Consider the following 144,015-nt stretch of genomic DNA (forward strand, 5'->3'; position numbering starts at 1 on the left):
TTTTTTAATAAAATGCTGAAGTGGTAGGTAGATGCAAGATAAAGGTAGAAAACATAATTTAGTGCTGTAAGAGGGCAAATGTAGATGATCAGGTCTGTGCCTATAGACTAAGTATTAATCCAAGCTAGACAAGGGCAACAAAACATGAAAGATACCCTTTTATCTAACTGCCATGAAGCTTTAAATTCCACCATTAGCATTTTACCCATCTTTAAAAATTGGACTAAGACAAGGTATTTCTCAAAGCCCACCCTCTTTAAGCTAGAAACATCCCAGGGTCACTCTGAATGACCTAAACGTTATGGGTAGGAGGAGGGAGCGGTAGAAAGGAGATTCTAAAAGAAACAGAAAGGAGACCTAGGACTTGCTAAAGAAGGCACATGTGGTGAACTTAAGAACTTTGTGACAGGCTGACTATGCATTAAACTGTCCCACTGTGACAGCTGTGTATTTCTGCTGTTGCATAATATTCAAGGACGGAAAGCACACATACTAACTGATCATTTCATTCCAAAGAACTCTGATGAGAAAGCCAGACCCCTTGATGCTGTCTTACGCTAAACACAGCTAAAAGTCTTTCTTGTATTCTTGGTTGGATGTTTTTCAGCTGGATGGATGGAAATGTTTTTCACAGTTCTGCGAAGTGTGAACGGCAAAACAAAGCCTCAAAATATCCAGGGGCAAAAACACAGATGTGACTGTAACTGTTCATATGCACAAAGTGGTCCAGCCACTTGGGTTAATGCTAGCTGTTGGAGTTCAACATCCCTTGCACTCGGCTGTGCCTGTATCTGCTGTCAGTTAAATTTCAGTCTGTCTACATGTTCTTTTGGGGACAGCTGGTGAGAGCTAACCAGTTGGTGGTATAACCTAGAGTGTTTTCTCAAAAACATAATAAACACAACCTCTAATAATTTGTCTTAGTTTGGAAGATCAGAACTAAGTAAATGAAGAAGGAAATTTCTAGAAAAACAAGGGTTAAAATTCTGGAGTTTTCTCCCAGTATCAATATTTGTGACTTATTAATTACTAATGGATGATCACTAAATGTGGAAGGATTTTCCTATCAAAGTCTAATTAGTTTCACTGTCTTTTCTCTGAATTCTATTGTATTCCTCTCTACCCATCAGCTGCCTGTTTTAATTAACTTTGCACTGCATTCAAAGGTTTTGCTTTTGTGCCTCTCTGTTTGATTTAAATTCGTTTTTGCAAATAAATAAATAAATAAATAAATAAATAAATAAATAAATAAATAAATATCAAAGCTAATGAGGCTCTGTAGATTTGAGATGTAAATACATATGCAGATTCTTTTCTGTGTCCCAGCTCAGCAGAAGACCAAAAAATAACCCTTGGAAGTTTGATTAAGAAATCTCAGCCTCCCCTTTCCATGCCTCCCCCCAGACAATCTTTCTGCTGGCAATTTCAGTTGTTAGACAAAAAATCATGCCCCACACACTCAAAACCCCAGAAGCAAATTCCTTTCAAGAACAGCTCAGACAGGCACAAGACTATACTGAGCTACTCTTAAAGATCCATCTCCAGCTGACTGACTCAAGTCTATCCTGTGAGGCTTCCTTCTATGTGTGTCTATGCACACCGTCACACTCGTACAAACTCACACGTCTTTTCTACGCATGCACTTTCTGTGAGCACACTCACATGCACCATATACATACATACACAAAAACCCATAGACACACAAATTCAACATGCACATGTCACGAGTATACCAAACGCACATGCACACACACACACACACACACCTGTCACACATATTCCACACACCACACAAATGATATCCACTCACACACAAATGCACCCATGTTCATACACATAACCTCGCACAAACTCACACACATAATCTCGCAGACAACACCCATTTTCACATGCACAAGCACAAACTCACACTCATACACACATACAGCCACACACAAATCCATAGACATGTGCACGCGCACCCATACCTTCTCTCACACACCCAACACACATGTCATGTTTTGACCAGTCACAGTTTCCCTTTTCAGACGTTTGCCATGTAGGTTTGAACTATGTCTCCAACCTCCTGCCAAAAGACATCTCTGCCAGACACCCAGGGACCCCCCCCCCTTCGGGTGTGCATAGGACTGCCTGAGGTACCATGATTAAACTGTATCCAGAGCTGGTGCATTGTGCAATCTGCTTTTGCCTGGGATGTTTGTATCCTTTACTGAGAAAGTCTGATTCATTTCCCAGAAATTTTCATCTGCTATTAATCTTTCAGGATATAGTTAGTGTTGTGATATTTTCAGATAGTGTTTTTGGGTGGCGGGGGGAGGGGAGGACGGATTTCGTGGGGCTGTCCCCTGGCAGTTTCTGAGATTACTCAGTGCTTATAAGCAGCTCAGAATTGTGTGACAGCATTTCCATGCAAGGGACTTACAATCATGTTTCATTAATTCGACGTGAATGAAGCCTCATTTCTGGCCTTGAGGAGCTTAAGATTTATGTGAAATTAATAACAGAACAGATGTCTTCACAATTTGGTTCCTCTGGAACAAAAAAAAAAAAACAAGGAACCTGATTACTTTGAAAACTTCAATGCTTTAAAATGCAGACCCAGGGAGTTTTTACTCTAGGGTGAAGAGTTATGCCTTGATATCGTCCACATCTCAGAACTAAGTGGAATTTAAATGTCAGATTTATATTAAATACTCATATTCCCCATTATGACATATAATAAACAACAGCTTATTACTTTCATTAATAAGATGTGTTGGACATTTAAACTAAAGCTTCCCAGATAAAGCCAGCACCTCATAAACAGGAGACACTGGGGAAGCATGGGGAAAGCAGGCAGTCTGGTTTTTAGCTTGGTTTCTGATAATTTAATCATTGATTTCTCCTAGGAAAACAAAATGCATCTGTGCTCGCACAGAACTCACCACTTCCTAAAGGAGTTGAGTCATCTCCCGCAGACGTGTGTGCCGGGGGCCAAGTGCTCTCCATTTCACAGGACGTTTTGAGGCTGGCCTCTTTATTTTATGTTTTACTCTTGCCTGAAATCCCTCTCCTTTATCTGGGCCTCAGTCACACTGGGTGCCTCTCCAGCTGAATTTTAACACTTCTCAGGGCTCAAGTGCGGCTGCATCCAGTGGGGGCTGAGGTTTTACTTCTTAAAGTCCAAAGAGAAGTGTAATGGGAAGATCACCCACAGGGCATGTTTGGGAGGACAGGGTGAGAGCAAAGACCACCACCCCCACCTCCCCCACCTCCCCCATCCTCCCACTCTACCCACCCACCCCTCCGCCCCTCACAGCCAGGAGCTCCCCTCTCTCTGGCAAAGCAAGCTAATGAGGTTTGCAGGGGTTTGGGGCAAGGGGGAGGGGGGAGTGTTAAATGGCAAAGCCTGAAGTTGACTATTGGGCTCCAGTATTGGGTCCGTATAACCACTGTGATGATCCTTTTCCCAATTCCAAACCTACTATGTGCCCTTGAACCCAGAACCTCCCTCACTTTCCCCATAGTGAAAGTAACAGCTTTGTGCCAAATCATCTGAATGCTCCTCACCTTCACACTCCCCTCCTGCTCTCATTTACGCTTTCCCGACATTAGTCCTCCTTGTCTCCTCTCTTCCTCCCTGCTTTCAAAACTGGACCAACTGGGGGTCTCCCAGAGTCACCTCTGCTGACAGACCCACAGAGGATGGTCAATGGGGTTGTGTCCCTGCAACACTTCCTTCGGGTGTGGCCTCAGGCAAGACACAGAGCATGTTGGGCCCTCTGCCTCCTCCTCGGGAAGGGGGCACAATCACCCCCATGGGCGGCTCTTGGGACAATGCTATGAGCTGATGTCCCGGGGGAGGGTGGCTCACGGTGCCAAGGGAGCTCTCCACGGTGGGCAGCTACTTAGTACTTCACAGCTCCTCCCGAGTGACAAACGGGCCAGAGAGGGACAGAGGTGTCCTGGAATGACTTCAGGAAACTGCAGGCTGCCGTTGTCTCCCGCCCCTGCCCCTAAAGAAAGAGGGTCGTCCAAGTTTTCTCTACTTTTGGCTGATGAAGAAGCTTGCCCACGGTTATAGGGCTAGACCTAATCATTTCCTCCGGTCATCCTCTGGCCCCACTGGTCAGTCACTTGATTCTACCCATTTTCCTCTTTTTGCTACTGGAAAGACTAAGTGTTCAGGTCCCACCCTTATAAGAAAAAAGTGAGAAGAACGTGGTTCCTCCTGGTCCACCTTCCGAGTCCTGTACATTCATTTGTTCAACAACATTTACGGAGTTCCTCCTAGGCGTTAGTTTTCTTAGGCCTGAGGTCCTGAGGAGTTTGGAAGGCTGGGGAGAAAGGAGAAGGGAGAATAGTGTTTGTTGATTAAGGAGTAATCGATTTCAAAATGTTTATTCTGGAGGTAGTTCCTATATTGGCAGCCATTAGTGGAAACTATGTTCAAGCATCAAGCCAGCAGTATGGAGAGGTGTATCTACATACATATTATTACACCATGTCATAAATTTTTTAAGTTATAAAAGTCTCTCTCACATCCATTACCCTGCCACTGAGTTTCTTGGTTAGAGGCAATGATTAGCTTCTCGTGAGCCCATCCAGAGAAGGTTAGGCATATGTCGATGAGACTACTTATTTTTCCGGAATCTCCCCAAAGTAACATATATTACCAAACTTTGTGACATTTGCCACTCTGATCATTGAAAAACAGCATTTCATTTTTCTTGAATTGCCTGTTCATAGTCTTAGAACAGTTTACTGTTTAGTTGTCTGACTTCTTCTTACTGTTTTTTAGGAACTCTGTATATTCAGTAGATTAATCTTCATATGTGACGATCTTCAAATAATTTTCCATGTTTAGATTGCTTTTAATATCTTTTATTAATGCAACCTTAAAAATACTTCTTTGTAGGCAAATCGATCAATGTTTTCTTTAATGGCTTCTGGTGTTTCAGTCATACTTTGAAAATTCTTAACCATCAGAGATTATTTTAAAGTTCCCCCACATTTTCTTCCAATTCTTTTATGTTTTATTGAATGTATAAAAACAGAGATTCATCTGGAATTTATTGGGATATAAGTTGTGAGGTAGGGATCCAACTTCCTACTTTTTCCAGATGAGTATCTAGCTATTCCGGAGACATATATTAAATAAGCCATCTTTCCCCACTTATTTGAAATTCCCAAACCTTGGTAGCAACAGCTATTTTAGCATTCTTCATTTCTTGGAGGCTGTATAATTATTTCAGACTGATAATATCACTCATAATGCTTGTGGGATCCATTTTGCCCACAATTGAAGTGATAGAGATAAAAACAATTTTGATAAGGAACAAGGGCTGTAAGCAAACACCAATCATAGAGCTACATCAAATGATGCTGTGAATAAAAGCACGGTGGGAATATTTCACATCATGAGACTGTGTTCAGGTTTCAGTCACTAAGAGGAAAAAATTGAGATACAAATTTTGAGACATAAAGTGCATAGCTCTGTAAAAGAAAAAATTGTAATGGGAGTGTTTAAGGGTTCTCATGTGCAATGCAATTCCTAGTATGCATGGGCTCACCCCCAGCTAAGACAGCTTCTGGAACATGCTGTTAAGTTAAGGTTGTGACTCTACAGTCATGACCATACAACTATCCCCTCCACTGGAGCCCATGTGACCCCTTAGCAGCAACAGTTGTAACTCTTGGGTCCTGCTTTGAGCTTGAGGTGATCTTGGGACTTCTTTCCCACAGACGAAGGCCTGGGTGCCCTTTAATCTTAGAGCAAAAACCACTGAGCAAAATTATAATTTGATATGGCTGCACTTAGCCAATAGAAACTCATAAACCATCTTAACATCTTAATGCATTGTGAAAAAGAATCACTAAGCACCATGAAACATATGAGAACCTCAGGCTTCCATTCATCTCTAGCTTTATGCTAGGGCAGCATATTAAAGTGATTTCAACTTCAGAGCAGAGCTCCCCAAAGAGTGCTCCAGTCTTAATTAAAATGTCAATGAAATACAAAAGCGCATAGGGGACATTTTCAGAAATCATTCCCTTTTAACTTCCGGATGGCTGGCTGCTACTTTGCTCAAGCCTGCCTACTTGCCCACTCCAGGTAGGCAGGCAAGCCACCCTTTCTCTCTTGTCCAGACTTTTGACCATCCCCATGGGAAACTGGACGGAGGTGGGGTGCAGGCTCTTGCTTGAGGTTCTATCTTGAGATGCCTGAGTTCCAGTCGTGGACTGGCACCACCTGGGTGCACAGCCCAGAACTGCAGAATGAGGGATAGAGTGGAAAGGTAAGGGGAAAAATAGAAGAAAAAATACCAACCTCGGACTGGTTGGGTACAGCATCCGTGAACCAAGAGAAACATGGGGGACGTAGGGATTTTTGTTAATTCAGGAATTAAAAATGCAGACTTCTATAGGACTGGACAAGTGACATAACTCAGGATATGGAGAGGTGCAGCAAATGAGAAATTATTCTCTCAAAAGGGAACTGAGTTGCTACTCAGCTAAAAGATTGTTTATGTGTGAGAGTATAAGCCTGGTGTCACTATGTCTTCTAATTTTTTAAAGAAAATCCTGAAGTCTGTATTTTTTTAATGTGAGATCTTCTGATTTTATATTGACTACTTATTAAATATTTAAAACTCTTGTCTGGGTCAACTCTATAGCCAAAATAAAACATGTATGTGCATGAACTCTGACCTTCAGTCCTGGGAGGGGCTATTAAGCCTCAAGCTTGTTCTTTCCTTAATTTCAATATCCATCCTTCCATCTGTACACCCACCCATCCATCTATCCATTTATCCATCCACCCATCTATCTACCTGTCCATCCATCCACTCATCTATTGAATATTCATGAATTCTCCAGGTACAAGGGAATGTAATAAAAATGGGATATTGAGGAATTGAGTATCAGAGAAGAAAAGGGACTTGTACACACACAGATAGATACACAGACTAACATACATACTCAGGTATCAGACATACATACAAACATCCATATACAGACACACCCCAAGTCCAATTTTATCTCCAGCCTCATTCTGGTCCTATCCCAACTTTAAAGAGAGAGACAGTCAGATATAGTTTTTAAATAATATTTTGTGTTTATGTTTTAAGCACAGACCAGGGGTCAAAAGTCAAGGTCTTTAGACCTATCTTGACTTTTAAGTTGCATGTGACCTGGGGCTAATGCGTTCCCTTCTTTAGGTTTCTCTTTTCCCATAGCACAAGCTAGAGAATCTCGCATGAAACTTTAAGTTGTCACAGTGACCATTTCTGGTTCAGGCCCCAGGCCAGTGCTAACTGTTGTGCTGCCATGACCTCTGTTTGCTGAGTTGGTTTTAACAGGCTCACCTGCCTGAATCTGCCACCATTTCCTCCATAACCACTGCCCTGCCGTGATATTACCACAAGTGATGCCTCCGTAATTGCTGAAATTGGTGCATTTTAGGCTTTTAGCCAATGGAGAACAGAGAGAAGTGACTGCCTGGGCTGCCATCACAAGAGCTCTTACCAAGAAAGAGACTTCCTTCAGCGCCCCCTGGCACCCTATTCTGTCTGTGTGCACGGGGCAAGGTTGGGGGTCGGGAGAGTATTTTAATAACATGTGCAAGTCACATCCTGCATGATAAGTGGTGGCCTTTCTTGTTGGATGTGAGGACCCTGGGAGGATGCCAGCCCTAATGAACCCCCACCTGATGCCACTGATACCTTATGAGAGCAGGGAGCTTGCCTTCTCAATATCCCTGGTCCCTAGCACAGATAAGGCACACAATAAATGTACCATTTGCAGATTAACTGGCCTACTGGGATAAAAATCATTTTGATATTGAGGAATTGAGGATCAGAGAAGAAAAGGGACTTGTACACACACAGATAGATACACAGACTAACATACACACTCAGGTATCAGACATACATACAAACATCCATATACAGACACACATACACAGAGATACACACACACACGTGCTCAGACTCCAGGCATACACACATGGACAAACACACTCAGACACATGTATAGACACATGCACACAAACACTCAGACACAGGTGCACACATACAGACACACATTCACGCACGGATTCGCGCAGACACACAGTCACACACAGTCACACACAGACGCACACTGACACACACATCCACGCTCCCTGTCTTTGGCTCCCAGAGAACACCACTGCAAACTCACCCGGGCCTCCTCTTCAAACTCTCTGTCAAGGGCAGGAGATGCACTTTTACTCCTCTGTCAAAAGGTACCCAGGTTTCATGCTAAATATTTGACTGTCTTTCAAGTTGTCTCTCAGGAAAAATTGTCACTTTAGCAGGGGTCCCCTGGGCATCAGGCAGAAGAACAAACCTGGGAGGACAGTTCTGCTAATAGGGAGAACATTCCTATCGTTCTTAAAATCCATCTCTGAGGAAGCATTCACCTCTCTTCGGGCAGGAGGAAGGAACACACCTGTTCACGGGTGCCTCAAGCCTTGACCTTCGGCTAAAATAATAAAGCATTTTAGCTCACTTATGTCTTGAGTTGCAAAATCCCAACATGGCTTCTAGGCACTTCTTTATTGAAAGTTCAAGATGGTGCCTTTGGCCATGAGCCTCTGCTTTCTCTGTACCTGTTTCTCTGAGCTCAAAGTTCCCATTTTCTTTATATGCTTATCTTTTCCTTTCCCTCTTAGCTGGTGGGTCTATATATTCTTCTACATGTATTCACTGATTTGGAGCCTTTTCGGGTCTGTTTCCTGATCATCCAGCCAGGGACCTTTATTCAATTGCTTTTCAGAACTTATAGGTCTGCATTGTCTCCAAGTGTGGCCATAATTTAACATTTGTGTTTTCTCAAACATTCAGTTCTTTCAAACGTTCTTCTTTTGTGGGGCTAGCTGCCTTTTTTTTTGAGAGGCAGAGATGGGGAGACATGCTTGGGTTTGCTCTGCCTTTGTCTATCTTGTGTTCATCTTATCTGTCTTCCCAGTTTTCAGTCAGGAGCAGAGTATATGTCTTATATAAGAACAAATCAAACTTATTCAACAGATTATACATTAATTTTACCATCATGACATCATACGAAGCCATAATCCACAAAAAAAGCAGTTTTGGATTTCCTAAAGGTGAATTTAATTATAAGTAGTAATGTGTGCTAGAGAATTATAATTATAAAAGTCATGTTCTGTAAGTCCGTAAAGGCAGATTATATTTCAAAGACTTATTGCAGAGGAATTAAAGGACCCATTTATTTATTTATTAGTTGTAAAGGTATGATTATTGCAGCTTTGCTTAAAGCACACACACACACACACACACACACACACACACAATCACAACACATTCTAGCTGGATTTAGTGTGTCTGATCTTTTCGACAAGAATCATATTTTGCACCCAAAGCTGCCACTCTGTTAATTTGTCTGTAAGACAGAGACAGACAACTAATCTTTGTCTTCTGATCCCTGGCAATAATTTCAAGTCCTTTGTAAGCATGTTTTTCATCCCTTATTCCATCCTTGCAAAGTGATTAAGAAATTGACATGGATCAAAGAACAGAAATGTTGTTGTCAGGAAAGAAATAAAAAGGGTTTTGTGGATGTTGGTGGGAAGGGTGGGGTGGGAGGTGCGCTGAAAGGCCCTGTGACTGGGCGACATTTGTTCATGTGGCAGATGTTTCCTGAGCATCTATTATGTTCCAAGCACTGTACTAAGTGCACTCTACATGTTATCTCACTAAGCCTCTCACAACAACCCCCTGAGGCAGATTTACTATGAATTCATTTCAGAGATGGGGAAACTGAGGCTCAGTGAGACCATTAAGCAACTTGCCCAAGGTCCCTGAGCTCAAGGTGCTGAGCCCCAAAGCCTAGGTTGTCACCGTAGCCTCCCACTCCTTGCCCATGTGGGGCTCACCAGCTCACCGGAGGGAAAGAGAGTGGTGGGCAGTGGGCATGTCCACAGCAGCACTAAGTGGGGAGAGATGGCTGTGTTTATAGACAGAGGAAGGGAAGGAGGGATTCACTGCACTGTGTCAAGACGGGAAGGATGGTGTAGGGGGCCCCCAAAAGCATCAAGCAAGACTTTGTAGGCATGACACTGAGCTGGGCTCTGAAGGACAAGTTGGTTTTCCAGGCAGAGGAAAAGCATTCCAGCAGAAAGAACAGCCTGAGAAGTAGACAGATTCTGGGTGTACAGAGACAGTGTCTTGAGTTTATAAACATGCAATGAGCACTTAAGGTGTAAAGGGGAGCAGGGAGAGGATATGGTGGAGGCGGGAGGTAAGCCTGGAATAGTCACCATGAAGGGCCTCCTCCTGAAGACAATGGGGTGTCATCAATGGTTCATGAGCATGAGATGGTGGTTTTGGGGGAAGAGGTCACCAACTGGCTTGGCTCCAGGGTCCGGGCAGTTTACATAGGCCTGGAGAGGTGATATAAGCCAGAGAAAGGACACCCCGTCTAGCAAGTGGTCACTACTTGGCTCCCATCCCCTGTGGACAGTGAGAATCCAGATCTGCCAACTTGTTAAGAGAAGCTAGTAATGTGGTAGATTGATTGCAAAAATATCACCATCTCTGCTCTAACCACGCCCTTTATAATGTAACTTTGTAGGTCCTCCCAGCATGCTTTGGAGTCTGTTTCCCCACCCACTGGGTCTTCTTTGACTCACTGAATGTAACAGAAGTGAACGTGTCCCTGTTCTGGGCCTGGGCTTCAAGTGGCCTCATATACTTCCACTGTCTCCCTCAGAAGCCTGTTTCCACCACGGAGAAAAGCCTGGGCCAAATTGCTGGAAAATCAGAGACCGCATGGGGCAGAGCCACATCACCCCCACCTAGCCCACCCAGACCAGCCCACCCCAGCATACCCACCAGCTTTGCAGAACAAAGAAAGACCCCAGTTCGGAGCAGCAGACCCACCCAGCGAGCCTGTAGACCAATGAAAAATAATAAATGTTTCTTTAAAGCTACTAAGTCTTGGAGTCATTTATCAAGCAGTAATGGCTAGCTGATATAGTAACTAATTCATGTTTTTAAAAACAATTCTATGCTGACATCCTCCTCCCCCACCCACCCAAAAACTTAGAGGCGGGGAGGTCTAAGAACATTTCACACTGCGCCCTGGTCTGTCCTTCATGGGGGTTGTGAGGACTGTAGAGGACTCTTCCTGGGAGCTGCCCCTGTCAGCTTCTGCTTCATCCTGGAGGTCCCTGGGCAGTTGTCAGTGTCCCCCAGCCAGCTGCGGTCCCCTCTGTGGCCAGCGGGTGCTCATCTGTGACCCACGTGGGTGCTCATGGGCTGTGCAGCAGGATCTAAGGGGGGGAAGTGGCTATACCCCTCCTGTTCCCCATCACAGTGATCAGCCCCTTATTTCCTGGGGTAGGGTCCTCAGGGAATCTGAACCAAGGGGAACCTAGATGCTGAAAAAGGAGGCCAGCCTCCCTCACCCCCACTTTGACAGCTGGGGTGCTGTGCCTGATGAATATTCCCAAAGGAGGCTGGGGTATTGATCTCAAGGTGCACTTTGAAAACCCCGCATCCCTTTTCCAGGCCTCCCCAAAATCCCTCCTAGCTACCCACCTGCAATTTCACATTAAGTAAGCTCTCTTGGATTCTGCAACAGAGTCATTCATTCCAGTGAGCCTCCTCTGGATAAAGAGGAGCCAGTGGCCTGCTGGTCAACCCCTGAGTGCTGCACTCGGAGGGCCAAAGCATGGGCCCGTTGAGTTTGACAAGAGTGGGAACAGGAGAAAGTTCCAGATTTGGAGACTGACTTGGATACCAGAGATGGGGTCCCAGGAGACTCAGCCTGTGGTAGAAGTGGGTGGGTCTCCGGGCTAGGGCCGAGTGGGCAGTGGACTGAATTCAAGCTCATGGGGAGAAGGAAGCTGAGCCTGGACGGCAACGCAGAGGAGGCAAGCGTGCCAGGCGCCCAAGCTGGGGGAGGGTGGAGCAGTGTTTCCAGGAAAGGGTATTGACAGGATTCTCAGATGAACAACAGCCAGAGCTTATTGCAGAAGGATTGGGGTCACCGGCTGGCTGTTGGATGCTGTGACTGGTTCCCGATGCTTTGGAATTCAAGGGCAGGAGGCACTTCGGGCACTGGCTCAGCCCTAAGCGCCCAAGCCCTCTCCCGAGCCCCTCTGGGCCCCACAGTATGCGGGATGTTCTGATTGTCCATCTCTCCTCCCTCCTCACTCTGCCTTTCTTTCACCGGAGTGTGTGGCGGCGGTAAAGTCTCGGAGGCATTTACTGAGCTGGGTAGAGATTTACTGCAGAGGAGGGTGCTTAGCGAACAGACAGCTCATCTCAAGCCCAGAGCCACTGGCCTCTTGGTTTTTGTCTGGGCTCCTGCTGAGAGCAGTCACTTGCCAGCTGTAGAGAAGAGTAGGGACCTGGGCTTAGGTGGGGAAGGAAGACGCTTTAGACGGGGCCTGGTGGAATAAGTTGATCCCTACAGGGATGACCCAGCCACCAGTCACCTGCACAATGAAGATACATCTCAGAGGGGCGGTGCCAGAAGAATCCACGGGGCGCCCTTGTCCTTTGAACACAGTCCGGTTCCTTAGCCCAGCGGCACAGCATGAGCTGGCTCCACGAACACCCCCAACCTCATCTCCCTTTATCCCTACACTGCATCATTAGAGTTATTTGGCTGCAAGCAACAGAAATTACTTCTGACTAACTTAAAGCCATGGGAATGTATTGGAGTGATCCTAGAGGGGGAGGCAAATGCTGGACAGCAGGGTAGCCCCGCCTTACAAGCCCGTGGGCCCCGCAGCGTCTGCGGTCTGCGTGGGCTTCCAGGGTTCTGTTTAAGTTTATGTCATGCAAGACTGTGAGCACCCTATTGGCTGAGCCTGGATCACAAACCCACCCCTGCAGGATAATTTGAGGAGGGCCTGGACCCAGAGGAGGCCCAGGGAGGAGGGCTCCTAGGACCCACTTGGCTTCTGAACGGGGAAGGCAGGTACCCTGGTCTGCCTTCCCAAAAACACTGTCCTCAATGGGAAGGAGGGAACTCCCCCAAAAGAGGGGGTGCAGAGGCTTGGGATCCAAACCCACAAACTGCCCTCTGCTCGCTCTGCCCAGCCACAGTGGCCTTTTGTTCCTCAAACACAAGAAGCTTGCTCCCCCCACAAGGTTTTGCACTTGCCATTCCCTCTACCTGGAACACTCTTCCCCTGGGTCTGCACATATCTGGTCACTTCCTCCTTCAGGACTTGGCTCCAATTCCAGCTCCTCTCAAAGGCCCACCCTGATCACCTGTTCTCAAGTTTCCCCCACCCAGTTACCTGGATCCCATCCTTCACAGGCCTTCCAACCCTCTGAAACTACCTTGTGCATGAACTCGCCCGCTTTGCATCTCCTGTCTCCTCCCGCTGGAATGCAAGCTCCGTGACAGCACTGGCAGTAATCACTGCTGTATTTCCAGTCCCCAGAGACCCCGACGGCAGGGTGGCTTGGCCAAGGCTGCCCAGACAGGATACCACGATGTCACCGAGGGTGCAGAAGCCACACCTCGCCTGCTCTGGGCCTCTGGGTGGCAGAGGGGTAAGAGTGTGCGCTCAGTAACAGAATGCCTGGGTCAAATGCCTCAGTTTCCTTCCCTTGCAAATGAGAATCCCATACATAAAGTGGGTGGAGATTTATTACTGAACAGGTGTGGAGCAGGTAAAACTACACTGCAGAAGTCTCATTAAAGTTATGCCTCTCCAACTTCCAATTCTGGGGACGTTAACCATATTTAGAATAATCTGGGAATTTCGTCTAAAATGCAGGTGCTAGGAATGCATCCCCCCCCCCAAAATTCTGAGTCAGTAGCTCTAAAGTGGAGTCCTGGCATGATCAAAGAACCTCTTCAGGTCATTTTGTGGTTGACGCGGTTAGACTGTGATTGCGTGTTACTGACACTAGATGGAGCTATGAGCCCAGAGAATGCTTAGGCCCGGCAGGCTCCGGGTCCTGGGGCTGCTTCTCCAAAAGTGGCCACCAGATGGCAGAACCCGTCTAAAGAAGGGGCCACTCCATAGACGTCGGGTGGGGGCGAGGATAGCCCCGCCTTACAGAATCTGTTGTGTAAGGGGTATACACATCCTTCCCTGCTGGGTCGGTTTTGATCCCAAGAAGGAACCCTAAGGCCAGAGGAGGCCCAGTTCGATTTCAGGGTGATGGAAACCACGCCCCCTCCCCACGGAGTCCCATCTGCCAATGTAAAAAGCCTTGCCCTCAGGCAGCAAAGACTTGACCACTTGAACAGATACACGCATAGCCTGACGGTGAGCCCTGTCAGTAACCCAGTTATGATCAACCCTGTGATCTTTTAATGATTAAGTGCCCACTACATGCGTGCCAGCCACTGTGTTGTTAGTAAACACAGAGTCTCACCCCAGCCCTGATAGATGGTTATTTTGAGTATTGGACAAATAAGGGGTATGAGACTCTACGAGGTTAAGTTGTGTGGGGTCAGGGGTCACTCAGCCAGTCAGTCATGGTCAGTACTTGAGCATGCGTGCAGGACAAGGGCTCTGAATCAAGGAGGGCTCCCTGGCGTGAGTTTTGAGCTGACTTCAAAAGTAGGAGAAAGTCATGGATCAGCAGAGGGATGGCATTTGGAGAGCACCCCTGAGCGAAGGGGAAACCAGAGGGCTGAGGGCAGCGACAGGGCAGGGATATTTGGCTGCAGGGATGCTGGCAAGGGGTGGAAGACAGTTTGCTGACAAAGGACCCAGCAGCTGGGGAGGGAGCCGCTGCTTCCAGGGAAAGAATTAACAACAGGCTTAGGTTCCAGCGCTGCACTTGCATGCTATGTGTCCTTGGTCAAACTTCTTAACTCCCCCAGGCTCACTTTCCCTCATATTCTTAGCCTAGTCAGAGGTTCACTGGGAGGACTCAGTATAGTGGGCTGTGTGAAGGTCCCTGACATAGTTCCTGACTCAAAGTGACTCCTGGGGGTTACCGGTTTCTTTCACTTGTTGGGTGGCCTGAGCAAATCCTTCTCTGCACCTCTGTTTCCCCATCTCTCCAGAGAAGTCGTATAGTGTGTAGGTGCAAAGGGCTCTGGTGTCAGAGAGCCCTGAGGGTTATCCAGGTGCTCGTGCTGGGTGCTGGGTGCTGGGTGTGTGACCTTGAGCAAGCCCGCCTCTCTATGCCTCAGTTTCCTCAGGGACACTAACAGTATTTCTAAGGAACACTGCAGGAACTCAAGGCTGAGAAGGACCCAGCATGGTGCCTGACATACAGTCAGGTTCTTTCAGTGGTGACCTTCAATCAACAGAGCGGTATAATAGGGCCTAATCCGACCATCTCTGGGATCCATCTAGATCTGACCTGCTGATTAGTCTTTAGTTAGCAGCCTCTTGCCTCCTTCACAACTACATCCACCTCTCATATGATCCACCATTAGTGCCCCAAGTGCTTGGGCAAGCCCCGTAAATTCTGGCTATACCTCTGATCTGGGCCTCCCCTGCCCCAGACCACATGTGGCCCCCCATCCTCCAGGAAGGCCAGCCTGCAATACAACATATAAAATACAATAAATGTCTGGGTTGCCCAAAGATCCCCCCTTCTCCCAGAAAGCACATCCCCAACTCCACCCCACCCAGGACGGATTGCTTGGGAAGCCCGGAGACTAAGGTGAGACTAGTAAGTGGAAGGGTCATGAGGAGATGCTCCTGGGGCAGGACGGGGCAGAGGAAGAAAGTGAGCTTCTGTGCAACCTCAACAAAGGCCTCGTCCAGCCTCCAGGGAAACTCAAACCGGGATGCCCTTCAGAGGCACCCAGCCGGAGCAAGGTCAGAGGCTTCATGCTCCAGCACAACAGCCACGGGTGCAGTCTTGCTCCAGGAAGGGGACGTGGCCTTGGGGGCGGCAGTGCACGCCAGCCAAGGCAGTTCCAAGGGCTAGCAGCCCCCAGCAGCAGGGGCAACAGGTCCTCCAGTCCAATGGAGACCCGGGGGCACATCAGTGTGCCCTTCAGGAGCCATTTCATAGGATCACTCTCTGCAGCCCCCATGACACAGGGAGCCCAGCCCGACTGAACATGACCAAGTACAGGGAGCTCACTGGCCCCTGGCAGCCCGTGCTTCCTGGGGTCCTGCTCCAGCAGCCCTGGAGACGGGGTCTCTTCCTCGCTGATGCCCTGGAGCCCACAGGGGCAGATCTCTCCTCTGGCATTTCTTCCACCTCAGGGTCCGGACCCTCAGGAGCAGGGAAGGGTGGTTCCCTGGCTGACTTAGTGCTGTGCGGACAGATTGACCCCACCTGGGAGGGCAGCTGGCACTGAGGACTCTGACCCCTCCGACTGCACCCTGCCTGTCAGAGCAGCTCAGGGGTGTGCCTTTCCCAGACATCACCTACATTACCCAGGTTGCTTTTGGGTGTAAATAACGGGAATTGCATCCACACTGGATTGGGCAGATCAAGCTGAGAAATCCAAGGTGACATTGGTATCAGGTAGAGCTTGATCTGGGTTTTCAAAAGGTGTCCCAAGTTTGTCTTCTGCCTCCCCCCACCCACCTGGAGGCTGGCATTACTCCCCTCAGACAGCAGCTGTGAAGTGGCTCCCGTGCCCCACGGGCTCACGCTCCCACCAGCCAGGCCCGGGCCATGGAGTGCCCAAGCAGACCTGCCGGTGCAGTGAACCACAGGACGAAGAATGGGGGCTGAGTGGGCACAAACGACATGACGCTCTTTCCTGACCATCCCAGCCACAGACTACACATCTGGACAAAAACAAAGGCAGAGGCTGCTGCTAAGAGCACAGCAGGGGAGGGATGGAGCTGGGCAGGGGCAGAGCCCCTAGGAGGCAGTGACCCAGGGGCTCAGAGACCTCACCTTGGCATGGTGGGGAGAAAATGGAGCCAATGGGCAAAGAGGAAAGCCAAGAGACCACTTGTCCTTCTCTGCCCAGCTGGGATCTTTAAGCTGTCTGCAGTTCCCTGGGTCTACCTAACTCATCCAGGCTAAGTCAAACACGGTTTTGCCTGTCCTCTGTCTCCTAGGATTCACTTAGGGAGGTGGTGTCTCAGCCTACCTTATGGACCCACTGCTTTTCCTAACTCCTGGGAAGTCCCACCTGAAGTCTATCCTAAGTTTCTCCTGCTGCTGCCTACAAATTAACAACTCAACCCTCAGAATCTCCAAAGTTTACAGTGGTGTGTCCTCCCCTGACTTCCACATAGCAGAAGGGGAATACCTAGGATGGAGTCAGTGCCTTTATAAGACAAAAGAAGCCCCAGAGTTTTGATTCATCAAAGGAACTACTAGATAACTCAGGTCAGCACCCCCTGGGTACTCGTTCTGTCTGGGGACCACCACACCATGCCCACCTCTGGTACTGAGCCTGTCCTTCCATCTCCCCACATCTAGGGGAGAATCATTAATTCATTCAACCACCTCTTTGACAAATATTTATTGAGTACCTACTATGTGCAAGACCCTCTTCTAGGTACTGGGGACACACCTGACATTCTAGTGCAAGAGTCAATAAACAGACAAAAAATTAAAGCAACAAGATTGTTTCAAGACTGTTGTAAGTGCTGGGAAGGAAATAACAAGGGTGGACGGCAGGGGTGCATCCTTTCTGAGGGTGGTCAGTCAGGACGATTTCACTGAGGAGCTGGCATTTGAGATGAGACCTAGCAGATGTGAAGCTTCACAGGCCAAGGGAATAGTTGAGTCAGCTGAGCCCTCCAGAACATTCTGAGATGGAGTTTGGAGTTCTGTTTGCTCCTGCAGATGGCGCTCCACCTCCCACCTTCCCTCCTCTGGCATTTTCCAGCTCCTGAGCCCTGGCTTTGGGCTGGGGAAGCCCAGCAAAGGATCACAGGGAGAGTGGAGACGAAGCCTAGGGCGTTTATTCCTGGATCCCCCTCCAGGAGGTCTCTTGGGCTGGCTGCTACCTTTCAGGCACCAGCTCCGTGCAATTCTTTCTCCTTTGGGTTCCCATAACTGCCCTCTCCTGCTGACCCTTTGGGCCTGGTGACGGTCAGTCTTGAACTTCTGGCCCAGGTTCCTGCACTACAGGTTGGCCCCCCTACAGCCCACTGATGCACTTGGGATTTACTCTCTTTGTCAGTCAGCTCTCCTCCAATGACCCGCATCCAGAAGTGCCGTCTGCTCCCTCCTGGGCTCCTGGCTGCTGTGGAGAGGCCATGGCAGGTCATGTAGGGTTCTGCAAGCAAGGCAAGGAAGTGCTGTTGATTCTAAGAGGGGATTGAAGTTGGTGAACGGTTTTCAGCAGATCATAGCCAGGTGTTCAGAACCTCTGAACCTAGACTCACGGGCTGGGTCTGGAGGTGGGGTCCCGGCAGGAAACCTGAATGTACCTGTCCCCAGAGACGGTCCTGCCTGTGCTCTCTAGGACTCCATGGCTGGCACGCTTGTGTGCCCTGGGACTGCTTCTCAGATGTCCGTGGGACCAAGAGACACACAAATCGAGGGCAGGCCATGACTTCAGGCAAATGGTCTCACAGCTGTCTTTCATCCAATCAGTCAGGACTCTTGGATTTCAAGTGACAAAAACTCAACCCAAACAGGCGTAAGCAAAACAAAACAAAACACAAAGTTGGGAGGGGAGATACTGGCCCACAAACTACAAACCTCAAGAAGCTGTCTGCAGGCGGGGCTGGATCCAGGAGTTCAGCAGCGGGCAGCAGGATTTCCACATGGCTGTTTCTGCTCTCTTTGGTATCGGAAGCCTCTGTCCTTAAAGGTGCCTCCACCCTTGTGTCACATCAATTTCATTTGTAGCTAAAAGTGTAGGACACGTCCCAGATATCCCCAGCAAAAGTCCCAGAATTAATTTTCATCAGCTCTGATGGTCTCACAAGCCCATCTCTGAACCATTACCTAGTCAGTAGAATTAGATCTGCTTTTTAGCCAGGCCTGTACTACATGGACCCAGGAGCAAGGAGGTAGGTCACATCCACTGAACCTCACAGACTAAGAGTTGGGGAGACAGGCTTTCCCCAAAGGAAAAGTAAGGGACAGCTACCAAAACAGGAGGACAGAGTGGTGGGGAGGCCTAGACAACAGGGGGCCACTGCCTCCCCACCACTGTTCATATGCCTGGCATCTCACATTGTTGTTTTCCTTCTTCATCAGTGCAAACTTTATCTTGATGCCATTGTACCCAAGCACCTGGAACAGTGTTCATTAATGTTTTCCTGGATGAATGAATGAGTGAAATTTATGTCATAGTTTGGTGTCTCCTAATTGTAGTCTATGTTAATGTACTAGGGATACAGTAATAAGGTAGCACAAACTGGGAGGCCTAAACATCTGAAACTTATTCTTTTACAGTTCTGGAAGCTCAAAGTCAAAATCAAGGTGTTGGCAGGGCTGTCTGTCTCTGGAGGCTCTAGGGAAGACTCCTTGCCTTTTCCAGCTTCTGCGGGCTCCCAGCAGTCCCTGGCATGCCTCCTCCTGCAGCTGCAGCATTCTTGTCTCTGCCTCCATGGTCACCAGGAATTCTCACTCTGTCTCTGTGTGCAAATTTCCACCGGGATACAGTATGACCTTAACTTGGTCACTTCTGCAAAGACTCTCTTTCCAAACGAGGTCACATTTATAGGTCCTGGAGGTTAGGACTTGAACACATCTTTTTGGGAGACACAATTCTCCCCCACCATACAGTCCTTCACTCCTGCATTAGGAGTGGCTAAAAGATGCTGCAGTAACAGACATATCCCCAAATCTCAGGGGTTTATTATGTAAAAGTTGGTTTTTCATTTACAAAGTCTGCAGTGGGTCTGGATGCTTCCATGTTATGGTTCTGCCACATCCACATGGGATTCCCAGTGTTACCATGGCAGGTGACCATGGCAGAGAGAGTTAAGGGATACACAGGGACCCTGGAGTGTTGTATGTGCTCACCAACAAGTCCATTATCACTAGATACTGCTGTGCTCTCCTGGTCCCTCCGACCTTTGCCACTGCAGGACACTGTCACTGTCTGCTGGGTACTGACACCTCTCTCACAGATGCGTCTGTAGCCGTGGCCATTCTAAGTGGTCACTGAGCACCTACACTGAACACCAGTGCCCCTGGGATGCCAAAGTTTCCCGGGTAATGAAGAGATGCCGTCAAAGCTGCCCTCTGCCAGAGGAGCACCAAAGCTATGCCATTTGGGCCCCCATGTCTTACAAAGACTTTTGGGAAAAGGTTCAGCCTCAAATGGGGCAAGTGACGTAAATGAGCAAAACTGAGCTGAGTACCATGCAAGGCAATAGAGAATGATGGGGGACTGTGGCAAACCAAAGTACACGCCGCATCTAAAGGGGGCAGCCATGATTTAGCTTCAGCTAATTGTTACAGTGTGGAAATTGGCACCCTATATTGCCAGATCTTGGGGGAGTTTTAAAAGAAAACCAGAAAGTCATATTTTACATGAAATTTCCCAAGTTTCAAAATGCTGTTCAGGCTGGATTCAGCCCACAGGCCACGAGTCTGCAAGCCCTGCTTCAGTGAGACAAGTTTTTCCATTTTTCAGTCCCAGCTCTCGGCTCTCCAACTTGGCTCTGACTATCCGCAGGACATGGACAGGAGCCAAATGAGGCCAAGCCAGGAGGCGAACCCCCTCCCCCACTGACCTCAGACTCACCCTCCCCCAACAGCCAAGGCTTCTCCCAGGGTCAGGCCTGTGGGCCCAGCTCCCTCCTGCGGGGCAAAGTCCCTTCCAAGTGTCTCCTTTCAGTCTGATTTCTGGCAGGCCTGCCAGGCAAGCCTGTACTTGTCTGAAGCCCACTAAGACCCAAGCTACAGCAGCTTTTCCGGTTCTTAAGATAAAGACCAGCGCTCATCAGCATGACCTCCAAGGCCCTCACAGGCAGATTGTTGCTGACTCTTTCAGTCCATGATTCTGCTCCTCAAATTGGTCCCTGCTGACCCTCAGTTCCATTTCCTCACCCTGATGCCCACCCTTTTCAGATAGAGGTAACTCCCTTCCTTAAGCTCTGGACCTTTATATATGTTTTTCCTTAGACTGCCTGAAAGATCTCTCCCACCTCCACCTCCCACCTAGTGTCCTATATCCTATACCCTTCAGGTCTCAGCTCAGATGTCACTTCTTCCAGGAAGCCTTCCCTGACCATCTCTACTAGTTTAGGGTCAGGTGTTGCCATAGTCTGCAGGGTTTCCCCTATCACAGCTTAACACTTAATTAATTCTTTCCTGAGGGAGGAGGGGGACATTCATCAGGGACAGGAACCATGACTGCTGTGTTTCCAAGTGTATATCTAGCGCCTAGCATTATGCCTGAGGCCAGTAAATGTTTAAATATTTGCAGAAGAACGGAGGGAAAGGAAGGAAGGAAGGAAAGAGCAAGGGCCCTTCACTTTATCTGTTTCCATCTCTCTGTTTCTCTCCATTTCTGTCCATCTCTCTCATGTCTCTGTCTTTATCTCAAAATGTCTAACATCTCTTTCTCTGACAACTACCTATTAGCGAAGCCTTTCAGAGCCTTCCTCCCCGTCTCTCACCCTTGCCCCTGGGAGTGCAGGCAGTCCTCTCCCCCAACCCCAACCCCGCCCAACCCGGTTGTCGCCGAGAACAGCTGCTCTCCAACCTCAGGATGTCAACAGTCCAGAGTGGTCACGACAGATGCTTCCCCGCAGGGAGTCCTTTGGCTTTCAGCCCCGGGGTAGAAAGGTCGCGCCCTGATGGTGCATGCAGAGGACAGGAGCAGCTGGCGGCGGGTAAAAGAGGAGGAGAAAAGAGGAGGGAGAGCGGGGAGTGAGGTGGAGAGGGGCGGGCCTGCGTGCGCCCCCCTTCCCCGCGCTGCCAGCGCCCTCCCAGCCCAGCCGGCCACATCTGGCTGCTGCCCTCCCTTGTTTCCGCCGCTTCCAGACTTCCTCCGGCGGTGGCTGGAGGCTGCTCATCTGAGGCTTTAACCGTACAAAGGGACTGCCAGGACCTGCAAGAACAGGCGGCGGCGCGGGCTGGGTCGCGGGGGCCGCACCATGCGCCACTGAGCCGGGCGAAGCCAGGCTACCGAGTTCAGCCGCCCTAGGAGCACCAGCCAGGCGGCGAGGCGGCCACACGCCCCGAGCCAGCGACCGCCGGGCGACGCGCGGGGCCCGGGAGCGCAATGACCGAGGCGCGAGCGGTGCGGGGCGCGCTCGGCAGCCCGCTGCGGGCGCTCTGCGTCCTGGGCTGCCTGTTGGGCCGCGCTGCCGCCGCGCCGTCGCCCATTATCAAGTTCCCTGGAGATGTCGCCCCCAAAACGGACAAAGAGTTGGCTGTGGTGAGTTGTTACGTTGGCCTCAAAGACCCAAGTCTAGACAGACTGTAAGCGGAGTATGGGGGTCTCCCTGCCATAACGCCCAACCCCCGCGGTAGGTACAAGGTGGGGAGGAGCTTAAACAAACAGCTTGGTGGGGGGGGCGCTTTGGCCAGCTGAAGGCGGGATCTCTTTTGCAAAGTGGGGGAGCTTTCTTAAGTGGAGAAGGCCTTTGATAATAAACAACTTGGCAAATTCGCTGGACACCGCAGGGGAGCGAGAAGAGGGAGAAGGGAAGGGGTCTGCTTTGGCCAACAGCTGGAAAGGGCACCTTTCACAAGTAACCGGGCCATTGTCTAGTATCTGGGGATTTACCAAGGGGACGGCTATGAAAACAACTTTTGCACTCATCTGGGGGTTGGCTAACAAGGCCCTTGGCAAGTAGGGGGGGTCTCTTTTGCAAATGGTGGAGGTTCTTTTTAAATCCTTGTGGGCTTAGAAGAGGGTCCTTTGACCCACAATTTGGGCAAGTTGCACACACGAGGATGAACGCTGGGCAAACTTCTGGGAACTTTTTGGCACACATCTGGAGAGGGACCTTGGACAAACCGCCCGAGGGGACCTTTTGGCAAATTTGGGGGGACAGGAGGGAAGTGGAAAGCGCATCTTTTTAGCCTGGCTTAATGGACAAGTTGGCCAGGAGGGTCAAGAGCTGGACCTCGATAAGTTTCCTCGAACTTCTCCAGAGGGGTCGGAGGACCGCCTCGGAGAACTGGCCGGCGGGCGGAGGGAGGGGCCGGCGCTGGAGGGCCCGGCGCGTGGGGCGGGGGCGGACCGAGCCCGCGCGGGTGGGAAGGCGGCCAGCGAGCCCTCCCTCCTGGCGGGGCTCCGAGCTGCTGCGGCTCAGATGTTGTTTTGCGAGCGCGCGCGCCTGGCTCTAGGGGCATCCTGGCCACAGCGTTGCACCGGCGGGGCTGGGGGCAGCTGAAGGGCATTACCCTTCACCCTGTAAGCGCCTCGGGCCAGGAACCGCCCCCTCCCACCCCCAGCCCTGCCGCCATGATCCTTCCAGATAAGACAAATGCCAACCTTAGTCCTTCAGCCACCCAGAAAGCCCCTATTCTCCTTCAGCCTGATTCCCAACGTATCCAGGACAGGACTCCTGGCCTGTGCCCTCTGGTCCTATCCTACGAACCCACTTGCAGAATGTGACAGCCCCCCACCCCAATTTTCCAGCGTCTAGTCTTGCACTCCCTTTAGATAAATGGCTTAGGAGACCTTTCACTTTAGGGGCCTACTTTTCCCAAGGGTCTGGAGCTGGTTGGCATAATGACATGGCTGGGAGAGAAGGGGGAGCTTTGATAATGGACAAAGCCACTTGGGTTCCCAGGCCTCCTACAGCCCTGGAAGCCAAGTAGCCCAGAGGCAGTGCAGCAGGGGCTTGAGAAGATGCAGCTGGGCTTAGACTGCCTGGCTTCAAATCAGGGAGTTCACTAACCAACTGGCCCAGTAGGGCAAAGGACTGAACTCCTCAGTCTCAGCAGCTGCTTCTGCCAACTGGCGATAATAATGGTACCTGTCTCAGATTAAAGAATCATCTTAGACACTTTGAAGTGTACCTGGCATGTAGTAAGCATTCAATAAAGGTTAGCCATTATGATTACTGTTATTTACACCTTCTATTTCCCCTTTCCTAACAACCCCACACACAAGGTTAAGGTTCCCCCACCACCAAGGTTAGGTCTCCTGGCTCCTTTCACCATTCCTACTCAGCACCGATCATATATTTAATTTTGCATTTATTTGTGGTCCATCAGCCTCCCCACACCAGGATTTGAACCATAGAGACTAGAAACCTCTGTCCTGCTCACTACTTTATTCCCAACACTAGCATGGGGCTTGGCACATAGTAGGTGTCTAAAAGTATTTGTTGAGCAAATAAATGAGCTGCATGGTGCCCGACCCTTTGCAGGGGCTTGTCTGGTTTTAGCCTCAGTTTGGGCAGAGCTGGCTCCCCAGCCCCTGAAGAACATGACTTTGTGGTTTTCTCTTTGGAAATGGTAGGTCTAGGATTTGAACCCAGGTCTGTCTGCTGCTGGAGCCCATTAGGTGCCCTTGAATCTCCTTAAAAGAAAAATGAGGAAAATAATCGCTTTGTCATCAGTGGTTAGGTGGGTTAAAATAGATGACAGTACTAAAGACGAGTAGAAAAGAGGTACAGTTCCACACATGGGCTCTGGATTTGGATTCAAATCCAGCTCTGCCAGTTGTGAGCTGTGTGAACTTAGGCAAGTTTTTAAACCTCTCTGTGCTTTAGCTTCTTCCTTTGTGTGATGGAGAGAGAGAGTAGTAATACTAGCTACATTAGAGAGCTGCCTTGAGCATTAAATGAATTAACACCTGCTGCCTTCAGTGCCTGGGCATGCATTAAGCACCCAAGTGCAATCACTCAGCTGGTGTGAAGAGTGGTTTGGGAACTCAGAACACCTCCCAGTGCTCCCGTAGTCCCTGATTACTTTGGTCAACAATATGCCTAAGGTGGCTGCTTGCCTTGGGGTGTTCATTTCTTCCAGCAATACCTGAACACCTTCTACGGCTGCCCCAAGGAGAGGTGCAACCTGTTTGTGCTGAAGGACACGCTGAAGAAGATGCAGAAGTTCTTCGGGCTACCCCAGACAGGTGACCTCGACCAGCGCACCATCGAGACCATGCGGAAGCCACGCTGCGGCAACCCAGATGTGGCCAACTACAACTTCTTCCCCCGCAAGCCCAAGTGGGACAAGAACCAGATCACATACAGGTGCCAAGGCGGGGCTGGGGGAGGCGGGGCCAGTGGGCTGGGAGGCACTGGGTCTCCTTGGGTCTTGCCTTCTCCCCACTCCAGGCCCCCAAGAGGTGTCTTGTGAGGGCTGGCTTCTTGAGGAGTTTGCATACAAAGTTCTTAGGAGCTGGAGTCAGACAGACCTGGATTTGAATCTCACATGGGGCATTGAGCTACTTAGTTTTTAGTACTCTGAGTCTTCCTTGGCTTTCCAACTTACCAAATGGGCCTAAAAAATAACCTTTCCCATCAGTTGGTTGGGAACCAAGCTAGATCACGTATATGAAGGGATTTCACAGTGTCCAGCATATAGTAAGGGTATAGTAAATGCTAGTCACAATTACTATTATTAGATGGGGTCACTGGGGCCAGTGGAGGGAACCTGATGATTGGTCGCTAACTGGGTTTTGAACTGCAGTATAGAGTTGTTATAATTGGTTGTTAACTGAGCTGAGAGCTCTGCTCTTTGTGGTTCATGCTGGATTCCAAGGATGAGATCTCTGCCCTGTGTCCCATCATGAACTATTTATGTCCCTGAGTACCCACTGCTCCCGCCAGGTAGAAGGGAGGGACAATACTCCAGAAACGGTGCCTGGGCTGGTGTGGGAGTCTGTGGGGCTTCAAGGCATTCTGGGCGGGCTGCGCTCCCAGTACGTCTGGGATCAATATGCAGACACATATATCTGCACAGGCATACCCACCCATATACATGCATAAACCCATGCCCCCTCACATATTATGCACACAGTTGCACGCCTGTGCATATGCATGCACCCTTGCACATATTTGTGCACACTCACACATACACAATTGTAGATATACACCTTGCACACACATACACATTCGCGTGCATTTCTACCACCTCCAGGATCATTGGCTACACGCCTGATCTGGACCCTGAGACAGTGGATGATGCCTTTGCTCGTGCCTTCCAAGTCTGGAGTGGTGTGACCCCACTGCGGTTTTCCCGTATCCATGATGGAGAGGCTGACATCATGATCAACTTCGGACGCTGGGGTAGGCAGAAGAGGGACCAGCAGGGGGTCAATATAGAGACAAGGGGTCCATCTGGCCGTTAGAGAGGCACCGGGTTCCTGAGGACAGGTTAGATAGGATAGTGGCAGATGCAGATGGAGTGGCACAGATGGAGGTGGACTCTGGGGCGCCATGTGGATGCGAGGACAGATGACCTGACACTGGATATGCCCTGGCGGCCGTATAAGCCTGGAGGCAAGTGGTCCATCTTCACTGTCCCACATGGGAGCCGCTGGGTACATAGGGCTATTTCTATTTAAATTAGTTAACATTGAATACAATTGAAAATTCAGTTTCTTGGTCACACTAGCCACATTTCAAGTGCTCAGTAGCCACGTGAGGCTGGTGGTTCCTGAACTGAGCACCACTAGGAGCATTCCCATCATTGTAGAAAGTTCTATGGGATAATGCTAGCAGGCACTGACGAACTCTGGGCATGAGAGTGGGTCAGAAACAGGGGAGCAGTGTAGACATGTGGGTGAGTGGAATAGGACCTAGGGTCAAGGGAGCCATGTGGGTTGGAGGTGGGAACCCTGGCAGTGTGTAGCCGTGGTGAGTGGTATAGCTGTGGTACGGTGTGTGTAGTGCCGGGCGTAGATGGCGCACACAGCAGTGGAGCTGTGTGGGAGGGTGGGGTGGAGCTGGGTGGCAAACAGGAGCACGAGTTAGTGTTGTATGGCATGAAGGTGGGTGATACGGCCAAGGACGGCGTGGAGGTGGGGAGATGGTACACACACTGGGGACAGTGAGGGTGAGCAGGAAGGACACTGGTGTGGCAGGGTAGGGAGCTAGGGAGGTACAGCGCCATTGGCAGTAGTACAGACAGTGGAGGTCGGTTATAGAGATACCAGGGACCTTGTCGATTTGGGGGCATAGTGCAGACCACAGGAGAGTAACAATCAACTCAGCAGCTCTCTGCTGGCTCACTGTGCCCCCAGGGAAGGGACAGATGGTAAGTGGGGTAAAGGGAAGCCCCAACCACGGATTGGGGTGGCTGGGTTTCAGGGCCCAGTGCGGCAGCTAGAAGCTGAGCCCCAGTGTGTTTCAGAGCATGGAGATGGATACCCCTTTGATGGCAAGGACGGACTCCTGGCTCATGCCTTCGCCCCAGGCCCTGGTGTTGGGGGAGACTCCCACTTTGACGATGATGAGCTGTGGACCTTGGGAGAAGGGCAAGGTAAGAAAATGACCTTCCATATGCCCACACCTCCTCTTCCATCCTCCGTGTGCCTTGCTGTCACCTATCAACAAGGACTGTGGCTTCCCTGTCATCCTTGGGCACCTCCATCTGCTCTGATGGGGCCAGGGAGATGGGAGGGGACAGAGGTCACACACCTGGGTGAGCCAGAATCCTGGTCACAAAAGAAAGGCCGGGAGAGGTTCACCCTCCCCCTGTGCCGCCCTTCAGTGGTCCGCGTGAAATACGGGAACGCCGACGGGGAGTACTGCAAGTTCCCCTTCCTGTTCAATGGCAAGGAGCACACCAGCTGTACTGACTCCGGCCGCAGTGACGGCTTCCTGTGGTGTTCCACCACCTACAACTTCGACAAGGACGGCAAGTACGGCTTCTGCCCCCATGAAGGTGAGTGTCCACCTGTCCCGGGCTGGCCTCCTCAGCCCCTGCCTTCCCCAGCTCCCCACTCTCCCCACCCTCCCCACTCACCAGGCCAGGAACTGCCAGCCAACTATCACCCCCCACTTCCTTCATTCAGGCCCCACCATCCCCACCTGAGTCATCCTTGTGTGCCTCTCACCTGTAGGATTATTTACTTAATACTTTCAAATCAATTCTATTGTTTTAGTCTCACCATCAGCAGTAGGATTCATGAAACCTCAGGTTTGATGTGCTAATTACTTTTTTCTAGCATGCTTTAAAATGAACTCAGAATTGTTAAAATGCCTAGGTCTCTTTCTACCCTCCAGCCAGGTTTGGGAGTTCAAGGGTGTGAGGAAAGGCATGGGATGGATCAAGAGCCTAGCAGTGGAATTGGGAGGTGAGAGTCAGACAGCATGGCTGGTACCCAGCCTAGCTTGGTGACACCAACCCCAGGAATTTCAGCCATTCCTCCTGGTTCTGATGCAGACTGTGCTAGTGTGTGTGTATGTGTGTGTGTGTATGTGTGTGGGGTGGGGGTGGAGACAGGGGCTGTTCCATCTACTCTCTTGATCTCTGTCTTACTTGCATCTGCATCTCTGTATCTTGGCATAGGCATGAGTCTTGACTCTGTACTTCTGTGTGTATTTTTGTCAATGCTTAAGACATAAAATTTTCAGATATTTTGGAGGCATACAGAGGGAAGCGTTTTCAAAATGGGCAAGGCCATTGACATACACACTTAATCCTCTTTACATATATCCTTGACACACTTCATAATCAGAAGTCATAAAAAGACGGTACACGTAACTTCACACTCAATCAAGTCATCGTATTTGATGATTCTACAGATTGGAAGCCCAGAAAACTTGAGGAAAATGGGAGAAAATCCAAAAAATTTTTAAATGCTTCTTTCTTCCTCATCCCATAAAGACTCCTGGATCCATGTAAGCCTTTGTCTTTTGGGCTGTAATTTTACATGTTTGTGAATCTCTCTGACCCACTGCAACGGAACACTGAGCACCAGCCATTTTGACAGAAGGAAAGAAACAAAGAGCTGGTTAATTGTATTCATGTTAATGCTTTTAGTACGAAAGCTCACATAATACTTCTTACTAAGTGTTCAAGCTATTGACCATTAGGGAGCCAGGAGCTTTTAAACAAACATACTTTATGCATTTTGCATTTCCCAGTAGGGATTCAGGTGGAGTCCACCGTCCCATGTGTTAGCCCCGTGATTAGAGCAGAATGCCTTAATAATAGAAGTGGGAACAGCTGTAATTCATAAGTTTAGGAAGGGTTTTTCCCTGCATTGAACATCAGCTATTTACTTGGTCTTTAGCCAGATGCAAGTACGCACATCAGGCACATGGTTGGGTCTTGGGGCAGAGGTTCTGGTTACTCAGCCCCTCCTGACTGCTGAATCAGTGTCTGCTTCCTCCCTCCTTATCGGGGGGCAGGATTTGCAAGGAGATGGGGGCTTCCTGGGTGGCAGAATTGCAGCTCATGGGAGGCCAGAGGCAGAGGCTGGCCTCCTCAGAGGTTAACACTTGGCCTTTCTCCACTCTGAGGCCACCAGGGCATCTGCCCTCAGTTCTGCCTCTTCTCTTAGTCCCATTGTTTCTGATGTTGCAGGAGGTCTCTTGGTTGGGGAGAGGGGAGGAGTGGGACTCTGGGCCCCCTGAGTCCTGCCCTGGGGGATCAAGGGCTGGGCTCCATTCTGGTCATGGTGGAGTTAATGGGGCTGGTGAGGTCACCTCTGGCGCCTTTGTGCACAGATGGTCCTTGTTATGCACTTGTGGTTTTGCTCATTGGCAATTTCAGAGACACACCATTTTGTAGCTTTGGGGTGGATGAGGGCACGGGGAAGCAGGGGAGAGCCCGAGACAGACAAGCCCAGACTCTGAAGCCCTTTCTCTCCCCAGTTCTCTGGTCACAGTCCCCGCTTGGGGAAGTCAGAATGGGAGCCCCGAGTGTGTTTCCAAAGACACCACCCCCGTCTCCCTCCCTCCCATTCATCTCCTCTCCCTTCAACAGGAAAGTGCCTGCGGTGGGGTGAAAAGAGGTGACTGCCCTCTGTGCGCACATGTGTGTGTGACAAAGAGTGAGCAAGAGACTAGTTTTCAGTTGCAACCCTCACTGAGTTCTTCCATTTGCGGGACCATAAGCAGTTCTGGAACCAGCTTTCTCAGAACCTCAGTTCCTACCTATCAAATGGAGAAACCCTTGCAGTCCTGTGGACCATGGATAATGTGCTTAGCAATCCCCATGGTGTGGGCTTTGACCAGGCAAAGTGGACAGCAATCTTGGGGCTGGAGCTGGGGCAGGATTCTGGAGGCCCCCTGCTGTGCACCTATTGTCAGCCATTTCACTGCTGGAGATGAGGGTGTCCATTAGGTTCCAGGGTGGGATCAGATTGGCCAGGGCAGCAGGAGTGCTCTCTGGGAGCTCAGAGAAGCAGCAATTTACCAACCAGTGTAGATGGTTTTTAATATTTTAAAGGTGCTGCATCCTCACTGGCATGAACCAGCAGGTTGGCAGCCAGCCAGCCCTTTGCTCAGGCAGGTGCCAAGGTGGGCAGGTGGGTGGTCTCTCACTCACACCCTCCCCCTCTCTCCCTCACCCCCAGCCCTGTTCACCATGGGTGGCAATGCTGATGGACAGCCCTGCAAGTTCCCGTTCCGCTTCCAGGGCACGTCCTACAACAGCTGTACCACTGAGGGCCGCACGGATGGCTACCGCTGGTGCGGCACCACCGAGGACTACGACCGCGACAAGAAGTATGGCTTCTGCCCCGAGACTGGTGGGTGCCACCGCCCCTCTGGCCCTTAGAGCCAGCACTCTGCCCTGATGGAAAACCCACAAGAGCCCCTCACCCCATCTCCCTTCTCCAGGACAGGTGTGCTGAGCAGGATACTTAGCAGCTGGTAGGCATGGGCACCAAAATCAGAACAGGCACTAGGCACCAATAGCCAGCTCAGCCAAATCGGTGATCCCTAATGTCAGGCCAGCCCAGGACCCACTCTGACTGTCCCACATCCCCTCAGCCTCCCTGAAGATCATCTCTCCCTCCCTCTCTCTGATCCCAATGTCTCTCTTCCCCGGCTCTCTACTCCATACTCTCTCCTTTGGTCTGTTTCTCACTAAGGACTTCCTCCTTTCTTCCTCTTCTGTCCTTCTTTCCTTTCTTCCTTCCTCTGATAGGCATTTACCAAGCACCTGCTCTCTGCTGGACACACCGTGGGTCTTCTGCAGGATGCTGTGTGGTGGAGCTCCCAGTCTAGGGAGCTGTGTTGGCACCACCAGCTCTGTCCAGCCCTCTTTGCCTCTGGCCTCTCTGGCCCCAGCCATGGGAGGCTAATTAAAGCTCTGGAATCTGGCTGCCTGGGTTTGAATCCCAGCCCTGACACTTCCTAGCAGTATCTGCTCAGGCAAGTTGCTTAATCTCTCTGGGCTCTGGTTTTCCAACCCATGAAATGAGATAATGTATGGTTCTTACTGCACAGAGCTGTTATGAGAAGGTTGATGGGAGAAACGTTTTATCCTGGGTCCAGTGCCTGGGACTGACACTTGCAGTGATCAGCAAGTGTGGTTTGTTAATGTCTGTAACAAGTCATTGTTCCCTGATGGTGACCTCAGACCTCTTGCTGCCCCCTGACCCATGTCCCTAACTCCACAGCCATGTCCACCATTGGTGGGAACTCAGAAGGTGCCCCGTGTGTCTTCCCCTTCACCTTCCTGGGCGTCAAGCATGATAGCTGCACCAGCGCCGGCCGTGGTGATGGGAAGATATGGTGCGCAACCACAGCCAGCTACGACGAGGACCGCAAGTGGGGCTTCTGCCCCGACCAAGGTACAAGGCTCTGGCCATTGGGCTGGAAAACCTTCCTGAGCCTCCCACCAACCTCAGGCATAGATAACACCCCCAGACACCCACCTGCCTTGGTGGAGGCACTGACTTGGCTGAGGACCATCCGTGGCAGAGACCCTGGCTGCTCCAGACCCACCCACCTGGCAGAGATAGTGCCCCTGAGATGATTTCCCCCAATCTGGGCAGAGGCATGGCCTCCAAAATAAGACCCCATCCACCTGGTACCTGCTTCCCACTGAGCAGATGCTGCTCTTCCCTCCCACCTCTCCCACCCCTCCCACCTCTCCAGGTGGGGCTGTTACTACCCAAAATGTCTCAGTGCTGGCACAGAATACCCTGCCCCGGAGAGATGATTCTCTACCAGGCATTCCCACTCCAGCAAGAGCTGCCCTCAGGATCTGGGTGAGCAGAAGAAGAGAGGAAGAGAGGAGTAGCCTCGCCACCCCACCCCGCACGCAGCACTGGAGAGTCCCCAGGACCCTCCCTACCCCATCAGCTCCCTCCTTCGCCAAGTTGTGAATGGGGGTCCACATCAGTGCTGGGTGCTCAGAATACAGCCACCTGGGACAGCACCCTGACCTCCAGAACTCACAGGCTGAGGCAGAAGAGCAACCAGGAGACAGGCCATGACCTTCCTGTGTGGTCAGTGCAGTGAGCAGGATGCTTGGCGGGGGGTGGGGCACTGCACCTGCTCTAGTCTGCAGGCCCCAGTGTCATGGGCTCCAAGTTCCCCCATGGCCAGGAGAGGGCGCTGGTCCAGGGCAGGCCAGAATTAGGTCAGCCTCTCTTCATGTTACTCTGCTGCTTTTTTACTCGCAATGAGATGAAACTTGCAGAATGCCACCCGATAGGCTGGCCAAAGGAGTTGTTCTTATCCCCCCCACCAAATGCCACGCCAGGACATATCCTGATTTTATCTGCTCTGCCCTAGCTTCTAGCTAAAGGTGGGATTCTCCATCTGCCAGAATGACCTCAGGCTCCAGAGCTGATGTGGTGCACCTGGGGCGGATTTTAGTTTCTTATGGCTGCCATAATAAAGTGCCGCAAACTGGGTGGCTTAAAACAACAGAAGTGTATTCTGGAAATTGTGTTTCTGGAGGCCAGAAGTCTAGGGCTACATTCCTCTGAGGGCTGCATCACGTAAATCTCGCCTCTGTTATTTTGTGGCTGCTGTGTTCCTCCCTGTGTATCTTCTTATAAGAACATGGATCACGTTGGATCAAGGGCCCAACCTACTCCAGTATGGCCTCATTTTCACTTATATCTTAACTGCTAAGATGCTACTTCCAAATAAGGTCACATTCACAGGTCAGGACTTGAACATATCTTTTGGGGGGACACAATTCAATCCACAATACGGTGTGACATAGAGTTTGCCTGCTGTCTGTGGCTGAACTTGGGGAACCACTCCAAGTGGGAAGGATTTTTGCTGCTTCCCCTGGGGCAGAAATGGTGAACCCATTTGTCACCAGTTTACCTCTTTGGAGACCCTGCAGGCAGGTGTTGTTTCTAGTCCTTATAAATTCAAGAAGCCAGGGAACAGGATTTTTAAAAACAGACTGTAAGTAGAGGATTTGCAGATGCTGTTTGTTCTCCTCCTTTACTGCACATGTGCAGCCTACCCTGGAAAGGGACAAAGGGACTTTGGCTGACCCTACTTGAAAGCAGTAGGCATAGTCTGATAGCCCCAGAATTCTCAGGAGGAGGAAATTCAATACATGCCATTTCCAGGGCCCCCAACCCCACTATGGGTATGTCCTCAAAGGTTTTCATCACTGCAGCCAGGACCTGATTCCTCCCTCATCTCTCTCCATGTCTTGTCTGCCCTCCTCCGCTCTCTCGGCCCTCAGGGTACAGCCTGTTCCTGGTGGCAGCCCATGAATTTGGCCATGCAATGGGGCTGGAGCATTCAGAGGACCCTGGAGCCCTTATGGCACCCATTTACACCTACACCAAGAACTTCCGCCTGTCCCAGGACGACATCAAAGGCATTCAGGAGCTCTACGGTAAGCTGCAGCTTGGGGGCCTCAGGGTGGGCATTGGGGGAAGTCGTGTAGCCTGTGATGGAGGTCCGGTGGTGGGAACCAGAAAGGTCCCATCTATCCAGGACTGTAGGAGACAAAGACAGGAGGCTGGAGTGTTGAGGTTGTCTGGGGGTGTCAGAGCAACACTCCAGGGAAAACCCCTTTCTTTTCTGGTTAACGCCACTGTCCACACCCCTCTTAGCTCCCTAGAGCCACTCTGTGGCAGGAGGGGCAGAAACAGGCTGTCTACTTTCTAAGTAAACTGAGGTCTGAGAAAGGTAACCATTCTGACCCAAGATCACCCAGGTTCAAGTAGCCAAGTTAGGTTTAGAATCCCAGAGAACTAGCTAAATATGGGGCAGAATTTCCCTGCCTGTGGAATGACCTTAATGATATGGGGCTGAAAGCTTCTAGTTTTCATACTGATCCTTGTATTTTAATGTGTAATGAGAACAATACAACTAGTACTTACACCAATGATTTATTTATTGATGCTGACAATGAGGCTAAGTCCATTTAACAAAACAGTAAATATAGACTGGTACTGGTGCTACCAGCATGAAGCCAACAGAGTAAAGGGGATTGCCAGTGCTGCAGCATGGGGCACACTGGATGTGGCTGGGAACCCGGGGTCAAGTGAGAGGCTCCAGTTCAAGCGCCACCTCTGCCAATCACCAACTGCAAGAAATGCATCAAGTCTCTACCTCTTTGGTCCCAGTTTGCTCCTCTGAAAAATGGGAATAGTAATGATGCCCACCTCCTGGAGTTATAGAGAACAATTTGGGGAGGTGTCAAATCTATAAAGAGCATTTATAAAGTGTGAAGTGCCATGAATTTCTGGAGTCTCCACTCTCTTCCCTCCATGGCCAGCCATTGTCTCCCTGTCTTCCCAGGCTTCCACTGAGGCCAGAATCCTATTTCTTCTGACCCTTAGCAGGTTGGGTGGACAGCCCTGGGGCTCAGCCTGGTAGGAGAACCCCTGTAGCTGGGGAGAGTCTGAGGTCGGGTATCCTTCCCAGGGGCCTCCCCAGACACTGACGCTGGCACTGGCACTGGCCCCACCCCGACGCTGGGACCCGTCACTCCTGAGATCTGCAAACAGGACATTGTCTTTGATGGCATCTCTCAGATCCGCGGGGAGATTTTCTTCTTCAAGGACCGGTGAGTGCTTCTGGTCCTCCTTGCTCTCTGCCCCTTCCCCATTATTCTTGTACCCCCGCCTCTTGCCCAGGGGTGCCCTCCCACCACTGGGGGCTTCACAGAATGGCCTGCATAGACAGTTTTTGCTGCCTATCACATAACATCCAGATTGCAGCAGCTTCCCACAACAGGCATTCCTTTCCTGCTCTCCCAGTCCGTGGGCTCACTGGGTGTCCTGGCTGCAGGCTGCAGTTTGGGTTCAGGCATGCTCTGCATGTCAGCTTTCTCCCGGGATTACTGGCTGCTGATGGCAGGCAACAGAAGCACAAGAGGCCAAATCAAACCACTCAAGCCCTTTTAAAGCCTCCACTCACCTCGTGTCAGAGAATATTCCATGGATGAAGCAAATCACTTAGGGGGTGGGGCTGTGAAATCACATGGCAACACGCATGGATGTATAAGTCTAAAATAGAGATTGGGGGAAAGAACTGGGAACACTAGCCCAGGCTACCACAGGCCTTCTGGAAGGGCCTTGACCACAAATGGCTAAATTGTTCTATGTATGGGGAGCAAGTAACCACAGGGGCTAGGAAGGCAGTGTCCTTTGTGGTACAGATAAAGGTCCCCACTCAATCGATCAAGGGCTAAGGTTCATCCAATTGCCCTAGCCCTCCTGCAGAGCAGTGGGCAGAACCTAGCACTGCATTAAAGAGTCCATCCATCCATCCATACATATGTAATACCCAACCATCCATCCATTATCTGTCCATATGTACATCCATACATCCGTACACACAGCCATACACCCAAACATCTGTTATCCATCTATACATCCATTATCCATCATCCATTAACCATCCATCCATCCATGCTTCTACCATGGAACATGGTAGTTGACAGAATGGGCTCTGGAGACAGACAGCCTGGGTTAGAATCCTGGACCTGCTACTTACTGGTTGCAAGATCATCAGCAAGTGAATTATATGCCTTCTCTGTACCTCAATTTCCTCATCTATAAAATGGGACTAATATTCCAACCTATTTCTTAGGGCTGTTGTAGGGATTAGATGATCTTAGTACTTAGAACAATGCCTGACACAGAGTAAATGTATTCAGTCATGCCTGCTATTATTATCAACAAATAATTACTTGGCATCTACTGTACCAGATACTTTTCTAGACCTTAAGGAGTTGGGGGCCGGTGTGCTGGGAGCCAGGGGACTGCTTAATGCCTAGGTCAGTGTTCTCAAAGACAGGGCCGTGGATGTCCTACACCAGAACCTCTAACTGTGGGTTTCTGCCCCCACCCACAGACCCTCTGACTGGTATCTGTGGGAGCAGGGCCTAGGAATCTGCATTTTAGCAAATTCCTCTGATGATTCTCATGCACATTAAAGTTTAAGCATCAGCAGTCTGGTTTGGAAAACAGAGACATAGAGAACAGACAGTAACACATGGCAGAGAGAAAGCGATGTGACTGCAGAGGCATTAGAAAAAATGTTTTTATGGACACACCCGAGGCAAGGAAGGCTCCAGTGATGAAGGAGCACTCATGCAGGGACTTTAAAGGAGAAGCAGATCAGGATGGGAGGGCTGAGTTTGGCAGGGTGTGCAAGATGGACAACCTCAAGAGCAAAGCTATAGACAGGTGAAAGCTCCCGGCTTACTCAGGGAGGGACAGAGAGCCTGGTGGGCTAGGTGCTGGGAGGCAGGTGCCCTGCCCTTTGCAGGGTCTATTGGCTAATAAGAAGATGACAAGATGCAGAGAGAGAGAGAGAACACCTCAAGCGCAATGAGAAATCAGGTGCCATCAGGCTTCAGTTCCCACCCAGGATGTGTAACAGTAGAAGCCAGGGCTGTCCTGCAACCCTCCGTTACAGGGAGTCCCACTCCTTAGCATCCTTAGCCTGGAGCCCTTCCCGGCACTAGCTAAGCCCTGACCACAGATGTGTGGACCCTGGAAAGGGCGCAGAGCCCAGGCCCAGGTTGGAGCCATCACACATTCTGATAAGTGTTCATGGGCTCACTGAATTATCAGTAAATATTTCAGCACCCACCATATGCAAAAATTGGTGCTAGGCCCTAGGGGAATGAGAGAGGTAATGCTTCAAGATGATGAAACTCGGACTTTGGAATCAGATCTGGATTTGAATTCCAGTTATCCTACAACTTCTCTGAGCTTCATTTGCCAAATAAGGTTTGTGATACCTTCCTGTATCAGGTTGTTTTGGCTGCAAATATCAAAGAACCCCAACTCAAACCAGATTACACAATGGAGAGAAATTGCTCTCACATGGTAAGAAGTCCAGGAGTGGGGCTGTTTCCAGGGCCAGAAAGAGGGTCCATGACTCAATGATCTCTCTTTCCACTGCTGTTCTCTGCATTGGCTTCATCCTAAGGTTGGGTCCCTCGTGGTGGCTGCCAGTGGCAATCAGGGCTATAGGCTTCCATGCCCACATCCAACAGCAGAGAGAGAGACCCCGCAGATGTGAAATACAAGTCTACCTCTTCAGTCTTACTGTGCCAGCATAGGTCACATAGCAACTTCTGAATCAATAATAGTCGCCAGGAAACGCTCAGCTCTAACAGGCTTATACCAGTGGTTCTCAAACATTTTCCATAGGTGTTGAGTGGGGCCCAATAACTTGCATCTCTGAGTTCCCTAACGATGCTGAAGCTGCTGGTCTGAGGATCATATTTGAGACCCATTGGCTTAAGCTAATCAGAATGGGGATTGAGTCCAGTAGTGGGGAAGCATGGATTATAAATATGGGAGCTCTGTGAGGAAGGATGATAGGGAAGTAAGTAAATCATAGATGCTAGGTAGGCCACCAAGAGTGCATATTATAATACTGTGAGGATTATATTTTACAAGACCCATAGAGTGCTTGGCACTTATCAGGCCCTCAATAAATGGCAGCTCTTACTCTTGCCAAAGTGCATGAATCCATTCCATTTCAATTTAGGAAATGCTTTTGGGTACCGTCACCGTCTGCCTCAATTGGCCTCTGATCTAATAAGAGAGAGAAAGTATTTTAAAAAACAAACTACTGTTCCAGGCACTCAGTGTTGATGATTTTGAGAGGCTCAGAGGAGGGAGAATATAGTGTGAACAGAGGTGATAAGAGAAGGCTTCCTGGAGGAGAAAGCAAGACAGGGAGCAAAGAGGTGCCTCTCAGTCCTGGCGTCTTGCAGAGGGGCTCTGCCCTTCTCCAGTCCTTCTCCAACCTTCCTTTGATCCTGCCTCCCCCTCCCAGGGCATCATAGCTGGGATGTTTCTTAGAGGCTTGGGAAGGCGTGTGTGGTTACAGCTGCAGAGTGACTGAAGATGTTGCTGCCTGTGTCCCCTTCCCCACCCCCCAGGTTCATTTGGCGGACAGTGACACCACGTGACAAGCCCATGGGACCCCTGCTGGTGGCCACCTTCTGGCCTGATCTCCCAGAAAAGATTGATGCTGTATATGAGGCCCCGCAGGAGGAGAAGGCTGTGTTCTTTGCAGGTGTGTGGGAAGGGTCCTGCCTCGTCCCCGGCTCCATGGGGCTCTGCACCATGGTTCCTGGGCTCCTATGGGTGCCCCCACTTTAATGGATCCATACTTTGAGCCGTCATTTCTAAAAGCATGGGACTCACCTGGTTAGTCAGTCGAGACACCCAGCACCAAAGAGCAGTGGCCCACGGAATGAACATTTCATTATCTTTTAATCATTTTTCAATTGTTTAGTTTTCTAGAAGGAAAACTACCTTTTAGTGCTGGTGTCTCTAACACCTTTCTAATGCTAGAGCCTTTGGCAGAAAACAATTTTAGTTAGGATTTTGAAAAAACTGACTTCTTTTCATTTTTAATGTTTAAAATAAACTTACTTCTCCAGATTTCAAAATGAATTCCTTGAAAGCAAAATATTAAGTGGACTCTAGAAGGAGTCCCTAAGTGATAAAAATATCAAGGTGAAGTTATATGGTTAGCATTTGGGAAACCCCACTCGTTAATTTTACTGGAGCACCTACCATGTGTCAGGGATCCAGTCCCCGCCCTCACGTAGCTCACAGACTAGTGGGGGTGGGGACAGAAAACCAGGTGGTTAAGAGGGAGTGTACAGAGGGCTGGGATGGGGAGAAAGGACTGAGAAGGTCCCTACCTGGGTCTGAAGTGGGCGCACAAGGCCGGCTTCCTGGAGGAACTGGAGGCTCCTCCTGGGGCACTGAATCCAGAAGTGAGCAGGAGCTGTGTCCCTGTTGGGAATGGCCACCTGGCAGACAGATGATGGGAGGAACTGGCTGGCCTGGGAGATTTCAGCACCAGTCACCAACACACCCTTTGCTTCCACCCCAGGCAATGAATACTGGGTCTATTCAGCCAGCACCCTGGAGCGAGGGTACCCCAAGCCCCTGACCAGCCTGGGGCTGCCCCCTGATGTTCAACACGTGGATGCTGCCTTTAACTGGAGCAAGAACAAGAAGACTTATATCTTTGCTGGAGACAAGTTCTGGAGGTAAGGGAGGGCGGCAGAAAGACCAGCACAGCCAGCTGCCATGGGGGCAGAGTCAACATAATGCCTCCTGGGGGAAGTTCAGAGGCCCGTGGGCCTTGGATGTCCCCTCTCTTGGTCTCTAATCTGCCAGGGCTGCAGGCCCTCTGAGAAGCGTGGATAGAACCCTCCTTTCTAGCCCTCTGTTAGAAGTCTTTTGATTGGGCCCAAGGCTGTCTGGTCTGAAGCCTCACATTTTGGGTGACGCGCTGAAGAAGAGGGTCATAACACCCAGATAATAGCTGCTACTGTTGACACTATGTGCCAGACACTATTGCAAGGGCTTTGTGAGGCATGTATTATTATTACTCTTCCATTTACAGATGAGGAAACTTGGGTTCAGACAGGTGAAGTATCTCGCTGAAAGTCACAGAGCCAGGTAGTGGCAGTTTGGGATTTAAACCCTGGAACTTTTCCTCCTAAAGAACATGCTTTTCACTATTCCATATTGTATGTGAGATATTAGAAAATGATGGGGTCCAAAGAAATGGGGGTGGTGGAGGCAGGGATGGCAGAGGGCAAAATATGATGAAGTCTGATGGATGACCACACCAGCTGCCCATGGGAGCATCCACGTCGGGCTCTCTGGAGGCCGCAGGCACCCTCTGCCATGTCTGTAATGGGCTGGCTGGCAGCAGGCCAGCTTGGAAGCAGGTAGCCCTCTGCTCCAGGTCATCTCAAGGGAAGGGTTCAATTCTGAGATGCCACGGTCTGGACTAAAGGTCAGGGAGCCCAATATCCATGGTCAGTGAGAGGCAGACTTCAGAAGTTTGATTCTGATTCTTTACATTTCCCAGATAAGGAAACCATAGTCCAAAGAAATTAAATAACTTGTTTAAGTTATTTTATGCAAGTGTGCTGGCTACAGAGCCAGGATCAGAACTGCTTCCCCTGTCCACTAACCTCACGCCCCAACTCTGTACCCTCAGGGTCATTTGGTCAGTGGGGAAGGGGTGGGATGAGTACATCCTCCCTCCCTCCCTCCTAATGTCCCCAGGCTCCTCCTGCGGCTGCCACTGCATCTGGGCCCTTTGTCTGCCGTCCCTGAAACAACCCTGCTCCCCTCCCAAGGCCTCCCCCCTCTCTCCTTTCTCCCCTTCCCTCCTTCCCACCACCCCTCCCCCAGTGCCCTGCATTCAGAAGCTGTTTATGTCTCAGGCTGCCCACAGATTGGAATTCCAGACATATTGCTAAGATACTTAGCAGCTTAAGCTGACTGATACCTCTAGCTTCAAGAAAGAACACAGTGAGCCAGGAAACCACGAAAGGGTGGGCTTTCTGCCCACAAGCTCCGGAACACTCCCAGGCACATGCACATACTACAAATGGCATCTTGGCATGGTAGGCACCCCGAACGTCCCCATCTTAGAATGTGGGCAGTGAGAGCCACAGGTGTACAGAAACGTGACTCTTAGAATCACAAAGCCCTGGTGTCATTGAATCCTGGTGCTGGAGGGCTCTTCCAGTCCTCTTTCAGGGTACCAGGTGTGTGTAAACACGGAGGACAGACGTGTCCATGTGCAAACATGAGCACGCACATACACACACTTTGACACTCAGGCTTGCTGAGTTTTGGCCAGAGTATCTGCCTTCCAGTCCTTTTCTGCAACAAGGCTGCCTCCCAAAGCCAGGGTTCATTAAACTTCCCCTAAAAGCAGCAGAGGTGAAGGGCCTGTCAGAAGCTCTCGACTGGGTTTCCAGAAGGGACATCTCCCAGATCATCTCCCAGAAGAGGTGGTTAATGAGCCCGAGATGCTGGACCTGGTGCAGTCTGCAGAGGCCCCAGAAGTATCTTTTCTAGAGAAGGAGAGAGTACCTCAGAGTGAGAGAGGATGAGCAGCTGCCTCCAGCCTGGGCATCCCCTAGTTCCTGCCAAGGAGTGCTCAGCCCCTGCTCTGGAAACTTCCATTAAGCCCACAAACATATATTCAGTGTCTCCTATGTGCCAAGCACATAGCTAGGTGTTGTAAGACAGATGTCAAGAAATAATCACTCCCTGCCTCAGAGAGCTTACAGTAGAGTGAGGGAAAGAGACATAAATACATTTGAATAGAATAATGGTGGCCCTCATGACAGGCCCTACACCACATCCCAGGCCTGAGGCTGTGCATTTCACTTGAATTTCTCCTTTAAGGTAGATACTATTATTAGCCCAATTTTCCAGGAAGGGAAACTGAGACTGAAGTGCCTCAAAGACACACCCATGGAAAAGCTGGGACACAAATGTTCATGTGCTTAACACCTGCTCTGTCTTGTAGTTTCTATAGCTGCAGAAAACTATGAGGTGTCACAGAGAAACCTTTCAAAACAGCATACACCAGCGGCAAACACTGTAAGAGAAAGGACAGAGAGGAAAGTGAAGGCATGTGGGCACCTTCAGAGCCAGCATCTTCTGACGCCACGATGCTGTGTTCCTCCTGGAGGAAAAGAATTTGGAAGCAAATGGGTTCAACTCTCAGGGCCTCAGTTTCCTCATCAATAAAATGAGGTGGATTCCTACCCTCCCTACCTTCCATGGGGGACTGAGAAAGACATGAGGGCAAGTTCAAGCACAGGACACATAGCTCTGAGCAACCAGCCCTTTAGGGAGTGTAGTTTGAGGGTTCAGGGGAGGTGGTGTGCATGGAGTGCTGGGAATCTCGGTTTTGGTATGTGGGCAAAGTGCTGGTGGTGTCTGGGGGTGAAGGTGGCCATGCTAGCGAAGGGGAGGAAGAGTCAGCTCTGAGGCACTGCAGAGGAACACTTAGCTCTCCCCAGGATGACCTTCAAACACAGACCTAGAAAATTAGTTCCACAAGGGCACGATTTTATCTGGTCTACTGCGATATCCACAGGCACATCGTGGAAGCTCCTTCAGTGTTCATAGGATAACGAATAGGTTGAATATGAGTGAAGAAGCAAAGGAATCAGAATGACACCAGCATTTTAAAGTTCTCCAAAAATCTTCAAAGACAGAGAGGTATTGCTAGCCAGGAAGGAGGATATGCCAATGAGCACTCAAGGTGCTTTCCTGACTCCCAGGCACAGCCCAGATTCCTATGTGTCCTGAGAGCTGTAGCCGGGACTGAGGTGGCGGGAGGTCCACCCTGGGACCAACAGGGCCTGGACGCGGGTGCCACCTTACACTGTAACATCACTCCCAGCCGAGATCATCTCCCAGGGCGTGGACTGTCACTTCCACTTGACAGATGATGAAGCAGCAGTTTGACTGAGTCACTCAGTGGCAGAATGTTGGGACAGGGCCCCAGGCCTGGGCTCCCTGTCTAGTGCTCCTCATACTGCCACACAGACCAAAGTTTGTAAAGGAACTAACATTTCCCAAATACCTACCAAGTACCAGATATGCGGATGGGCACTTGGCTTGTATGATTTCATTTCATATATATACATTACTTAAAAACATTAAATTAAATACAACCCCATCTTATAGCTGGTAAAACCGAGGCTCAGAGAGCCACTTGCAGCCAGGGAACCAGACTGGCCTGGGTTGGATTACCACTTTGAAGCTGAGTGCCCTTTTTAAGCCTCTGGTCTATCAAATGGCTATTCCTGTAATTGTGTCATAGGAAAAGTGTACAGAAAGTGGTTAACATACTGCTTACACAGTAACGGCAGTCCCAAGGTTGCTTTTATGGGGCCATCCACAATCACATCATCAGTGAGTAGTGGAGTTGGAATTCAGACCCAAGTCTGACTCCCTGCCCTTCCACTCCAGCCGGCTGCCTCCCTGAATGGCTAGGTCTGGTTTCCTAGGCTTACCCAGCAGCCATCACTGGGCCCTCCCATCCAAGCTGGGGGAGCACTGGCCTTTAGGGAGGCCCCACTCGTTCACCATGTCCATTTCCTTGCAGATACAATGAGGTGAAGAAGAAAATGGACCCTGGCTTCCCCAAGCTCATTGCAGATGCCTGGAACGCCATCCCTGATAACCTGGATGCCGTGGTGGACCTGCAGGGTGGTGGTGAGCTGCCCCAGCCTCCGTCCGCTTTCTAGGACTCTCCACCCCCAGTTAGCACCCCGCTTCTTGCAAGCACACACTCCCTCATTGTGCAGGGAGGCATGCAGTGCCCCAAGAAAACAAACCAGCCCCTTCAGCCCAGTGCTGGGAAGGCATCCAGACCCCTGACCTCTGCTCACTCAGCCGGCTCCAGGCAGTAAGACCCAGAAAGGCCCCTCACAGCTGCAGGGCCTAGAGCCAGGGAGGGAGAGGGCGGGAGGCCTGCCTGAGGCGAGAAACTTGGGCTCTGTGCCCTAGATTCATTCTGGGGTTTGATCCAGGCCCTTTTGGGTTCCACAGGAGGCCTTGTGACTACCTCCCATTAGCAGAAGGATAGCTCCATTTGAAACAGGACAGACTTTGTCATGCCCTGTTGCTGATGTGGCAAAGATCGCCACTCAACTCAATTTGCTCATGGTCCCTTGCTGAACAAAACACAACAACCAGTTATCAGCAAGGGATAGAATTTGGAGTTTGAAAACCATATTTCTGAGGAAGCATCTGTGAGGTCTCTGGCCCTGGAAATGAGTCCAGTTTGGCTTTTTAGAGGAGTTTTCAAATAAATTCCACAAAGACTTTTTTGAGCCCCTGTCATATGCTAAGCACATTGCCCTGACTTCCAGTGTGAAAGGTCTTACTTGTCCTAGAAAAAGTAGTGTACAATCAGGTGCTTGGTTAAGGATTATCTTTAGGAGTAAACATCTATTGAGCACCTACTATGTGTCAGGCTTTTACAAGAAATAAATGAGACCATGCATGTCAGGAGTCATGAATTCCAAAGCCCATGTGGGCCAGGCCAGTAGCACAAATGAGTGAAGCAAGCAAGGCAAACAGTAGGGAGTGGTAGAGTCTGTGGTAAACCAGGAAGCATATTTATAGGGGAAGTGGCTTCTCTGCTTCTGATGATTGCTGCCCTGCAAGAACAAGGGCCCAGTGTCATTAGACAATCTAGCTGTTTTAGAAGGAAGTGAGAAATCTATATGTGAAATTTCCAGATGTTTACATGTTGGCAATTTATTCAGAATTCTGAACAAACAAAACAAAGTAAAACCCATGTGTGGGCCTGACAGGGCTAGAAGCCTTCCTGTTTGCCACCTCTGGGATATGGGAAGGGCTTAGTTTGGTGCTTGTGCTCAGCAGAATACTGCTATTTATATTAATAATAACATATTATCTAATTTAATCCTCACTGCCAGCCCTGAGAGGTTGGTGTCTTTATCCTCATCTTAAAGATGAAGAAACAGGGCCTCAGAGAGCTTACTTCCCCAGACATTTCTCTTCCTCTAGCCTTAGAGGGGTCTACTCTGGTTTAAAAGTTTCTTCCCTGTGGCATTCAGAATTTTAAAACTCCAGGAGACTTCCATGGGCCGCAATGTCTGAGTATGGGGTGGTCACAGCCTCTCTTTCTCATCCCAGGTCACAGCTATTTCTTCAAGGGTGCTTATTACCTGAAGTTGGAGAACCAAAGTCTGAAGAGTGTGAAGGTTGGAAGCATCAAATCCGACTGGCTGGGCTGCTGAGCTGGGCCCTGGCTCTCACAGGCCTGCCTCTCTGTCGCCTTCTGCTCACTGGGCGCTGAGCTCCAGGGAGGGACCCAGATAGGCTTGGCAGCCTTCAGCTCTGTAGTTAATCAACATTCTCACCCCCACCTGGTAATTTAAGATTCTGGAGAGTGGCTCTGCCCTGTGCCCAAGGAAAGGTGCTGAATGTATCCTTCCCAGGTGCTCCTTCCCCCTCCATCTCCCACCAGCCCTCCAGAGCCACCCCCAAAGAGATGCTTTGATATTCTCAATGCGGCCCTGCCTTGGGCTGCCCCGGTGCTGCCACACTTCAGGCTCTTATCCCTCCACCACCTCTGTGGCTTACAGCACCTTGGGAGCCAACACAGAGAGACTGTCTCAAGAGGGCACTGGTGGCCCAACAGCCTGGCCCGGCCATGGGCCAGTGGAATGGGGCACGGCCACATGGCCATCCCGAACACTGGCTTCTCACTGCTGGTTGCCTTAGACCCTTCCCTACATCAGCAGTTTGCTTTGTGTGCACTTTGTTCTTCTCTTCTGATCTTTGTTATTTTCCCACTTTGAAACTGAATTTCCTGACAGAAGGACTCAGGTTGTCTGGAGTCACTGTACAATGCAACTCAGCACACGTAGCAATGGTCCCCTTGTTCACTCTATTTAGTGCATCCCTACCCTGTCACTTCCTCCACTGGATGGAGGAAAACCAAGCTGGCTCCCCGCTCAGCCCTTCCCTCCTCTCCCTTCAACAATTCCCTATGGGAAATGTCAACAGTATGAATAAAGACACCAATTGAGTGGCAGTGTCTGCTGGCTATTTGTGCAAAGACTTGAGAGGCCACAGCCCCAGCCAGAAGGGGAAACCTCTAAAGTCTAAATCTCTGCTCCTGCAGGGCACAGGTGGCATTTGTGGAGAAGGTCAAAACTGCCCAAATAAATGGCAGGAGATCCTCAGAATGGGTGAGCCGGAGTCCTTCTGTCCTGGGGAAAGAGCCCTGCAACAGCAGCAAATCTGTTTCTTGAATTGCAGGGTCTCATTCAAGTTTCCCTTCCTCTTTGAGTCTTTCTTCATTGACCATCATGCCAATTCTAATGCTACTGCTGATAACCATGAACCATGACATTCCCCTACATGAATGGAGTGGTTACTATGTGCCAGGCACTTTACATGCATCACTTCATTGAACCTTTGCAACAGCTTAAAGGGAGGAGGCCATAATTAGCCCAATCTTTATTGATGAGGAAGCTGAAGCTCAGAGAAAAGTGATTTGCCTCAGGTACATAGCTATTAGGTAACCACTGAAGTCAAGGCCAAAGACGACCTGAAAGAAGAGCTCTAGCCTTCAGTCCAGAGCCTCCATCAGCAGCATTACCTTCCACTGCCCCAAAGCCACCCGAAATAAACACAGCTGGGGGAGTAATAAGTGTGCTTTCTAAACACAGCTGCTATTAATGAGTACACTCCTTGGCCCTCCTTCCCGCCAGATGGCTGACCCCAACCCCTCCTCTATAGAAAGTCTGGAGCTGCTGCCAAACAGACATGTAAGGCCTGGGATTATTTTAGACGCCCCTTCTCCCCCTGCTAGGCTCCAGGCCTCTCTCTTATGGTGGGGCTGGCAGGGGAGGGGTGAAGGATGGTCAGGGCCCTTGAGGTGATTTTGGTTATCTTTTCTCCTCTTGTGTTCTGCCTAACAGCTCAGTTCCTGGCTAATGACCCACAAGGGTCTGCCAGCTCCCTCTTGATCCCAAAGTTGGGCAAGTTTATATCAATGGCTGTAATACACTAATTTTCTCTGTTACACCAAGAAAATTCAGCTTCTCCATAACATAATAACTAAAAGTTGCCATCTCTTGAGCACTTTTCTATGAACGCTACACATGCCTTATTTAATTGTTACCACAATCCTATGGGGTTGGAATCAATCTTTTCCCATTCCTAAATGAGGATACAAGCTCAGAGAGGTCAGGTGAGTAGCCAAAAGCCACACATCTATCTGGTGGGGTTGGAAGATTCTGATTCTATAACAGGTAGGTTTGAAGGAGCAGCTGTCCCAGGGCCCAAACTCAGATTCTCATCCTGGCCTCCAGCCTGCTGTGAGCAGTTAACCAGTAAGAATAAGTCATTAACCATCTCCATACTCAGATTCTCAGCCACTCAGAGTTTGACCAACTGGTCTGTGGGAAAAAGGGAAGTTCCTATGGCCAGAATCCTCACCTGACCTTAAACTACTTGATGATATAATTGGCCTGCTAGGCTAATACTTTCACACCTATTAGCAATGAGCTATTATTGACTGAGTCAGAATATAAAGAGCTCTACCCAGTGCTCTGGGTGGAGGCAGAGACAGGTGGATTGTGGATCTGCAGACTGCTGGATCCAGATGTGATCCTAGTGCTCGACCTGCCACTGGGAGAATAAAGCCAGATATAAATGCTTTTGCCCCAAGAACATTCCATTGTCATTTATTGGTCTCACAGAAATCATAGTGATCTTGCACAGGGCTGAAACCCTCAGATAAGACAGGATTCAGGGCTTGGGAAAAATCCCTCTTCTCCCTTTCCCCAGCCAGCACCCACACAGGACCAGATAAGTCCTTGAACTTCCTCAGGGTAACGTGGAGACACAGCCCAAGTCATTTCCCTTTTGGGGCCAGGTTCCTCATCTGGTGTGGAGGGAAATACTTTTTTTGTTTGTTTGTTTTTTTGCAGCTCAGTTTTCCTTTGGAGAACTGTCCATGTTTTGAGTAGAACAGATTGGACTCCTCCTGCCAATTTCTACATCAGTCAGGACTCTTTCAGCTGTAATTGACAAACATCCAAGTCAGACTGGTGTAAGCAAAAACAAAACTTACAACAGAAATAAAACACAGTAAACAAAATCCACCCTGGATATATTAACAATGGAACAGGCCAGGGCGGGGGTTGCTGGACTCAGGTTCTGTTATCTGGGTTCTGTTTCTCCCCACTTTACAGAAGGGAGCAACTGAGGCTCATGGAGACAGGGATTTGGCCAACTACACAGAGCCAGTAAACGAGATTGGCAGTACAGGCCCGTCAGGGCCTTAAAGCAAAGAACTCTGCCTTAACTCGCTCATTGGACGTATTGCTCAGAAGGGAAAACGTTCACCTCCAAGTGGACGGAGCTACGGTACCAAAGAGGACGAGCCAGATACCTAAAAGGTGGGGCTAGAGCTCCGGGGATGGAGCCGGCGTCGGAGGGGCGGGGCGCGGTCAGCCGGCGTCTAGGTAACTGGCGCCTGCGCAGAGGCCCCGAAGCGGCGCCGGTGACCGGGACTCCTGGGAGGCTTCTGCACAGCCTCGCCGGCGGAGCTCGCTCTTGCGCCGCATCAGTCCCTTCGGTCCAGCCCGACGCGCGGCTCGGCCATGAACCGATGCGCGGAAGCGGCGGCAGTGGCGGCCACGGTGCCGGGCGCGGGCGTCGGAAACGCCGGGCTGCGGCCGCCCATGGTGCCCCGCCAGGCGTCCTTCTTCCCGCCGCCGGTGCCCAACCCTTTCGTGCAGCAGACGCGGATGGGCGCTGCCAGGCGCATCCAGGTGAGGGCGAGGTCTGCGACAGGGAGAGACCCGGTGAGGGCACAGATCTGAGAGGAAGCCGACCCTGGTGGGGGGCGTGGGCCCGAGCGGAGGCGGATGCCGGCCGGGGGCGTGGATCTGACCGAGGAGGTGGGTCTGACAAACGGGGCGGATCCAGGTGAGTGGCACAGTTCCTGAGACAGGGAGCAGACCCCCTTGAGGGGTGTAAGTCTGACGAGGGAGGCAAATCCAAGAGAGGTGTAGGGTCCGACAGGGGCGGTGGTCTGAGGGCGGCATGGATGTGACAGGGGAGGTGTCTCAGGGGGCCACGAGTCTGGAAACAAAGCTCTGAGGAGGAAAGAGGTGCAGATCTGAGAGGGGAGGGCTTTTGAAGGGGCCGTGAGTCTGCAAGGGGCAGAACGTGCCCTTGGAGGACCGTCTGAGGGTGTATGTGAGAAGGGAAGATGCCAAGACCGTGTGGGTCTGAAAGAAAGGTGCTAAACAGGAGGATGCTGAGCAGGGCACTGGCCAAGGAGGGGGAATGCCCTGCTGAGAGGGGTCAATGAATCTGTGAGGACTTCGGCTTGAGTTTGTGAGAGTGCAGTAGGTGGCCGCTCTACCACAGGAGACCGGGTCTGGGCAAGTTTTGTTTGTTTGTTTGTTTTGCTTTAGGGTAGGAGAGAGATGGTCTGGGATGGGTTGGGTGAGAGAAGAAGGCGGAGAGCCCAGGCACCTGGACTTGGAACGAGTAAGGCCGGATGATCTACTGAGCAGGGGTATCAAGGGCAGGAAACCAGAATCAAGGAAAAGGGATAATGTGGATCAGTTTACGGTGTTCAAGAGTTTTTGGTCCTGAATCAAACAGCCCTCACCCGAATATTTCCTACCAGATTCAAGGATGAGAAGTAGCCCAAACTTTTTTCCACTGTTAAAAATTGGCTATATACCAAAAGGAGGTTTCCTTTCCTTTTTCTTGTAAAGTGCTCCTTTTACCATTAGCAGTTACACTGACTCTTTGGACTTCCTCTTTGGTGGAGTTAGTGATCAAAGAACAAGATAAACTGTGCAAGCCATGTTTGTCCTGTGTGTTCTGCACGGGAGAAAAAAAATGGTTTTGATGTTCTCCTGCCCACCTCACACATTTCTTTCCTTTGGATCAGAAATACTGTGATTTTTGCATAGCCTTCTTGTATCCACTGAGACCATTGTCCTCTACTATGAAAGGTGCCAGACTAAGCCTCATGGCTGGTGGTTAAAGTAGTGGCAGATGGGTGTAGAGAAGGGTGTGAGAGATGACGAGGAAGATAATGCAGTAGTACCTCTTCATAAAGAAATAAAATGTTTAAAAATTGAATCTGCCTTTAAATGGGCAGATGTTCCCTTTGTATCTTAAAACTTCTGAAACATTTCTAAACACATTGACTGTCATTGAAGGTTCATTTTTTTGTCTGATTTAATCAAATCGGCCATACTTAAATGAAAATATGTCCCTTCATTTGGCTTCATATTTTGGAGGGAGGATCAAGTGGCATATTTGTAACTATTTATATTGCACCCAGAGTAAATCATCAAGGTTTTTTTTTTTTTATAGCATGGCCCGTTACTGCTTAAAGAACATGTCCAAATAACTCTACAAGAGCTCTTAATGGAATGATCACTATTCTTAGAAGATCTGTTCAGGCCCTCCCATTTAATAGTTGTATGCTTTTATCCAAATCACTTAACCTCTCTGAACTTCATTTCCATCATCTGTCAAGTTGAAATTTATAATACTCAAAGGAGGGTTAAAATTAAGTGAGATAATGTGTGAAAGAATTTGGCATTGTTTGCTGATCTTAATATTGATAGTTATGTTATGCTATTTGTTGTCTACAAATTGTATACTGTACCTAAACTTGCTTCTTGGATTGATTGGAATTAAATACAGTCTGGGTATTGGTTTTTGGTTTTTTTTTTAATTAAAAAGCCATATAGACCAGAGATACCAAAGATGTTTCAACAGCTTGAAACATCTGGGCAAAGGGAAGAGTTAAATAGACAAGACTGAAAAACAATGTTGTCTGTATGATCCAGTTTAAAAGATAGATACACTTTCATTTAAGCATGACTTAATGTGATTAATCCAGGCTAAATCTTGAATGATGACCAATGTCTTGCTGAAAGGCTCTTGTCCTGTTTGCTTCTCATTATAGGGCTCAGCTTTGCCCTTCCCCTTCTCTTTTTGACTATTTAAGGTCTGTTACTTAGTGGCATAGAAAAAGGTAGCCTAGCTTTCATTTCCTCAATAGAATATGGAATTGAAATGAGTGTTTGGTAGCAATTGTGGGATCATTTACCATACCAAATTTATTTGTTCCATATCTACTATGTGCTAGGCACAATGTTAGTCTCTGGAGATAAAGCAAACCATTTAATAACTGTGATCTTAAGCAATTTAGCTTAACTCTCTTTGTGCCCTTTTCTTTCTTGTGAGTCAAACAATTTCACATTGTAAGAATCAAATGAGTTACTACATGCCAAGTGCTTAGAGTGCCTGGTACATAGTAAGCATTTGGTATTATTTGCTATTCTTATTTATTTAGTTTTCATTCTTCTTATGGATTTTTTATTTTCACTTTTTCCTTCTCCATCTTCTTATTGTTAGTTATAAAGGCCTGGAGGGTGTATGAAATAATGCAATTACTTCTTCATACTCTATGCCCTTATTAACACCCTTCCTTCCTCTTACAGCTCTTAAAAAGCTATTTCCCCCTCTTGCCTTGCTAACTTCTGCTTGTCTTTTCAAGACTATTCACCCTCAACGCCTCCAGGAAGCCTTTCCTACCTTTTCTGTTCCTACACTCCCCGCCGCACCCCCACCCCACATCATCCATTCTCTTACCTTGATACGCAGATTAAATTGTACCTGGTTTCTTCACTGTTCTTTTGCTACATAGTGGGCTTTGTGAGACCAGATATCATGTTTTATTTTTCTTTGTGCCTAGATCCACATCTGGTGCAGGAAAATGCCCAATTCCTCCTTGAGGGAATGTGCGAATAACATAAAACTTTCCTCTTACATGTGTCTGTTTGATAGCTACAGTGCTAAAATAATGTCCATTCATCTACTTTTGTCAACTTTGACTTTCAGAATTACTTTCTTGGAATCATACTGCTTCCAATTCGTACCTTACTGCTTGCATTAATTTTACTGCTGGCATGGCCATTTGCTGCAATTTCAACAGTGTGCTGTCCTGAAAAGCCGAACCACCCGATAACTGGTTGGAGGAGGTAAGAAATAATTATGTCTAAATGTCAGGTAAATCAAAATAAGGAAGCATTTATCATAGTTTAGTCAGTGATACAAAGTTTTACCTAACTGCTACCTACTCCTTTTAATAATTTAGTTGTATCAGACAAAACTATTCAGAATTTATCGCATGGGTTATTGCCAAAAAGCAATAGATCCCTGTTTCTGAAAAACCCAGTCAATATATCTGGAACCTTTTTAGCTGAAAAATACCTGGCTTTCTTTTGCTTTTCTTCAGTTTTCACACTTGCAGTTTTCACAATACATACTCTTGGGAGTAGTATTATTAAGTGGGTCGATTATAGTATATTAATTCATTACTTTAGTGATTATTAATGACCATTTAATTCCTAATCGGTATATCCTAGCTTTTAAAAATATTAGCATGGGGGCAGAATGGAACTGCTTCTCAGACATTCACCTGGTTAGCACAGGTATTAGAAAATAGACTGATTATGAATGAATGAACAAAGTTACCGGTAAAAGGTTGTTCCTGTTAGGCAGAACTACCTTGTTGTCATGTGTATGACCTGAAAGTGAAGGCTTTTAAGGTAGGCTCCTTGGGTTCATAAAAATACACAGATGGGTTTTAGAGCACTGTTGAATTCTGTGAAACTGGACCCTTAAAATTGTATATTTTTTAATGTATGCAATCATCTATCCTTTTTTACTCAAATCTCAAATAAGAATAAAACTTTGGGAACCCCTGTTCTAGAATCTTGTTAAGAAACATGCAGTTTGCTCTTCAATTTATGTTCTAGTGATCACATGTCAATGTTAAACACAAGGCTGGTTTGCTGTAGAACGGAATCCAAGGCTGGCAGTGCCTCCAGAGAACTCATTCATGGCCCTGCAGTCCTTGCAAATAACATTCCTTTGCTTTATAACTCAAGATTGCTTGTCATAAAAACTTTGAAATCGTTTTCTTAACTCACCAATTTCTTTCGGTTATCTTTGGTTTCTATCATCAATGGCTTATGAAAACCTAGGATGATGAAAGTCAGAGAGCATATATAATAAATTTAGAAAAGAAAGTTCTGCTTTTGTCAGTGAGACAAGTGTATCTAACTGCTCTCAGTTAACATTGAAGCTATTATGCAGCACAAACTTTTAGCCATTTTAAAACATGTAAATAGAAGTGTTTAATGACTCTGAATATGGCATATCTGGAATGTAGTTGTCATAATCTATGTCACTCTAAATTAAAAATAGGAGGCATGGAAATTCAGTGAAGGGTTTAGCTTTTTTTCCTTGCATAAATAGACATCTCAACTCTAAACTAAAGGGGAAGAAGGGAAGATACAGCCATTTCCCTGTGGAAATATACTTTGCCTTTTTGTGATCTCACTTCTCCTTACTGTGAAATATAAGTCAGAGAAACTTCCTCAGTAGTTGCTTAACAGCTCCTCACTCTATTATTACAAGATTGTTGAGAGAATTAGCTAGGAAGCCCATTTTTTTCAAAGCTCTCATTAGCTGTCCTGTGGGAAACACACTTATTTTATTATTCATGAGAATCTCTATCCTTGTTCACATACCATGGTGTCTATCCTGTGTTTGCATTTCTAGGGGTATGTTTTTTGTTTTCATCCTTCATTGAGCTTATCAGGGCCAGAGACTGGATCTTTCTTATCATGTGTGTCCAGCACAATTCCTGGCACAGTTTGATTAATTAAATAATCTTTAATGACAGATTCTTTTTAAAAAGTAAACAATTTGATTTCTGGAATTAAGTGTATCTCTGTTCCAAGGAAATGAGGTGGTGAATTTACTACTTAAGATTCTTGGTGATGTCTAAGCTATAATGATACAGGTAACAAGCCTTACTTTAAAAAACTTATTCCTATTATAACTCTGAGGACAGTTTCAGCATGAGAGTTCTAAAAGCATTTTGGGAGATAATATCTTTGTTACACAAATGTAGATTCCCAAGGAGACTCCTTGGTAGAAAAGTACCAAATTGGATTTCTCAGAAGAGATGCGTGTTGAAAATTCACTCTTATCATTTTAAATTCACAGAATAATGGGGCCACTTATTAACCATATGTCTTTGGGAAAATGTACTTTTCTGTGCCTCAGTTTTCTCATCTATGTGAAATGGGGATAACAATAAATAATATCTACTTCATGAAATGGGCTGAGGATTAAAAAATCAAAATACCTAAAGTATTTAGAATAGTGCCTTGCAGAAAGAGCTCCACATAAGTGTTGTCTATTCCTCTTGGCTCCTGTTTTTAAGTGACATGTTCTGACACTTTATGTTGTAGAGTAAAGCCCTGCTGTTAGATATGATTGGCAAATCTAATTACATCTTGTTTATGTTTATTTCCAAAGGAAAATTACTCACCCAGTTTTGAAGTTTCTGGGTCAGGCCATATTCTTTTCAATGGGATTTATAGTTACTGTGAAAGGAAAGATCGCAAGTCCTGTGGAAGCACCAATTTTTGTTGTTGCCCCTCATTCAACATTCTTTGATGGAATTGCCTGTGTCATTGCTGGGTTACCATCTATGGTATCTCGATATGAGAACGTGCAGGTCCCTCTGATTGGCAGTAAGTACTTGTAAAATAACATAATAAAATATTTTCATGCTCATGCTTTAAAAAAATTATATATAGTGTATTGGTAGACTTCAAAACAAGTTTAAGTAATAGAACACTTCAGATTTTCTTTCTATATATTTAAAGAATGAATTTATGAAAGAAGAGTAGATACTTCCCTATCTGTACCCTTATAATTTTATATAAATCTTATTTTGATTGCTGTCCCATCACCTCCTTCTGTACTTATACACAGAAAAACCAGCCTTCAAACACCCAAAATGCTTGATTTGTTTTGAGAGAGTTTAACCAAAGTATTTGGTTGGTATATCATGAATTTCTCAACAGGGTATTAGGCTGATAAATGTGCCACGTCTTCCCCTAACTCTGTTTTCTACATCATTGCCCCCAAATCTCTGTGAGGGGCCCATGTGTAACTTTGAAAGTTATGATGTGGAACAATAAATGCTTCCTGCCATAAAAAATAATGAAGCAAGTGAAATGTCTGTTCCACCAGATGCCTTGGTCTCTCCCTAAGGTCTTGGTCTCCAAGAAACTGCTCCCAGTTGTCCCAAGGTTATTTCGAGCATCAAATGATGAGAGAGTGGTGTAAAAGTTGCCTGATATAGTCCTACTACTCTGGAGAAATAATAGTTCTAAAAGCTTTGTCATTCAGCTAAGACTTTTTTTCAGTGTAACCACCTTGCTTTGTGTAATATGGCATTTCCCTGAAAAGTAGTTTAGCAATCGATTTTTGGTAAATTGAAGTTTATTTTGCACATGCTAGGAAGCTACCTACTTAGAAGACTATTGTGCGGAAAATGTCAGTAAAATGAGAAATAACTGCCCCCAGTCATGTGTGCTATGAATTTACATAATCAGTTTTCAGAATATTCCTAAAATAAAGCAAGATAATCTTACAGTATATTCCAAAGGCTTAATGCCAATTGAAGAGAAAGAGAAAATAGCATTTGGGAGTTTTGCTTTTAGGGAGAAAGTTATACTTGCTTCTATTCATATTCTTGTTGCTAGATTCTCTTAAATCAATGGGATAGTTTGAGGTATAAATATCCACCTTATCTTTTGAAACTGGGAACTACATTCTGATAAATTTTGAATTAGAGGTATTTTTTTTAAGATGTTCTCTTTGATTTGTTATATTCTAATTACCCATAAATTTTGTTTTATGACTTATCTAGTATCATTGTCATGGCAGTTTTAGCCAAAAAATGACTTGGTTATGACTTTTCATTTGTTTTAAAGGAATATTACGAGCTGTGCAACCAGTGCTTGTGTCCCGTGTAGATCCGGATTCTCGAAAAAACACAATAAATGAAATAATAAGGCGAGCAACATCAGGAGGGGAATGGCCCCAGGTAAACACAGTAGATGTTCATTTAAGTATATCCTGCATTTATTTATTGTACATTTGCAAATATATATGCCTTTGGATCCACAGATAGCAATATCTGGAGACATCTTTGCTAGATGTCTTTAGCCTAATAGAAGCAGAAGAAATGAATTAACGAAGTCCTCATAACTAAGAAGTTAAGAATTCTCTTCTCCATGAGAATTGCTCTTCCCCATGAGACAGTCCATGGAATTAAATGTATCATTCTTTTTCTTTCTTCAAACTCTTTGAACCAGTTTTTACTCTGTGTCATTAAAAGTAGTTCTCTGCCTCTGAATGTGTTTACTATTTTAAAGACAAGATGCTAAAGCTCAGTTATACTCCACAATATAATGGGTTTACAGAAAAGGTGATAAAGATTTTTAATCATCTCTGAAGTATATTTAGACCGTGCTTTGCAGTTCATGGCGCATCAGAATCACCTGTAGAACTTTTCCAAACTTTCCCACCTCACCTGCCCCTTCCCCTGGAATGTCTTTTGAAGGGAAGGGAAGGGCAGCTCTTATGGGCTTAAGAAAGCCTACTGGGCGATTCTGAAAAGTACCCCTCTACCTTGGCCCAGGTGAAAACAAATGAGTCTAACGGAGCTAATGGCCCTGCAGTAATCTGGCCAGCCACCGTGATGTGTACTACCAAGAGGCCTATGACCAGGAGGTTTTAAAAACCAACACATATGAGGAATGATTTAAAAAGTGTCTGGGAGGAAATGGTATTTGGAATAAGGTTTTGATTTTTCTCTTTGGATTCAAGAACTATATCTAGTTCTGGTAGGTGAAAGTTAACAAGTACATAGGTTTCAGCTCATTTGCTCATCTTAAGGAACTTTCTTCCCAGAGGTAGAATGGTCTGATTTGTAGTCCTTCTCTGGAATTTTCAGGTATTGTGGCTAAGCAACCAACCACTCAGGTGGGATATTGTAGAAAAAATTCTAGCATTAGAAATGCTAAATGACTTTTCTTGCCCTTCCAGCTCAGATTTTATGATTTACTGTATATCCATGCATTGTTAATAGTATAGCCACAGAATTTCCACTGAATGGATCGTATTTGATATTGTACGTGATTGTGATAGGAAACCCATGTTTTAAGTTAGAGGATGGAGTTGTATCTATTCATAATTTTTATTTTACAAATAACCTATTATTATGGCAATTTACCTAACATTTTCCCTCTCTACTATAAAATGTATGTACTAACTAAATACAGATACTAACTGCTGTGAGTACAGGAATTTATTTTATGTACATAACAATCTATTCATTGCTAAATCTAGAACTTCAGAAAATCAACCTGCTATTCTATTCAGCTTATGGGGAAATAGTCTGTGCTGCATGTCTTTCACACTAAAAACAAGGTAATATGTTAAAAGCTATAAATAATTCCTCAAAAAAGGGCAATAAATTGTATTCCATATGTCAATTAATTCAAGTAGACTTGAAGCATATTGTAAGCATTTCCTCCTTTTGCCTCTTTACAGCCCTAAACCACATGTTGTAGGAATAAGTATCATTTAATGGGAAAACTGAAACAGAAGTAGGAATTGATTTTGTTAAGGATGGATAGCAGTAGAAGAAAGAACTTTGGCTATGACTTACGGTCTACACCTTTTAAAAGTTTATTCAGGTCATGAGCATCATCATTTAGAAGTATTTCTAAGTATATTCTCTATTCAAAGCTTTAATCCATTTTTACATTCTTTTAATGGTCAGACTACACTTCTTTTAGAGGAAAACGAATCTGATTCTCGCTTTGATTAGAATCAAGCATTAGACTTTTATTTCATTTTTGTTTTATAAGAATTGGCAGCTATTTGTGAAGTCATAAGAAAGCGGCTAAAAAAGTAATCTATTAATTAGACTGAAATATTAAATCTATTCCTTTTCTTCCAAGATACTAGTTTTTCCAGAAGGTACTTGTACTAATCGTTCCTGTTTGATTACTTTTAAACCAGGTGAGATAAATTAAATTATGTATTTGACAAAGTAGTATGGGAGATTTCTCAAATGATTTGATAGTAATATATAAAATACCTTGCTAGTTTGCTTTGAACATCTCTAATTTTCCAATAAAAAGTTTTTAACATTGTGAATTTACTTTCTCTTTTAGTATCATAACCCCTTCTTCCCTGGAGTGTACTTAGATATATGTGTTGGGGTGGGGAGGATGCACATGAGAATTTGAGCAAAAACCACTGGCAGATTTTTCTTTGCCTCCAAGGACTCCCTCACAGACTCCTGGGGTCCTGTGTCATCAAGTAGAAAATCTGTTTCAGTTATTATAATACCTTCTAAGGTTCACTCCTTTTTTAAATATGATGAAATCATGAACCTCAGAGTAATGAATAATTTCATATATAACTTCATAGTGACTAGTAATACTTCAAAATGTGTTCGTATTGACTGCTAGAAGGCTCAGAGCCAAAGTCAGAGCTCACTTCTAGCATGTATGACAGTTCCTGCTTTAGGCATTTGGTTTCATCTAGAGTTTCTTATTTTCTCTTTGTCCTGATTTTGTCATTACTTTTTTTTATCATGTTGAAAATAAATATTTGGGAAATGAAAACAGTTGAGATGTAAATAATGAAATATTATAAGTAACTTAGGCACATCTAATATTTTGCTTGCATAATTCTGAATTTTAAACATGTTTCATTTTGGTAAACACTAAGGATTTACTGACATTGAGCAAACAGTTTATGTGTACTCTTAAAACAGTCTTTGTGTACCATTTAGTGTTCATTTTTTTCTTTATTGTAAAGCTTGTCTTCATATAATGAATATGTTGTAAAATTTCAATGTGGTTATAGGTGCCTTCATTCCAGGAGTTCCAGTGCAGCCAGTCCTCCTCAGATACCCAAACAAGCTGGTAAGCATAGTGCTTTATTATGGGAAGAATTTGGAAGATTCCAAACAGCACTTTTGGAGTGGGCCACTTTTGAAATCTGAAAAAGGCATGAATATATAAATGGTGGGAGCAGATGGGTAGACTCATTTTCCTCACCACATTTAATTTTGAAAGTTTGCAAGATAGGCACATGTTTGTTGATACCAATATTTTATACTGTTTTTACTGATACTAAGCTACAGGAAGACATCTCCTAAGCTTCTGCTCACTGCAGGATGCAGGGTCTCATTAGACTGGACATTAGAAAACTTGTATAAATTTGTGATGTTCATTAAGCCTAGAAGGAAACTTTTCCTGATTCAGTGGTCATTATTGATGGAGAATGATTGAAGTAGCAGTATAGGCTTGGTGTTTAATTACTGGCTCAGTACTTAACTGCCTGTGGACTTTTGGCAAGTAGCTTAAATAAGAAAATATCTGAAAAGAACCTCTCATCCTATGAAAAGTCCACAGTTGGCTCAGGGAATAGTCTCTTCTGCTCCAGCTAATAGGTACATTGTCTTCTAGATTTTGATTATGCCACCATTTTCTTAAAGGAATGGGTTTTTTTTGAGGATATTTTGGTTCTGAGAGGAAGTTGCTTTTCTAGAGAACTTACATAAAAAGGTAGGAGGTAATTAATAACTATCTTGATCAATTCAGCTTTCTATTCGGTGGCTGGTTTCTCAACACTGGAAAAATATAATTAAATTCTATCAAAGTTTTATGCATTACATTTCTGCCTATGGGTTCACATTTGTCATTAATTCAAATTGTTTCACTATGCATTACTTTAGTCTTTTTCCCCAAATAACCCTTTTATTTATTTATTTGTTTGTTTATTTATTTATTTATTTTTGAGAACTGATTAATTATCCAGATATGTTCAGATTAGGAGAAAAATACCTAAACATGCACAGTAATTTCTTAGAAATTCAGAGCACCTTATGTAATGGACAAGTGCCACAGATAAATGAATGAGCAGGCTATGTTCCAATAAAGCTTTATCAAAAGAAAATTCAGAGCAACTTAATTCCATAAAAACATAGGGCATTACATATTTAAAACAGACCTTTGCTGTGTACATATATAATCCGAGAACTGAATTCTCAGATTATATATCTAAGAATCCAAAAGTCCACATTGTATTTGGATTATATAACCAGAAGTCTACAACTAGTAAGTACTGAGCCAATAATTAAGCACCAAACCTATCCCAGACGTATGCTATGTATATACATAAAATCCAAGATGAGTTCCCTATTGTTTAGCAATAATAATATGCTTGTTTTGTTTTTCAACATACTGCTTTTAATCCAGAATGTATGTGACTACCAATATTAAAATAAGATTTTTGTTTTATTTTATATTGTTTCCTCTAAACTCACAGCTTAAATACTTTTGTTATGACAGGATACTGTGACTTGGACTTGGCAAGGATATACATTGTAAGTTGCTTATATCTATTATTAGTTATATACATTTTATTCTAATGAAGAAAAAGATAATTCATTCCTTCTTTAAAAGCCTTATTTTTGTAAAAGTAAAGATTTCTGATCAGATCCTTAAATCTTGTAACTGGTAAGTCTGAAGAGAGTGTGACCATCCTGCCCATCTACCCACAGCATCTCCCATGTGCAGGGTTCAGTTGTCTGTCCTGTTCTAATGGGTCTCAAGTATTTATCTACCATTCTTGACATTTCAGTGACTTAGTTTGCATCGTACTTAACTTTGATTTTGTAGTTTCATTTCCATTGCAGATATAGCATTATCTAGTGTCTCCATCGTTGTTTTACTACATTGGTTTAAGCAGTCCAGAGCACTTTAGTCATCTGGCCTGAAATAGTTGTGATGTGTCTGATTTGAGCTGAGAAAATAGCTAAGCAAGCTTAAAGTTCCAATCTTGGATTTTAAAACCATAGGAATCAGCAGTTTCTATAAACATTTAAGAGAGGATTACAGTTTCACTATTAAGCAAGCTGAAGTGAAATAGGCCTTTAAAAAAAAAAAAACATGTAGAATCTTACTCTCTCTCCAGAAGAGCTTTTGTTTAGTTGCCTATGGATAAGTCTGAGCCTGCTTACGTTTTGGTGACAGCTATATGAGCACCTGGATTTGAGCACTTGCCCAAGGGCTTATCCAGGATTGCCTTTTGATACTGTTACATAGAGTTCAGATAACATTGTGATAGAAAGGTGACAGCCACTTGGAAATATTTAAAAGGAAATCTTCATTTGCCCTCAAGAGCATCTGTGGGCTCCTTAGATGCCTTTCAAACAATCCAAACAACTGCGGAAACTCAGTTGTTGTTTTTTATACTGCATACTTACTTTCTCCACTTTGTGTGTATGAACTGCTTTGAAATAATAAATTTAAATCAGAATAGGTCACTGATGGACCAATTACATGTGTTTAGGTTTCAGTAGCATCTAAGACACTAATGTTCCTGTTATGCTTCAGTCTTAGGTAAAGTTAAAAAAAAATGATATCAAAAATAAAGAACATAAATTGTAAGGGATATCCAGGCATTATATTATCTTTAACTGTTCAGGAAATCAATTTATTCATTTGGCTAGAATACATGTCTCATGTCACTACTGATTTTGAATTTCTGGTTTTCAGCTTTTATGAAAGGGGAAGTCAGGAAAAACATTAGTATGAGAGCATTTTAGAAAAAGAAATGCCTAAAAATAGGGTGGGTAGTGTATTTATATTTCCTGAGGTGTGTCCTCCTTGGGGCCTTCCCAAGTTAAGTTCCGTACAGAGACAGGGATGTTGGGCTCACTATGCAGTCAGCAGGCTCTCCCTAATAGGCAGAGCAGGTTTGCAGCAGTCCAGGTAGATGTGGAGGTCAAATAGGAGAAGGCTTTTCTGGAAGGAGGATCAGGGATAGAAAAAAGAGTGGTTTCGTTAACCTAGCTTTCTAACCTGGGAAGTATGTAATAAAGGGAAAAAGAAAATAGGAGAGAGAATTCAGAAAAGAAAGAGAGGGAAGAAAATATTTTTGGAGTTAAAGCTTTCTTAGGACTTATAAACAAACTCAAATTGTTCAAAAGGCACAACTTTCTTTTGTCCAAATGCCATGCATCACTTACCTATGGTAACTCTCATTTCCACCTTTATCTTCTGATCTACTTCGTGGTATGTTTAGTACTGCGTGTGTTACATCTAAATCAGTTTTCTCAATTGCTCCTGCTCCAAATGCTGCTGTAGACACACACTCAAAAGAGATCCTGCACCGAAGCAGACATCCTAGGGGAGAGGAGTAATAAGCGTGGAGAAAGGGCAGCTATGGATAGGCTTCTGTGTCAGTCTACGAAGTGTTGTTTGGTTTGTGTGTAGTGTGGACGACACAGGTTTAATGAGATAATATGTGTGATTGCATTTTTTTAACAGCATTTGGAATTTTCAGGACAGAAGTATCCAAATCACTGAATTCCAAAACCTTATTTAAATAATGAAAGAACAGTTTACTTTATGGTAGATGATATGGATTAACTCTGTTGGCTTGGGGTTGATATTAAAAGATTTTTTTTCCCTTTCAGATGAAAGATTTGAGAACCAATACTTGTATATTAGCAATTGATAATTAATTATGGAATTGTAAATTTGTTTCCTTAAATTCCCTGTCTTAAGCAAGTTCTTCCAAGTAATTTTTATAGTTACATCATATTTTAATTTCTTAATAGTAAAAAACAGTTTGGTTAGTTGTTTTCTTAAACATGGAGACTAATCTTTGCCAGATTTCTGGCTCATCTATCTAGATGAGGCTCAATAAGATCCTATAGAAATCCCACCCAGAGAGCCTACATATGTACCAGAAAGCTGCAAGTAGGGACAACTATTTCAAAAATTACCTTTGAAAAGATTGGTTGTAACCACTTTAAAGAAAGCCTTTGTCTAGCTTTACAATGAAATTTGAAACTTTTTAGAAAATTTCCCCATAACTGAAACATTTAGTAGTAACTGAGACAATTATGATAAAGTTTCTGCTTTTACGGAAAGACCCATTGATTTTTTTTTTACATATCAGAAAAGAGTTGAAAATATAATGTATTACTCAGGGGTTTTCCTAGGAATACATTTATGTGTGTTAATATGTGGCCTTGTATAATTTCTAGGGACTTAGGCCCATGAGTCTGAGTTTTCAAGAAAACTTCAAACGTGGGCTTTAGTCTACTGAACTGTGGCTCTGACTTATAAACACGTATTTGATGTTACATTTGGTGATTTGATTTTTGAACATCAAGAATAATTGTCTATGCTCAAAGAGTATTTTAGCTGCAGTGCGGCATTTATACATGCAAACTGTATATGAAGCGTGATGTGGGGAAGTGTGTGTAAAGAAAAGATTGTTCAGTAACATTCCATGACACTAGAATCACTCAGTAAAGGTGGCCTTCTCTTTTTTCATTTCAGCATTCAGCTTTGTGTGCTTACTTGCTGCCAGCCATTCACAAAGGTGGAAGTCGAAGTAAGTCATTCAAAATGTACCCTTGGAATTGGAGATCTGGCCTTTCCTTTTATTTTGAATTTCTAGTCTAGAGAGACCAGTAAAAGTTGGACATCAGATCACTATCTTCAAAATAAGCCCTGGTCTTCTGCAAATTGTGTATCTAAACCCAGGCTGTCAGCATTAGCCCCTAGAATTATGTCGAGTTCTTCTAGGAATCCAATGCATCCCCATCTTGGATGGCCAGATTTGCATCACCTGTTCCTATCTTTTTATTCCTTTTAATGCTGACCTCTGCCAAGTTGAATGGTATGCCTTCATCTCCTGACAGAAGGAGCCACAAAAGCTGATGGAGCCCCACAACTCCTTTATGTGGGTTGGGTTTGGGCGAGAGGCGCAGAAGTCTGAAGCCCTCACTTTTGGAATCATTTTGCACGTGGACTGCCTGAGATTATATCTTGGAGGCAGCTCATATCATCATTCACAGGACACACTTTCTGTTTGAGTTGAAGAGGCATATAGGGAATGGGGAAATGATTAGATCATTCTGAGAATTCTGAACAGATTTTTAAGACTCAAAGTTGGTTCCAGAAGATTCTAGGAATGTTGTAGAATGAACCCCTGATTTCTGAATCTAGTTGGTGTTCATCATACTCTCAGGTAACTTCTGAAGACAGAGGGTCAGAATAGTGGGTCCCCAAGCTCTTGCCTGAGTTTTCCAATTGCATCCATGGATTGCATAACGAAAACCCTAAGTTTGCATGTATAATTCAGCGTGGGTTACACATGCTGAATGGAGGCCAGTGCTCTAAGTGACAGGATTGTGGAATTTAACCCACAAGAATGCTATTTTACTTTGTTGGATAGCTCAGTCATTTAGCTATTTAGAGGTTGTCAGCAATACCAAATGACATAGGGGGACAAAGTATATTTCATAATGAGATTAACTGAAGTGAAATTTTTCTTGAGGCTTTATCTGTCTGCCTGCCTTGAAAATATCTGTTTATTAATGATATGTCACACCTTATCACTTTTAAAAACAGCTCAGTGTTCCTAACTGTGGCCTTTAAAAAACACTAGTTTTTGGAATATACTTAGATATTTCTAGAAAAAAACTAATTTGTGTCCTAGGAAGTTTAGGAAGTGCCAGAGTAAACAAAATGAATCAGATTTCTTTTCTCAGGACTTCTCAGTGCCTTTGAAATTTTGACCACAGAACCTCTTTTGCTCTGGATACCTCCTAGAACCAGTGTGCCATAGGATACATTTTGGGACACACTGTTGGGAAGAAATATTGTATTATTTCTAAGTACTCTGAGCACTGCTTTTCCTTCTTTACTAGCTTCTCAGATTGTCTAGCCCTGTTTTCTTTGAAAAAAAAACAAGAAAAGCCATACTTAAAAGAGCCATGCTGTCTTCTCTGCAAATTTGAAAGATACCGAATAGACACAGCCATATGCTCCACGTACATATGTTTGCTGTCACTTCCTCTAAATTTACCCCTCTTTATCTAAAACAAGATCTAGTGACAGATTGTGGAAACGGACACAGAGCTCTACTTTTTTGTCTAGTATATGTGTCAGCAGTCAAACTGCATTACGACAGAGACAGAGGTATGCAAATTCCTCATTTTTTTGCCCTGACCACTATTACCACATTTCCTTTCCATGTCACAGCTTGCATTGTTTCCTTCTTTCTTTTCAGTTATAGTATTTGCATTCTCCAGCTGGTTCTTAGACCTGTTTGGATAACATTTTTTGGCAAAGAAAAAAATGTACCCTTTGTTCGATAACTTCTCAAACAAAATGGCTTCCAACCAGTTTAAAACAGCTGGATTGGTAGGGATTTGACGTATTAGAATTGTGGTGCGGGTAAGAGGATGGGAATTGTGGACTTCAAATTCAGTTTTCATATTTTAATTATGTTTGTTTTAGATTTAGGATGCCACCTTTCACCCAAGGGACTCCTAACTACTTTACGATTTTAGAGTATTTTAATTCCCCACTGTTTGAATGTAACTGAAAAATGTCTCCCAGCAGCCCACCAGGTACTAAGTATATCCGCATCCCAGCTCAAGACTCTCAGGAGCTGAGCATGTCTCTGGGGTACCAGCTTTTCCACCATGTCTGAGGAGGCCCAGCCTGAGCTACCCCCTAGGTAGCTGAGTTAGAACCCTCTAACTAAGAGTGCATTTAGTCACATCGATTTCAGTTGTTTTGGTTGTTTGGAAACATCTTCCTTTCTTTCCTTTTTTCTTCAAATTAATGGAATCCTAGTTAGTATTTTAACATATATTTTTAGAACTTCTTGAGTATTAGGTAAATCTAATTCAAGATGTATTATTCAAGAATATGGTCTTAGTTTTATGGTTTTTTATAAAATAACCTTTGAGTGATTAGTTAAAGGGCTCTTTTAGACACTGGGGAGTCACAGGACATGTCGGTATATTCAAGGCTCTGTCCTTTAGTGTCACATGCCTCCCTCATTAATGATAACTATTAAACATTTTAATTACCAAAATCATTGGATATATAAAATCTAGGAATGTAATGTTAAGGAATATTTTCTTACCTCTTCCCACCTCCCTCTCTGCCTTCCTGACACAGACTTATTTCTGGAAAGGTTATTTTCTTGACTCTTGACTCTTAAAAATACAGTAAGTTCCAAACCTCATGCCCTGTATAATGGATCTTTCGGCATCCTTGAACAACGATGCCATGTGTGTCTACAGGATGGTTCTACTGAAAGTCATTCTTTAAATCATACTGTGGCATCGTGGGTGTGCTTAAGGAGTCTTTTAGTGATTGCTTTTATTGGCCAATAAGTATGCCTTAATAAGCATCTGGCTTGGGGCATGGGAAATAAGATAGGTAGTAGGAACATCCCAAAATATGACATAAATTAAGAGCCTGCTAGTCATCTCATGAAACAGAATATTTGCAGAGTCAGACTATGTAGCAATATGGAGTAGCAGCTGATTTATGATGGAAACATGGCATTCACATTGACTGTACAGCCAGTTTCCTTCTTCACAGGCTGTATCTGTTTTCATTCAAATCATGTCAACTTTAAAGTCATCCATTATAATATAGATATAAAAATAATTTTTCTGTAGGCATGCAGACATATTTTGCTTTAGGAAAATTCCTTTGCAAATCTTATAGTGGGCTTCTGGTGGCTAGCATTAGGCCTACAGTACTTATGGTAGGCAATTCATCATTTTAAGTAATAGGAAGGCATTTTTTTTCCACTAAAATATTTTTTATGTTTAGGAAAAGATTGTTATACTGAGTGTTATGATCAAAGCCTACAAGTATATATCACTTTGTAAATCTCCAAAGAGCTAATTACTTAGGGAAGGTTCAAATACACTTACATAGTTTATTTAAGTATGTAAGTACACTAAAATGATTTATAATTTTGAACCTGAAATGGGTGTTTTTTAAAGCTCCCATCACACAAATACATACACATACACCCAACATATGCACTTGTTCTAACAAAGCTAATTTCTCCTGGCACTTGGTATAATTCTGGAATTGGTAAGCAGTAGTAGAGAAATAGAGTGTTAAAAAAAGAGTAGTATTTGGGGTTTTCATTCCAATTCTACCACTACCTGCCTGTATGTGCTTGAGCATATTACTTAAACCTCTGTAAGCCTATGTTCTCATTGGTAAAATGGGGGTAATAACACTGATTTGATAGGGTTGTGAAGATTTAATAAGTTTACTTATGTTCTGGCATGTGCTAAATGCTCAATAAGCATTATCTTTTATTTCCCTTATCATTAGACTTTTCTGTTCTTTCGGGAAAGGAAGTTGCAAATGTTATTCATAAATCCCTTCCTTCTTTTACATTTTCTCTCTTTGAAGACTTAAATCATGAGAATCATAGGATAAGTAGAACTACAGTTCTCAGATCAGCCTATTAAAATTCCTCTGTTACTTTGAAAATATTGAGATAGTATAATTACTCATCAATCTTCCTCCTCATAATCATGTGTTTAATAGAAAGGAAGGTACTCAATTGGTCAGGAAACAATGAATAAAGCTGTTTCACTGGTCTTAGTATTCATGCAAAGGACTGGCTCTGGATAACAGAGAGCCTTAGAAACAGGCTAAGGAATTTTGACTTTATTTTGCAGGCAGTCTAAGGCCCTGGGGCAGGTGGGATGCTCTGGGATGGAAAGCATAAACAAAAAGCACTGGTATGGGAAACATGTCAGTTAGTCTCCTACTCATCTGGGACAGGGTGGTGCAGGGTAGCATGGTGAAAGAGTCGAGAACATTGACGTGAGGAGGGGAACAGAGTGTGGAGCCAGTCTCGGGGGCAGTGCACACCAGGGTTTGATAGTTGGTCTATAAAATAGCCTGATACCAGACAGATTAACAAGATGAAAGGTATACAGATTTATCAATGTTTAATAGTATATATACAAGGACATCACTGGGAATAAAAAGTGTGAATACCCACAAAAGTGGTGAGATTTGAGAACTTCTATACCATCTTACCAAAGGGAGGGTGTGGGGGCATATCGGCCACATGAGGGAGGGTAAGTGATCTTTAGGGAGGACAGATGGGAAATATGGTTGTGTGTGATAAAGTGTGTCTGGGAGTGAGTACTAGTCCCCCTCCTCTGATAAGCATCAATCTTTCCTGGCTGATGAAGCTCCCCAGATGGGATTTACGACAACCGAGTTCCTTTGAGAAGATCTGACTAGGCATATTAAAGAAGTTCAGAGAAAGCCCTCTCCCTGCATTTGCTGTTTTTCAAGTTGCCCTCAGTCAAAATAACCAATATACACCAAAGTGTCATATCTCAGGGCAGCATGCCCTGAACTCCTTCACTGTCTTCTTTCTAAAGTTGGAAGTGAAACGCCATTGAGATACAAGTGGAATTGCAACCTGAGAAGTATGGGCCACATTTGAAACAGTGGAATGTGATGGCAGGAGATCAGGAACGGGTGATGCCAAAGGGCTGCCAGGCAGCAGCGAGGTTCCATTCAAGTTAAGGAACTCCATCCTCGCCCATCATATAGACATTAAGGGAAGAAACTCAGTATAAAGATCACATCTTTTGGCACACCTGCATGATTAAAAAGATAACCGATCTTCAGCAATATAAACAAAAAACTTCTTGGAAAAACAGCCTTTTTGTTTGGAGGCAGTGCAGTTCACCTTGGGAAAATAACTTAATTTTCAAGCAGCTATGATGACCCTATGGAACATAACATGAACTGAACATTGTTGAAGCCGCAGCTCATAAGATTTTGCACCTTTGTTTAGCCTCCATTGGCAGGATCAGGAGAGGGGACCGAGGGAGTGTGGTGAGCACCATTGGCATGGCAAAAATTGAGAGTCTGGGTACAGGCCACATGAAGTGTCTGACTCCCCAAGTCCAGTGTTACCGGGAGGGATCAGTAGGTCCTGAGAGTGAACATCAGGTTCCTGAGTCTATGCAGAACCAGGTTAGGAGAGATATAAACGCTAATAGATGATGAATGGAAACTGAAGACCTTGTCAGAACAGGAAATAGGAGCCAATGTCTGTCTTCGCAGCTGAGGTGGAGCCGAGCAGAATACCTGTGGCCAGGTGAAAGGGCTGTGAGGTTAGGCTGGGCCGTCAGTGTAGAGATGGAAATGAAGGTGGAAAGGAAAACTGAGCTGTGGGTGGAGAGACAGTATTACCTGACAGCAGTCATGTTGTCTCTTTGGTTGGTCTTCCTTCCCAGAAAAAGGGTATGTTCATGCTGTGAGCCTTGAATGACTTTGTCCAAAACAGAAATGTGATACACAAGGCAAGGTCTTATCCAGAGAGAAGTGACTTTTTATTAGAATTCCCACTGACTTGCTTCTCAGGATGCATGGGGGTTTCTAAGGCCCATGAAGGTCAAACCCAGACTTTTAATTATTTTGTCCCCTCTGTGAAGATTTTTTCCTCAAGAATAAAATGTCATGCTAATATGAGAGTTATTAAAAATTATTTTATGGAAAATATTACCTGCACTAAAAGGAACCAAACCCATAGTTCATTGTATTATGTTTGGTTAACAGTGTAGCAGCAATTTATTTTTCAGGGTTTTCAATATGTGCTTTTATGCTGTACAAATCAAGTGTATTGTAAGTGATCATTTGACTTTCTTAAAAATGAATTATATGGCAATTTTAAATATTAGTTTGTTATTTTGTTAGAGACTTTATGAACATTGATTTTACCTACTATTTTCTTCCTTGGATTTCATACTACGCAAATAGAAGACATATTACTAGAGTAGGACAGGGTATTTTTAGAAATACTTATTTGCAAGATTGGTTACTGCTCTGGATATATAAGTGATGTGGGGACCTCTGGTGGCTTAGTTTATTTTTCCAATTTAAAGAATAACTGGATACTAAGTGGTAAGCCAGACAGAGTTCCAGCTGGGAAGGGCCTTGGAGGTCATCTAGTCACTTTCTCAGGAGGGAGAACTGAAGTGGATAACAGCTAAATGACTTTGCCAGGATCACACAGCAGAGCCAAGGCAACAAGCCGGCCCAGGTTTTCCTTCTGCAGCATGCCACTGTCCCTCGCTGTGGGTGTTAACAAAATAAATGTGAAATGTAAAATGATATATAGCACATTGTACTATGATTCCTGTCCATTTTATCCTAAAATGCCAATTGCATCATACTGTTCTTACGCCCTCTCTCCCTCTGCTCCTGGTCTTCCCAGCTCTCACAGGTGACGGCAGTACCTCCAAGGGTTCTTCCCGCCCTGAGCTGCTTCCTCTTTGCTTTAGCTGCTCCCTACCACTGCAGTTTCTGCTCAGAAACTTGGACCCAGCCATGTCACTACCTTGTTCAAACTTCATCTCTGAGTCACCATTGCCCGTAGACTTCTTAACAGGATCAACAAGATTTGAAAGTGGGTCCACATGAATCCAAATCTGCTATTATTTATACAAATCTTTCTTTCAAATCGTGGTCCTGCCACTTGCACATGGCCTCAACTGTGCTATTTAATCTCTTCCAGCTTTATTCTTCACCTATCAAATGGAAGTGAATCAAAGAATTATTGAGTCAATTATATAAAGCCCTTAATCTAAAGTACCCAGTACACAGTAAGTGCTTCATGGCTGGTAGCTGTTATTGGTGGACTTAGCTTATTGTGTCATGAATTTCTCCCCCACTGCATGGAGAGTTCATGGAGGGCATGGATTTCACTGTCATGTCTTCAGGGCTTAGTGCATACAGTAGGTGCCTAAGCAGTATTTGTTGAATAGAAATGAGCCAGAAATCTTGAGCCAGTCTTTAAATCCTTGTGAACTCCAATTCCTTATGACTAGAATCAGGAGGATTCATAAAGTGCTATAATGTATATAAAGCACCTAGCATGTTGTCTGGATCATAGTTATACAGGTGACCCTTGAACAATGCAGAGATTGGAATGCCAAGCCCTCTCTGTCCCAGCGCAGTTCAATATCCATGTGTAACTCTTGACTCCCCCAAAACTTAACTACTGGTGGCCTACTGTTAACTAGAAGCCTTACCAGTAACTTAAACAATCACTTAACACACATTTTATATGTTACATGTATGTTTACATTTCTCTTGAATGTGAATGGTGCTATGTTCAGTCTGTAGGTGTGTGTGTAAGCTTTGATAAATTTTGACTTTTTATAATAGATTTGTGTACATTATATGGTAACAAATGATAAAATAGACTACCATCTGTATATATTTTATAAACTCATGACAACCTAAATTTTTATTAATTTTTTCAATATTTCAAGGTGCATTTCATCTACAAGGTTTTTCAAACTGTCACAAATCTCCAAAAAAAAATCCCAATATACTTATTGAAAAAAGTCTGTATATAAGTAGACTTACATAGTTCAAACCCATGTTGTCCATCAACTGTGATTCAATAAACAGTAGCTATGGATCATGTTTATCCTTAAAAAGCCAACATCAAGTTTTAGCTATTCTGTAAAGCCTATTTGGCTGCTTTTCTCAGCCCTCTGGCCAAACTAACCACTTCCTATCCCTCGTTCTCATGTTCCAGGAATGATAGTCTAGCGGGGAAAATAAGAGTTTTAAAATCTGACAGACCTTGGGTTGAATCTTGGCCACATGACCTGTATAACTTTAAATAAGTTAACTTTGCTTTTAAGCCCTATCAATAAGGGTAATGACATTTGATTCTTGCAGTGTTGGTCTAGCTATTAAAGTATAAATCTTTTTAGAGCAGAAGTAGGATCCTGTTAATCTTGGCTTAGGACAGGCTCTCAAAAATATGCCTTAAATAGAGCAGGTGTTCAAAAATGATTTAAATAGAGCACCAAAACCTTATTAATGTTAGAAAAATGTTGTTCATGTCCCCTCCATGGTTCCTTCTCCTCATGTATGAAGTGGAAATTACAATCCTTGCCTTGGCCTTTCATATGGTTTTGGTTATTATGAGACTCAAGTCTGAATAAATAAAAACCAGGAGAGTGCAGATGAGGTATCACAAAATATCAAGTGAAGAAAAAAAGAAAAATTGAAAATGAAAAAGTAGAATACAGTGTTAAGCAAAAGCCTGAAAGGCAATACTGAGTGTTTTTTTGAAAAGTGGAAGAAATGGCAAAATGTAACATTTGATCAGATGATAAAAATATGGCTGAAATATGGGTAGATAGATAAGATAAACTATAAAGGCAAAATACTACTAATATAACATCTTTAGGCAAAGGGGTGGAAGTGATAGAAAATAGCTTGGAGAGTAAGATCTTAGTTGCCACAGCTTTACAACTTCCAAAATTCCAGACATCTGCTCCTTTTATCCTCTACAACCAGGGAAGTAGGTGACCATAGAATCAAGGAGACAGTTCACAAAAGTTAAAGGACATACTAGTTAACACACAGAAAGACCCAGGGCTTGGACATAGATCTCCTGAGTCCAAGCACAGTGTTCTTTTCATTACATCCTCTAACCTATGCACTAGAAAGGCAGGGGATTTAGTGTGATGATAGTTTATAAATTACTTTATTTAACATTTAATGTCTTAGGCCTAACAATTTAATGGAAAAGGACATTTGTCTTTCAGTTTATGCCTGTTCAAGTACCAAGTGATGAAGAAAAAAGTGATCCTGTCCTTTTTGCTGGTAGAGTCCGGAATTTAATGGCAGAGTAAGTATCTGTATGTGGTTATAATCAGTAAATAGTTTAAAAATTATTGCCATATGGCATTTAACATAGTTCTAAGATTTTATTTTTTCTTTCTGAGAAACTCATTCCCTAACTCATTTTGGTAAGTAAAATAATGTGCTCAGACACATGGTAGTAAGGCCATCTATAAATACTTTCCCCAGCTGCAGCCCCAAATAGTGGAAATGCATCTTGGCTGGAAGTGGTGCAGGGAAGATACAATAACTATAAGAGACCAGCTGGTGACTTCCACAGCTGTTGCTGTCAGGCAAAGCGTTGTGATGGTCTGAGCAGTTCTGCTGTGGCTTAGCTATCCCCTCAGTCCCCATATTGCTGCCAAGGTTGGGTGTTTCAAAGGCATTAATGAGTATCTCATGAAAAAGGAGAAAGTTTGCAAGGGAATGCCCTAGATGCATACAATAAGGGAAAAGTCACCCCTATTAAGAGGTGGCTATAAATGTAGGATTTAGAAACTGTAAGACATAAGGCAAATATTTTCCTTCACTTAAGGGAGTTTTAGTTGGCTACTCTTCAAATTAGATAATAAATTAGATAAATCACCTCTTGTCCTGTAATGAAAGAATGTGTATTACACTATCCCAGCCAGCTCCCGAGCCCTCCAGGTGTGCACCCTCCCCAGTGCCCACCTCCCTCAATTATTCCCAGTAGGAAGTCTGGGAATAATAAGCCAGCAGTATTTATTCTCTTAGTAAAAAATTCAGTGAGAACTCTACATTTAGCTTCATAGCTGAATTTGGTATTATAAGCAAGATTTTATATGTAAAATACATACATATACTTAAAAAAATATATCATATATATTAATAATTCACAGCAGGATAACTTTTTAAAAAAGAATGTTTAAATGTCTAGCAGAAAAACTTGTGTTACTGTGTAAACCTATGAGTACTTGATCTATTCTGTTCCTGGACCAGCTACAACATTTGGTTTAACATTGTTTTCTTCCCCTTTTCTTATGTTTTCATACCAGCTTATGTCCAAAAGTTAGAGACTAAGATAAGTATTAGGAATGAAGAGAACTTATATCAAATATTTTGACTTTGCAAAGTGTACCTAAAAACAGAGGAGGGGTTAGTTTAGGCCAGCTTGTTCTGAATTTGGAGACATGGGGATATAAAGGCCTTGGATAGAGTAAGAAAGACTCCAGTTAGTTGTACAACCTTTGACAAATTTCCTCCAAAGATCCTTTACTCGGGTATAAGGTAGAATTTTTAATCCTTACCTTGTTTTTCTCATGGTATTAGTTATTATGAGACTCAAGTAGGAAAGTATATGCTAAAAGTATTTGGAATTGGTTAAAAGCAAAGTAGATATAAGGCACTATTATTACCAAGTTCTATGGTAAGCCATTTACCTGTGTTATTTCCCATAACCTTACAGTGACTCAATGGGGCAAGTGAGGATACGGAGATTCAGAGGGGTAGGTGGTTGCCCCAAATCATAGCAGGTGGTCAGGTCCAGGATGGGACCCAAATCCACATTTCCTGTTACCAAAGCCCAGGCTCTTGGCTATTATGCTCTCTTGTTTGTCTGAAATGCTATTATTATAGTCTGAAATGCTTTTAGCTATTTTCCTTCTGATATATTCTAAATCCAAAATGTTTATTAACTAAAAACAGCCTAGTTGCAGACAGAAAAAATGTTTTGTTTTTTACACCCTTATATCTCCTTTTTGTATTCATTGAAAATTTAATGTCCTTAGTAGTGATTCAACAAAATCAAATAGGTTGACATAATTGTGTGACTTTCACTGAATATTTATGAATAAAAATTTAGTGAAGAAGGATCTGTGGGAAAGTAGTTTATGTCCTGCACAGGTTTTCTTCTTGGCACTCAATGTTTTCAAGTTCTTACTAATATATATGTTTTGCCAAATCTGGTTCACTATTTTTAGATCCCTGAGCAGGAGGGAGGTCGGAGGTCACAGGGGCCATGCTCTCCTTTGAGGTAGAGGATGTCTAGGTTTAGAAGAAATATGAGCTTATTATCCGTTCTCTCCAGTGTTTTTAGAAGATTGTTATGTAACAGGAAGGTAGACTCCAGTTTTTTTTTTTGAAAGATGAAAAAAATGCAGATGGCTAATGATTTGGATAGATTGTTCACTTAGAATATGTACAGATGCTATTAATCTGTTTAAACAGTACATCTACAGACATTTTTAGTTTGTTCTCCCAACAACCCTGTGGAGTACGTAATTATTCCTGTGTACAGATGAGAAAAGTGAGGCTTAGATTAAGTGCCAGGAGGTTCACAGCTGGTAAAAAAAAATGTCACTATGACTGGAATCTAAGTCTTCTCATAACTCTCCACAAGACTGAAGTCAGCTATTACTATTGTTACAATTAAAGCACAAAACAAAAATGAACAGCTAACAGAAGCATGTGGGCATATGGAGATTAACTCGGCCACAGTAAGTCTGTGAAGTAGAGAAATAGGTTTCTTTGGCCATAAAAACCAAAGCTACCAGTTTAAAAAGTGGTAAATACTTTTCCATTTACTGTTGTTTGTTGACCAATTCAGGCCTAATGAAAAATCATTTTTACCTTTAAAAACAAAATTGAATTTCAGTTTGTTTTTCACACTTCCAGAGCTCTGGGAATTCCAGTAACAGATCACACCTATGAAGACTGTAGATTGATGATTTCAGCAGGGCAGCTAACATTACCTATGGAAGCTGGCTTGGTGGAATTTACCAAAATTAGCCGGAAATTGAAGTAAGTGTGTTTTAAAATTATTATACTTTCATAAAGGTGCCCAAAAGAGGTCTGAAATCTGGTATATTTATTTTATTTGTTTTCATTAACACCCAGCACTAGAACCTACATGGTGTTTTTTAAGGAAGCCAGGGTTGTGAATTTATCTCCCATTTAGTTCATCTGGTTGAGTTTTCTCAAGAACACTTAATTCAGAAATACATGTATTGGTCATACAAGGAGACTAAGAGGTAGTAAAAGTGGATAAGCACAGGTCTGCCTCCCTACTCAGAAATGGCTCAGAGTAGTTAGTCTGTCCCGCTACCTTCTTCTAAGAAGGATATAATCGGATGATACGAGCGTGGGGTGGTCAGAATCTCTCATGTGAAATATGAATTGACTTGTGGAGTACCACTTCTGACCATCAGGGAATTTTAAATAGTTACCCTAGAGCTACCTTTTTCTTCTGGGTACATACTTATTTTTGAAAAAGGCAAAGACACTCCTTTGTGCTTTAATGATCTAATTTAATCCTTCTTAGAACATTCCCTTTGAACTATCTGGCATGAAAAAGTATAGCCTCTAAGTCCCCCTCTTATCGTAGTTCATTCAGTTTTCAGCCATATTAGGGACTGGCAGAATTCATTGATTTAAGAGGCCTTGACCTCCTCCCCAAGAGGGAGCTGCAGAACCACTTACTGTATTAAAGTTCAATATTAAAAAATAATATTTTGATAACAGATATAGCAAATATTATTTATATCTTCTAGATGGCAAAAATGTTTCGATATTGTGTTCATATTACTCCTATAATTTGAAAAGTTTAGATAGTCACTGAAATTGGATAATCAAGTATGTGTTCAGTCACCTGATTAATTCTACAAAACAAAAACAGGAGCTACAGTATGTTTTCCAGTGTTTTATAATGCATATTGGAGGAAGAGTAGAGTCAAATGAATCTCCCTACCACAACATTTTATGAAATGTGAGTTCATGCAGCCTGAAAGCCCCTTGAAAGCAAGAATTGTTTTTTTAACAACTCAATAAGTACTATTGACTTACTAAGAAATATTTAGGTTAAAATGTGATTTCTTATTTTCTTTTCATGAGTCATTTATTCTTCTGCCACATTGCTCTTCTCCTCAGTTATTTTTCTTTCCCTCAGATATCTGGGATAATTTCAGTTACACTAACATCCTTTAAAAAATTAGAAGCCTGTATGCATGTTCAATATGTACTTTCCCATTTTATTCTCCTTTTCATTTTTAACACTTAAAACATTTTTCCTCAGACAAAGGATTAAAACAGTGTTCATAAAATGTCCATGTGAAGTACGAAGGGCTAGTAACATGCCTTTTATCATTTTCGATTCAGGTTAGATTGGGACGGTATCCGCAAGCATTTGGATGAATACGCAGCAATTGCAAGTTCGTCAAAAGGCGGAAGAATCGGAATTGAGGAATTTGCAGAGTATTTAAAGTTACCTGTTTCAGATGTCTTGAGACAACTTTTTGCACTCTTTGACAGGGTATGTTAAAATCTAATCTTGAACATGCAAACATTTTTACTCTGCCAGTCCCCAGTGAGCATAGATCAATATGGCAAGCCTGAGGAAAACTGGTTAGGTCCATGTTAGAAGCAGCAAGACAGAGCCCGTGGTTTAATTGCATGATTTTGTTTTTTCCCCTGAATAGTTGTACTGTAGTAGTAGTAATACTGATGATGGTGATAATGATGTAATTGTGTGTGCATTACAACAGTTATGATAGTGTCTGTTTATTTTAAACACCAATTCAGAAATAAGTATTTTGACTGTATGACCATGTTCATAATAGGGAATTGGAAGTTTATGTAACTGTCAAGAATCTTAAAATTCATGTCAAAATTCATACATTGAAGACATGAGTGGTACTATTCTGTTCTGAAGGTTTCTGAATTTTCCCAAAAATGTGTGAAGACCAAATAGATTTTATTTTCAAATAACTTTTTATAACAAAGGTTTCAATTAAAGCTGGGCCATTTGCCATTATATTGGGGAATGATTTTCTGCTTATGAATATGTAAGTAAATGCAGTTAGGTAATTAAATTGTCAGAAAGTTTCCTCAGGAAAAATGTGTCAAGATCTCAAGCTCTCTATTTTTAAATTTTTTCTTTAATATATAAAATTGACAGTAATTTTGGTTACTGTTTTATGAGTTCTAACAAAACATAGAGGCACATAACCACCACCACTACATTCAAGATAAACAACAGCTGCAAAAAAAATATTCCCTGTAGTTACCCTTCTGCAGTCAAGCCCTTCCATCCCCTAAACCCCTGGCAGTCTCTCCATTTCCATAGCTTTGCCTTTTCCAGACACCATGTAAATGGACTCATGCAACATACAGCCTTTTGAGTCCAGCTTCTCTCACGTAGCGTAATGCATCTGAGATTCAGCCGTGTTGTTGCACATATCAATAACTTTTCCCTTTCACTGCTGAGTTGTGTTCCATTGTGTGGATGTACCATCCTTGGTGTATCCATTCCCCAGTTGAGGAACATTTGGTTTGTTTCAGGTTTGAATATAACTGCTCTAAACATTCACATAAAAATCTTTGTGTAAAGGTAGGTTTTCACTTCACTTGGGTAAATACTTAAGATTGGGATTTATTTCCCCTTATTTGGAAATGACATTATTTTGCATTCATTCATGGAGGATATCTTCATTGTATATAGGATTCTGCATTGATAATTCTTCCCTTTCAACAGTTTAATAACGATATCCTGCTGCCTTCAGGCCTCCATGATTTTGCTGTCATTTGGTGGTTCTTTACATTTTGGGTTTCCTCACCAATCCTTCTGCTACGTTTTTTCCAGAAGTAGTTGCTTTCTGTATTTTGTATTTTGGTCAGAGTTCCTATTTGTAATCTGAATATGTTAAACTGGGCTTATTCCATCCTGGCTGGCACCAGAAGTCCAATTCTTTATTAACCACTGGAAAAAGATATTTTATAAAAAAACATTTATAGCCTGATGACAGAAACCATGACAGCATTCTTTTTCTTTTTATCCAGAGCATGCTAATGTTCCTAGTGACTTACTGTGTGATCTCTTAAGGAACTACTCTTTAATGTGATGTGGTTAAGCAACCTTCTTCTGTATGTAGTGTCCAGGCCTCTCTTCTCTACTTGCTTGCAACCTACAAGTAATTTTTCATTGTCCATGACATGAAAATGTGTCATTGCAGGAGTACTGCCAAAAAGTCTAATTGAGAGCTAGGGGAAAGGAGAAGTAAATTATCACATATAGTTGTGCAAATTGGGAAACAGAGGAACTTCTCTCTTGTACTATTACTAGTCTTCCTGTGAGATTTATATAGCATCTTACAGGATGGCTCTAGAAACCATGCAAGTAATTTTAAATAAAGTTTCTATAAATATGAAGTTGGTGACAGGAAGGAACATAGCAGGGACATACCAATGAGGACAGGAGATGGGGAAATGGGAAGTGACATGAAACAGAGGCCAAGGAGGAAGTTCAGAGCACGTTTTAGACCTTATGATCACCCGGATGTTTAATCAAAATTAAACATAATTACTGTCCAGGTTGCCCTCTCTTTCAGCTGTCAGATTGTTGTAACTAGCAATTGCAGGAATGTTGTGACCCAGTTCTGTTTGGAGGTGACTGATGGTACCTGCCAGTGGCCTCACTGTTTCTATAGCACTGTTAAGTATGGGAAGATTCAGGAGTGGGGAAGGGAGTGTAAACCATGGATTAAAATAACTCCTCGATAGCCAGATTGACCCACGCTCAGCTACAGAATACAAGTGTTAGAATGGGGAGCCTTTGTAGCCCATTTGGCCCGCATTGTTCCTGTGTGGACTGCTTCCTTTGGCTCACATATCAATTATAACTGAGTTTTCCTCCCTTCTTTGTATAGTGTGACTTGGTTTTAGACATAGACCATGAGTTGGTCTTTAAAGCACTTTTCTTTTGATCTTCAAACATACTGGAAGGTAGAGGGAATAGTCTGGGGAATTAATAACTAAAATATTTGGTCTTTCTTTTCTTCCTCTTTTTTCTTCTCTCTGTCTCTCTGTCTCCCTCTCTGTTTCCTTTTTTGTTTGTAACATACCTGCGTGTCTGTGCCTGTGAAGATGGGCTTTGTTTGGAGAAGCAAATTCATGCAGTTGTTGCCACGCCCTGGGCACATACCCACTTCCATGCCAGGCTTGTTTTTCCTCAATCTCTCTAACTGTTGGGTGGGAAAGAAAAGGAAGTTTAGTAACTTCATAGTTTGTTTCTCTCTGAATAGCTTATCTTGTTAAACTCGATGCTTAATGAGGGGTGGGGGGCAGGGGGAGGAAGGGTGGGAAAGAGAAAGGGCGGGGTGTTCCTGTTGCTCTTTCAGTAGCTAGAAATGATCCCAGCACAGCTGACTTCCACAAGCCCCTCTCCGTCATTCCCCAGGTCTGATGTGATGGGTGGCAGTTTGGGTATGGGGGAAAGACCTGCATACCCCCCATATTCCTTTGCTCTTTCTTCCCACATATATTCTTGGCTGGTCAACAAAACATCATAATGGTTTTTGTCTCAATTTGTCCTTAAAAAAAAAAAAGCTGTTTATTCAGCTCCTTCTGACATTCTGACATGTATTTTTAGATTCTCAGGTATTCGATTGCAGGTAAGTTCTAATAGAAATATGGCATTCGTGATCCAAAGCACAGCATACTTCACAAATTTGGGATAATTTCCTTTGAAGAGGTCTCATCTCTTTTGGAAAAAAAAAGAAAAAGACCCTTTTCATCTTTAGGTTAATTTAGCTTCTTCTCATGAATATATGCTGACCTGTCTGGATCAGAGGCTAATTGGGATTAGTCATATATCCAGATGAGGGCTGAGTCAGTAGATTAAAACAATGCTTTCAATGTTTTTCATTTTCATAATTCAGTTTTAAATGCTTGATATTTTGCCAGCACTCTTGCAGGGATTTAAAAGTACACTTAATGGGATTAAGCAACAACACTGGCTAAATCAGAAGTAACTATCACACAGTCATTTCTACAGTTATAACAATGTCTTGAAATTTTCCTAACAGCTCCATCACTCATTTTGTCCTCATTCAGCACTATATTGAGCAGACCTGTGCCAGAAGTATCATATAGCTGAGTCAAAGTCCTCAAATATTTTAGTACACAGGTCGTCTTTGTTGCTAGCTTGACAACATAGCACGTTATCTGCCTCTTAACTTCTTACTAGTGTCAAGTCATATCTCTTCTAACTATATCTCATGATACATTCAGCTTAGTATTCCATCTGGCATATATCCCCATAACAGTATATACTCAACTTGTGGCAAAGCTCTATTTCAGGGGTTGGCAGACTTCTGTAAAAGCCAGATAGTAAATATTTTTTACTTTGCTGGATATATGGTCCCAAACTGTCAGGACAACTTGTACAACTGAATAGAAAAGGTCATCTTCCCAGTCAAAGATTTCTTGGTTTATTTCCAATCATTTAAGCCATGTAAGTGGCCTGTCCTAACTCTCAGCGTGAGCAGAGAATGTGCATACTCCAGCATCCTACCTTCTCTAACAGGAAAGGTCAAGTAAGGATGCTTGTTATTATTGGCACCCATGATTTAATACTTCAACTAATACCAAGAACAGGGCAGACAGAAAGAATCCAGGATAAAGAAATGCATTATTCCTCATAATGTGAAACAGAAATGAAAGACTTACAGAAGTTTGTAATAGCCAAAAATACTGGATTGCCAAAGTGCTAAAGTATATACGTGCTTTTTCTGTCTAATATTTAAACAAAGTTACCTGGTAATGCCAGAAGAACAGGGTACCCATTAGAAGGCAAAAATGGGGGAAAAAATCATGACTGTGTTCCATTTTTTCAGAGAATGGAAATAATAAACATCTATTTAAATTTTATTAGGCAATGGTCTGTTATGTGCATAATGGTATTGGTGAAGAGACCATGAGTTCATGTCAGACAATGGCTGAGGGATCAGAAATCAGCCTCTCTCCTCTGTGAAGAAGAGTGGTGTAACACTACTTAGAACTGTGGGGGGGTTATCAACAAGAGGCAGACAGATTAGTCAAGAATAAAGATTCACAGCGATCCCACTTAAATCATATGTGGAATATCCTACAAGTAACAAATAACACTGATTCTAATCTTTCAATCCAGTCCTCAAACGCTAACACCAGCTTTGTTCTCATCAGCTTAGGAAATATAGCAGGGGTCAGCAAACTACAGCTGATGGACCAAATCCAGTCTGGTACCTGTGTTGTAAATAAAGTTTTATTGGACCACAGCCATGCCCATCCATCTACATGTTGTCGGTGGCTGCTTTCTCACTACAGTGGCAGAGATGAATAGTTGCAACAGTGAAGTCTTCTAGCCTTTTAATTTCCAATTCAGGTTTGGTTTGTAATATAGTATTTCATAGCTCAAGTGAAAAGAATTTATCTTATCTTGTTCCCAATCCCAGTTAATCAGAATTTATTACATGAAATCTACTCCATTGTTTATATAATCAGCAGAAAAAGGCTATAACTTTCTGAGTGAGACAGATGCACTTTTCTATTTGGTCAGAAAAATTTTCCTGAATGTTTGGTGGTACTGTATGTTGAACCATTTCCCTCTTCAATTCTCAGGTTGACTTAGTTCCTCCATTCAATCCGTTGTAGTATTTTTCTGCCACTGAATGTTGTTATGCTAGAAATATCTATTTAAACATGAGAATTATATGCTTTATTTTTGGCTGCTCACTGCAGATATATCTAGAAGCTTAGAGGAAACAGAAAGGAGACTACATCAATTAAAGCTTAACTTTTTTATTAGCTCAAGGGAGCAATCACTGGCCTCCTCCATGAGCATAAGGAAGTAAAGAACAGGGCTTTGTAAAGAGCAAATTGTGTCGGACCAATTTAATTTCCCTGTATGACAGAATGACAGTCCAAGACGATAAAGGAAAAGAAATAGATATTATCTATATGGACTCTAGAAAGGCTATTGATTTCATCCAACATGACATTCTCATCAATAAATTAGGAAGGTCTGGTCCAGATCATGTTGCAGTTATGTGAAAGCCCTACTTGACACAAAGGCTCCACTGAAAGTGGGAGTTGTATGTTCTTCTGTGTGTCTCTAGACCTGTTCTGTCCCCCATGTTGGAATTGTGGTTGGGGGAGCAACATACTTGGTAGGCTGCCATCAGGAATACTTTTGAAAATCAGACAATATATCAAAGTGGACATAAGGGTAAGTAAGTATGTCTTCAAAAGTTGTAGAACAAGACCAAGAAAAAGAAAGATTAAATTAAATTAATATATAGCATAAAACCGGTGGGACCCAAGAAGGAAACTAAACGCAAGGTAAGAATGATGCTGCTGTCACCATTTCATGGCATGAAAATCTAGAATTCTAGAGCTAAAAGGAACTTTGGGGTCAACTTGCCCATCTTTCTCATTTGCAGAAGGCTGCCAGCCCTTTTTGCTCATGCCTGCATGGCTGGGTACTTGGAGGACTTGGACTAGAGCTAGTTCTATATTCTTTTTAATACAAACTGTCACTGTGGACAGTTTTTTTTATCACTTTCTTGAGGCATATTTTACAAGTCATACCATTCACTCATTTCAGGCATACAATCCAATGATTTTTAAAGTAAATTTACTATATTGGGCACCCATCCCCATAAATCAGTTTTAGAACATATCCTTCACCCATTGACACTTCCTGTCACTTACCTATCTGCCAGCCCTAGGCAACCACTATAGAGTTGTAAGTCATTTTGTGTTCTTCTAGACCTGATCTAGAGTAACTAAAATAGAGACTTTCTGCCCCCACAGATTTGCCTTTCTGGGCATTTCATGTAATGGAATCATACAATATGTGGTCTCTTGTATCTGGCTTCTGCCACTTAGTGTAATGATTTTGAGGTTCATCCATGTTGTAGCATGTATCAATAATTCATCCCTTTTTATTGCCAAATAACTCTCTGTTATATGGATATTATCACATTTTGTTTATCCTCTCACCAGTTGGTGGACATTTAGGTTGTTTCCACTTGGGGCTGTTATGGATCATGTTGCTAATAGCATTCATGTATCACTGTTTACTTTTTAAGTTCAATAATTTTAACCCTTCAATTGAGGTTAAATTTTTCATCAGATGTAACCTCTTACTCTACTTCTTTTCTCCTGATCTGGACAGTAGAGTTCCTCCAGATGCAACCAGAGTTGCTATTAATGTTCTAATAAAGAGCCTTAGGGGATTAAATAGTCCCGAGAAGAAAAGGCTTGTTAATCTAATAACAGTCTTTTATTCTATGATGGCTTATGAGAAACTGTTAGCCAAGTGCCCTTCATCTTCACAGAAAATAAATGAGAGGAATTGGATTTAAACCTCAGCAAAAAAAAAAACAGTTCAGATGGACTTAAGAAGGCACATTTTATATGGCAGTGAATGCTATCAAGTTAATTTGCAATATCATAAAAACAAAGCCTGTGTAATTCCCTCTGAGAGAAGCTTATATGAATGGATTTAAATCTGTCTGAGGCCAGATGGCCCCTCGTGATCCCCTAAAAGGAAGACAGCCTTTTTGTGGTGGTTAAGAAAGACGTTTGGCCTTTGGTGTTCACAGAAGCCATTTCGTTGTGCCCATGAGACCAGTTATTGGAGTCATTGTGCCATAAAACCAGTCACTGGAAAGTTTTACACAACCTCCAACCACAGGGTGTGGCAGAAGGAGACATTGCTCCCCTATCCTAAATATGCAGTCCTAGTGCCTCCGGCTACTATTCTCTCCCTAATAATAGCCAGACTAATCTAGAAATATTCAACTCTACAACTGTAGAGTTTGCAAAGTAACTTCACCTCTCACCTCCTTTGACTTCATAGTCTAGCCTTGGTGGTTCCCACGGTAACCTGTGAGAGAGATCCTGTCACATGGCAGCTCACAGCCCTTTGCAACCAGATTCCATTCTATGAATCTGCTTTTATTTCCCATCCTTCCTGGCAATTCAGCAGATTGGACTATTCACCATCTCCTAAATACCACACAGCCTTTAGTCCCTCTGTCTTTTCACTATACTCTTCCTTCCTATCTCTTGTGTTTTGAAGAACTCTGTCTCAGCCTGTAGTCAGGCCTACACATTACCTCTTACTATAAATGTTCTGCTTTCCTTTGCCTCAGCAGAATTCATTGCTCTTGTTGTGGGCACATATGGTTTGATAATACTGTACAGTACATTTATTAAGCAGTTTGACTTCTCTGAGTTTTTCTTTCCTTATTGAGTACTTCTGTGTTTTTCAGAGGAATTTTTTGAAACCTAAATACCAAAGAATATTATATATAAATGTAATATTTTAGTATTAATAACAGAAATGTGAACATAGACTTCAGATAATAATTACAACTAGTTTCCTATGGGTCTGTTTGATCCTTGAGCACAGCCATCCTGATGTATTCATCTTTGTATCCTAAGCATAAGGATACAAGGTTTGATAATACTGTACAGTACATTTATTAAGCAGTTTGACTTCTCTTAGTTTTTCTTTCCTTATTGAGTACTTCTGTGTTTTTCAGAGGAATTTTTTGAAACCTAAATACCAAAGAATATTATATATAAATGTAATATTTTAGTATTAATAATAGAAATGTGAACATAGACTTAGATAATAATTACAACTAGTTTCCTATGGGTCTGTTTGATCCTTGAGCACAGCCATCCTGATGTATTCATCTTTGTATCCTAAGCATAAGAGTCCAAGTCCTGAGACATAACAAATGAGATTGAATCATTATGAAGTAGACAGGGGAGATAGTATTATCATCATTTTGCAGATTGAAATTGAGGACCAAAATGCTAAGCAATACAATGATTTAGTTATTATGTGCTGACTACCTCTCCCCGAGTTTACCAGTAGAAGCTACAGAGACCTCTGAAGGACTTATACCAACTCTACATAGTATCAAAGGTAGGGTTTCTCAGAATATTGTCTGGGACAACCTGTCATAGACTGACTTCTGGAGATACTTATTAAAAGTATAAAATCAGATCTCACAAATGTAATTTTGAGCAAAAAAAAGCCAGACACATAAAATCAGAAATGAAAGAGAGGACAGTATGACCAATTTTACAGAAACAAAAAGTATTAGAGTCTTATGAGCAACTATGTGCCACAAGATTGGATAACCTAGATGGAAGGGACAAACTCCTAGAAACGTACAACCTACCACTGAATCTCAAAGAAGAAGAAAATGTGTCTGAACAGACCTATAAGGAGAAAGGAGATCGAATTGGTAAAAAAACAACCACAAAAAAGCTGTCCAACAAAGAAAATTCTAGGACCAAAGGCCTCACTAGTGAATTCTACCAAACATTTAAAGAAGAACTAACACCAATCCTCTCAAACTCTTCCCAAAAATTGAAGAAGAGGGAATTCTTCCTAATTCACTCTGTGAAGCTAGCATTATCCTAATACTAAAGTCAGAAAAAGACACCACATGAAAAGAAAACTACAGACTAATATCTCCATATGAATATTGATGCAAAAATCCAGAACAAAATACTAGCATACAGAATTCAGCAGCACATTAAGAGGGTTTTTCATCATGACTAAGTGGGATTTATTCCTAGAATGCAGGGTGGTTCAGCATGAAAATGAATCAGCATAATACACCACATTAAAGAATGAAGGGGGAAGCCTACATGATCATCTCAGTTGATGCAGAAAAAGCATTTGACAAAATTTAACACCATTTCAGATAAAAACACTCAACAAGCTAGAAATAGAAGGAAAGTACTTCCACATATTAAAAGCCATACATAAAAAGCCCACAGCCAACATCATATTCAATGGCAAAATACTGGAAACCTTTTCTCTAAGATTAAGAACATGAAAAGAATGCTTATTTTCATGACTTCTAATCAACATAGTACTGAAAGTCCTAACCAGAACAGTTAGGCAAGAAAAGAAATAGAAGGAGATTATGTGTTGGAAAGGAAGAAGTAAAGACACAATCTCATGTTAAAAAATCCTGAAGATTATACATACAACACACACTTGTTAGAACTAATGAACTAATTCAGCAAAATTGCAGGATACCAATTAACAAACAAAACTCAGTATATACAAAGTTACATACAACATTAAACAATCTGAAAAGGAAATTAAGAAAATAATGCTAGTTACAGTAGCATTAAAAAGAACAAAATACTCAAGAATAAACTTAACCAAGGAGGTAGAAAACTTGTACACTGAAAACTACAAAGTATTGCTGAAAGAAATTAAATAAGACACAAATGGAAAGACATCTTGTGTTCATGGATTGGAAGATTTAATACTGTTAAAATGTCAGTACCATCCAAAGTGATCTGCAGATACACTGAAATCCCTAGCAAAAACCCAACAATTTTTTTCTTACAGAAATAGGAAAATCTATCCTAAATTTTATATGGGCCTCAAGGGCTTCTGACTAACCAAAACAATCTCAAAGTTGGAAGTCTCACACTTCCTGATTTCAAATCTTACTACAAAGCCACAATGATCCAGTGCGGTACTGGCATAAAGACAGATATATAAACCAATGGAATAGAATAAAGAGCCCAGAAATAAACCCATGTGTGTGTGTGCACTGAAATAATTTTCAACAAGTGTATGAAGACCATTCAATGGGGAAAGAGCAGTTTTTTCAATAAATGTTGCTTGTAAAACTGGACGACTACATGCTAAAGAATGAAGTGTACCTGTGTCTTATGCCATATATAAAAATTCAGAGCAGATCAAAGATCTAAACATAAGAGCTAAAACTTATTTAAAAGAGCTAAAGCTGTTATATTTTGTCTATGACAAAAACATTGGGGAAAAACTTTGTGACTGCATTTCTCATTGATTTCTTGGATATGACACCAAAAGCATAAGCATCAAAAGAAAAATTAGATAAATTGGACTACATCAAAATTTTAAATGTTTGTGAATCAAAGGATAGTATCAACAGAGTGGAAAGGCAACTCATGGAATGGAAAAAATATTTGCAAGTCATATACCTGATAAGAGGTTAATATCCAGAATTTGTAAGACACTATAACAACAACGGCAGCAGAACAAAATAAAAACTTTAAAAATGGGCAAACAACTTGAATAGGTATTTCTCCAAAGAAGACATACATACGACTCACAGGTAAAAGGAAAGGTGCTTATTAGGGAAATACAAATCAATACTACAGTGAGATGGCTACCAGCAAAACAGAACAAAAAACAGAAAATAAGTGTTGGGTAGGCAGTGGAGAAATTGGAATCTTTGTGCACTGTTGATGAGAATATAAAATAGTACACCATTGTGGGAAACAGTATGTTTTTAAAAAATTAAAAAGCAGATTACTGTATGATCCAGCAATTCCCCCTCTGGGTATATAGCCATAAGAACTGAAAGCAGGGACTTGAACAAATATTTGTATACCCATGTTGGCAGCATTACTCACAAAAGCCAAAAGGTGGGAGCAACCTAGGCATGTACTAACAGATGAATGGATAAACAAAATGTGTTATGTACACATGATAGAATACTATTTAGTTTTTAAAAGCTTGTACATTCTGACACATACTACAATGTGGCTGAATCTTGAAGACGTGCTAAGTGGAATAAGCCAATCACAAAAGGGCAAAGACTGTATGATCCCTCTCACATGAGATACTCAGAGCAAACTTATACAGACATAAAGTAGAAGGGTGGTTGCCAGACCAGCCAGAGGAGGGAACAGGGAGTTATTGTTGAATGGGCACAGAGTTTCAGTTTTGCAAGATGAAAACATTTCTGGAGATGGATAATGGTGATGGTTGCACAACAATGTGAATGTACTTAACAGCCACTGGACTGGTCATTTAAAAAGGGTTAAGATGGCAAATTTCATGTTATAGGTATCTTACCACAGTTTTAAATGTTCTAATTAAAAATTTAAAAAACAAGATACAAAAAAGTATATACTTTATAGTTCCATGTACTTAAGGTACAAAAATGAAGCTGTGGTGTCAGATGTCAGATGGTGATTAACTGTGGGAAAAGCAAGTAACTGGAAGAGGCATGAAGAGGCTTCTGGGATGCTGGCAATGTTCTTTGTCTGATCTGGGTGTTATGACATGGGTGTGTACAGTTTGTGAAATTCTTGGAGCTATACGTTTGTGATTTGTACCATTTTCTATATGAATGTGACTCTTCATAAAAGATTTCAAAAATGTAGATCATGAGCCCCACAGCAGACTACAGAATCACGATCTCTGGGGATGGGACCAGGGACACTGCATTTTTAAGATCCCGCCTTCCAAGTTTTTCTTAACATGAGAATCTTTACTAAAGGAAGAAGATTAGGTAAATGTCCTTCCAGTGCCCAAGAATTGTTCAATTTTGTTCTAACAATAAATATTCCTTAGAAAAGAAATTCTTGCTATCCTGGAGTCATTTCCCATCTCGTGTTAGGAAAATGCATGATATATTTTAGATGCTGAGAACCAAAAAATCAATGACATGCGGAAATGTATAATTTAAGATACTACACTTTAAAATACTTATTCTAATTTGCCATACATGCTATAACTTATGAATATTTTATTGAGGCTCTCTAAAAATGACAGGTGCTAGGACCTAATGGACTTCAGGCACCTTCAGTAGGAGGCGAACATCACACCTTGGGTGTGGTGCCATGGAAGCAGGTACAGAAAAGCCAGTTCTTCCACATGCAAGCTGCTTAGATTCCATTTCTGCTCTCTTCATACCATCTCCAAGGTATCAGCAGCTTTACATTTGCTTGTTAAACCTGAAGCATGTTTCTTGCAAAGGCTTTATTGGAAGGAGCAGATCGAGGTCTTGGAGAAGCTCTTGGTGGCCTTCTTGGACGAGGCGGTCAGAGAAGAGGAGGAGGAGGAGGAATAGTTGGAGGAATTGTGAATTTTATTAGCGAGGCTGCAGCAGCTCAGTATTCCCCAGAACCGCCTCCCACACCGCAACATTTCACTAATGTGGAGGCCAACGAAAGTGAGGAAGTTAGGCGGTTTCGACAACAGTTTGCACAGCTGGCTGGACCGGACATGGAGGTGGGTGCCACTGACCTAATGAATATCCTCAACAAAGTCGTTTCTAAGCATAAGGATCTGAAGACCGACGGCTTCAGTCTTGACACCTGCCGGAGCATTGTATCTGTTATGGACAGTGACACCACCGGGAAGCTGGGCTTTGAAGAATTTAAGTATCTCTGGAACAACATCAAGAAATGGCAGTGTGTTTATAAGCAACACGACAGAGATCATTCCGGGTCTCTGGGAAGGTCTCAGCTGCGGGGTGCTCTCCAGGCAGCAGGCTTCCAGCTAAATGAACAACTTTACCAAATGATTGTCCACCGATATGCCGATGAGGATGGAAATATGGATTTTAACAACTACATCAGCTGCCTGGTCCGCCTCGATGCCATGTTCCGTGCCTTCAAATCTCTGGATAGAGATGCAGATGGCCTGATTCAAGTGTCTATCCAAGAGTGGCTGCAGCTGACCATGTACTCCTGAAGTGGGCGCTGAGGAGTCAGGACCCTCCCTAGACGTCAGGACGGCAGCATGCCTCGCAGTGCCGTCTTCCCCATCCACCAGCTGTTCTTTCCTGACGAGCTCTTCTACAAACCGGCGCAAAGTTATGAATTTGTGCTGCCCTTTGCTGCTTAATTAAAACACATTGTTCATGAAAAATGTTCTGAGTGGTTTGTATATCAGCTTTTTGAGATACTGGATTTTTATGGACTTGTGTATGTGATGGCGGGTTGCGGGGTGGAGCGCCAAAGGAGTAGATTTTAATAGGTCATTGCTTGTTTGGTGAATGAATCCCAAGGAGCTGGAAATTTGTTAAGAATGAAATTTTGGAAAAATCCTGAAATAAATCAAGAAAACACTCAGGAGATATATTGTTCCCTTTAAAAAAGACGAGGAGGAAGGAAATCCAAAATCTGTTTTTCTCTTAATGTCACATCTGGGCTTTCCATTATATAAAAAAAAGAAAAGTGCTTTCCTGAAATCTATTTAACTATACAGAAACAGGTTCAGAAATGTGAAATCAATCAATTTCATATAAGGGTAGTACTTTTTTTAAACGAGCAACTATCTAAAATTGGAGAATTCTTTAGTCCTGTTACTCTAGTGAAATAAGCATGTAGCAATTTTGTTTCATTTTGATATGTTTGTAAAGAGGGTCAGGGTATTAGGGAATGAAAGGTTGTACCCAGGGTCCAAAATGTCTCTGGCTGCCTTAATGAATCAAAATGATCACTCTTACATGTACTTCCTGCAAAATCAGGCATGCCCAGCTAATATTAGCCAGCTCTTGTTACGTCTTGTCCTGCCTCAGAGCAAGAAAGATTCTTTAGTCCCTCTCTGAAAACTGCAGGCAGGAAAAAAGTAAACAAAGAAAAAAAGAGGGAGCTTACATAAATGATAATCAGTTATTTGGTATATAAAGCAATATAAATAAATATAAATATTGCTGACTCTATTACAGTGGTTCTCATCCCTGGCTGCAATTTACACTCACTGGGAGAGATCTTTTGGGAATACTGATACTTGAGTCCCACTCCAAATGAGTTAAATAAGAATCTTTAGAGGTGGGGCCCAGAGATGAGTCTGTTTAAAGCTCCCCCAGGTGATTCTAGTGAGAAGCCATGACTGACAGCCACTGCTTCAAAGGAAGGCTGTCTCACAGTTTCTTTCAAACTGGTCTCAGCCAAAACAGAGGTCCAGCAGGAGAATCGGTGCCGCCAGCGTCCAGGAGAAGGGAGGTAGGAGGACTGAGAAACTGCCACCCCAAATCTGGGCCAGTGGTATCTTCCTTGTGTAGGACCCTTCCTTGCTTTATCATTTGGATTCAGGTGGTTAAAGGGGCCAGCGGAATCCAGAATCCCCAGGTGGGCATATGCGGCTAGAGAGGCTGCCTCTGCCTGGGCTCAGTTCACCTGTCTGCTGTTTAATTGGTTTCTATCCCTCCTGCTTCTTTGGCTTTGAATGCATTCCTTCTCTCCCCAGGCTACTTTGGATCCTCCTGAGCTTGAAGACTTATTTTTCCTTCCTCTTTTGATGCATTTAGAGGAAAACTTAACTGTGGACCTGATGTGACTGGCCTGTTAACAGCCCACAGCTGCCTGTGAGAAATCCCCAGTGAAATTAGAAGGGGTTGGCATTTGGCCTCTTTGTTCACCACCATCACCATCATATAATATTTATGGAACACCACATGCATATAATTCTGCACTGAGCCAAGTGCCGAGACCACATCCACTTTCCTTGAGGAACTTGTAATTTAAGCTCGGTCTAGTCTGCTACTCAGCCCAGGTATGGTTATATAAAGAATGAGGTTGCTGCCAGCAACCACACATTCCTATCAGGATCTCTATTTTAGAATAAGCCCACTAATATCTCAGGCATGGGTGTAGGAATGTAGCCAAGAGGGGAAAGCTGCCAAGGTGACTTTTAAGGTCTCAAACATTATATATAATTTAACCTTTCCACATGATGGTTGTGAAATGGACAAGATAGCCACAATCTTCTTCTCTCACTTCATTTTAAATATTTTATGAAAGTTAAGACAGTTACCTTACACTCAGGGTGGTATTAAGTGTTTCTCAAGCACTTTAAGGGATTACCTACTTTTATGATTCTTTCCCTGAATGCACAGGGCAAAACATCCCACGGCTACCCCAGTTTCCTTCCCGTTCTCTTCTGAATTTGTGTAAAATTTGTGCAAATAATCCCAGTCATTAGAGTGAATGCTAGAACATTCAGTTCAAGTACTGGATTTTTTCAAGTACCCAAATCTTTTGCTTTGTATAGAACCAGTAGCCCAACAAGTGATTGAAATTTCTTAGTTTCATCCAATAGTTGACATTTTAAAGCACATTTTCAATGTATTTACCTGATAATATTTTTTTAATTTTGCTACATCTAAATGGGAAATTACTTAAAGCCTTCAAATTCTTTGATTCATATAACCCCATCCCAGTAGTTTATAAAGGTTTTAACATTAAGCAATATAACCAATGTAGTTAGTTGAAAATAATACTAAGTGATTTTTTTAAAATATGTGAAGTTGCATTGTCTACTTGTTTTTTAATTTCAAAATATATCCCATATGGTTTTGACAAATACCTCTACCTTGATAGAACCCATTGAATTCTCTAACCTGTAACCTAGCAGGAAAAAGAACAGTGTGCTCTCTACCTAAGAAAAGTAAACCTCCAAAAGTGTTCAAAATTTGTATATCATCTTAAAGGTCACTTTTTCCCCCCCACGCAAGAGATTTTATTATCTGAAAGAGAAAGTAGCTGCCCCAGAGGGGGGGGGGAGAGAGAGAGAGAGAGAGAGAGAGAGAGAGAGAGAGAGAGAGTGCAGAGAGCAGAGGGAGCAGAGAGACAGAGAGAGCGAGCTTAAAGGTCACTTTTTAAACATTTTTGAGAAGTATGCTTGTTTTTAAAAGTTGATTTATAGCAACAACCTCAGTGAGAAATTTCATCACTAGTATTTCACATCTGACCCGTAGTGAGGTCTTAAAAAATATCTGTGGAGGCACCTGCAGGGCACTGATATTCACTGTGCCTGTTGACTTTGAAGGGCTTTCAGAATTACTTTTTTTAAATGTTTATTTTTAATGTTAGGTGGATTAAAACTATTTAATTCCTAGAAAATTGGTAACACAATTAGGTACATGGGTAGAAATATGCTCTTAATAAGAATATTCAAGTGAAGAGAATACCTCTTGCTCTTAATAAGAATATTCAAGTGAAGAGAATACCTCTTCCCTGACTCTTCTAGAAAACTGAGAATTTACTATGAATTTTAATACTCCTTTGGATTTGTAGAGTATCTTCAAAGACTCAAAGGCTTTTTCTGCTGACTGCTGTATGGTAGGTTCTGTATCATGTAAACATTTAAAAATTATTCTGATGGCATTGATTCTCTCTCATTTGCAGGGGTGTTAGCAATTATATCACTATATTTTCTATCACAAACAATAGAAAATAGTCCCTCTCCTTGGGAGTCTGTTATCATTCAGAACCATATCCTTAAATGTCACCAGACGTTAAAAGTTGTACCAAGTATCTGATTCCGTAGGAATAGAAATGTTGAATAAATCCAGGTATGTAAAACTTTATGGAACTGATGCCTGAACATCAGACACCTGAAAATCATCCTTTATTCCTCGTGGAATTTTAAATGGACCATGTGTGAACAAGTGGCCCCGAACTTCCTGTGGTCCTGGGAGCCAGTGGAGTGTGACTGTGGGGATGAAAGGCGCCATGAGCTCACAGTCCCACCGTCCTTACTTCCACGCTTTTCTGATCCTGCTGACTGCCAGCGAAGGGATGGGACCCACTGCCTGGCATTGCAGCTAGACTTAGTCACCCCTACTTTCTGCAGTGGCTCACTGCAATTCTTCTGTTTCAACTCTGGGCTATCTTGGCCTTCAGTTTAGGATAGATTATGAAGAGATCAGGGCCTCCTTCTAGAAAGCTGATCTCTCCCTTTGAAATGTGGTCCTGAAATATTTTCAAGTCTAGATTTTTTTTTAAGTTCCTAAGTCTTTCTGAGGAGTTCAATATGTTTTTAAAGGGAAGAACCACAAATTGGAAGAATAATTTTTATCATGGAACTGATTTGAAATTGAAAAATTAAAGGAGTGTCTTTTGCTGAATATTTTTTTTTTTTTTTGAGAGGGCATCTCTCATATTTATTGATCAAATGGTTGTTAACAACAATAAAATTCAGTATAGGGGGGTCAACGCTCAATGTACAATCATTAATCCATCTCAAGCCTAATTCTCGTCAGTCTCCAATCTTCTGAAGCATAACGAACAAGTTCTTACATGGTGAACGAATTCTTACAGAGTGAATAAATTCTTACATGGTGAACAGTACAAGGGCATTCATCACAGAAACTTTCGGTTTTGATCATGCAATATGACCTATAAACCATCAGGTCAAATATGAATATTCATTTGATTTTTGTACTTGATTTATATGTTGATCCCACATTTCTCCTATTATTATTATTATTTTTATTTTTAATAAAATGCTGAAGTGGTAGGTAGATGCAAGATAAAGGTAGAAAACATAGTTTAGTGCTGTAAGAAGGCAAATATAGATGATCAGATGATCAGGTGTGTGCCTATGGACTAAGTATTAATCCAGGCTAGACAAGGGCAGCAAGACATCCACGGATGCAGAAGATTTCTCTCAAAGCAGGGGGGGTGAGGTTCTGAGCCTCACCTCTGTTGATCCCCAAATTCTCACCTGATGGCCCCCCTGCGACTGTGCCTGTCTTAGGTTGTTCCTCCCTTGAGGAATCTTACCCGTCTCTGGCTAACCAGTCATCTTCCGGGGCCATACAGGGAAATGTAAAGTTGGTGAGAGAGAAGCCATATTGTTTGCAAAGGTTAGCTTTTTACTTCTTTGCAGATTTATGCCCTGTGGCTTCTATGCCCAGCACTTGTCTCGAGGTATCTTTACCACCTGGAGGAATTATGATACTCGGTAAATTCGATATGAGGCACGAATTCTATTTAAGGGTTGTAATTAGGAAGGAAGAAGAAAAGCTATAGATGTAGCATATGAAGGAAACTTGGGAGGATTGATTATTTCTTTGACATATCTTCTTGTATAGTACCTTAAGTATGTATAGGTTTTAAACTACTAACTAATTTGCACACACATATTAACATAATAGGAATACGGTGACATAAACAAAGCAAATCTATAATTACCAGCCATCTCCAGTGAAGCCAAGAAAACCATTTAGGCACCCTAGGCATTTGTGAAAATTTATCTATGATATGATGGATATTGTCCAACTGTACTTGAACCATCAGACAAATTAAAGCAGCCCATTTCTGGGATCTGTTCACATCCCATATGTTCTTTTAACCGTAGATAGTCTATAGTCATGAGATTTTGGGGTGCTACAACTTGCACCCCTCCCAACTCCTGGTTGAGTTCCAACAGTACAGATCCAGTCAAATTCGTTGTCTCACTGTATGCACATGCCAGCCTAGACATCTCCCTCCTCCTTCTTATGGCAAGTCCAGGAGACGGTGGGCTGGATGCAGCCACAACCGCAGCATCGTCCGGATCCCTGTGGAGGCTTTTTGATGATCATCCCCTGGCACGAGTCCTCCAGAGAGTGCTGATGCCGGAAGCTCCTCCTCATATCGTATCTTAGTTCATTTTCTGGGTATCCAAGCTAGGCCTTGATCTTCTGCGTAGAAACAAACAGACCCTTTGCCCACACTTTGACATGCCCTCTATACCACTGTGCAGAACTCATTGGAGGTCAGCACACAGTAACTGCTTTCTTTTTTTTTTTTTTAATTAAGAGAAAGGAATATTATCAGAAAAGAGTACCTCCATAGCTGATCATCTGACACCCTTTAAGTGATCAATATTAAGGATATTTAAAGCATGCGTTGATCTTTGATTTACCAATAGTTTTATCCTGTTAAGGAGTAATCCCCCTTTTCTTTCTTTCTTTCTTTTTTTTTTTAAATTTTTAATCTACACTTACCTGAAGAATACTATGTTTACTATGCTCTCCCCTATATCAGGTCCCCCCTAACAACCACATTACGGTTACTGTCCATCAGCTTAGCAAAATGTGGTAGAGTCACTACTTGTCCTCTCTGTGTTGTGCAGCCCACCCTCCCCTTTCTCCCTCCCCCCCATGCATGCTAATCTTAATACCCCCCTTCTTCTTCCCCCCCCTTATCCCTCCCTGCCCACCCATCCTCCCCAGTTCCTTTCCCTTTGGTACCTGTTAGTCCATTTTTGGGTTCTGTAATTCTGCTGCTGTTTTGTTCCTTCAGTTTTTCCTTTGTTCCTATACTCCTCAGATGAGTGAAATCATTTGGTATTTCTCTTTCTCCGCTTGGCTTATTTCACTGAGCATAATACTCTCCAGCTCCATCCATGTTGCTGCAAATGGTTGGATTTTTCCACTTCTTATGGCTGAGTAGTATTCCATTGTGTATATGTACCACATCTTCTTTATCCATTCATCTACAGATGGACATTTAGGTTGCTTCCAATTCTTGGCTATTGTAAATAGTGCTGCGATAAACATAGGAGTGCATCTGTCTTTCTCAAACTTGATTGCTGCGTTCTTAGGGTAAATTCCTAGGAGTGGAATTCCTGGGTCAAATGGTAGGTCTGTTTTGAGCATTTTGATGCACCTCCATACTGCTTTCCACAATGGTTGAACTAATTTACATTCCCACCAGCAGTGTAGGAGGGTTCCCCTTTCTCCACAGCCTCGCCAACATTTGTTGTTGTTTGTCTTTTGGATGGCAGCTATCCTTACTGGTGTGAGGTGATACCTCATTGTAGTTTTAATTTGCATTTCTCTGATAATTAGCGATGTGGAGCATCTTTTCATGTGTCTCTTGGCCATCTGTATTTCTTTTTTGGAGAACTGTCTGTTCAGTTCCTCTGCCCATTTTTTAATTGGGTTATTTGTTTTTTGTTTGTTGAGGTGTGTGAGCTCTTTATATATTCTGGACGTCAAGCCTTTATCAGATCTGTCATTTTCAAATATATTCTCCCATACTGTAGGGTTCCTTTTTGTTCTATTGATGGTGTCTTTCGCTGTACAGAAGCTTTTCAGCTTAATGTAGTCCCACTTGCTCATTTTTGCTGTTGTTTTCCTTGCCCGGGGAGATATGTTCAAGAAGAGATCACTCATGTTTATATCTAAGAGGTTTTTGCCTATGTTTTTTTCCAAGAGTTTAATGGTTTCGTGACTTACATTCAGGTCTTTGATCCATTTTGAGTTTACCTTTGTATATGGGGTTAGACAATGGTCCAGTTTCATTCTCCTACATGTAGCTGTCCAGTTTTGCCAGCACCATCTGTTGAAGAGACTGTCATTTTGCCATTGTATGTCCATGGCTCCTTTATCAAATATTAATTGACCATATATGTTTGGGTTAATTTCTGGGGTCTCTAATCTGTTCCACTGGTCTGTGGCTCTGTTCTTGTGCCAGTACCAAATTGTCTTGATTACTATGGCTTTGTAGTAGAGCTTGAAGTTGGGGAGTGAGATCCCCCCTACTTTATTCTTCTTTTTCAGGATTGTTTGGCTATTCGGGGTCTTTGGTGTTTCCATATGAATTTTTGAATTATTTGTTCCAATTCATTGAAGAATGTTGCTGGTAATTTGAGAGGGATTGCATCAAATTTGTATATTGCTTTCGGCAGGATGGCCATTTTGACGATATTAATTCTTCCTAGCCATGAGCATGGGATGAGTTTCCATTTATTAGTGTCCCCTTTAATTTCTCTTAAGAGTGACTTGTAGTTTTCAGAGTATAAGTCTTTCACTTCCTTGGTTAGGTTTATTCCTAGGTATTTTATTCTTTTTGATGCAATGGTGAATGGAATTGTTTTCCTGATTTCTCTTTCTATTGATTCGTTGTTAGTGTATAGGAAAGCTACAGATTTCTGTGTGTTGATTTTGTATCCTGCAACTTTGCTGTATTCCGATATCAGTTCTAGTAGTTTTGGAGTGGAGTCTTTAGGGTTTTTTATGTACAGTATCATATCATCTGCAAATAGTGACAGTTTAACTTCTTCTTTACCAATCTGGATTCCTTGTATTTCTTTGTTTTGTCTGATTGCCGTGGCTAGGACCTCCAGTACTATGTTAAATAACAGTGGGGAGAGTGGGCATCCCTGTCTGGTTCCCGATCTCAGTGGAAATGCTTTCAGCTTCTCGCTGTTCAGTATAATGCTGGCTGTGGGTTTATCATATATGGCCTTTATTATGTTGAGGTACTTGCCCTCTATTCCCATTTTGCTGAGAGTTTTTATCATGAATGGATGTTGAATTTTGTCAAATGCTTTTTCAGCATCTATGGAGATGATCATGTGGTTTTTGTCTTTCTTTTTGTTGATGTGGTGGATGATGTTGATGGATTTTCGAATGTTGTACCATCCTTGCATCCCTGGGATGAACCCCACTTGGTCATGGTGTATGATCCTTTTGATATACTGTTGAATTCTGTTTGCTAATATTTTATTGAGTATTTTTGCATCTACATTCATCAGGGATATTGGTCTGTAATTTTCTTTTTTGGTGGGGTCTTTTCCTGGTTTTGGTATTAGGGTGATGTTGGCTTCATAGAATGAGTTTGGGAGTATTCCCTCTTCTTCTATTTTGTGGAACACTTTAAGGAGAATGGGTATTATGTCTTCTCTGTGTGTCTGATAAAATTCCGAGGTAAATCCGTCCGGCCCCGGGGTTTTGTTCTTGGGTAGTTTTTTGATTACTGTTTCAATTTCTTTGCTTGTAATTGGTTTGTTTAACTTTTGTGTTTCTTCCTTGGTCAGTCTTGGGAGGTTGTATTTTTCTAGGAAGTTGTCCATTTCTTCTAGGTTTTCCAGCTTGTTGGCATATAGGTTTTCATAGTAGTCTTTAATAATTCTTTGTATTTCTGTGGAGTCTGTCGTGATTTTTCCATTCTCATTTCTGATTATGTTGATTTGTGTTGACTCTCTTTTTCTCTTAATAAGTTGGGCTAGAGGCTTATCTATTTTGTTTATTTTCTCAAAGAACCAGTTCTTGGTTTCGTTGATTTTTGCTATTGTTTTATTCTTCTCAATTTTGTTTATTTCTTCTCTGATCTTTATTATGTCCCTCCTTCTGCTGACTTTAGGCCTCATTTGTTCTTCTTTTTCCAGTTTTAATAGTTGTGATGTTAGACTATTCATTTGGGATTGTTCTTCCTTCTTCAAGTGTGCCTGGATTGCTATATACTTTCCTCTTAAGACTGCTTTCGCTGCATCCCACAGAAGTTGGGGCTTAGTGTTGTTGTTGTCATTTGTTTCTATATATTCCTTGATCTCTATTTTGATTTGTTCATTGATCCATTGATTATTTAGTAGCATGTTGTTAAGCCTCCATGTGTTTGTGAGCCTTTTTGTTTTCTTTGTAGAATTTATTTCTACTTTCATACCTTTGTGGTCTGAAAAATTGGTTGGTAGAATTTCAATATTGTGGAATTTACTGAGGCTCTTTTTGTGAGCTAGTATGTGGTCTATTCTGGAGAATGTTCCATGTGCACTTGAGAAGAATGTATATCCTGTTGCTTTTGGATGTAAAGTTCTATAGATGTCTATTAGGTCCATCTGTTCTAGTGTGTTGTTCAGTGCCTGTGTGTCTTTACTTATTTTCTGCCCGGTGGATCTATCCTTTGGGGTGAGTGGTGTGTTGAAGTCTCCTACAATGAATGCATTGCAGTCTATTTCCCTCTTTAGTTCTGTTAGTATTTGCTTCACATATGCTGGTGCTCCTGTATTGGGTGCATATATATTTAGAATGGTTATATCCTCTTGTTGGACTAAGCCCTTTATCATTATGTAGTGGCCTTCTTTATCTCTTGTTACTTTCTTTGTTTTGAAGTCTATTTTGTCTGATATTAGTACTGCAACCCCTGCTTTCTTCTCACTGTTGTTTGCCTGAAATATGTTTTTCCATCCCTTGACTTTTAGTCTATGCTTATCTTTGGGTTTAAGGTGAGTTTCTTGTAAGCAGCATATAGATGGGTCTTGCTTTTTTATCCATTCTATTACTCTATGTCTTTTGATTGGTGCATTAAGTCCATTTACATTTAGGGTGACTATTGAAAGATATGTACTTATTGCCATTGCAGGCTTTAGATTCGTGGTTACCAAAGGTTCAAGGTTAGCTTCTTTAGTATCTTACTGCCTAACTTAGCTCGCTTATTGAGCTGTTATATACACTGTCTGGAGAGTCTTTTCTTCTCTCCCTTCTTATTCCTCCTCCTCCATTCTTCATATGTTGTGTGTTTCGTTCTGTGCTCTTTTTAGGGGTGCTCCCATCTAGAGCAGTCCCTGTAGGATGCCCTGTAGAGGTGGTTTGTGGGAAGCAAATTCCCTCAGCTTTTGCTTGTCTGGGAATTGTTTGATCCCACCATCATATTTAAATGATAGTCGTGCTGGATACAGTATCCTTGGTTCAAGGCCCTTCTGTTTCATTGCATTAAGTATATCATGCCATTCTCTTCTGGCCTGTAGGGTTTCTGTTGAGAAGTCTGATGTTAGCCTGATTGGTTTTCCTTTATAGGTGACCTTTTTCTCTCTAGCTGCCTTTAAAACTCTTTCCTTGTCCTTGATCCTTGCCATTTTAATTATTATGTGTCTTGGTGTTGTCCTCCTTGGATCCTTTCTGTTGGGGGTTCTGTATAATTCCATGGTCTGTTCGATTATTTCCTCCCCCAGTTTGGGGAAGTTTTCAGCAATTATTTCTTCAAAGACACTTTCTATCCCTTTTCCTCTTTCTTCCTCTTCTGGTATCCCTATAATACGAATGTTTTTCCTTTTGTATTGGTCACATATTTCTCTTAGTGTTGTTTCATTCCTGGAGATCCTTTTATCTCTCTTATGTCAGCTTCTATACGTTCCTGTTCTCTGGCTTCTATTCCTTCAATGGCCTCTTGCATCTTATCCATTCTGCTTATAAATCCTTCCAGGGATTGTTTCACTTCTGTGATCTCTTTCCTGACATCTGTGATCTCCTTCCGGACTTCATCCCACTGCTCTTGCATTTTTCTCTGCATCTCATCCCATTGCTCTTGCATTTTTTTCTGCATCTCTGTCAGCATGTTCATGATTTTTATTTTGAATTCTTTTTCAGGAAGACTAGTTAGGTCTGTCTCCTTCTCAGGTGTTGTCTCTGTGATCTTTGTCTGCCTGTAGTTTTGCCTTTTCATGGTGATAGAGATAGTTTGCAGAGCTGGTACAAGTGACCGCTGGAAGAGCTTCCCTTCTTGTTGGTTTGTAGCCTTTTCCTGGGAGAATAGCGACCTCTAGTGGCTTGTGCTGGGCAGCTGTGCGCAGACAGGGCTTCTGCTTCCTGCCCAGTTGCTTTGGGGTTTATCTCCGCTGTTGCTGTGGGCTTGGCCTGGCTGGGGCTGTTCCTCCAAAATGGTGGAGCCCCGTTGGAGGGGGAGCAGCCAGGAGACTATTTATCTCCGTAAGGGGCCTCTGTGCTCCCTGCTGCCCAGGGGGTTAGAGTGCCCAGAGATCCCCAGATTCCCTGCTTCTGGTCTAAGTGACCTGTCCTGCCCCTTTAAGATTTCCAAAAAGCACTCTCCAAACCAAAACAACAGCAGCAACAATGAGAGAGGGAACAGAAACAAAGAGAAAAAAAAAAGGAAAAAACAAGCGATTTTTTTTTTTTTTTTTTGTCCTCAGGTGCCAGTCCCAGGCACCCGCTCACTGGTCCTGCTGCCCTGTCTCCCTAGCACCAGGGTCCCTGTCCTTTCAAGGCTTCCAAAAAGCACCCACCCACCGGTCCCGCAGGGAAGGAACGCTCAATATTCTTTGTCCTCAGGCACTGGTCCCACGCACCCGCTCACCAGTCCCGCCGCCCTGCCTCCCTAGCACCGGGGTCCCTGTCCCTTCAAGGCTTCCAAAAAGCACTCGGCAAAAAGAGAGAAAAAAAAGGGGAAAAACGCGCGATTTCTTCCGTCCTCAGGTGCTGGTCTCAGGCACCCACCCACCGGTCCCACAGGGAAAAATGCGGGATATTCTTTGTCCTCAGGTGCCGGTCCCAGGCACCCGCTCACCAGTCCCGCCGCCCTGCCTCCCTAGCACCGGGGTCCCTGTCCCTTTTAGGCTTCCAAAAAGCACTCGCAGAAAAGAGAAAAAAAAAAAAAGGGGAAAAACGCGCGATTTCCTCTGCCCTCAAGTGCCGGTCTCAGGCACCAGCCCACCGGTCCCGCAGGGAAAAACGGGGGATATTCTTTGTCCTCAGGCGCCGGTCCCAGCCACCCACTCACCAGTCCCGCCACCGTGCCTCCCTAGCACTGGGGTCCCCGTCCCTTCAAGGCTTCCAAAAAGCGCTCGCCAAAAAGAGAAAAAAAAAAAAAAAAGGGGAAAAACGCGCGACCTCCTCCGTCCTCAGGCACCGGTCTCAGGCACCCGCCCCCAGGTCTCGCAGGGAGAAACGCGGGATATTCTTTGTCCTCCGGCGCCGTTCCCAGGCACCTCCTCACCGGTCCCGCCACCCTGCCTCCCCAGCAACGGGGGCCCGTCCCTCTAAGGCTTCCAAAAAGCGCTCGCCAAAAAAAAAAAAAAAAAAAAAAACCGCTCCGGTTTCTCTCCACCCGCCGGGAGCCGGGGGGAGGGGCGCTTGGGTCCCGCCGGGCCGGGGCTTGTATCTTACCCCCTTCACAAGGCGCTGGGTTCTTGCAGGTGTGGATGTGGTCTGGATGTTGTCCTGTGTCCTGTGGTCTCTATTTTAGGAAGATTTTTCTTTGTTATATTTTCATAGCTCTATGTGTTTTTGGGAGGAGATTTCCACTGCTCTACTCACGCCGCCATCTTGGCTCCCCTGAATATTTTTTTATTATCTGCTTTTGAATACATTTTTGTCAAGCTACTTTAATTTAAATGATTGGGAATTAGGTTGCCTGACTTTTAATTGAAGTTATGGCAATAGTGAATTTTGTGATCTGTAGTAAAACTTATGTCTCAGTTTTTTCATTAGTAAAAATGAAGAGGTTGAATGGATGATTTCTAAGATTCTGTGCAGTTCTGAGTTTCATTATCCTGAATCTGGAACCTTAACAAGTATTATTTTGTCAGTCCAATAATAAAATGTCTTAGAAAGTTTCCATCCTCCTTTTTTTTCCTCTTTATGTTACTAAGATGAAAACTTAACAAATTTCTCATGTGATTGATTATGAAGGGTCTACTTTAACATTCTTTAGGTCAGAATCACTCACATATAAGACTGTTAATTAAAATCAGGGGTCCAGAATATCACCTTGTTTTTGTGACTGGTAATAATACTAAGGTCCTTTACATTTCTCTTTCTCCATCTGAAAAATGAGTTATAATGCTTGACCGGTATTACACATAGGGTTTGGTAATATAAATAAAAATTGGATACCTCCCAATAAAGATATAACATTAATTTAAAGAATTATTTGCAGCCATACAATCTAGGATTGTATCTTCCTTGCCCATAGATCACCTTTATATCTATTCTTCAGAACTTCTACTCAAGACTTCTAAATTGCGTCATGGAGAAAGCATTGCAAAAGAAATTTATCTAGCTTCAGTAATATAGCCATGGTTCCATGAGCTGTTCAACTTAATGAATAACAGTCCTTCATTAGATAATGAAGAAAATTAAATTATTACTGCTTTTAGTCTCCACCCTGCAGTGAGATAAATTAGTATGGTAAAACTGATTTTTAACTTTTTCCATCTTGGTTGCTTTGAGAAGATGATAAAAGCTATAAAACTTTTCCCTAGAAAAATTTAAATGAAAAACTACATACCATTTAAGGAGCTTCAACAGCCTCCTGGTTTCCCAGGCTCACCCATGAAACCCCAGGAGTGCTAGGCAAGGGGAACACAAAGCAATCCTTGCCCTAAAGAAACTCTTGATGTAGATACTTAGTCACAGTTGACGATTACTCTTATTGATGCCAAACATTCTTTGTTGATCTATCAAGTACTGCACTAGCTTTGTTTTTGTTACTAGTTCATAGTGTATCTTGGAATTCATCACTTGAAGATTTTGCTGCCAAAGTAACTCTAACACGTGGGATTATAAGCATAATGCTTGTTTACCGTTCTCTTTCTTTTCCCCCCATTTCATCCCCAGTGTTCCTGTCTAGGTGAGTACTTCACATGTAGGAAGAACTCTGCATTCAGTCAGCCTGGATTGGAATTATCAACCTCTTCTTTCATATTGCCAACACCAAATACCTCCTAAGGTGTATAGATACTAATATACTAGTTAGGTGTAGTTTCCAGATGCTTAGAAGTGCAGGATCTTCTGGGGCCTGATATCATCAAGGGGCCATAGCAGTACAAGTTTACTCACTTGCTCCTGGTTCATTGCACATTAAGCCTGAAAGAAACAAAGAATGTAGCTGCAACTGTTGCCTCAAGTTGTCCTTTTCCTTCCGTTTTCTACAAGTAGAGGGTTGCTTAGTGACCCTTTAGTGACCTGTTGATGTTGGCCATTGTGGCAGGGGAACCACCAATGATAAAATGAATGCTACCTTCCCACCTAGGATGAAAGTCCTTCTGCCTCCCAGAGGGTCTCCCATCAGGGCTGGGCTCAAGAACCCACAATGGGTGCTACAGAATCACTCTAAATGGCCTCAGTGAGAACATGTTTGTATTTATTGCTAAACAGAATTTTTTCCCCTCTGGGTTTGGAATGGGTGGGCCACTTGCTTGCCATTCCATCTCAGTGTGAACTTTTCTCCAGCTAGGCCCAGTGCATGATGATATTGAGCTGCATGGCATACCTGAACTTCTCTGTGTGGGCTGTGATGAATGGTAATTCAGGTAGTGGGCCTGCTAATTGATTTCTCCCATCCTGTCACAGAACCACGATGGCAGTATTGACTTCCGTGAGTATGTGATTGGCCTCGCAGTCTTGTGCAACCCTGCCAACACAGAGGAGATCATCCAGGTGGCATTTAAGGTACTGTCAGCCCCACTGAAAGCATCTTGCTTGCCTCGTAAACAAGGGTTGACTCTAAGTGTATTATTTGAAAATCAGTGAATCTGTTACATGAGTTTCTAGAACCGCTGTGACATGTACACAAGGGTAATGTGATTAACACGATTGCTACTGAGAATAAAGAAAACAAGCATCAGTTTAAGGAAAAAAAAAGTCTTTGGAAGCAGCCTAGCTAAGGGCATCTAAATTGAAGAGCAGGTGATTTAACAAATTAGCTTAAAAAATTATTTCTTTTCAGCCTCTCCATTTTGGAGCCTCAAAGTGAGGTTTATAAATAAATACCACCTGTCACTAGTTATCCCAATTCACCATCCAGAAAGTTCTCATCTATCCTTATTTGCCACTCTGCATGTCAGATATTTTAAGTGGTGTTTTCCTGATGGAATTAATTTTGTTGTGGTGGTGTCAGGGAAGAATCCTCATAAATGTCCCAAGTTTTAGCCCTCTGTTTCCCTGTAGCACCACATATTTCACAAGAATATCGGGGGTGGGAGTGGAAGGGTGACGGATGAATGAAATCCACGGCCCCAATCCCCAGAGAACTTGATGGAGGTGTGATTTGTGAGGACTCAGACTCCATTTATCACTTTCATGCCCAAAAGGAAGGGGAAGAATATATTGCCAAACTGTATTTTCAGTTCCTTTGAGATAAAAAGTGCTTCATCTAGAGTTTAATGGGATGGTCCCTTCCATTTCTGAGCTCATATGATCTGCTGTGAAGTAAAAAAAAAAAAAAAAAAATGTTTGGCCTCCCTCCTCATCTCCCCAAGCTGTGTTTATTGACTCATCACTCAGCTGCTGGTGTTCTCTCTGCTTCCATCCACCACGGCGACTGAGGACCTTCTCTGTTTCCGTTTCCTACTCATAGCTTTTCCTGATGTGCTCTGAAAAGACTGTCCCACTGGTAACTCCAAGTTTTTCTCCCTTTACTATCTAGAAAGACTCCCTTCCTTCAAGTGCCCTTTCTCATATTTTAGAAGCCAGCAGGGATAGTCTCAGGAATTTTCCTGTGTTCCCTCAGTGACAGAGGAGTCCCCAGGCTCACTTTTCAGTTTAAACTGAGTTAACCGCTAGGCCTGTGAAGAACCTCAGCAGCTGATGCTTAGCAGATGGTCATAAGGCAAAGGCCAACACTTTTTCTAAGTTTAAAACATTCAGCTTGTACAGAGTAACTCATCACAAAACCTAAAATTATACACGTCACCAACTTTTCCAACCCAGATATTTCTGTTTTGTTTGAAGATTGCATGTGTAATTATAAGTTTAGTTGGGCAAATGGTCACTTTTGGTTTACCAATGAAAGACCTGATAGCAAATTTGGCCTTTAATCACGATAATTATTGTTTTTAAAGAAGTCTTCAGATTTTTTATCTAGCCAAAACCTTGGTTTGGAGGGAGAGGAGGGAGGAAACAAGGACCTAAAACTATAATTAGCTCTCTTTTCAATATGCAAAGGTCACACTCTACACTGATTTTCAACTTTCCTTCTCAGGTGTGTTGATATTTCTGAAAATATCCTGGCACACTTTCATTTTTCATTTAGTATATCCTTTTAGGTATGTAGGAGCTATTCACATCCTTTTATTTGGGTAGCATTTCACAGTTAACTTCCCATCTTTGATATCATTTCATCATCACATGACCTTTACAGGTAGCATATCAGTCAGAGTTCTTTAGTTGTAAACAATAGGCATGGGTTGTGGCTGAGGAGTTGGCTGTAAGGGCAGGGAGGGAGCTCAAAGGAAGACTCAGAAGCAGACAGTGCCTGGGGCTCCAGCTGCAGCACCTGCGGTATACTCTTACTTGCACCCTACAGTGGGAATGAGCAAACTCCAGCTCTGTTCGTCCTTCACATTCCAGGCAGGAACCGAATGGTCTCAGGCCATGTGCTTGCTAAGAAAAATAGGATGTTTTGATTAAGTGTCCCACAGTATTTATGCAATCTATGCAATATATGCAATAGGGAGAAATAATTCCCCCAAAGAACTCTGGGATGTTAAACTTCCTACCAGAGCCAAGAGCATGGGATTTACCTTGGATCTGGGAATTTTGTAGCAGAGAGACTATTGGGAGGGATGAGGAATTGAGGGTTTCAGTGAGGGGAGCAATCTGGGTTAGTTGTGACAAAGGGCAGATGGCGAGGAAATAAAGCCCTCAGTAAGGACATGTGAAAGGGACTTATACAGAAATGAGAGCCTCCAAAGCACCAAATGTGGCCAGAATTTAGACAGTTAGATGAACTGGTTAAGAACTGTTTAGGAATGCAAGGCCTTGGAGGCAGCTTAGAGCCTGTGGGGAAAGCCTGGGACTGAAGCCTGGCAGTTATTAGTCCATCAAGAGCCCGGGGCTACTTTGTAGTATGTGAATACAAATCCTAATTCACTTTTCACTCTCCAACTATCTCACCACCCACTTAGGGGCTGAGTGGTGGAACAGGGTCCATAAGTCAGGGCTTTCTCAGCCCAGAGGCAGCGAATCAACAACTTAAAATTAATTCTTCTATTTCCACCCTAATGGGTAATTAGAACACTCTTCAGTATCTCGTGTTGTTCTTTTCATGAATATCACACCTTGTCTAATGCCCGTGTTTTTCTGCATTTGATCATGTATTTGATCAAAAGTAGATACCTTACCAGCAGGAACTCTGGAACACTGCCTGGGTTTGGGTGCCAGCAATACCACTTACAGAGTGTGTGACCTTGGGAAAGTTACCTGACTTCCTTGTGCCTCACTTTCTCATCCATAAGATAGGGCTAAGAGTGGCAGCTGCATTGTGGAAGACTACTGTAAGAGCTAAACTAGTTAATACGCGTAAGGTGATTTGAATGCTCCTGGCCAGTGCCAGTACAGTCAGTGCTTATATTATTAAAAGAAGTTAATACACAGGAGAGGATTTTGAATATGGGATATTAATTATCTATAGGTTATCCCTAATTTTTTACTTGACTTTCAGTCTATCTACCCAACTGCCTTTTCTCCTCCACCTGTAAAGACAGTCAGTCTCTCCCTTCCCCAGAACAACCTCCTTTTGTGCTTGGCTACAGCCCCATTTATTCCTCCATTTTATTCCATCATTTCTTTAAAAAGTCCCTGCTTGTTGCCTCCACTGCTCACCATATTCATTCTTTGGTTCCCATACCATTTGGCTTCCAGTTCCCTGAAACTGTGATCACTAAAGTCAGCCAGTCTCCTAGCTGCGAGACCCAGCGAACTTCCTTACTTCCTGCTTGGCCTTTTTATTGTATTTTACATTGTTGGCCATTTCCACTGTCAGATCTCTTCCTCTTTCCCAAGTGCACCCCTTAGCTCCAAGATTCATGCTCGTTTTTTCTGGTCCTCCATCTCTCTAACTACTTCTTCTCAGTCCTTTTCACTAGTTCCTCTGGCCTACACACACTCAACTCTTGCTCTTCCCAGAGCTCTGCCTTACTCTATACATTCTCTACAGATAAGCTCCACAACACCTGTAGTTTCCATTCTTTTCTGAACTCGTTATCTCCAGCCCCCTTACTCTCCCAAGCTGATATACTGACTCTCTTATGTCCTCCTAGCACCTTCAACTCAAATTTCACCTCTCCAGGTCCAGCTCTTGATTTCTCTGGACACCTGCTCACCCACTCTTAATAAGGCAACCCACTTTAGCCCAGTTGCCCAAGCTACAACATCTCAGCCATTTGCTCTTTTTTTTTCCCCTCCCTACAGCCCTCTGACTGATATGCAAGGCCTGTCTTTGCTTCCTTATAAATCCTGTCCCTCCCTCTCCTCCCTGCTTCTCCACCCAAGACTCTTCACTGGTTTCCTGCCTCTAATCCTTTCGTCCTTCTTCCCCTAAACCATCCTTCACACTCAGCCCCAAAGAGCTCCCTCCGTTCAATGTGGTCACACCACATCCCCTACTATCATAATCCTACAGGGCTAATGAGGCATTCTATATCCATCATGCTCTGACCCCTACCCAGCCTTTGGTGATGGAGCCCCCTACAATCACCTACCAGTCCTTGTATATTCTTCATGTTCCAAGAGCCAACTCAAATGTCAACTCCTCTGTAAAGCTCTCCCCGACCTCTCTGGGCAGGATTCATCTTGTTCTCCACAGGATTCCCATGTCCTTTATACTCCTATTGTCTAGCCCCTATTTGAATTCTCTCTTTTCTCACCACCAAGCCATAGTGTTGTGAGGCCAGTGGAGAACATACTTCCTTCATAGACTTATCCTCAGCCCCAGGCACAGCAGGTGTTTGAATTAGTAAAACCTTGATCTTTTAAGAGTATTCCATGTCACTATTGAGGGAGCTCATTCTTATATTTTCTTTTCTTTTTCCTTAAGCTCTTTGATGTTGATGAGGATGGCTGCATAACAGAGGAGGAGTTTTCCACCATTCTGCAGGCTTCCCTTGGAGTGCCTGACCTTGATGTTTCTGGTCTTTTCAAGGAAATAGCCCAGGGGGATTCTATTTCCTATGGTGAGTAGGCATTTTGGCTCCTGATTCAGTTTACAAGGAGGGCAGCCAGACAGTGGATTGACACTCGTAAGAGAGTGTTGTTATAGTAACAAGAATAATAGCAATAATGATGATGATAGTAATATTTACCACGTACTAAGCACTCTTCTAGACATTTTTTATATAGTAACTCAGTTAACCATTATGGCAAGCCTCTGTAACCAGTAGGTTTATTGTTATTTTATTAAGATGTGAGGAATTTCAGTTACTTGCTTAAGGTCATCCAGCCAGAGAGTGTCAGAGCCAGGATCAAGAACCAAGGCAGTCTGGCTGTAGAGCCCACACCGCAGACCTCCAGACCTTCACATCTCTCATACCCGCCACCCCTCCTTGAGGGGGCTTTTCCTCTCTGGCTTTGCTGTGGCCCAGGCAACACTGGGCAAGTTAACCAAATTAAGCTGTAACCACAGTACAGTGATGTGGACTGAGGTTCCAGCAATAATAGTAGTGAAACCATCTATTGATGTCAGGTCGGCTTATCTTGCCCCATGCATTTCCTTCAGGCTTCAGGGGGATTCTTCATGAATGCCCTTTTCCTTGTAGTGGTCAAAAAGTTTCAGCTTGTTAGTTTCACAGGATGGAGGAGTTAGAGCATAGACCTCTCTTACTCTGTTTTTAATGACTATCACTTTTGACTGCCCTTTATTCTATTTCAGATAATTAAATGTCAAGGGAACTTACTATATTGAGTTCATTGAAGGGAAGGAAGGAAGGGGGAAGGAAGGAAGGAAGGAAGGAAGGAAGGAAGGAAGGAAGGAAGGAAGGAAGGAAGGAGGAAGGAAGGAAGGAAGGAAGGAAGGAAAAAACAGGAAGTATATACTGAGATAAAACTTACAAGTCATAAACCCCACGTGTACTAATTGTGACCATCTTTCTTTCACAAGTAAGAACTATGAAATTTTGAAAAACTATTTGGAATACCTATCTCAATGGAAGCTAAAGCGAAAAATGATTTGTAGGTAGTCACAATTATACCTATCGATTTTAATGATTTTTTAGAAAAGTCTTTGTTTTGTGGAGTTTCGGTCTTTTTAGAATACACAGACTATCTTCATTTCTCTAATGTTATGCAAGTTTACCTTTTTTTGCCAGAATGTTTGAGGTATTTAAGTATGATTTTATATAAGAGGTATTAAAATTCATTAGAATTTGTTGTTTTAAATTAAACTGTTTAAATGTGATCATTTAAATTGTTTTCATTCTTGGCTAATTTCCATTAGCCAAATTAATGCCCCATTTCCACTTATAGCCAGCTCACAACACTTCTTCTAGAAATGTGTTCCTCTTTAATGCCACTGGCATCCCCAAAGAGGACAGAGACTGTGATCTTTTCAACAGAGCACAAGTCTTGAAATCAAAGCTCTTGGTTTAGTAGATCAACTCAGCTCTCCTGCTCACCTATCGTAGAAGTCACTTAGGCTCTCTGTGTCTCCATCATTGAAACAGACTCATGCAGATGAAACTTTATTTTGTATATTAAGAAAGAACAATCATACCTCTCCTGTTTTGGAAATAAAAAGTGGTCTATTAATGCAAAATGATGTTGCGATTGTAAAGAATGATTAGGGCTCACTCTGATGACTTCCTCATCCCTAAGACCTATTTTTATCTCAAGAGTTGTGAGGTAATCTAATGTGCTGTAAAGTAGACCCATAGTTATCAGAGGTTTTTTTAAAAAAATAAATGGATAAAAATAAAATATTGGGTTAAAATCCTTTTATTAAAGAGCAAAATAGTAAGCTGACTCAAAAACTATCAGCTCAATAAAGTTTTCTCCATCCAAACTGAAGAAGACAGAGAAACTTCAAAATTGAGGGTAGCATCATATCTCAGAAACTGCAGATTATTGAAGGTTTGACATTCAGACTCTTATGGTTAACTTAGTAAGCCTTCTATACCCCTACCTCAGTTCCTAAATCGGAAACTCCTGGGATAAAAAGAAATGCACTGCTCAGAGGTCTTGTGATCTGGTTATTATATATTGAACACTCTACTTGCCTTTATTGATCCTAAGTCAGGGCTCAGCTTTTCCAGACTGTGTAGGTCTATACAAGAGTTAAGGGTTAAATTCGTTTTAAAAACCAGTAATAGAAGTCCTGGGTAATAGAATTTCTTAAACATGTTTTTATTACAAAAAGCAATAAAAATACAGAAAATGTAATAAAACATAAATGTGGAGCATGATGAAAGTTTATGAAGTGAGCACTTATGTAACTACCGCTCAGGTCAAGAAATAAAGCTTTTCAAGGACTTAGAAACCCCAGAGTGCCTCATCCAAATCACAAGCCCTTTTGCTCTTAAAGGAGAGGACTACTGACTTGACTTTAAAAGGAATCTCTATCATGTTTTAGTGTTATACCACAAAAGTACGCATCTTTAAATATTGCCTGTGGTTTTTAATTTTATATAACGGACTCATACCATATGTGCTCTTTGTATCTGGCTGTTCTCATTCAACATTATGGCTTAAAGATTCATCCACGTTGTTACAATACAGCTGTTCATTCATTTTCATTGCCATATAGCATTATGTTCCATGAATATGCCACCATTTATTTCTCTATTTCTACTGTTGACAAACCTTTGCGTTGTTTCCATTTGTTTCCTATTATGAAGTGTTGCTGTGTTCATTCTCATACATGTCTTCCAGAACACAATATGCACATATTTCTCTAGGTTATATGTCTTGGGATAGAATTAATGGGTCCTAGAGTATGTATAGCTTCCACTTGACTAGAAAATGGAAAGACAGTCTTCCAAAGTGGCTGTATAATTTACGAGAGCTGAGTAAGAGGATTTTGCAATAATTGTATTATTAAGGTCATGTATTAGTCTGCATCATACTAAAAGAAGATTCACCTCAATTTATTGGATTTTTTGTTTTTGCTCCTCTTTTAGAGGAATTTAGAGGTTTTGCCCTAAAGCATCCGGAATATGCTAAGTTATTTACAACCTACTTGGACCTTCAGGCATGCCATGTGTTCTCACTACCGAGGGAAGTCCAGGCCACTCCCTCCGTCGCCAGTAATAAAGTCAGCCCTGAAAATGACGAGAGCACCTCAGACAAAAAAGATGACTGACATTTCCCAATCAGGAAAATGCAGGGACCTTTACCTGTAATTGTGAAGGCATTTATTAATAGTATTTTTAATGTAATTGTTGGGCAATAATGATGCTTAATGGAAAGCTTCTTTATAAAAGTGATAGATTTTCTTATGAAAATGCTTTTATTTACATTTGTGTATCAAGTAACATTCCTTTTCTTCTATGTTATGCTCTATTGATTGGGTTACTGGTGATAAATATGTTTTTATGGATTTTCCCATTTAATTTGCATATCCAAATGAATGAGATGGTCTCACATACTGATAAGCATTGATCAACACTGTGAAGAGTTTAAAAAGTATCCATACTTTTTAATCTACTTCTCTCTAAAGAAATAAAGTAATATTCTATTGCCTTTAATCCTTTCCCATTCTGGAAATAGGAATGAAGAGTCCAAGGAACATTGCAGAATCTTATACCTTGAACTTCACAGATTTATTTTTTCCACTTCCTCTTCAGTTTCTCGGCTCACTGAGTGGGTGGATTGGAAGGGAGAGGTCCAAACTCATACCCTCTTTAGTATGCCTCTTGACTGCAGATTTCCTTAACCACCTTCTAAGGAAATCATGCGATTTTGCAGGACCTACAGATTTAGAACTTTTTCTTAAAGACAAGGCCGACGGCCAAAGGCTGTGAGAATTGCCTTTATTGTAAGTAACATCGATTACCTAATGAGAAAATGAACGGTTGCCAGAGTTTAGTTTGAGTTGGATAGTTCAGAATGCAGTACCTGCCTAATAAATGATTCAGATTTGCTCTATTTATATATTAGAATTAATCTATTTTATCATCTAAGTGGGAATTTCATTTTACTAAGTGTCCTCATATTTCCAAGCTTGTCTGAAATATCTATAGGGAAAACTCAAAATGTTCCAAAGTATCACCAAAAGCTAGGAAACCCAAAACCCTACTTAAGAGGAGACCACAGTTTAACCCCCAGACAGGATCTAAGAGTGGTATCTTTCCTTTAGGTTAAGCAGTAATTTCCCTCAAATGCCATTTTTATTGTATGTCATACAGATGCATATTGTTAATATCACTTAATGTTTGAAATCTTGAACAAAGAACCAATTTATAAATATAATGTATAAAAAGAGTTGGTTCGTTTCTGCATTCAGTCTCTGAAATCAAACTCTGTCTTGGCTATGTTTCTGATTGGTGAGTCATCCCCAGACTAATTTTTTAAGCCATTTTTGAAGTTGAGAAGTCCCATAAGAGGCATTGGAATTTATATTTAATTAAGAGTCATGATTTCAAACTAGTTTTACATATTAAGCAGTTAATGTTCCATTTAATGAGTAAATATGTGTTTGAATAATTGCTTACTAAAAAGTTTCATCCTTGAGTACCTATAATTGTTTGCTTTTTTATATGTCTTAAAGCTATTTAGACAAAGCATTGAATGAGATGAAAACAATTGCTTAAGTAATTAGGATAGTACAGATTTACAAGTGTCTATCATATGAAATTGAATGTATGTAATACCCAGGTATCATGATTGTTCTTTATCCTAGAAAAGCCATGTTAATCCTATTAATCATGAAAAATTAGCATTGTAAATTAAAAGCTTTTTGTGAGGCTCTTGAAAATGATCCCATTTTTTTCCTGCTTGAAAATAATATTTTATGCTCTTTAAGTCATCTTCTGCCAATGTAATATTCCTATTTTATTATGTTACTGAATAGAAAAACTTGCTACATAAAATTCTAGGCAATTAAATAATTCTGGTTTTGCAATCTTGTCTCAAATGTAATATACCTTTTTAAAATGGTTTGAATATAAGTTTGCATACTTATGAATGTGATTAATCCTTTTTGTTTGCATTTAGGCTTTATGAAGTGTCAAACATGATTTTACTCTAATGAAAAAACTCAAATTTTAGCCAAAGTAGCAATAGCCAGTATTCCTAAAGAAATTGGCTTTGACTGGTGGGGTGTGTATAATAACACAAGTCATGACCATTAGTATATTATTACAGACTCTACTTAAGTCATCTTAACAAAGATTCCCATCAAAGAGGGTTTTCCCCCCTCAGAATTTAAAGTAAGGAATTAAATTTCACTAAATCAATTAAATGTACTATGGTTTTATATAATAGTTCGAAAAAAAATAAGTTGCTCTTTGAAATAAATACTAGATCCTAAATCCTGTAAACCATAAAAATTTCAATCAAAATAGTTCTGTTAAGGATAGTGACATACTAAATGTTTAGAAGCAAGTTGCTTGCATTATGTATATTTAATTCTCATCTGCCACTGCCTTTAGAGTTTTGGAAGGCTAGCTAGTAATGGAACTTCAGTGGATATTTAAAACAGAGACCTCCTCCCTTTCCAAAGACGTGGGGTCCGCTGCCTGCATGAAGGACAACAGTGCGGAGATCTGATTCCCGGATTCAGGATTTCTCCCCTTCAGAGTGTTACAAATCCAAGGTGGTTAATTGCAGTTAATTGGTGCTCCACGAGGGGCATTGACTGAACCTAAACAGGTGGGCTCCCTACCACAAAGATGCTTGTGTATTTGTTTTTAGACAGCAATCACTAAAGATATTAGTAAGAAACCATTCCCTAGGCAAGCAGACATATTTACAATCCTTTGTTTTTCTCTTTTCTGTTCACTTAGGTGAACTTTTCAGTTTTTTAAAAAATTATTATGCCAATGAGTTTTAAAGCATTGCTATGTTTAGGCATGCAGGAGGTGAAGGCCCTCACAGAGTTCTTGACATATATCCAATATACATATCACAAACTTTGGTAAATAGGGTAATAACCTGAGACCTTTTGTCCTTTTTACCCCATGTAATGTAACTTGTTTCTAGGTAAGTCTCCCTTCTGACAATCTTCTCAGGTGTGTATGTAAGAACCAGCACCTTCTAACAAATTGTGTCCAATACATTTTGATACCAGCTTGCTATTTTTTCCTAACATGGTAACCTTATCATTTTCTTATAAAAGAATCTCTGTATATTAGAAAATAAAAGAAGTACAGAAAGGAAAAAAAATCATGTTTACTTCTACCACCACCCAAATTAACTATTATTAATTTTTTGGCACATTTTATTTCACCCTTTTTTTTAGATATTCTTACACTCTCAAGATAAAAATGAATATGGTATTTTACATCCTGTTTTTTCACTTGCAATGTAAAATTTTTTCAATTTTCCAATGTCATAAAATTCTCTGTAAAGGTAAATTTTTAAAAATATATCTAATATTCCTTCATATAGTTACAATGCATGTATCACTCTTCTCATATTGAGCATGTGAGTTTGATTTTCATTTTGGGACTATAAAAAATATCCAACTCAATATTCCATAATAGTTCATAATTAGGGACAGTTTGCTAAGCAATGTATTTATAATTTATACTTCCTGAGTTCCAAAATGAAAAATTTAGAAAAGGTTTTATAATTATTAAAGTTTGTTTTAAGCTAATATTATTACAAGAAAAAATTTTTCCTAGATTACATAGACTGTAGTAATTTTAACTTCATATCGTAATTAACAGGTTCATGTCTTTTAAAGGTAAGTTCTTTTAAAAAATATTTTTCCCATTGTAAAAGTAACAGATTTACTAATTATTACAATAACTAATAATTTGGAGTGCTTACTATGTATTAGGCATTGTGCTAAGTGATTTACAGGTACCAAATCACTTAAACACTTAATGAAGCATAGGTACTTGTCCCTAGTTTTACTGAACAAAATTTAGAACTATCCCTAAGTCACTCATTAAATGGCAGAGCTTGGAATTAAATCTGATTTTTTCCCAAGGCCATGCTTCTAATTATTTACATATAGCTGCATTATTTACATATAGCTACCTGATTTATAGAATTTAACAGATTTGGCATCTGCCATATATTGCCTACATGTGGGTTCCAGATACCAAAGTTTGACTCAGTTTTTAAAAGAAAGACAGGTGGTTCAAAATGGTTCTGAGCAGTGGTTGAGATAGGAAAAGATTGGTGAAACAGCCCAGCAAGGGTGACCTCCTGACCCTCTTCCTTGTGGCCCAGTATAGGTCAGTGAAAAGCCCTAAAACCTTCCTGTACAAATAATCCAAGTCATTGTAAACCAAAGGCTTGGTCCTCACGATTCCTCCATCATCTGTTTTCTTTGTGAGTGATGGTAGAGCATGAATTCTCCACTTCTTATGGGTCCCTATTGCAATGGCCTTTTCAGTCCCATCTCTGTTCTCAGAGTAAAGTATATGATCAATAAAGTAAAGGTTGAGGAAACTGAAGTCTAAGTTAAAGTTGGAATATCTAGGACCTTTGTTCTAACTTGTGGAGCAGCCGCATTGCTGTTCTCCCAGCTTATGCGTTTGCCCTCCTGTATGTTCTCTTGCCATACAGAAAGCACAGAAAGTGATCATTTTAAAGCATCAACCAGGTATCACTCCTCCAGTAAAAGGCTACCCATTGCAATTTGGATAAAATCCCAAATATTCAACCTGGCCTGCAAGGCCCTACATGGTCTGGCCTCTATCTACAGCCTGCATCGCAACCACCTCCAACTACTCCCCGACTGAACACCTACCAGCCAATCTTTCTTTTCCTCAAATTGGCTAAAGCCCCTGCAAGCCTCAGGCGCTCTGTGCTGCTGTTCCCTCTGGCTAGAATGTTCTTTCCCAAGCTTTCTCTTCATTCAGACTTTAAAAACCCAAAGCAGCTTTATCAAGATATGACTCACATACCATACATTTCACCATCAAAAGTTATTTTAATATATTCTATTCTAGAATATTCACAGAGTTCTGCAACCATCACAACTAATTTAATTTTTTACTTCAATGGATTTGAAATCAATGTCATATCATGAAATTGGAATCCTCCATGACCTAATCAAAAGCACCTGCTCCGTCTCTAGACATTCTCAATCCTTATACCCTTTTGTTACTGCATTTGAACTTCTGTGAAGTTATTTGTTTATATGTTTATCATCTGTTATTCCTAGCACTTAGAAGGTGTGCCTCACACATAGTAAACACTTGATATTTGGTGAATAAATAATGGTATCATCTTTCATTTAGTGTGAATTGCATTGTATTAGAATAGAGGTCATCTTTACAATGGACATGAAAACCTGGGGTTATGATTCCTAAACCTCATATAAAAATTAAAATTCAGAAAGGTCTTATCACTTGCTTGGAGTTTCATAGCTGGTGGGTACCAGGGCTGAAATTCAAATCCAAGGCAATCTGGCTCAGAAGCAGAGGACTTGAACCCATAAAATAACTATTCCATGAGAGGTTTCAGGTTCCAGAAACATGGAAACCAGATGATCTGAGAACCCTCTAGCCTCCAAGCCCATAGAATGCTGAACAGATTATCACAAACATATTTGAAATGTGTAACTGAGTATGCAGATACTAAAGGAAATTCTCAGGGCCACAAATGAAAAGGGAGTTAACCAGAACTGTGTGAAGGCATGAATGGTACAGGTAACCTGTGGACCTTTGTCAGTTTCAGTGTCAAAGGGGCTTAGCATTTTGTGGCTGTGGGAGATCAAAGACAAGATTTTTAATATAAGGTGGGGATTTGGAACTAAGAGTGGCTATAAAGAGTGAACTAAGGACCACTGGTGGCTATGAAAATGTTTTGTACCTTGTCAGTATCTGTGTCAGTATCCTGGTTGTCATACTGTATAATAGTTTTGTAAGATGTTACCACTGGGGGAAACTGGCCAAGGGTACACAGGCTCTATTATTTCTCACAACTGCTTGTGAATCTACAATTATCTCAAAATAAAAAGATCAATTTTCAAAAACCTCTAGGAAAATTAAGAGAGAAACAACTTTAGAAATTTAAGAGGGGGCACAATTCCGTATTTGAAAAGAATTTTAAAATCTTAAAAGAACACTATGAAACACATTCAGTATATTTGAAAATTTAGGTCAAATGAATAGGTTTAGGAAAAATCTAACAAATCTAAGGAGAAGAAGAAAGCCTGAATAGCTGTATAATCACTATAGAAATTTAATTCATAGCTTAAAATCAACTCCCCAGAATAACCCCCAGATGGTATTATAGACAAGTTTTAAATGTTCAAGACATAGATAACCCTAATATTATACATACTTCAACTGAGAAAACTAGTGATATCAAAACTGTTGAGTTTTGGTAAATATGAAAATGGTCAGTAATTATTCTACTTCATGTATAAATATAGATTCAGTTACCAAATACAATCCAACAATGTATAGAAAAATTAATTCATGATCAGGTTGGACTTACTCCAGGAAGGCAGGGATGCTTTGATATTAGAAAAAGTTTAATGTGAGTGAATACTGCATTACTTTCTATTGCTTCTACAACAAATTACCACAAATTTAGTGGTTTGAACAATGAAAATTTATTATCTTATTCTGGAGGTCACTGGGTCTCACTGGGCTAAGATCATGGTGTCAGCAAGACTGCATTCCTTCCTTCTGGGGGCCTTAGGGGAGAACTTTTTCTTGCCTTTTGCAGTTCTAGAAGCTGCCAGCATTCTTTGGTGTGTGGCCTCTGACTCCATTTTCACAGCTACCAAAGAGATGACCACTGTTTTAATTTCTGTCACTGTAGATTAGCTTTGTTCTATAAATTGATACAAATGAAATGATAAGGTATATACTTTAAGTACATGAAGTATGAACTCTTTGATGTTCACTTTCTTTTGCAAAATGTATCAGATTCATTTATCTCTGTTGGTGTATACTATTATGTGATAGAATTCCATTGTAATAATATACCTCAATTTCTGTATCCATTCTCCTGTTGATAAGACATTTGAGTTGTTTTGAGTTTTTACTATTATGAATAAAGATGCTTTGAATATTCATTTACAAGTCTTCTGTGGACATATGCTTTCACTTCTCTTGAAATATGTGGGAGTAGAATTGTTCGGTCACTGAGTAACTATAGGTTCAGTTTTATAAGAAACTGCAAAATGTTTTTCCCAAAGTAGCTATACCAAGTTACATTGCCATCAACAATGGAGAAGAGCCTTGATTGCTCTGCATGTGTCACTAGCATTTGGTAGTACCAGTAATTTTAATTTTATAAATTGTGTTTTTCAAGGAATTGATTGATTTTTATCTAAGTTGAATTTATTGCAATAAAATTGTCCACAATATCCCTGTATTACCCTTTTGATGTCTTAGTAATAGTCTCTGTCTTATTCTTAACATTGGTAATATGTGTTTTCTCCTTTAGCAGAATGTTTATGCTTTTTTATTAATAGGTTTATTCATTTTATTGTTTCAAATAATCAACTAATCAACATTTCACTTTGTTAATGATAACTGTTGCTTATCTTATTTTCAACTGATTTCCGCTCCTTATAGTTTCTACTTTTAGTTTTGCTTTTCATTTTTTCTAGCTACTTAATGTGGATATTTGGATCATTGACATTCAGTCTTTCCTTTACTACATAGGCAATTAAATCTATAAATTTATCTCTAAGCACTGCTTTAACTGCTTCCCACAAATGGTGTATTTACATCATAATTCAATCCCCAATATTTTCTAAGTTCCTTTATTATTTGCTCTTTGATTCATAGGTTATTTAAAAGTCCATTATTTAATTTAGAAATGTTTGGGGCTATTTTATATTTCTTATTTTCATTCAGCATTATAGCTCCATTTATACCCCCATTCTTTGTGCTATTATTATCACATATATTACATCCATATTATTATAAGCTCAGCAACTTTTTATAATTTTTGCTTTAAAGGGTCATGTCTTCTAAATAAAGTTAGAGGAAAAATATAAATACAGGCTTTTATATTTATTTACATATTTACTATTTCCTCTGCTCTTTATTCCTTCCTGTATACTTGAGTCACCATCTGGTGTCATTTCTCTTCAATCTGAAGAACTTCATTTAACATTTCATGTAATGCAGTTTTGTTTGGGAAAAATTCTCTGTCTTCATTGATCTGAAAATGTATTTAATCATCAGTTTTGAGACATAGTGTCACTGAACATATAATTCTGTATTGACAGGTATTATTTTGTACTACAAATATATCTCTTCCATTGTATTCTGGCCTCCGTTATTTCTCCTCAGAAGTTAGCTGTCGTTTGTATTATTGTTTCCCTGTATGTGATCTGTCCTTACACTCAGACTGCTTTCCGTCCTGGAAGGTTGACTAGTGTAGACTACATTTCTCTTGCTCTTCTATATCATGTTGGGTTCAGCCAATGTGGAGACTTGGCAGATCTTAGGTACGGAAGAGCATAAAGTCAAAGTACCTATCACTGTAGCCTCCTCCCTGTATGTTCTCCTCAGACTGGCTATATCCTTCTGCTGAAGATCACAGCTCCTTTCAAGCAGGCTCTATGTGACTCTCCTACTAGGATTCTGATCACGATTTCCTCCCCTTACCTCCTAAGGGTCATAGCAACCTTCACTGTTGCTAATCCCATAGTACTGTATTATCTTATGTGGTTTCCCTGTATCTTGCATACACCTTTGTGAACTAGACCCTTTTTGAAGCTTTCTTCAAATTATTCTAATTTGATTGTGTTATTCATTTCTTTCAGAGAGCCTGACTGATACATAGGTCATTTAGAATTCAGTGTAAGCTCTGAGTGCTCCAGGAACACAGAATTAGCTCACTAAATCTAGCCCAATAAGAGAGGACTGGAATATTTTCCTAAAAGAAGCAAAATCCAAGCTGAGCCCAGGAGATTAGATTACTGGGGTAGAAGCAAGGGAGAGATCTACAGGGGTTTTGGAGGTCTAGTTACCAAACACAGCTCAGTCTGACTTGGAGCATAAGGATCCAGGAGTAAGTGAGAGTCAGTCACGGGGAGGTAAATGGCAGCCTGATCATAAAAGGCCTTGTGAGATGTGTTACGTAGATTTAACTTGAAAGCTGAGGAGAATGATATTTAATGCTTGGTATCTGATATAGATAGCAATTAATAAAATCTCCAGGAACTTAAAGAACTTGTATGATTTAAAGACAGAGAAATCGTACAAATTCTATCAGAATCCTAAGAATCAATAAATGACTCTCTTTTTAATAAGCAGGAGTAAGATATCCTAAAGTAATTAATGCCCTGGGATAAAGCACTGTCCCTTGCATTACTTTTACCCTATTGTCAGACCAAGCCTTATTTAGGCACCAAAGAGCAACTACTGGCCTTTCCTGTTTTGTGTGCAATCCTTTGTGTGTATGAATTCCCTTTCCCAGCTTTTTCTATATGGCTGAGTCCCTAGTGTTTGACTCCAACTCTCTGTACCACCTTGAGAAGGTAAGAACCTAAACTAACACTTGAATTATCATCTCTCTTTTCCTTCCACATACTATAAAACCAGTGCCCACGCCCTCTTGTTCCAGCAGCTGGAAGAACTGCAAGAGAGCTTTATACCCAAGTCCAAGGGCTCTGAGGGAGAGTGAGAAAGAGTGGTACCTCCTGCCCATGTCCATTCCACATAGCAGGGAGACCCTGTGGCCCAGCACACCAATACATTGTAGTGCAAAGAATATCAAATTTTAAATTGTTATCAGATTATCAAGTGAGGAAGGAGAGGGGCACAAGCTATGCATCTCCAGGGAGAGAAGCTCCCTTGCTTTCCTTTATATAGCCAAAGTGTCATGTGGAGAAAGGAGAAGGCCTCATGGTTAATTCAGAAGATGGGGTTAGAAAACACCAAACTTTCCTTTATCCCATGGACTGTGTGTTTCTCCGATTGTTTTTCCCAAAAGGTGGCTTCATAAGCTGTTGCACATATTTTTGCCATGTAGAAAGTAAAGCATACATGTCGGATGAAGAAGACTTAGGTGGATGAACTGAGTGGTGATTTGGGGAGCTGGAGTTGGAGGACGGATAGAACACCTTCCAGTGTGATTGCTTGAATTAGCTTTGTGGAATTACAATTCACTTCTCTGTAGTAGAAAAGTCTGAAGTCTCCCCTAAGTGTATTTTACATACACACACACACAGAGTTTTCTTCAGTGAAAAACAGTCACAATATAGACTTGCAAATTTTTCCATATTTCTTGGATATAATCATGCTTGTCAGTGTTTTAAGATAGAAGATGCTCCATATTAAATTGAGATCATTGAAGCAAAATCTCTGTGCTTGGCATAATTGTTAGGAAAAAACAATTTCCTTTGAAAGGTAAACACAGACCTTGTGAACAGTGTTAACAGGGCCTGCTGAAATTACTTGTCATTGTTCAGGGTTACTCTCAGATGCATAGGCTGGAAGAGAAAAAAGGACTTGTCGAAGCCCAAAGAAAATGGACAGGGAAAAGTTTAAGAAGCTAAAAGCGATTTCTGATACAGGTAATTTATTTGAACACAGGTGTTTTCTCAGAAAATAGTCAACCTGCAGTAAAATGCAACATTTGTTCAATAACCCTGACCCTATCATACTGTATCAGTTTCATCTTTACCTATTACATGTTCTTTTCATCCAAATCCTGCCACAGTTACAGGCCATGCAGTACCTCCTCAGCTCTGCCATAGTATTTCTGGACAAGTTAGTAACTGAATACTTTCAACCTGAGAGTTTCTTGATGGAAAAACACAAACCATAGAAATACAGAAAGAAAAGTGCTGTCCCTTTCCCCAGTGACATTTCAGTTCCTTGTCTAAATTATACATAAACAGAAACCCAACCTGCTAATAAGCTAACTTTAAATCTGCCCAAACTGCCTCTTTCCTCATCGTCACCCTGTAATGCCCACTGACAAATCTGGCAAATGGACAGCGGTTGTTGAACCACTTAAACATTATCCATAATGGCTCAAAGAACCAAACAGATGGTCCTGTGGTATGTTCTGTGGCTCTCCAGTCCTCAGAGGACATTTTCGGAGAATGATTTTATTTCCTAGCTTCTTCTGCAACTCATAAGAGCCACAAATATACCTTAGCTTTGTCTTCATTCATTCACTGATTCAGTAGATCATTCGAATAGTGGGGCCAGAAAGCTGCGTTTTTTTTTTAAAGATTCACAAAGTACTGTCAAAAAAAAACTATCTCTTTGGACCCTAACTGTGTCTCAAAAGAAGCAATAGCCCTCTTTTATAAATGAGGAAGCTAAGACCCTGCAGGGCAAAGTCCCTGCTGGACAGACATCACACAGTTCTGGGGGCAAAGGTCACAGTTTGGGGGCAAAGTTCACACGGTTCTGGAGCAGAGATGGCTAGGATTCCAAGCACCCTCACTCACAGGTCAGATCTGATTCTCACATACCACCACTGAGCCACTTGAATCTTGCCAAGCTTGTTTCTGTATCTTGAAATAGAAATCATAATCGTGGCTTTGTCTACCACACCGAGCCTTTGGAGAAAACTGACTGAGACAAGAGATGAGAGAAGGCTCTGGACACTCGTGAAGCCACACATAAGGGTAGAAGTGGTCATATGCCCTTGCATGGAGGCTGCCTTTGCTCAGATCCCTCACATGGCATCCCTTGAACCACATCAAAGGCCCACACTTCCTCAGCTATTGTCTGTGCATTTATGGATGAATTCCTGTGCAGGTCACCCGGCCCCAGTGTGATGACGCATGGCTCCCCAGGGTGGGGTTGGCATGGAAAGGAGAGATTGGGTGTTCTGGGGGAGGGAGGAAAAGCCTTGTTTATTCCCAGAGAGCTTGATCACCAGGCCTGGGGCCAGGGCTTCTGTGCACATTTGAGGGGGTGGGAGAGGACTTCTCACATCTCAGAAGAGGCTGCAGTGGGCAGCAGCACCGGAAGGAACTCAGGCAGTGCCCATCCCAGAGCTCAACCTTCCCTATCCACCCTCCATTTTTGCCTCGGCTCACCTTCCCCTAGGGGGGCCTGTATTGCAGAGAAAAGAACACCACGGTTAGGATCCTAGGTCCTCGTTCCTGTGTTCATCCGCTGACTTATTGTCACGTCCCTTATGCTCCCCTGGGACTCAGTTTCTCATCTGTATAACGGGAATATTACCTCATCTACATACCGTCACTGAGATTTTGTGAGTCAGTTCAGACCAAACGTGTGTGTGGGTGTGTGTACGCTCATATACTCATGTGCGCATGTGTAAAAGACAGAGCTTGAGACCATGAGGGTGAGAGAAAACCCTGCAAAGTGTCACGTCCTATGTAATGTATCTCCTGGTAAGCTGACATTATTGTCTGATACTTGGAAAATCGGGAGATTCAGATGGATATAACCTGGTATTTTTCTTCCAAGGATCTCACCTCTTGCCTAGGATGTCCTAGTGATACCCTGGGACACCCATTTCACAGATGTGTGGGGAGAGGCAGAGGTAAGGCCAGGGAGACTGGGAGACATGGGAGCTCATTCTTCTGACCACCTACAAACTGCAGCCAAGGAGAAATACAATGAAGGGACACACTTTGATTGAGCCCAGGCAGAGCCAAAAAGTTGAACTCTTAATGGAGTTTGGATGGGTGGCAGGAAGTGGGAGACATGGGCGTATTGAGTGCTTACTGTGTGCTGGGTACTCAACATCCTTTTGACAGCTTCTGATGAGTATAAATTGCCTTCCTCAGGACAAGCATGTTTTTCAGTCGTGTCAAATGGAATACTTCAGTAGACATGAATCAGAACTCCAAACTAGGAGAGGAAAAATCAAGCTCATTTCTGCAGCTTGAATCAAACCAGTTATATTTTTCTCCTTGAGATACAAAGGAAAGCTCAGCTATGGCTTCTTGCTTACCCCCAATATCCACTAATAAATCCATTCCAATAAAGATCATCTTTTTCTTTTTTTTCCCCTATGACTAGTATACCAGGAAAAAAAATCACATGTCACTATATCACTTGAACTGAATGGATTTGGTCTGAGGCTGGGGTTGTGTCATATAAGGATACCACCAGAGGACCAGGGGCCTTAATCCAAGCACAGTCAGGAGAAGCTACCAGAAAGCTTCCAGTCTACTTCTGGAACAACTCACATTTTCTCTTCCTTAGGGAAATAAAAATGAATGACAGTTCAGGGTCCTGAGTTTTGGAACCCAACCACATACTGCCCAATTGACTGGTACATCATCTAACACCAGCCATGCTCAGATATCCCAGCCACATTGGCATCATACAGTTTAAATGGGATTAGGAAACACTGCCGACAGATCCACATTTGTCCCTCGGTGGGCCTCTGGGTGGCCCAGTGTGAGCTGAGGGGCCCTGGTAGTCTTGGGTCATTTATGGCACATCTCAGTTGATGTCATTGAGGTCATTCTTTGGCTATCAGCTTGGAGACACCAATGGCTAGAAGGGAAAGAGATTCTGAAATTTGTTATGGAATTGAATTGTGTTCCCCCAAAAAGATATGTTGAAGTCTGTAGTACCCCAAGTACTCAGAATGTGACTTTATTTTGGAAATAGGATCTTTACAGTTACAGTTAATTAAAGATGAGGTCGTTAGGATGGGCCCTAAGCCCGTCTGACTGGTGTCCATATGAGAAGAGAGAAATTTGGACACAGAGAAGGCCAATATGTGCTGATGGAGGCAGAGACTGGAGCCCCACAATTCCATGCCGAGCAACCTCAAGGGTCCCTTTAAACACCAGAAACTAGAGGAGGTAAGGAAGGACTCTCTCCTACAGCCTTCAAAAGGAGAAAGGCCCTGTCAACACATTAATTTCTAGCCTCCAGAACTATGAAACAATAAATTTCTGTTTTTTGAAGCCACTGGTTTGTAGTGCTTTGTTATAGCCACCTTAGGAAAGTAATACAGTACTTTTTTTGTAAGTGCATTGTTTCCAAAGATGGTGCTAAACACACTTCAACAACAGCCCTCCAGACCTTCAGGCCTCTGCTGCAGAAGCAGGTGACCACACTTGATCAGGGCAACTGGGTGATACGCAGACTGGCCTGGTAATCCATGACAGCCTTCCCACCCTCTGTCTGCTCAGCAGAACATCGGGTCAGGCCCAAATACCAGGCCAGATGGTCAATAAAATAGGTGTGTGTTAACAGTGGTTGTACATGGTGAACAAGACCTGTTCTGGGCCTTCCAGAAGCTTATTCACCAGGAGGGAACATAGATATTAATTAATGGCATTTGGGATGGAGCCTGTGAGTAGAATTACTGTGTGTAACTGGGACATGGACCAGGGGATCTCACCCGGCCTGTGAGGTCAGAGGAGTTGGAACCAAGACCCCAGGAGGTGAGATTCTCCAAGCAAAGGGAAGAAAGAGCTTCCCCAGGACAGGAATGGCCTTTGCAGTGGAGGAGCCAGGAGGAGTAGAGCAGAGGCTGTGAGAAGGCAGGAGGGGAGAGAAATGCCTGGAAAGAGGCAGGCCCCTGACCTGAAAGAGCCCAGTGGGCCAGGTGGGAATTCTAGACTTAATCCTTGGTGTTGACTGGCTGAAGAGCCCTCCACCCTGGAGAAGTCGGACCACTCGGCAGGCCTTGGTGCATGACCTCTGATGTCTAGTCAAGGTCTTGAACAGGAAGAACGAGGTGTTGATTTCTACCCCACCTCTTCTCCCTTACCAAGTTTTCATTGCTCAGGCCTCTTTCCTTGCTCTCACCAAAGGCAAAACCTTTGCCAATTGTCTCCCTCCATCCCTGATTCTGTGATTCTCAGGGAGAGGCCAGGCAGCTCTGGGGAGAGGTTCTCCAGGGCAGCCCATGCCTCAGGGTGATGGAGCCACCTCCAGAAAGACCTCAGCCTTGCTCTTGGCCCCATGCTAAGCCAGGCAGCTAGGCCAGTCTCACTCCAGCCCAGCCTGATGGCTCAGCCCAGGATAGAAGGGGTCAGTTTCCACCACCCCTTCCAGGACCTCCTTGTCAGGTGTGGCAGGGGCTGGGCTGGGGCAGGGAGTGTCCACTGGCTCTTCATGAGCTGCCCTCCCATTGTACCCAACTATGGAAGAACCTTTGGTGCTTAGCATCAGGCCATTCAACCCAGGCCAATCAACCCACCTCTGATTGACCTCAGCTGCAGGGGAGAGCTCTCGGCGGACTCAGACTCACCTTCTGCCTGCAGTGTTCAATCTCAAGTGGGTGCAGCCTACCTTTCTGCTTTCTGTGGGGGCCTCCTGGGCTGCTGGGAGCCCTCCTAGCCTGTGCACAGTCTGAAAGCACAGGGACAGTGGATGCTGTTAGCAATAGCGGCCAGCCAGCGAGGGAGTGGAGGCTGCTGGACAGATGTCCTACCTTCCATCCTTCAGGGACAACGCTGGAAGGCACTCTGTACAAGCGGCTTCTCAGAGGAACTGGCAGAATTGAGCCCCCACTGCTCATGGCACAACCCTGATAACATCCCCATATGCTGGCCTTTCCTCCTTCCCTGGAAGGCCTCCTTCCATCCTGGTCCTTCGCTCCTGCTTCCTGGGGCCACCCCCTGAATAAAACCACCTATGTCCAAATCCTCATCTCAGGCTAGGAAAGCAAACTATGATATCAGTTTCAGAATTTACCTTTTGGAACTATAAAAAAATTTCACATCTCCTATGATGTTGGAGCTCCAGTCTTTCTGATAAACACCAAGACATGCTTCCATGTCCAATAAATCTGTCCTGCTGGTGACCTGTCACCTCTCCTCTGGGCCTCTGTTCCAGCTTCTTCATTCCTTAGGGCTGCTGAGCCCTGTCTCTATAAAACTCTCAAATCCTTTCAGGGGGTAACAGTAATGATGATTTTGTCAGATTGTAGTTTCTTCTGTTTCACACGTATAGACCTGAGATCACTAAGTATGTGGTAAGTTCTGCTGAGTGCCAGGGCTGTACTTTCTCTTGCTTCCCGTGAAGGAAAAATGCAAAAACAAACCCACCCCTTGGACCACACTAAGGGAGCTCAGAGGAGAGGTTTGCATGGCATCCTGCGCTCAGAGAAAGGGGCATCAGTCAACACCGATCATTCAGGGTGGATGTTTGTTTAGCACAAAATGGGTGGGTCAGTGGTGGGGAGGGCATGGCACGTGCAAAGACCAAGAGGGCCAAAGGCACTTGACCTGGTCAGGAAACACCCAGCAACACCGACACAGGTGGAGCTCAGGCAGAAGGTCAGTGAGGGGTGGGTGGGTGCATGTGGAAAGCTTCACGTGGGGGCAAAGCAATCTATTCCCCATACAGCACCACCACCTTGGGGGCAATGCTGGAACTAAAGAGGTAGAAGGGCCAAGGGCAGGAGTTAGTAAGACCACCAGAAGTAAGGCATCTAGGGTCCACTGGAAAGGGCACAGGGTCATGCCCTCTTCAGAACTCAGGGTGGCCAGACAGAGCTCCCAGTGCTTTATGAGAAAGAAGGACCACAGATTTTTATGTGAGATCTGATTTGTAAATCGGTGGGTGGGGCCAAGAAAACACTGAGGCTTTAAACTGACTCACAGGGAGCTGGTTGGTGACCGTAACAGAGGTACTCCTTCCACCATCCACCCTAACATTTGGCTGTGCAGTTCCACAGCTGCATTAGGGACTCTTGGGCACCTTCCGAGGGACCACAAATAGTTATGGCCTGTTCCTGTGCGAGAGAATAGGCAGGTCTCTTGGGGTGATGGGAGTGGTGCAGATGTTTGCGTTTCACTGGGATGCAATCAATACAAACCAGTTTAAGGAAACCGGAGAAAGTCGATGGTTGCAGAGGGGAAGAAATGTGTCCCCTTGGCCTCTTAAGCAGTTAGCATGATGTCACTGGCAGCTGCTGAATTCCAAAGGCAATTCCAGGACCTATGATTTGGAATCAGTCTCTTAAGACACACGGAAAGGTACTAGGGCTGGATGCCTAGCCCAGAGAAGCAATATCCTGAGGCAGGTGGGGGCAGGAGAAGGAGTTGTTATTCCTGTCCTCAAATGTCTACAGGGCTGTTATGTAGAAGTTGGGGCTCAATTTCTTTTGTTTGGATCCAAGCACTAAACCCGGGGCCGACAGGTAGAAGCTACAGGGAGACAGCTTGACCCAATGGACTCCCTAATAGTCAGTGAGGTCTCCAGGTAGATTCGGCTGCCTTTGCAAGAGGTAAGCACTCTGTCAAGGGAGGCACTCAAGCAGAGGCTAAGTGGCCACTGATTGGGGATGATACAGCAGAGAGAAGAGCTGCTGTGGATAAACTCTGGCATCCCCTACATCCTAGCAATTTTGTGATTTAGCTTATTAGCCGTGGCTTGTGATAGTCAATTGACCTGCTTTATTTGTTTTTGTTTTTAGAAAATATGCAGAAACTTCAGGATTCTCTTTCCACTCTAGAAATGGGACTTGGAGCTCCCAGCACAGGAACTATGATGAGCGCAAGGTAACCCAGAAGCTGGTACTTGAGAGGCAAAGGTGGAAGGGAGTCGTTGACAGTGGCTTAATTTGTGGCTGCCCAGGAAGAGTTAAAGTAGAAGCCAGACTTCTCAGAAACAGGAAGGAGAATGGGCAGATGGGACATGGGAGCCTGGAATTAATAAATCAAATGGCTGAGTCACTGAGCTAATTTCAAAGTCTGAAGGTAACCGGGAACAATTTTTTAAAAAAGGAAAGAAGTCAGATAGTTGAAAAGTAATGAAGGCTTTGCAAAGACCCCCAGGTGACCAAAACAATAAGAGAAGCCGGGAAAATGTAATTGCACACTGACGTGTGAGTCCTTTTCAGCATCCAGACCATCCTACCTCTAGCCCGCCCCTCTCATTCAATTCCTGCCTTGTCAATGGCAGCCCCTGACCCCAGGACACGATCAGATGGGCAGGGGCCTCCCCGTAGTCTCAAAGCCATCTCCTTCACTCCCAGATAGAGTGCTGATAAGTTCACCTTTTATCATTCCCGCTCAGTAAGGACATACAATGTCAGAGAGAAGTGGCCACTGGGAATCATTTCACCCATTATGCAGAAGGGGAAGCCGGGGCATAAAAGGCAGATTTTGTGCTAAGTGCAACAGAGAAGATTGAGGTGCTCAGGAGACCATTCATTTTCTCTCCTGGATTAACAGAAAAAAGGAGTTCACACCGCTCAAGCTGGAGCTTGTGCTTCTGCTTTGAAAAACATCTCTGGGAACTGATACAAGAGTCTCTCCTTTTCAATAACTGGCTTTTGAGGAATAGAGATTTCTCCTGTTCCACATATTAAAAGTCACGTTTTTGTTGACAGGGTGAGGTTTGGCAAGTACTTAAGAACAATCAGATTCTGTGTTCTGCCCTGTTCACAGACCCACCCGAAGAGCAGGCCCATCCCGGGTGACTCAGGGGCAGCCTTCAAAGCTGATCCTATTTGTCTCACTTTGAAAGACACAGAGAGGCCCCCAGATGGGCTCCCAGCAGGACTGGGAAGTTTGGCACTTTTCAGAGCCAGGACAATCATGTAAACAGGCAGAACACATCCATTTACTCTTTAAGTATTTCTCTTTTTTTCTCAGAATAAAATAATGTCCCCAAAGTGTTCTTTTGGGGTGTGACTTAGACCAAGCATTACAATCCTTTGCTTTCTGGCCTATTTTCTTCCTGGTAGAAACTTTTCCCGGAGCAAAACTTCAACCCTTCCTCCTCGCTGCCCCCTCACCTCTCCTGCTGACTCCAGGCACTTCGGACAGGATCTCTGCCCCACCCCTGTTCCCCACTCTGCACAGTGGGCAGGCAGACCCTTTAACTACAGCCCTGATTGTGCCACTCACCTGATAAAGCCACTTTCCTCAGAGTGGCCAGAGACCCCTTAAAGTCACGCCACCACCCACCTCTTCCCTTTCCCTCCCACCCACCTCCTCTGGAAGGCTCTGCCTCTCCTACTGTTCCCCCCCCTTCCAACCCACATGGACGCTTTCTCTCCCTAGTCTCCCCTCCCTACCCTCTGCTGGGCTGAGACCTCCCATCTTTTGGTTTCCTAACTCGGGAGGCCTTGCAGAGGGCTTTCCTGAGCACCCGGCTTTCCTGGGCTTTCAAAGGTCACCCACCCTCTGGTGTTGTCTTCAAGCCCTTGTCGACATCTATTGATACTGTGTTTATTTGCTTGTTCATTGGTTTCTAGACTATCCCCCTGCTTCAGTTTAAGCAGGGACTTCACCTGTCTTGTTTACTGCTATAGTCCTGGCTCATGGAACTGTTCCTGACACGTAATAGTTGCTCAGGAAATACTTGTGGGAAGAAAGGAGTGAAGGAAGGAAGGAAGGAAGGAAGGAAGGAAGGAAGGAAGGAAGGAAGGAAGGAGAAGGAAGGAAGGAAGGAGGAAGGAAGGAAGGAAGGAAGGAAGGAAGGAAGGAAGGAAGGAAGGAAGGAAGGGAGGAAGGAAGGAAGGAAGGGAGGGAGGGAGGGAGGGAGGGAGGGAAGGGGCAAGCTAGGAGGGGTGAAGGGAGCTGTCCTCCAGGCACACTGGAATAGATGGAGGAGGGCAGGAGTCTCTGCCCTCACAGGTTTGCAGGACATGCCCTGCCTGAGAGACTTTTAATGGCAGCATCTGCCATTTTATGCACAGCACCAGGACTAGCATTGTCCCAAATTACCCAGAATCCATGAAAGAGTTGGTGGAATACAAATATTTAGGCCAGAGAGGGGAATATATCTCTGCTTCAGCCCATGAGCTCCCTGGAGACAAGACTTGGGTCTCCTGCAAAGGCAGTGTACCTGCTCAGGAACAGGGCTCAGGCTGGCACTTGGCACACAGCTGTGCAATGACCAGTGATGGCGTAGGAGGGGGCTGAAGCTTATTCCAGGGAGCTGGGATTGCACTGACCTGTGGTGTTTCAGAGGGCAGGGCTCTTGTAAGAGGGCACGAGCTACACAAAGGCTGCTGGCCAGCCCCCTGCAGCGAAGTCTGTTCTAACCAAGTGTGCAGGCACTGGACAGTCTGCCTGGGGTGGGGGGAGGGGTTCAAAGAGATTGGAGGGTGGGGGTGGGAGGACGTGAACTGCCCACACTTAGGGGCTGAGAGCAAGGAAGGTTCAGGAATTAAGAAGGGGACAGTGAGGATGTTGGTCCGGGTCCCTGCCAAACCTCTGATTCTGTGCCATTCATACTAGGTCTTTTTCTTGCTAACGGTCAAGCGGACTCTCAAAGCCATCAGGAGCGTGCTCAGCTCATCAGGAAAAAGTCAGTTCCCTAGGGCTTTTACTTATAACTTTGTTTGCAGATAGCAAGCCTTTTCCATCCGGCTCCTTATCCCGATCCTTTCTGCCTGAAACAATCACATTATTTGATTTGGACGAGTGAAGTTACCTTAGATCAATTATACTTATTTTTCCTGTGTAATTTCCAAAGCTTAATATCTCCATTCAGGCCCAGCCTGGGGGACAGGTTGTCTAGCAGAGTCCTAAACGATTTCAGTCCTTAATTCAATTGTATTTTTACCACAGCCCAGTCAGCGAGCATAATTCTTTTATCCTAAGATGTCTCATTAGCAATAATCTAATAGCACACATTAAAATATAGGTCACCGAGGTTGGCTGCCAAGTGGAAGACTTGTCATAACTTTCAAAGCTGGACAGCTGTCTTGTCCCCCCAACACCATACCACTCCAAACCCAGGCTTAATTCTAGAACATTAACTCAATGAAAACAGTTGACTTGCCACAGCTCAAGGTTAAGAACTACCACTGGCTAGGAAATAGAGTTGATATCTCGCCATGGGGTAGGGTGGAGGGGGATGTTTCTTGCCAATATGACACAGTGGAAAAGATCTGTCTGGCCTCAGGCATTTGGGTCTGGGACCCTCATCGCAGATGTGCCACAAACTTGCAGGGTGACCTGGGGGTCTCTCTGTCCTTGGTTTGCACACCCGTAAAAGGGGAAGGAAGTAGACCCGGTGTTTCCTGAATCCTGGCTCTCTATGTTCAGTATGTCCTAGTATGTGCTTGATGTTTTCCTTAAAATCAACTCACTCTCAATTAAATGCATTTGTTTTAAAAAGGAAGTTCAAGTATCAACATGGAAAAATCTCAAGAGCATTTGCAAAAAGATTCATGCAGAATGATACTGTTTGTATAAACTTTAAACATCCACAAAATGATACTTTCTATTGTTTTGACAGCAAGACTAATCTATGCTATTAGAGGTCAAGATAGTGGTTATTTTGGGGAGGATGGAGGGGCTGTTGACTGGCAGGGGGCAGAAGGGGGCCTTCTGGGGTGCTGGTCATTTTTTAAAACTGAGTGGTCATTATATAGGTGTATTTATTATGTAGAAATTACACCTACTATAGTGCATTTTTCTGTGTGTTAAAACTCTTACCCATATTATGACTTTAAGAATACATATATATATAATTTTAGGGATATACATAGAGATACGTACCTTGTGTATATATCTATATCTACATCTATCATCTATTCATCTACCTATCTATCTATCTATCTATCTATCTAGAGAAAGCATAGATACCTGCTTGGGATGTATGTAAGCATCATGGAAAGATAGTGGATAGTCGGGTTCTCTGGGAAGGAGAGGAATACAATTGGGACAGAGCCCACAGGGACTTCAATCGTATTTCTAATGGTTTTGTTTCTTAAGCTATTGGTTATGTGGTTGTCTATATTTTTAAGTAAGTCTGAGATATTTCATAGTTTTAAAATCAGAGAGTTGAAAATCAAATAAACTTTGTATCACTAACATAAATTAAAGACCAATATCACATGTCATAAATAGATGGTAAGTGTAAAAAATAAACTCAATGAACAGAAAATGCTGTTAGTCAGTTGTACTTGGACAGTTTGGGCTGAACTACTCTGCCTCCAGCCCAGCTGCCATCTGTGCAACAGGGATCAGTCAGTGAGAAAGAGGCCTCCAGAGAAGTTCGTGCAGACTGAGACTTGTTACTTCAGTACTCAGGGTCCAAAGGACATGGGGATAGGATAGACATTTCCCCGTCTGACTCAAAGTCACAGCAGGGCCTGCATGGCCCGAAGCCATGGGCCACCCTCTCCACCTGCTGACTCCCCCACTTCAGGAAAGGGTGGCCTTGTCCCTCCAGGCTCTGGCTGTCTTGGCCTAGTGGCTTAGGGAGTGGGGAAAGGTCTTGTCAGGAGTGGGGTGCGGGACAGGGAGAAAAAAAGAGGGATTATTATTAGCAAAATAATTAGCGATGATTAGCAGAATCTACAAACCTTGGAGAAGAGCCCCTTTCCTCTCGCCCCCCTTCCCAGCCTCATGACCGCCTGGGAAACTGGCAGGCACACAAGCCCCTTGGTGCGATTTGTTCTCACACTGAGGCTCAGCCTGGAAGAGTCTGGTTGCTGGACACTCACGCCCTGGAGGGAGGCCTGCTCCACCCCAGACACACCCTCAAAGCCCGCCCTGTGCTCCCGCCCTGGGCCCGCCTCCCTTCAAGGCATATTTACGGACTCTCATCCCATTCTGCAACCGCAGAGAACGTAACTGCGGCCTCCACTCTCTGTATGGCCCCCTTGAAGCCAGCAGGTCTACCTACCAATCTTCTCCTAAGGCCACAAGTCCCTCCCCACGGCCTCTCCTGCTCAGCATGGGCACACACAGAAACGTGTGTTACACTGTGAGGGGTGGGGAGTGTCAGGGCTCACTTCCCCTGGCGGTGTGAGCAGGCTACCTGGTTTCCTCACAAGGAAAGCAATCATTAGAAGGTTAGTGTGTTTATTTCTGTCACTTGGAGCAAGTAGGGATGGCCCACCATTGACCTCTCTTTGACAGAATCCTGCCCCGCCCGGACCCTCCTCCACCTGGACCTCAGAGTCTTCTTCGCCTCATTTCAGCCTCCCAGTCCCGGGTCTCATTCCTACAGGGTGTGCCCAGACCACCTAGGCTGATAAACACTCCACAGAGGGCATGTTGGGTGTGGGAAGGGCCCTGGACCCCGAGTCAGGAGCCAGAGTCTGAGTTCTTGTTCTGAGGCCACCCTGTGTGACCTCAGGAGTTGGGGGGAAAGCACGGGGGCAGTGAGTGGAGGGTCCTTCTTCCAGCCACTTGGGAGGCAAGAGAGAGGGTGCCACAGGCCTAAGGAGGGGGCATGCCATCAGAGGGGAAGACCCAGACCGAGGAGGGGAGAGGAGAGGAGGAAGAGGAGGAGGGAGAGGTAATCGAGAGAAAAATAGAAGAGAAACAAGATGGGGTTGGCACAGGTCCCAGGGGTGGTGGGCGGGGTGGGCGTGAGGGATTGGCAGGGAGGAGGTGAGCCTTGGGGAGGGAGAGACACCAGCTCCCAGGAGGAAGGACCACTGTGCAGACACTGGCTCCCAACAGACCGTGTTGGGATTCGGAACTGCATCAGCCGCAGTCTCCAAGTTCCCAGCCAGAAAGGGTGCAGGGACCTGCTGAGAAAGGAGAGCTGGAGTTGAGGGTTGGGGGGAGGATGAGAAGATGGGGACCAAAAGGGAGACACTGAGCCACCAGGACAAAGCAGTGGTTAAGAGCATGTGCCCTGGAGCCAGCCTGGATCTGGTTTCAAATCCCACCCTTTGGCCCATCCTATGCATAAGACTCCGGATAAGATACTTGGCCACTTTCACCACTGATTCCTTAATCTGTAAAATGGGGACAGTCATAGTAGTGAGTGTTATGTGAAATAGTACTTAGCGTAGTACCTAGCATCAATAAATGCTCCATGAATGGAAGGACTGCCAAAGGGCAAATCTCCACTGTGCATTTCCTATGTGTCAACCATTCCAGAAGCACTTCACGGTCACGAAGCATTTGAGCCTCTCAGCTCCCCTGTGAAGTAAGTACTGTGATAAGCCCTATGTATCGAAGAGAAACTGAGGCACACATCAGCACAAGAAGACACAGCCGGTGAGTAACAGGCAGAATTTGAAGCCCCTCACAGTTAGTATGAAAGTTGAGCACCACTGTGCCCACTTGTCACACCAAGGAGGCTAGGGGATTGGGGTCTTCTTAACAACTAGGAGGGGAGTACTTGCCTTAAAGAAGGGGCAGAAAATCCCTACCCTCCACTCTGCTCCCTCATTCCCCTGGCTTAGCTCTAAGACACTCAGCCTTCATCTTTGGGGCTGAGGGCACAGGAGAAGCAGGAGGAAGAGGCAGGCTTTGCAAGGACCAGCCTTGGGCAGGTATTCCACAGAGGGTGGAGCACTGCCGTCACTGAGTGGCCGTCACTGAGTGGTGTATTAGATTCGGGTTCCCGGGCTCAATGGCAGAGCAGGGCGAGCCCAGATGGGGGAGCACCCCAACCCTTGGCTTCATTGTGGGCAAGCCAGCTCTGCAGCCCCATGCGATCACCTCAATGATGGTGCAGTTCCCACATCTAACCCCTCGGCCATTCCACACACCTGCTTTGGGGGTCTTCTGGCTGCTCCTGCAACCTCCACGATTGTCCCCTTGACAATGAGCATGAAGCAGCCTTTCTCCCTTCTGTGCCCTAGAGGGCACCCGTTCACCCCTTCCAGGGAAAAGCAGCCCAGCCAGGAAGTGGCTCTGTGTGGTGACAGGGTGGCCAGAGCAAAAGGATGAATGAAGGACCTGTGCGGGGAAGGAAGGCACCCAGTTGGGCAAAGCAAGTGTAAATCCTATGGCCGCTCTCAGCCTGGGACACTGGTGGTGAAACATGTATCACTGATACTGGAGTGATAAAATTTTCTAGACAGGAATTAAACATGCCACAAACATGCAGACTCCTGGGCAACTGCTGCAGAGACACTAAACCAAATTTCTGAAGTAGGGCTTCGGAATCTGTACTTTGAACCATCTGCTGCACTGGTGTGAGCTGGGAAAGTGGCAAAGAGGTAAAAGGCCTCTGGGAAGGAGCAGGGACCTTCAAGGACATGACTACAGTGGACATCACAGAGCCTTGATAAATGAGTCTGTTCCTGTAGTGTTATCAAAATTTTTCCCATGGATTATCTTATTTATCGGGTGTGTAATCCCCATTTTATAAGTGGGAAAACAGGCTCAGAAACCAACATCACCAGCAAGTGCAGGATAAGTCAGGCTCTGAGCTCAGTCTGCCTTTTTTTTTTTTTTGACCTCCAGTTCCATGCTCACAATTGTTAAACCAAATATTTGCTATTTCATCTAAGTCTTGGAACTTGAAGTTTGATAAATCTAACTTAAAATTTTGGAAAAGATCCTTGCCTCCCAAAGACACAGAGAACATAATCTTTTTGAAATAACAGCAAGAAGAAGTAACACATGTGCTGTGCCATGGCGCTTATTCCAAATGCACTACCTGTATTAACTGCATGATCCTTTCTGTGATTCTATGAGCTAAGTACTGTTGTCATCACCATCTTACCCATTTTACAGATGTGGAAACAGAGACACAGAGAAGTGGGAGTCCTTGGCCAAGATTTCACAGACAGCTGGAGGTGAAGCCAGGATTAAAATTCATATAATGTAGCTCCTAAGTCCACGCTTTTCACCACTTCACCATCCTGCCCCTCCAGGCTGCAGAAAAAGCTTAACTTGGTAAGTTTCCTAGGAGCAGATATCAGGGCCAGAGAGACAAGCAGGAGGCAGGTAGCTGTGAGAGTCACTTGGGTCCTTATATACTACTGGTGACAACATTGGGAAGTATTTCCTGAGGAAAAAGAAGAGACCAGCAGACAGTAAGATTAAAGGATTCTGAGATGGTTTCATGCAGGAATCTGAAAATCCCATAAAACTATTTAAAATGCAGTGTACATTAAGATGACAAATATCCAGAGGTATGTACTGTTTTGAGTGAATCAATATGAATGTAAAAACGTCTATTCTCCCCAAATGGATCTATGCAATCCCCAATGGACTTGATGTAATCACAGTTGAAAGTCCACTGGGATTTTTCATGGAATTCAGCAAGATGGCTCTGAAATTTGTAAGGAAGAGCATTGCCAAGACATTTTCAAAGAAAAAAGCTGGAGAGTCTTGTCCCATGAGATAGAAAAACTTATAAAGCAATGTTATTAGTTTTCCCAGCTTTATTGAGGCATAGTTGACAAATGGAATTGTATATAGTTACGGAGTACAGTGTGATTACTTAATATAAATATATATACATTATGATATGGTTACCATAATTAAGTTAATTAACAAAGCCATACCTCACATATTTACTTTGTGTGTGTGCGTGTGTGTGTAGTGAGAAAACACATACGATCTACTCTTAGCAAATCTCAAATATACAATACAGCATTGTTAACTACAGTCACCATGCTGTACTTTAGGTCCCCAGAACTTATTCATCTTAACTGAAAGTTTGTACCTAGAAAGCAATGTTAATTAAGACAATGTCGTACCCTTTAGACACACACAAACAGATGATTGGAGCAGAATGAAGAGCCTAGAAACACACCCAACTATACAAGGAAACTTGATTTGTTATTGAGTATTCTCTGTCAGAGCAGAAAGGATCTTAACTACTTAGTAAATGGGCCCAAATGATTTGTTATAAGTTATTCATATGAAAAATAATCCCTACCTCACACCCTACACAAAATCAATGCCATGTGGATTAAGGATATAAATATGCAGGGGAAACTGTCAAATTTTAAAATATAATTTGGGAAAATATCAGGTAGGGAAGCATTTCTTAAACTAAATATACAAAATAAACTAAAAATACAAACTAAATACACAAACCAAAGGAAAAGATTGCTATACTAAAATTAACCTCTATTTAATTAAAATCACCATATAGAGAAAAAAGGATTTATAATTCAAACAAGAAAATATGTTTGCAACATCACTGACAAAGATTTGTATCCAGAATATTAAGAACTAGTGTGAATCAAGAAAAAGACAAGCTCACAGAAAACTGCAGAAATGACACGTCATCATTTCACAGAAGCAGAAGAAATATAAATGGCCCATATGCATGTGAAAAGATGTCAACCTCGTATAATACAAAGGGTTGGTGAGTACGTGAAGAAATTGGAAGAGATGAAATAATACTGCTAGAGAGAATTTCAAGGGTACAACCACTTTAGAAAATAGTTTGACATTACTTGATAAAGCTGAAGAAGCACTTCTACAAACCAGCAATTCACTAAGAATAGAGTTTAGAGAAACCCTTGCAACACATGGTTGGGAGTTCACTATATAAAAGTTTATAGGCAGCATTGTCCAAAATATAAAAACAAACAAACTGGAAACAACCCAAATGTTCTTCCACAACTGAATGAATAAATGAATTGTTATTATTCTTCCAATAGAATGAATATATACAACAATGAAAATGAGTGAACCACATACAGCTAATTCCATCATCATGGATGAATCCCAAAACTATTATATTTGGCCAAGGAAGTCACAGAACAAGATCTGCAGTGTGATTCCTTTTATGTAACATTCAAAGAAGGATAAAATTAACTAATGTTGTTAGGAATATTTTCATAGGTGGTAATACTATAAAAAAATAAAGAAATGATTATTAGTTAAATTCTGGATAGTGGTGACCTTGGAGTGAGGAGAGCGGTGAAGGGTTGTGCTGAGGGAGGGGGACACAGGAGTTTGTAGGGTAATGGAAAAGACATATTTCTTAGCCCAGGGACATTGGTTTTTGTATGTTTTGTATGTATTACTATTATTTAAACTGTTCATATATTTTTTCTTATGCATGATAAATTTCACATAAGTTTAAAAATGCTGTGTGTATGTGCATATTTCTGGAGAGTCCATGTTTCATCAGATATCTAAGGACTGCCTTCCAACAGGGTGTATGTGGGCATGATGGTTTCTGAGGTCGCATCCTGCTCTCATAGTCCCCAGATGCGCAAAGCCCTGGTTATCAGCCTGATTATGGCTCATCTCATAAAGTGTGTCCACTGACCACAGCCCACCTCTGCTCTTGAGAGGGATGTGACCAGGCATGAGTCCCTTGTCACCATAACCACGCAATCACCTCAAGGTCAAAGGATGTATTTGGGGGCCTATACATAAGAGGGAGGACCTCCTTTCCCCCACAAGACTGAGTCCCTTTCCTCGAACCTCTCTTTTCCTTTCTCCCTCCCAGCTCCCCTTCCAGCATGCCTTCTGCCTGTCTTTCTTCTTCCTACAGTCCATCCCCATCTTGCTGATGGGTTTGGCCATTACCACAAAGCCAGAAAGCAGCAAAGAAGGACTCCAGACCCAGAGGGCTAACTCCCAGCCCAGTGCTCTTTCTGCCACCCACAAGCTACTCCTGTTCTCTTCTCCCACAGAGCCTCTGCCCATGTGTGATGGGCCATCCTGTGGGGGCCAGAAGGCTTGGCTAGGCTTGATTTGGTAAGTCCACAGAAGGATGCGTTTACCCATTCATCCATATCACTGAACGAGATGGAAGCCATTGGAGAGAGAGAGACAAGATCTGACCTGGTTTCTAAAAGGTCTTTCTGGCATCTGGGTAGAGTGTAAGCTTCAGGGTCAAGGGGAGAAATGAGGAAGGCCTTTCAGAGGGGTCCCATAGTAATCCAGGTGAGAGACGGTGTGGCCTGAAACAGGGCAGTTGCCTTTGACGTGGAGAGATGAGATACGAATGGGAACCAGCAGAGTTTGCTGTAGGACTGGAGGTGGGAGTATGAGAGACAGGAGTCAAGGACAACCCCAAGTTATTGGCCTGAGGAACTAGAAGGAAGAAGATGCCATCACCTGGTATAAGGGAGACCATGGAGGTTTGTGGGTAGATCAGGAAAGGGAGGTCAAGAATTCTACTTTGGAGATATCCAGAGACATCCAGTCTGCAGTGGGATCCAGGCCGAGGACAGGAATGAGACACCCTTTACACCAGTGCCTGGATGTGGTCACATGAGGCAGGAGCTCAGTAGAGAAGGCTCTGAAGATTGAGCCACTCTGGGCAGGTGGAAGCCTCAAGGACACCCAGGGAGTCTAAGTGGGAGATGTCCTAAAGGAGACTGATTTCAGCTCATAGGAGTCATTTATCGAGGGGAGTTTTATGCCATTTGTAAATGCAGTATAACTTATACCAAGGACAGATGACCCCAGGGCTTCTGCAGGTCAGCTGCTAGGGCACAGGTCTAACACCCCTGATCCAAAGTGAAAATAAAAAGAATAAAAACAAGAAAAAGAAAAAGAAAAAAAAAGAGTGGGAGGAAGGAAGGGAGGGAGGAAAATATACAGGCAAACCCCACCTTTTCTCTGGTGCAATGAGGTATAGTTTCTGAAAGTTTCTTCAAGACACTTCCAGGACCCAGCCCCTGGATTCCCAATGTCCTCCAACCCTTTCTTTGTGTGTCAGGGTCTTGGCATCTGCGGGGAGATGGCCAGAACTGCACTGACAGCAACAGCCACCACCTTGGGCCCATGGCATGTGTCACCAAGTGCCACGGTAAATGGAAGTGACGCCTCCCCAGAGATCAGGTTAGCTCTGATAATGCTTCCACTGCCTGACCGCCCACTTGCCCTCAGGCCACCTGGAGGGGCAGAATACAGGGCACAGAGAGAAGCCACATGGCCCCATGTCTCTAGGAGCTGTGGGCAGGGAGTCTGGACCAGAGAAGGAGAGAGACGCCCTCCCCTTCCACCCAGCCCCAGCCTGGTGTTCTCACTGCTGACCCCCAGACGTCTCTGAAACCACAAGGTGGAACTCTCAGGACTTGCTCACTGGCCTCCTAATGGTGTGCATGGGTCTGTGCCGAGGGCACCCTCCATACCTGTGGCAAACCCTTCCGGTGCCCCTTAATGTCCCCTCTATTGGTTTCCTTCCCTTTCCTGCCTCACCTCCCCACTCCTCTACCAGTGACCCCAAAAATCACCTCCTGCATAAACTGCTTAAATTCAGATCTTTGTTTCAGGTTCTGCTTCTTGAGAAATCCAACCTAAACCACCCCGACCAAAGCCCTCGAACCCAACCACCAGCTGAGATCTCTTCTGGTTCTGTTTGGACATGTTTCTGGAGCATGGTCTCTGTAACAGGATATATCAGGACTGTCCTTGTCCCTGGTAGGGGTGTCACATGGGTAATTGCACTAGACACATACACAAAGCAGTTTCTAGGAAGCACTTACTCTGCTGTGGGAAATGGTTATCAGGGAAGGCTTTACAGTGGAGGTGACATCTGATGTTTTAAAGGATGAATTAGAGTTTCCCCGATAGACAAGAGGAATGAGGAAACAGCATATTAAAAAATACAGAGGTGTAAAAAGGCACAAAGTGTCAAGGGAACCACTTGTAACTCCCAAGCAAAGAATAAAGCATATTTTGGAGGTGGCAAATGATTTGTAGGGAGAATGGTGACAGAATTAGAATAACAAGAGATGTGGTTAAAAAGCCCTGTAGAAGATTGTGTGTACCACTGAAGGTGTTTAGGTATTATCATGGAGAAACTGGAGGATTTTAAGAAATTGTGGATTATCTTTTTCTGATGGCTTGAGTATCAAATGCTCTTTGTAGAAAAGTTGGCAGATAAGGAGACATATAAGAAAATAAAATTACCTCAAATCCAAGGTGAATTGAACCACATTGATGTGTTGTCTCTCGTAAGAGATAGGAAGCAGAAGAATGAGACGATCAGACATGTTTTCTTAAGAACTTTGGCAACTGGTGAATATCATGTTGCTGGAAAGATACTGGGTATGAGGTGGCCAGCTGAGAGGCTGATGCAGTGAAAAATAATAGGGACCTGCCTCCCTGGGGAAGCTTCGGCAGTGGGAATGCTGGGGCTTCACAGGTATTTACAGGGGGTCACAGGGCCAGAGGGATGGGGCGTGGGGGAGAGGAGAGGAGGAGAACATGATTACTAGAGAGATTCTGAATGTCTCCATCCATAACTTTGTGGAGGGGACAGGGGCTGGAGCCTGGAGACCTGAGTTCTCATGTCAGCTTTGCCACTTCTAACCTATAGGACCTCAAACAGGTCCCTTGAATCAGAGCCACAGTTTCCTGACCAGAAAACGGGAAAGATGATTCCATTCCTGCTTTTGTCACAGGCTTGGCAACATAGTCCATGGGCCAAAGGAGATAAATGTCCTTGAAGCCTGGGAACCTGTGGTTCCAGCCTCTTCTGAAACCTTTACCCAATCCTGTCTCTGACCTGCCTCTAACTGTCAGCTCCCAGAAGGCCAGGGCAGACCCACCATTCCATTATTTTTTCCCTTCCTCTCCTCTCTGCATCCTTCACAGAGGACATCTGACATGCTGGTGCCTCTGGTGAAAATCCTCTAAACACCCCCATGCACTAGTGTTTGATTCCTTTTACATACTAGTTGATGTCCTACTATGTTCCAGGTGCTAGGAATAGTGGTTATAGGGTAGGCAAGATCCCTGCTCTTGTGGAGCTCATCTGCCACCCAAGAGGAGATATATAATAAACAAATAAATAAATTTGCATAGTGATGTAACAAGGGGAGCAAAACAGGGTGATGTGATAGAGAGTGGGGTATATTTTAGAGTTGAGGGTTCTGGAAGGGACCACTGAACAACTTAGGTAGAGGTAAAAGCAAGTGTAAAGGTCCTGGAGTGGGTTTGACTTTGAAATACTTAAAGAAAACAAAGGTCAGCATGTCTGGCTTATCAAAACTCCTACCCATCATCAGTAAGTATCATCACCTTTGTTTAGCCTTCTTGGACCCCCACCCCCACCCCCTTACTTGCTGATTCAGCTCTCCCCAGTTTCCGCACCCTGCAGGCACAGCCAGTCCTGACCACACCCTGTACTGTTAGTCCCGAGATGGCGGGGAACTAGCTCCATAGCCAGCCCAGCTCAGGTATACAGCAGGTGATCAGCATCTGTTTGATGAAAAGGAAGCAATTAACCAACAACTATACAGGTGAATGAATGAATGACTACCAGACCCAAATGGCTTGCTCCTTTATTTGTTTCAATGCCACCTCCCCCAATTCTCTGACCACACGGCAACCCCATCCTCTCTCCACATGGCACTCCCCTTGCCTTTCCCTGCTCCATTTTCCCCAAAGTACATATCACCCTTCTACATACCCTATAATATATTTATTTATCATGTTTCTTGTTTCCGTCAGTCTCCCCCTCTCCCAAATGTAAACTCTATCATGTCCGGAATTTTTAAGTTGTCAGCTAATGTACCCCAAGAGCCTAGAATAGTGCCTGGCATAAATGCCTGAAGGGGTGAATGAATGAATGAATGAATGAACAGCATTTCTCAGCCTTGAAATAAGCGCTGGGTTGTGACCTTTCACCGCCAAGCCAGCCAAACAAAACCCACCCCAGTGGCCTGCCAGCATCGGTTGCCGTCGTAGGCACTGAGCAGAACATTCCCATTTTGTTGATGGTGGAACTCTGGCAGAATAGTTTAAGTGACCTGCCTCGGTGACAGACTGGTCCTGAACCGGGTCATTTGCAATCCCGCGGCTTCCCAGTCCCTTCTTAGACACGGCTCCGACCTAGTTC

At 43.4% G+C, this 144,015-nt stretch overlaps 3 protein-coding genes and 1 long non-coding RNA gene across 7 annotated transcripts; 3 read left to right on the forward strand and 1 right to left on the reverse strand.

Moving 5' to 3' along the window:
- Nucleotides 1-17,386: 17,386 nt before the first annotated feature.
- On the reverse strand, nucleotides 17,387-21,677 carry LOC140847097 (uncharacterized). 4 transcript variants are annotated; one of them, XR_012126773.1, is made up of 4 exons: nucleotides 21,550-21,677; nucleotides 19,363-19,468; nucleotides 18,585-18,734; nucleotides 17,387-18,484 (listed from the first exon to the last, which is right to left on the reverse strand). It is a non-coding gene; the product is annotated as an uncharacterized lncRNA (long non-coding RNA). The 4 variants fall into 4 exon arrangements; XR_012126774.1 differs by having other exon boundaries at nucleotides 17,387-18,156; nucleotides 18,311-18,484; nucleotides 18,585-19,468; XR_012126772.1 differs by having other exon boundaries at nucleotides 17,387-18,187; nucleotides 18,311-18,484; nucleotides 18,585-19,468.
- A 158-nt stretch (nucleotides 21,678-21,835) lies between these two features.
- MMP2 (matrix metallopeptidase 2) lies at nucleotides 21,836-45,527 on the forward strand. The gene is made up of 13 exons (XM_037001464.2): nucleotides 21,836-22,227; nucleotides 24,777-25,003; nucleotides 25,893-26,041; nucleotides 27,108-27,236; nucleotides 27,468-27,641; nucleotides 30,283-30,456; nucleotides 31,333-31,506; nucleotides 33,375-33,530; nucleotides 34,568-34,709; nucleotides 38,052-38,188; nucleotides 39,020-39,179; nucleotides 43,067-43,176; nucleotides 44,629-45,527. Exons 1-13 carry the CDS (start codon nucleotides 22,072-22,074, stop codon nucleotides 44,730-44,732), a joined length of 1,992 nt encoding a protein of 663 aa, XP_036857359.1. The 5' UTR covers nucleotides 21,836-22,071; the 3' UTR covers nucleotides 44,733-45,527.
- A 154-nt stretch (nucleotides 45,528-45,681) lies between these two features.
- LPCAT2 (lysophosphatidylcholine acyltransferase 2) lies at nucleotides 45,682-113,648 on the forward strand. The gene is made up of 14 exons (XM_017646286.3): nucleotides 45,682-48,284; nucleotides 51,394-51,533; nucleotides 53,887-54,104; nucleotides 55,356-55,468; nucleotides 57,393-57,453; nucleotides 58,309-58,367; nucleotides 59,799-59,833; nucleotides 62,805-62,859; nucleotides 71,906-71,988; nucleotides 74,616-74,741; nucleotides 76,095-76,248; nucleotides 104,168-104,266; nucleotides 108,633-108,768; nucleotides 111,706-113,648. Exons 1-14 carry the CDS (start codon nucleotides 48,114-48,116, stop codon nucleotides 111,885-111,887), a joined length of 1,632 nt encoding a protein of 543 aa, XP_017501775.1. The 5' UTR covers nucleotides 45,682-48,113; the 3' UTR covers nucleotides 111,888-113,648.
- Nucleotides 88,416-89,451, forward strand: CAPNS2 (calpain small subunit 2). Its single transcript, XM_017646297.3, has one exon. It carries the CDS (start codon nucleotides 88,540-88,542, stop codon nucleotides 89,272-89,274), a length of 735 nt encoding a protein of 244 aa, XP_017501786.1. The 5' UTR covers nucleotides 88,416-88,539; the 3' UTR covers nucleotides 89,275-89,451.
- Nucleotides 113,649-144,015: the final 30,367 nt, after the last annotated feature.

This window comes from Manis javanica, chromosome 17 (genome assembly GCF_040802235.1).
Source record: "Manis javanica isolate MJ-LG chromosome 17, MJ_LKY, whole genome shotgun sequence".
NCBI lineage: Eukaryota > Metazoa > Chordata > Mammalia > Pholidota > Manidae > Manis > Manis javanica.

Bases quoted from the DNA above. Each gene is read 5' to 3' on its own strand.
- MMP2 (XM_037001464.2), top strand. From the start codon at position 22,072: ATGACCGAGGCGCGAGCGGTGCGGGGCGCGCTCGGCAGCCCGCTGCGG. The intron at 34,710-38,051 runs GTGAGTGCTTCT...CCCACCCCCCAG, and splicing joins ATTTTCTTCTTCAAGGACCG to GTTCATTTGGCGGACAGTGA. The intron at 38,189-39,019 runs GTGTGTGGGAAG...CTTCCACCCCAG, and splicing joins GAAGGCTGTGTTCTTTGCAG to GCAATGAATACTGGGTCTAT.
- CAPNS2 (XM_017646297.3), top strand. From the start codon at position 88,540: ATGTTTCTTGCAAAGGCTTTATTGGAAGGAGCAGATCGAGGTCTTGGA.
- LPCAT2 (XM_017646286.3), top strand. From the start codon at position 48,114: ATGAACCGATGCGCGGAAGCGGCGGCAGTGGCGGCCACGGTGCCGGGC. The intron at 59,834-62,804 runs GTAAGTTGCTTA...TTTTCATTTCAG, and splicing joins ACTTGGCAAGGATATACATT to CATTCAGCTTTGTGTGCTTA. The intron at 104,267-108,632 runs GTACTGTCAGCC...TTTTTCCTTAAG, and splicing joins TCATCCAGGTGGCATTTAAG to CTCTTTGATGTTGATGAGGA.